Here is a 144,179-nt window from a genome sequence, read left to right on the forward strand (position 1 = left end):
CGGTCAACCATGTGCGAAGCGTGTTACAGATGAACTAATGATGGTCAACTATGTATTAACCATGTCAGGGATTCAACTGATGATGTCAAACTATGTGTGAAACATGTCAGGAATTCAACTGATGATGTCAAACTATGTGTGAACCATGTCAGGGATTCAATTGACGATCAAAGTATGTGTGAACCATGTCATGGATTCAACTGATGATGTCGAACTATGTGTGAACCATGTTTGGGATTCAACTGATGATGGTGAACTATGTGCGAAGCATGTCAGGGATTCAACTGATGATGTCCAACTATGTGTGAACCATGTCAGGGATTCAACTGATGATGTCAAACTATGTGTGAACCATGTCAGGGATTTAATTGATGATGTCAGACTATGTGTGAACCATGTCAGGGATTCAGCTGATGATCAAACTATGTGTAAACCAAGTCAGGGAGTCAACTGATGATGGTAAACTATGTGTGAACCATGTCAGGGATTCAACTGATGATGGTAAACTACGTGTGAACCATGTCAGTGATTCAACTGATGATGTCAAACTATGTGTGAACCATGTCAGGGATTAAACTGATGATGTCAGACTATGTGTGAACCATGTCAGGGATTTAACTGATGATGTCAGACTATGTGTGAACCATGTCAGAAATTCAACTGATGATGTCAGATTATGTGTGAACCATGTCAGGGATTCAACTGATGATGTCAAACTATGTGTGAACCATGTCAGGGATTCAACTGATGATGTCAGACTATGTGTGACCCATGTCAGGGATTCAATTGATGATGGTGAACTATGTGTGAAGCATATAAGGGATTCAACTGATGATGTCCAACTATGTGTGAACCATGTCAGAGATTCAACTGATGATGTCAGACTATGTGTGAACCATGTCAGGGATTAAACTGATGATGTCAGACTATGTGTGAACCATGTCAGGGAATCAACTGATGATCAAACTATGTGTAAACCAAGTCAGGGAGTCAACTGATGATGGTAAACTATGTGTGAACCATGTCAGGGATTCAACTGATGATGGTAAACTACGTGTGAACCATGTCAGTGATTCAACTGATGATGTCAAACTATGTGTGAACCATGTCAGGGATTAAACTGGTGATGTCAGACTATGTGTGAACCATGTCAGGGATTTAACTGATGATGTCAGACTATGTGTGAGCCATGTCAGAAATTCAACTGATGATGTCAGATTATGTGTGAACCATGTCAGGGATTCAACTGATGATGTCAAACTATGTGTGAACCATGTCAGAGATTCAACTGATGATGTCAGACTATGTGTGACCCATGTCAGGGATTCAATTGATGATGGTGAACTATGTGTGAAGCATATAAGGGATTCAACTGATGATGTCCAACTATGTGTGAACCATGTCAGGGATTCAACTGATGATGTCAGACTATGTGTGAACCATGTCAGGGATTAAACTGATGATGTCAGACTATGTGTGAACCATGTCAGGGATTCAACTGATGATCAAACTATGTGTAAACCAAGTCAGGGAGTCAACTGATGATGGTAAACTATGTGTGAACCATGTCAGGGATTCAACTGATGATGGTAAACTACGTGTGAACCATGTCAGTGATTCAACTGATGATGTCAAACTATGTGTGAACCATGTCAGGGATTAAACTGATGATGGTAGACTATGTGTGAACCATGTCAGGGATTTAACTGATGATGTCAGACTATGTGTGAACCATGTCAGAAATTCAACTGATGATGTCAGATTATGTGTGAACCATGTCAGGGATTCAACTGATGATGTCAAACTATGTGTGAACCATGTCAGGGATTCAACTGATGACGTCAGACTATGTGTGACCCATGTCAGGGATTCAATTGATGATGGTGAACTATGTGTGAAGCATATAAGGGATTCAACTGATGATGTCCAACTATGTGTGACCATGTCAGGGATTCAACTGATGATGTCAGACTATGTGTGAACCATGTCAGGAATTCAACTGATGATGTCAAACTATGTGTGAACCATGTCAGGGATTCAACTGATGATGTCGAACTGTGTGTGAACCATGTCAGGGATTCAACTGATGATGGTAAACCATGTATGAACCATGTTAGGGATTCAACTGATGATGTCGAACTATGTGTCTACCATGTCAGGGATTCAACTGATGATGTCCAACTATGTGTGAACCATGTCAAGGATTCAACTGATGATGTCGAACTATGTATGAACCATGTCAGAGATTCAACTGATGATGTCCAACTATGTGTGAACCATGTCAGAGATTCAACTGATGATGTCGAACTATGTGTGAACCATGTCAGGGATTCAATAGATGATGTTAAACTATGTGTGAAACATGTCAGGGATTCAACTGATGATGTCAGACTATGTGTGAACCATGTCAGAAATTCAACTGATGATGTCCAACTATGTGTAAACTATGTCAGGGATTCAACTGATGATATCGAGCTATGTGTGATCCATGTCAGGGATTCAACTGATGATGTCGAACTATGTGTCTACCATGTCAGGGATTTAACTGATGATGTCGAACTATGCGTGAACAATGTCAGGGATTCAACTTATGATGTCCAACTATGTGTGATCCATGTCAAGGATTCATCTGATGATGTCGAACTATGTGTGAACCATGTCAGGGATTCAACTGATGATGTCACATTATGTGTGAACCATGTCAGGGATTCAACTGATGATGTCGAACTATGTGTGAACCATGTCAGGGATTCAACCGATAATGTCGAACTATATGTCTACCATGTTAGGGATTCAACTAATGATGTCGAACTATGTGTAATCCATGTCAGGGATTCAACTGATGATGTCGAACTATGTGTCAACCATGTCAGGGATTCAACTAATGATATCGTACTATGTGTATACCATGTCAGGGATTCAATTGATGATGTCGAACTATGTGTGAACCATGTCAGGGATTCAACTGATGATGTCCAACTATGTGTGAACCATGTCAGGGATTCAACTGATGATGTCGAACTATGTGTGGAACATGTCAGGGATTCAACTGATGATGTCGAACTATGTGTGGAACATGTCAGGGATTCAACTGATGATGTCGAACTATGTGTGGAACATGTCAGGGATTCAACAGATGATGTCGAACTATGTGTGGAACATGTCAGGGATTCAACTGACGATGGTAAACTATGTGTGGAACATGTCAGGGATTCAACTGATGATGTCGAACTATGTGTGAACCATGTCAGGGATTCAACTGATGATGTCTAACTATGTGTGATCCATGTCAGGGATTCAACTGATGATGGTAAACTACGTGTGAACCATGTCAGTGATTCAACTGATGATGTCAAACTATGTGTGAACCATGTCAGGGATTAAACTGATGATGGTAGACTATGTGTGAACCATGTCAGGGATTTAACTGATGATGTCAGACTATGTGTGAACCATGTCAGAAATTCAACTGATGATGTCAGATTATGTGTGAACCATGTCAGGGATTCAACTGATGATGTCAAACTATGTGTGAACCATGTCAGGGATTCAACTGATGACGTCAGACTATGTGTGACCCATGTCAGGGATTCAATTGATGATGGTGAACTATGTGTGAAGCATATAAGGGATTCAACTGATGATGTCCAACTATGTGTGACCATGTCAGGGATTCAACTGATGATGTCAGACTATGTGTGAACCATGTCAGGAATTCAACTGATGATGTCAAACTATGTGTGAACCATGTCAGGGATTCAACTGATGATGTCGAACTGTGTGTGAACCATGTCAGGGATTCAACTGATGATGGTAAACCATGTATGAACCATGTTAGGGATTCAACTGATGATGTCGAACTATGTGTCTACCATGTCAGGGATTCAACTGATGATGTCCAACTATGTGTGAACCATGTCAAGGATTCAACTGATGATGTCGAACTATGTATGAACCATGTCAGAGATTCAACTGATGATGTCCAACTATGTGTGAACCATGTCAGAGATTCAACTGATGATGTCGAACTATGTGTGAACCATGTCAGGGATTCAATAGATGATGTTAAACTATGTGTGAAACATGTCAGGGATTCAACTGATGATGTCAGACTATGTGTGAACCATGTCAGAAATTCAACTGATGATGTCCAACTATGTGTAAACTATGTCAGGGATTCAACTGATGATATCGAGCTATGTGTGATCCATGTCAGGGATTCAACTGATGATGTCGAACTATGTGTCTACCATGTCAGGGATTTAACTGATGATGTCGAACTATGCGTGAACAATGTCAGGGATTCAACTTATGATGTCTAACTATGTGTGATCCATGTCAAGGATTCATCTGATGATGTCGAACTATGTGTGAACCATGTCAGGGATTCAACTGATGATGTCACATTATGTGTGAACCATGTCAGGGATTCAACTGATGATGTCGAACTATGTGTGAACCATGTCAGGGATTCAACCGATAATGTCGAACTATATGTCTACCATGTTAGGGATTCAACTAATGATGTCGAACTATGTGTAATCCATGTCAGGGATTCAACTGATGATGTCGAACTATGTGTCAACCATGTCAGGGATTCAACTAATGATATCGTACTATGTGTATACCATGTCAGGGATTCAATTGATGATGTCGAACTATGTGTGAACCATGTCAGGGATTCAACTGATGATGTCCAACTATGTGTGAACCATGTCAGGGATTCAACTGATGATGTCGAACTATGTGTGGAACATGTCAGGGATTCAACTGATGATGTCGAACTATGTGTGGAACATGTCAGGGATTCAACTGATGATGTCGAACTATGTGTGGAACATGTCAGGGATTCAACAGATGATGTCGAACTATGTGTGGAACATGTCAGGGATTCAACTGACGATGGTAAACTATGTGTGGAACATGTCAGGGATTCAACTGATGATGTCGAACTATGTGTGAACCATGTCAGGGATTCAACTGATGATGTCTAACTATGTGTGATCCATGTCAGGGATTAAACTGACGATGTCGAACTATGTGTGGAACATGTCAGGGATTCAACTGACGATGGTAAACTATGTGTGGAACATGTCAGGTATTCAACTGATGATGTCGAACTATGTGTGAACCATGTCAGGGATTCAACTGATGATGTCGAACTATGTGTGGAACATGTCAGGGATTCAACTGATGATGTCGAACTATGTGTGGAACATGTCAGGGATTCAACTGATGATGTCGAACTATGTGTGGAACATGTCAGAGATTCAACTGATGATGTCGAACTATGTGTGGAACATGTCAGGGATTCAACTGATGATGTCGAACTATGTGTGGAACATGTCAGGGATTCAACTGATGATGTCGAACTATGTGTGAAACATGTCAGGGATTCAACTGACGATGGTAAACTATGTGTGGAACATGTCAGGGATTCAACTGATGATGTCGAACTATGTGTGAACCATGTCAGGGATTCAACTGATGATGTCTAACTATGTGTGATCCATGTCAGGGATTAAACTGACGATGTCGAACTATGTGTGGAACATGTCAGGGATTCAACTGACAATGGTAAACTATGTGTGGAACATGTCAGGGATTCAACTGATGATGTCGAACTATGTGTGAACCATGTCAGGGATTCAACTGATGATGTCGAACTATGTGTCTACCATGTCAGGGATTCAACTGATGATGTCAAACTATGTGTGAACCATGTCAGGTAGTCAACTGATGATGGTAAACTATGTATTAACCATGTCAGGGATTCAACTCGTGATGGTAAATTATGTGTTAACCATGTCAGGGATTCAACTGAAGATGGTAAACTACGTGTGAACCATGTCAGAGATTCAACTGATGATGGTAAACTAGGTGTGAACCATGTCAGGGAGTCAACTGATGATGGTAAACTACGTGTCAATCATGTCAGGGATGCACTGATGATGGTCGACTACGTGTGAGCCATGTCAGATAGTCAGCTGATGATGTTCGACTATGTGTGAACCATGTCAGGGATGCATGGTAGATGGAAAACTATGTGTGAACCATGTCAGATGGTCAGCTGATGATGGTCGACTATGTGTAAACCATGTCAGTGATGCATGGTAGATGGTCGATTATGTGTGAACCTTGTTTGATAGTCTGCCGATGATGGTTAACTATGTGTAAACCATGTAAGAGATGCATTGCAGATGGTCAACTATGTGTGATCCATGTCAGATAGTTAGCTGATGATGATCGACTATGTGTGGACCATGTAAGGGATGCACTGAAGATGGTCAACTATGTGTGAACCATTTCAGGTAGTCAACAGACGATGGTTGACTATGTGTGATGTCATGGATACATTGTAGATGATCAACTATATTTGAACCTTGTTAGATAGTCAGCTGATGATGGTCGATTATGTCTGAACCATGTTAGGGATGCATTATAGGTGGTCAGCTATCTTCAAAAATTATGTATTTGTGAAATATTAAAAATTACGTATTTGTGACAAATATTATTAACAAAAAGTAAATAACATGTAATCTTTAAAAAATAAAATAAAATGTTGTTAAAAATATAATTTCATTTTAATAAAAAATAATGATCTTTTTTTTAAATTGAGAGTAAATTTATTTTTTAATTAAGAATCATGATTTTTTTTTATTGAAATATTTAGCATCATAATTCCTTATTTTTATAATCAAATTTTTTAAAATGAAGAATAACTTTGAGTTTTTAAAAATAGTGACAAAATATATTTTATTTTATGATAAGGTATTATGATTTGATAAACTAAAAATTATTTGTTACCAAAATTGGGAGAGACTATTTTTAAAAATAATTATGGAGTTATTAAGTGGTCGTTTATAACCATTAAATTAGAATGATATCAAAATTTAAATTGAACCTATGGGTAAAACTTGAGGATTTTTCGTGTGTATATGAGATTGGTTTTTAAGACAAATTTAAATAATATAATTAGTGCATTGTCTCTCTATTTATATTTCAATTACTAACTTTAATGATTGATTTTTAAGACATATTTATCCTAACCATTTAATTTATTATCATCACCAATTATAAACCAATAACAATACGATGTTGAAGAATAATACTTAATTAATTATTATATGTATGTTATATATATATATATATATATATATATATATATATATATATATATATATATATATATATATATATATATATATTTTGTATAAATTTATTAATAAATTTTGAAAAAATTGAAATTTTAGAAATTATTTTCCTTTCCCTCTTATATGCTGAAAGTTTCCCACAATTGTTGTTCCATTCCCTCTCATTTTCTAAAATTTTCCCTCTTCTATTTTCAGCTTAAATGGAAAAAAATTAAATTATATAAAAATAAAAATTTCAGAATTTTAAGGACCACTCTAACATTCACTTTCTCTCTGTTCTATCTTATCTCTCTCGTCTGCCTCACTCCGAACCTTCACTTTACTTGGATCGCTTCCTGCGTCGTCACAAGTGAAAATGGTGGAGAAGACCGGAGCCGGTAGGAAGGAAGAGGTGGTTACCAGAGAGTACACCATCAACCTCCATAAACGCCTCCATGGATGCACATTTAAACAGATGAAGTTTTATATTTATAAAAATGATTTTTCTTTCTTGTATGAGTTTTTGTAATATTTTAGTTTTATGTTTTGATTTAGATTGTTGGGTGTGCACTATGCAGATCTAGTGTCTGAAAGATGTTTAGATTTAACTTTCAAGTTATCCAGATCTGGTATTAGCAAGTAAAATAAATCTTGGAAGTTTTGGTTCACTTCAAGGTGTTTCATGGTAAATTTTTCATATATTTGTTTGATATTTGCAGGTTAAATAGATCTTGGTAGTTTTAGCCTGTAAATGATCTTGGTGGCAACAATCGAAGGTGGCTCGGAAACGCGTTATCATCGTCGGTGTGTGGTGGTGGTTCTACGACGAGCAGAGGAAGGCAATCACCGTGGTGTTACAGTCGATGAGGACGTCGGAGCTTTTTCGACGTAGGTTGTTGTTGTTGTGGTGAGGTTGAAGAAAGTGAAAAAATAGTTTTGACCATGAAAGTGCTTCTGAATACGGTTCTGAATCCTCACTCTGAGTTTTTCGGCTCCGGTTTTTCTCCCCCCCTTTGCAATGGATCTTAGATTTTCACTTGTAGGTGTAGATTAGAGATTCCGATTAGGAAAATTATTGATTTTACGTTTCAAAATTTATGATTGATTTTCGATTTGGTTTATGCGTTAGAATTCTGAGTTAGGAAATTAGAGATTCACTTTGTTACAAATTCTGAGTTGTAATTTGTATGTAATTTGATCTTGATTCAATTTATGTTTGATTTCCTTTTCTGGTTTTGTTAAGATTTCTCTGTAATAAAGTTTTGATGATGAAAATAAAATCTTTCCTTTTTGAATTTCACAATTTCTTTGATCTGGGCTTGAATCAGTAGTTGGATTAGGGGTTTTTTGTGATGCAGAAGGTTAGGGGTGGGGATGGTCGGCCGCCGTTGGTGATAGAGAAGATGAATAGTACTAGGGCTAGTTGACTTAGTCAATTGTTTAATAAATAAATAAAAATTAAATAAATATCTGAAACCTATATTAAATATTAATCAATTTTTTTTATTAATCATAAAGCTGGTAATAATAATAATTAATATAGTGATAATCTTTATCATTGAAAAAGTCATCATTTTTATGTTGGTTAAAAAAACAAAAAAAATCCATCCTAAAAATGTGGACAGCAAGCGCCCCTCTCCCCTTCTTACTTTTTTTTTTTGACATTTTTTCACTAATAAATATTTATAAATATTATTTGGACCAATATATTTGCTATATGTAAATATTATTTTTGTTTCGATATTATTTATAAAAATATTTTGATCAATCAAAAACTTATTTCCAGCTACTCATTAATTCGGAAGTATTTTAAATAAATTTATAAGAGACATATATTTCTCTTATTCACATTAATAACATATATTACTAAATTATTACATCAATAATATATAGCTCACTTTTACATATATTCTCTTAAAAATTATTATTAATAATATATAGCTCACTTTTACATATATTCTCTTAAAACTTATTGTATTTTAAATTAAAAATAATTTCAAAATAAAAATATTATTAATAAAAATAATTAAAAATAATAATATATTTTTTCTCGTGTTTAAATTCCTAAATTATTTTAAGTATAGCTACTTTTATTTTTTAATAATTGTACAAAAAAAGTAATTATTATTGTTATAATGATCATATAGTACAAATTTAAAATTTAATACCAATTAATATATTTTAATAAAAAATTTAATACAATTATTGTTAGAATTTTTTTGTATTAATCAACGACTTATAAACTGACATATTTATTTTTTCGTCTTTTTAAATCAATGACACCGATTTTTTTATTAATTATTTTAATAGAATTTGGATCAAAATATTTCTTTACGCGTATAATTAAAAGATTAAACATATAATTTAATACATTATTAACAATTAAAACAAATTTTATAATTATTGTTCATATAATTTAATACTTAATATTATCATCAATTCAAAAATAGTATAACAAAAATTAATTGAATAATTTAACATTATTGTTAATTTACATAAATATTAAAATACCTTGGAAGTTGATAAAAATAGGTTCTAAATTTAAATAGTATATTTATCTTTATATTTGATAGGATGCATCTATATAAGACCGCAATGTCTTTGTAATTCTTTTTAATTATTTTTTTAATCAATAACATAACATCTATTGTATTGTAAATATATTTTGTTGATTGAAAAATATCACAGTTTCTCCGTATTTGAAAAATAACACACTTTTTCTTATAATTAAATTAAAATTAAAATATTATTAATCTAAAAATTAAATACTATCTGTTTTTTTACCGAATTAAATACTATCTTAAATACAAATTAACTATTATTTATTGTAATCTTAATAAAATTTTGCTTTTAATTAAAAACAAAGTTTTACAATGATTATGAATGAATTAATATGTTTAAAAACTTATAAATATAATAAATTGATTTAAAATATTATTAATAAAAATGTAAAAAAAAAAGAATCATATTTGTAAGAGAAATAGCGTGAAACTAATTATTGTTAATAGTACAATAAGTATAGGTCAAATTATTTAATATTTATTTATTTAATAGTAATAAATATATGTGAGAGATAAAGAAGAAAAGAGAAGATGTGAGAGATGGAGAGAGAAATGAGAGCAATTCAACATGAGTGTTTTATTGAGTGTGGAGAGATCTATAATAATAGTGGTACACCTTATATCCACCTTATATCCAGTGGCTGTCATTGATTTGAAACAAAAAAAAAAAGAAAAAATGGTCTCTCACGGTGAGAGACCTATGGACATTGCCCACCTTAGACGGCGCCTAGGGTTTGGGGATGTTAGTGGGAAAGTTAAGGTTTTGAGATAGAGAGTGGGTTTGTGGCGATGAATTGTTAACATTTGAAAAGGGTTTTGGGTTTTTTGAGGGAATTGGTGTTGAATTGAAAATGAAAGTGGAGAAGGTGTAAGAATGAAAACTAGAAACAGAACACACACACACACAATTGAAAATTGAGATTGGGTTCCTAACAAAAATGAGAGGAAATGGAAATGTGAAAGTTGTAAGAGGATGTTTCTTCTATTTACGTACCTTGTTGGCTGGCTAGGTGAAATCGATAGAGCCGCAGCAATAGAGAATATCTGAAAATGGTTAGAAGCTATGAGCCATCCTCTGTTTTTTGTTGTACAACAATCTATTTTGAAGAAGAAGGAGGAAAACAAACATCTCCAAAGTGACTGAAGACTAAGATTCGTAAAATGAAACGAGCTTAATTTTTTTTTTTTTTTTTTTTTTTTTTTAATAAGCAATTTGAACCTAGCGGGTTTCGAACTTGAGACCTTGAGAGGAGCACACTCTCAAGGCCCAAGCGTTTAGTGAGCGGAACATAATATAATGGGACAATTATTATTCTATTTTTCAGTATTTATTTTTGACAGAATAAAGTAATTTCATTCCGTTTAAGAAGAGAGTGAAAAAATAATATAAAATAATAAAATAAGATGAAATGTATTCTATCTTTTAGTTAATTCAAACCATAGAACATAAATTTATATAATTCCTTTCTATCATATTCTATTAATCTTGTATGGGTAGTTGGGTGGAATGAAATGATAAATAATAAATTTTTATTGTTTTAATTAACAAATAATAGATAAATAATAATTGAAGTAGAATGGAACATAATAAAATCTATTTCATCTAATTCTTCTATTTTGTTTTGTTCTATCAAATTTTAAAAATTACACAAAAAAGGAATGGAATCTATGTTCCATTATGCTCCACTACACTTCACTCTATAATGTTTCATTTCGCTTCGCTCTGTTATATATAACCAATTCAAATATAATCTTAGTCTATTGTTACTGGGTAAATGAAGATGAGATGAGAGAATAATTAATATTATATATGTTTTGTTCAATTTATAAGATGAGCATCAAAAATAAATAGAGGAGAGCAAAACCCTTTCTGGTCCACTTTTTGTTTTTCCACAATTTAGGAGAATTTAGAAAATAAGATGTTTCATATTAATTATAATTATATTTATATATTTATCTTTTATATATTTATTTAAATATAAACTTAACTTATTAAAATATAAAAATTATATTTTTGACATATTTTATCTGGCTCATACATGGATAGTTGGTTATAATCGGAGTACGCATTCATGAACGACAAGAGTTTGTAACTTACTAAACTTTCTACCAGCTTATTTATGTTTGAAAGGGGATATAAATCTTTGGAACATGCTCGATTGAGGCTAGTATATTCAACAAATATTCTTCACTTTCCTTAGGCTTTTTTTTACTGATACGACATTAGAAAGTTATTATGTGTATTTCAATTCGGAGATAAAGTTAGAATTAAGCAAGTGTTGGACTAACTTCATGGTTACTTCAACCTTTTCAGATGATTGTCTTCTTCTCTAAGCCATGTATCAAATGGAAGGGTCGATATTCAACTAATGGCATCTGACATAGTCAATGTCCAATATCTCGCTAAGAGAGATTACGAAAAGGACATAATTGGCTTTGAGACACTCAACAAGCCCCTTTTTCACTGTGGGTGGTAGATCAACGCCTATATAAATTGTCTGTGTTGGTTTATCATTAAGTTTGATGATTTCAAACTCAGCGTAGAACTAGCCTCAAGTTCTTAGTCTTGATCATCATGTAGGATTTCGTCTTCTCGCACGTCAAATTCGACTATGTCAACTCTTCACGGACATTCTTATTCCCCTGTCAATTAGAGGTGATGATCGTCGTGAGAGGAGTTTTCAATACTATTTTGTGGAGTTAAGGAGTCATTGAATACTATAAGGTTTCTACCTTCACACGAATTCAAAAATTTTATGTGCAATCCTAATCTCATGCAGACTCTGAGGTACATTAAGTCGCATGGAGTTATAGATTAAAGAGAGACAGAATCTCAAGTTTTACATGAGATATCATATATATGAATTAGTAATGGAGGTTCCCTTTCATTTTGGCGTGGAGTGTAAAAGACCATCTGATGATATCTAACGATAGGTGACAGACCAATTATCATGGAGTTCCATAATAGGAATTACATTGTACCTTCGGAATTTTGGTTGAATAATTAGGTCATCTTTTTTTTTTTACCAATGGTCGACCAAGAATAGATGTTAAAATGTCAATTTACAAAAATAAGATACTTCATATATGTTCATTGCATCAAAATAAAATGCATGACAAATATTTGTTCCTAATAAAATAAAAAAATACGCAACAAATACTTGTTACTAATAAATATTATAAAAATATGAAATATACACAATCATTGATATAAAAAAAATAGGTGATGTTGTTTTTCATTGGTTAATGTAAAGAAATATAAATACATATCTTGCCATCAGTAAAATTGAATGATTGTCTCAGAGTTTGTTGCTCCTTATTAACAAACATAAATGGGTATCTCAGAGTTTCGTGCTAATAATGTGTTATGAGTAATAGAATTATGTCTCTCAAGCATCTTACTATTTATTTTATAATAGACACAAATTTGTATAGTTTTGTAGTTTCTTTCTTTTAAAATAAAAAATAAAAGATAAATATTTAAATCATAAAATTAAATTCATTTAAATTTTGCATTGGTTCAATAGAAAACATATTTTTTACTATTTATATTATTAATTTTAACTCTATCAATTAAATGTATGTTAGGCTTATTTGGTTTATCAAGTATTAGTTAATATATTTTGGAAAGAAAATATTTTTAGTAATGGTAGCATTTCATCTACTCAATCTACTTTTTTCCCATATTAACAAAGAAACACATACTTTAATTTAAATTGTGCACAAAAGAATAAAGGTCGGTTTGGATTAGTTTTAAAAAATGATTTCTTTTATATTTTTAAAAATAATTTTTATGAAAATTTAATTTTAAAACAATAAATTTTTTTTTACTCATTTTCAATAAATTATAAAATTAATCTTGACATTTAGTAGTTATCGACATTGAAATGTGGAATAAAACCAACTTAATGAAGTTGCTTTGGAACTTGAGTGGCAAATAAGATTCTCTTTGGATAAAAGGGATACAAGCGTATTATTAGAAACGGAAATCTGATGGATTTCCAGAGTAAAACAACTGATTCCTGGATTGTGAAGACCGTACTAAGTCAGAGGGATGATCACACACAAATGAAAGATTTTGACGAAATCATGAAAGAGAGCAATCTCAACATGGGCAAGATGTATAGGAAGCTGCAGGATTATAGAAAGTGAATTGGAAAAACCTTATGTACAAGAATAATGCGAGACCTCGCGCCAACTTTATTCTTTGACTTGCTTGTCACGAAAGATTGGCAACAAAAGACAGATTATGTAAATTTGGTATGACCGACAATACAAGTTGTTGTTTCTGTCCAGAGGTAGAATCAATGGACCATTTGTTCTTCGAATGTGGAACCATGAAGAAAATTTGGATGGAAGTCCTTCATGGTACAACAAACACTTTTTTCTCTCTCAATAAACTAAACTTTGCTAACAAGGATATCCGATCTACGGTCATCGAACAACAAGCCCTAGATTTGCGATCACCAAAAAACAATTTGTAATCACCGAACAATAATCAACAATCACCAAACAACAATCTGCAATCAACAACCACGGAAATAGATTAAATCTAAGCCAAACAATAATCTACAATCACCAAATGACACATAATCACAATCAAACGAAGAAGAACAAGAATCAATTGCGATCACAGCACAACAATGAAAATCTCCATGACGAAATAACGAATTGGCAATCAAAAACTTAGAATCGCAAGCAACTACAAGGTTTCGATTTCGAAAGAAAGGATTTCAAAACAAACACAAACAAAGAACAAGATTACAAGAGTGAACCAGTGGATTGTCGTTGTTCAGCCAAGATAACAAGACTTTCCAAATTTGATCGAACCTACTGATATCATGTCAGGAAAATTAGCTTGATGTCTTTCTCTATTGCATTCCAAACTATATATAGTCGTATCGGTAATTACAGGTAAGTATAAATTATAATGACAAATATTCTATTGTCTAATTTATCTAAATTATTACAAAAAAGTAAATAACTTACATTAGAGAATAAGATCAATTCCTAATTAACAATCTTCTTCGATCATTAGAGAATTTTCACCACGGCATCAAAAGTCTTTCCATGATGACCATCATCAACCATTCAGTAACTCTCTATTTGGATACAGAATAGAATGGGAAAGCATTGATGCTTATAATTTCAAGAGTAAGTGTAATAAACAAAGATGAATAATTAAATGATTTAGTGGCATCAATAACCAAAATGAATCAGAAAAAGGACCAAATGCTTTTGTTACAATGTAAATATCAATTTGGTCCATCAAAATAGTCACTGTCAATTTAGTCCATGAATTTCTATATAAATAAATTCATTTAAGTTCTCCTATTGGTCAATTTTGTGAGGGACCAAATTCATTTTACTAATTGTATTATTCTGTATATTTCGTCCATGGGAACATTTTAAATAGCTAACATACAAAGCAATAACACAATATCTATTCTCAAAACTACTTATCAACCATCCATAAAAAAATCATCAAGTTCTCAAAATCCCAACCATCCACAATAACATTTTTGACATATCAAGTTCTAAACCATGTGTTGTGTTCCTTGTCAGGCAGTTGTATGAGCTCTATAATTCTACTATAGAACTTATCAATCCAATTCAAATTGAAAGTAGAAGATGATGTTGATACCCTTTTAGCAGAATGTCAATCAAACAGCAACCTCAGTCCATACAAAAAAAAATGCAGACAGCCAAAATTTGATCTGAAACAATATTGAAATATGTCAAAGAATTCCAAGAGGATAATGTCACTTAGTAAATACCAATAACTAGTGCATTTCTGACATACTATATCTAAGAGGTGGATAATGTCAATATGTGGATAATATCTAAGAGGTGGAAAATGCCACTAGAAAGTCTACTACTGGCTCGTGTATGTTCTTAGGAAATGCTCCTATTTCTTGAAAGTGTGAGAGACAAGATTCAGTTTCAAAGTCATCTATTGAAACAGAATATCGTGCAGTGTCTGATGCTTGTTCTAAGATAATATAGATGTGTGGTCTTACAGAACTTGGATTCTCTCAAGCACAACCAACTTTATTGTATGTTGACAACACTAGTGCTATTCAAATTACAGCAAATCCAATTTACCATAAACGAACGAAGCACGTCGAGGTTGATTGTAACCCTATCCGGGAAGTCTGATCACAGAGTCATCAATCTACCTCATGTTTCCACATCTGTTCAAACAGCTGACATCTTCACTAACACATCGACATGTCAGCGACACAATTTTTTAGTTAGCAATGATACTTGTTGATTTACCACCATCAATTTGAGGGGGTGTCAATAGGTTTAATTTAAGGTATGCACTTGTTATTGGTATTTACTAAGTAGAATAGTTGTGCATAAATGTATGTATTGCAATAGCTCTTTTTTGGGCTAGAATTAGAACTATTAATTAGTATATTAAACTGCATATATGCATATATGTTAGTTGCAGATTTATTAGGCTGAGTCAGCCATTTAACTTGTAATTTAATCTGTATTTATATGAGAATTCTCCTAAGGGAGAACACTCGGTTTTCAGACCTATATCTCTCAGTTTGACAGATAAGATATTCCTCTTAGTGGCTCAAGAAGACAACAAATATTTTGAATCTCATTGTACATCAGTAGTAGAAACTATACTAAACCTTAGTTTGAATTTTGAAATACAGACGTGTATAGAGCCAAAGGAAAACTATATAGAAATCAGAAGAATTACTTACCAATAATGCATAAGCCTTCTTCAGAAATTGTGTGAATCTGCAATGTTGAATTTATTTACACTGTTAGTTGGAATAGTATGACATAAACAAAAGATGAGTAAGCTCAACAACTCAAATAACTCCGTCGATGTCGTTTAAATAATTTCAATTTAATCAAATCTTATTTTCTTTAAATCAAATGAAACATATCAACTATAGTTTTCTTTATTTTTTCTTATCCTATCTAATTCAAATTACTTCTCACGTCTTATTTGCAACATCTGAAAAACGATGCTTTGTAAGGATAAACTATAGCATGATACTGATTGCATAGTGTGTTAAATAATTGCAGTAGAAAACTATGACTACATGGTTTTGAATAGCTAAGATATCAATTAAAACAAAACCAACATTTAACTGAGTTAGGAACAAAAAGTATTTAAATCGAATAAGATAACAAGTTAAGGCTAAAATACCTGCGGATTTGTTCATGACATGTCAGTTTTGTCCGTCGCATGTGCGAGATTCAGTTTTTGTTCATAAAGCTTTAATAGATAAGATGACTCCTCCTTGTAATGTTTTATATATCTGTCAAGGAACAACTTATCGTTAACTACCAATGGAGTAGTTAAGCTTGCTTTCTTATGCAAACCTTTCTTCAAAAGATATTGCACAACATAGGCCCTTGGTATGATTCTTCTCTCTAGACTGGCTCCCAAAACCCTTGGTAATTTGGCAATGGCCATAGCATCCCAACCCAACTCGTCGACCCAAAAGCTCATGACTAAATTAATTTTATCAATGGATGTTAACATACAATGAGGATGCTTTCTAAACGCTTGAAGAACATCTTCGTCAGACCAACCCCATTTCTTAAAGGCATCAACTTTCTCTTTCCACCTGGTCTCAGTTACTGTCCTTTTGGCAAGCAACGCTATTGCGAAACAGGAACCTGAAGGATCAAACCCCAAATCCTTCACTTCCTCCACCACCTTGAGAATACCAGCTGTGGTGAGTATCTTGCTATGCTTCCTAAGCAATCTTGCAATGTTTGAGTCTATCAATCCATTCTCAATCAACATTCTAATGTTCTGCGGCACGCGATGGTCGCTGAGTATAGTTGGATTTTGAACTACACAAACAACAGTATCCTTGTCTGATTGCAAGAATCTATAAAGCAATTCATAGACCGGTACAATATGATTCTCCAGGCTCGGAGACAGGATCACGGGCCCCTTGCTGACAAGGTTAACGATGTCGGATTCAGAAGCACCTTTGGAGAGTAAAAATTGAAACTTTGGCAAGACCCTTTTGGAGGGGTTGCAGGAAAGTAGGCCAGGTGCCTTGGCAATCATATTGCGTAATTGGGAATCTGAAAAACCGTGGTTTTTGAAGAATCTGAGAACTAAATCAGGGTTTTGGGATGTGGTGAAATGAAGACGATAGGTGGAGGAAAGTTTGGAAGCAAATTGTGGGGAGAATCCAAAATTGTGGATGAGGTAGGATACTGCAAATGAGGTTGAATTGGAAGTGTTGGTGCAGAAATGGAGAGAAAAGGGTAATGGATTTTTAGGGGATGGTGAGGAAGTTAAGGCCTTGAGGTAGAGAAGGGGTTTATTGCCGTGAGTTTTCAACATTTTGAAAGCAAAAATTAAGTTGAATTTGAAGGTGAAGAAGGTATATGATTTTGCGAGAACACGTGAAAACTGGGAGCGAAAATGTAAATGAAAGAGAGGGAAGAAGATGGATACTTGTTTCGCAGGTGAAATTCTTACAGCACCAAAATAAGAATATACTTTTGAGAGAGTGTTTACCAACGACTACTCACAATATTATATATATATATATATATATATATATATATATATATATATATATATATATATATATATATATATATATATATATATATATATATATATATAGCAACACTCTCTCAAATACTCATTTTTTAATTGGTTGAAGCATGTATGGGTCCCCACAGAGAGTATTTGAGAGAGTATAGAGGAGGGATCAAATTACACCCGAAAAGTTACACCACGAGTTACACTCATTCAATAACTACATTTTGAATTAATAGTTTTTAAATTCAACCGTTGGATTGAAACATAATATCATATAGATCATACCTATAAAGTTTGAGCTTAATCTATAATGATTTACTATGTCATTTAATTACATCAAAATTAACGTTATATGAAAGCTCATTTTGACGTTAATCTTTGGATATCTTGATCATATAGTAAATCATTATAGATTAAGCTCAAACTTTATAGGTATGATCTATATGATATTATGTTTCAATCCAACGGTTGAATTTAAAAAATATTAATTCGAAATGTAGTTTTTGAACGAGTGTAACTCGTGGTGTAACTCTTCGGGTGTAATTTGATCCCTCCTCATATATATATATATATATATATATATATATATATATATATAGTTCTGGATTGGGCCAAGATTCGGCCCAGTCTACCCATAAAATAAGATTTCAACCACTAGTACGATTGAAGCTTAACCTTTTCAGCAATTGTCATCACCGACAAACGCGAATTCTGAAAGATCTGTTGATTACGTGCTTTCCAAATTCCCCACACAGCTGCTATCCACATGACATGCAAGACAATACGATACTCCTTATCCTCCCCCACCAAAGCCACAAAATAGTCATGATGGTCCCTCCATTGGCCCTGAAAGACTGACACAAAACCAAGCCACCCTGCTAGGATCGGCAAAACAATACTAAAATGCGGACACCGGACAAAAATATGATCCCTATCCTCAGTCTCCTTACAACCATTATAACAAGTTTGATTCTCCTCCGCTAAAATATTACGCCGCATCAAATTATCCTTTGTCGGTAATCTATTACAAAATAACCGCCAAATAAAAATATTTACCTTTAGGGGAACCACTTTCAACCACCACACCTGAGAACCACGGAACAACTGAACATCCCTTGTCGTCGTTAACAAATGATAAACACTACTAACATTATAACAATGTGAAGAATGAAGCCGCCAGACCCACGAATCCTCCACCGCCTCTCGCAGAACCATTGTCCCCACCTCCCGTATGCAATCCCCCAACAACTCTTCCTCCCGTGCATACAACCGTCTCCGCCAACTCCACGCTTGCCCCCATCCCCGCACCCTAAATTATACATCCGAGCTACTGTTGCATCCTTATATTCCGACAAGTTAAAAAGCCTCCTAAATCTATCCTCCATCACCTCTCCCTCCAACCAAGGATCCCTCCATAACAAGGTATTCTCACCATTACCAACAACACGCTGAATATTCTTAGTCACCTACCCAGGAACATTCAAACCCAGCCCTTGACGAATTGTGTTTACACTCTGTCATCACACCGACTCCCCGCTGCCCCTATATTCAACCGCCCCCCATTGTCACCATATTGGAATGCTAACACACGATACCACAAAGATGTCTTCTCTACCAACATCCTCAAACTCCATTTCCCTAATAAAGCCTCGTTAAACTCCCTTAACTTTCTGACGCCTAACCCTCCATTCTTATTACTCGAACAAGTAGTATCTCAATCAAACCACACTATCTTCCTCCTCTCCTCCGATCCTCCCCAAAAGAACACATTAAATAAAGATTCAAGAGAAGCAATAATACCTAGCGGTGCTTTGAAAAAGGATAGAAAGTACACCGGAATAGAGGACATGACAGATTTCAACAAAAATCAAACGACCTCCCAAAGACAGATTACGACACTTCCACCCTAATAACCTTTTTCTAATGATGTCCACCACCGGTTGCCAAAATTTCAACTTTCGAGGATTACCACCAATGAGCAGCCCCAGGTACACAAAAGGAATAACACCAAGCTTACAAAGAAACGCATGCTTTAATTTAAATTGTGCACAAAAGAATAAAGGCGGGTTTGGATTAGCTTTAAAAAATGATTTCTTTTATATTTTTAAAATTAATTTTTATGAAAATTTAATTTTAAAACAATTTTTTTTAACTCATTTTCAATAAATTATAAAATTAATCTTAACATTTAGTAATATAAATATATATTATTAAAGACTTAAACAGTAAGAATTACATAATTTGTTTATAAAAAATTATTTAAAATAATTTTAAATTTAATTAACTTTTTGAAACCTTTGATATCCAAAAAAATTATAGAAAAATAATGAAATACTTAAAATAGTATTTTTTATTTAAAATATTATTTTAACTTTTTGTAAAAATATTTAAACAAAAATATATAATACTATAAAAAAAATTAAAAAAAGTTGAAACAAACATATCCTAAGTCACTAATATTGATGTGTATTTTTATTAAAAATGGTTATCTATTTAAATCTATTTCGGGCTAGCAGGAGGTCCATAAAAACCAATCCAATCCATAAGTCCAATCTAGTCAAGACACAACTATCATTGACGACCAAATGGGCATCCATCAACAGATACCACACAAGAGCATTTCCTTCCTTTCATCAAAATTGTGATCTACATCCAACGACTTCAAAAAAAAAAAAAACTTTTCCTGTAAAAAAAACTCAAAGACAGGTTATAATCATCCTTACTATATAACTGTGAATCAAAATCAAAGTCATATACATATGGATGTCAACGAGATAGAGAATGTTTAGAGGATGCTTCTTCACTCTCCGCTTCGCCCCTTAATTTATTTTCCATCCCTGTCTCTAATTCCCACCATGGGAGAATATTTTTCCCCATCCTCACATATCACCACAGAGATTTTTGCAGTTGAAAAAAACGCAAATTATTAATCATCTGAGGATCATTATTGTTGAGAATCCAAGTGATGATTTGAGCATCATTAGTTTCCCACGCATCTAAAGTTATTTTCTCTATCGGTGCCTTAGAAACATTATCTAGGCGACTCTATAATCCCTTTCCATTAATATACATCTAGAACTGAAATTGCAGAATAATTTTTGCCGGTAAAACAGACACAATTTTTTTTTCTCATTTTCTAAAGTATGATACAACTAACACTTTTTTTTCTCTCAATAAACTAAACTTTGCTAACAAGGATATTTGATCTACGGTCATCGAACAACGAGCACTAGATATGCGATCACCGAAAAACAATTTGTAATCACCGAACAACAATCAACAATCTGCAATCAACAACCACTGAAATAGATTAAATCGGAGCCAAACAATAATCTGCAATCACCAAACGACACATAATCACAATCAAACGAAGAAGGCCAAGAATCAATTGCGATCACAGCACAACAATGAAAATCTCCAAGACGAAATAACGAATTGGCAATCAAAAACTTAGAATCGCAAGTAACTACAAGGTTTCAATTTCGAAAGAAAGGATTTCAAAACAAACACAAACAAAGAACGCGATTACAAGAGTGAACCAGTGGAATATCGTTGTTCAGCCAAGATAACAAGACTTTCCAAATTTGATCGAACCTACTAATATCATGTCAGGAAAATTAGATTGATGCCTTTCTCTATTGCATTTCATACTATATATAATAGTATCGGTAATTACAGATAAGTATAAATTATAATGACAAATATTTTTTAGTCTAATTTATCAAAGCTATTACAGAAAAGTAAATAATTTATAGCAGGGAATAAGATCAATTCCTAATTAACAATTTTCTTCGATCATCAGAAAATTTTCACCAAGGCATCAAAAATCTTTCCATGATGACCATCATCAACCATTCACTAACTCTCTATTTGGATACAGAATAGAATGGGAAAGCATTGATGCTTATAATTTCAAGAGTAGGTGTAAGTAAAAAACAAAGATGAATAATTAAATGATTTAGTGGCATCAACAACCAAAATGAATCAGAAAAAGGACCATATGCTTTTGTTGCAATGTAAATATCAATTTGGTCCCTCAAAATAGTCATGTCAATTTAGTCCATGAATTTCTATATCAATAAATTCATTTAAGTTCTCCTATTGGTCATTTTGTGAGGTACCAAATTCATTTTACTAATTGTATTATTCCGTATATTTCGTCCATGGGCACATTTTCATGAACATTTTAAAGAGCTAACATACAAAGCAACAACACAATAAAAACAAGGTCATTTCTATTCTCAGAAATACTTATCAACCATCCATAAAAAAATCATCAAGTTCTCAAAATCCCAACCAGGTACCATATAGCATTTTTGACATATCATCAAGTTCTGAACCATGTGTTTGTTCCTTCTCAGGAAGTTGTATGAGCTCTATGATTCTACTATAGAAATTATCAATCCAATTCAGATTGAAAGTAGAAGATTATGTTGATACCCTTTTAGCAGAATGTCAATCAAACAGCAACCTCAGTCCATACAAAAAAAAATGCAGACAGCCAAAATTTGATCTGAAACAATATTGAAAATATGTCAAAGTCTTCCAAGAGGATAATGTCACTTACTATCTAAGAGGTGGATAATGTCACTTTTGAAACAATATTGAAAATATGTCAAAGTCTTCCAAGAGGATAATGTCACTTACTATCTAAGAGGTGGATAATGTCACTAGAAAGTCTACTACTGGCTGGTGTAAGTTCTTAGGAAATGCTCTTATTTCTTGAAAGTGTAAGAAACAAGATTCAGTTTCAAAGTCATCCACCGAAACAGAATATCGTGGAGTGTCTGATGCTTGTTCTAAAATAATATAGATGTGCGGTCTTCTTACAGAAAAGAGAACAAATATTTTGAATCTCATTGTACATCAGTAATAGAAACTATGCTAAATCTTAATTTGAAATCGGGTGTGTAGAGAGCCAAAGGAAAACTATTTAGAAATCAGAAGAGTTACTTACCAATGCATAAGCCTTCCTTAGAAATTGTGTGAATCTGCAATATTGATTTTACACGGTTAGTTGGAATATAGATATAGTTTTCTTTTTTTTTCTAATCCTATCCAATTCAAAATACTTTTCACATCTTATTTGCAACATCTGAAAAATGATTTTGCTGTAAAAGACACAAATTTTCTATATATTGCTTCATTCAAACATAAGCTTTTGATTGTCACTTTTATAGGTGAGATACTTAAACAAACCTCTATTTACATAGTAAAAAAAGTACAAGTACATAAGCAAAATAGGTAGTAAGATATTGATTTTGTACTTAATAGTACTAAAGGCCAATAAATTCTCTGCGATGTTATCGAAGTCCAGTTTGGATTTGAGACAATATCCGAGAGCGGTTAAGCAAAGTATTTCTTCAAATACTCCAGACAAAATGTTGTTAGAGCAATTTAGTTGTTGAATGAATGATGTAGTCATTTAAAATAACACCAAGAGGTTAAAATAACAAGCAGCAAATAGTCAAGTGCTTTGTATGGATAAACTATGGCATGATGCTAATTGCATGGTGTGTTAAATAATTGCAGTAGAAAACTATAATTACAACCTTAATATTGAGTTTGGAAGATAATCAAAGTTATATAGCGGCCATTATGACAACAGCATTTGTCCACAACTATTTGCATTTTTGGTATTTGCAAAGTAACTACAGTTGCAACTGGAACCTAAAATTAGTTTGAGCTCAGCAACCTAGTTTGTGTATAGCTTAACTTATGCCATAGATTATTGGACTATACAAACATGGATGGAGTAATGATATCTATCACAAAAAGTATTGTGACCATAAATGCAAGAAAAGTTCAACTTTTACATGCATTACTAGGAAATTATTAGGCATTATGCCATTATACAGACTAATAACATCATGATTTTGAATAGATAAGATATCAATTAAAATAAAACCAACATTTGACTGAGTTAGGAAATGAAACAAATTAACTTAACTAGCTACAATTACAGCTTGTACCAAAAAGTATTTAAATTGAATAAGAAAGAAGATAACAAGTTAAGGCTAAAATACCTGAAAAATTGTTCATGACATGTTAATTTTGTCTGTGGCATGTGCGAGATTCAGTTTTTGTTCATAAAGCTTTAATAGAGAAGATGACTCCTCCTTATAATGTTTTATATATCTGTTAAGGAACAACTTATCGCTAACTACCAATGGAGTAGTTAAGCTTGCTTTCTTATGCAAACCTTTCTTCAAAAGATATTGCACAACATATGCCCTTGGTATGATTTTTCTCTCAAGACTGGCCCCCAAAACCCTTGGTAATTTGGCAATGGCCATAGCATCCCAACCCAACTCGTCGACCCAAAAGCTCATGACTAAATTAATTTTATCAATGGATGTTAACATACAATGAGGATGCTTTCTAAACGCTTCAACAACATCTTCGTCAGACCAACCCCATCTTTTAAAGGTATCAACTTTCTCTTTCCACTTGGTCTCGGATACTGTCCTTTTGGCAAGCATCGCTACTGCGAATAAGGAACGTGAAGGATCAAACCCCAGATCCTTCACTTCCTCCACCACCTTGAGAATGCCAGATGTGCTGAGAATCTTGCTATGCATCCTAAGCAATCTTGCAATGTTTAAGTCTATCAATCCATTCTCGATCAACATTTGAATGTTCTGCGGCACGCGATGGTCGCTAAGTATAGTTGGATTTTGAACTGCACAAGCAATAGTATCCTTGTCTGATTGCAAGAATCTGTAAAGCAATTCATAGACTGGTACTATATGATTCTCCAGGCTTGGAGACAGGATCACAGGGCCCTTGCTGACAAGGTTAACAATGTCGGAGTTAGAAGCACCTTTGGAGAGTAAAAATCGAAACTTTGGCAAGACCCTTTTGGAGGGGTTGCAGGAAAGTAGGCAAGGTAGCTTGGTAATGATGTGGCAAAGTTGGGAGTGTGAGAAACCGTGGTTTTTGAAGAAGTTGAGAACTAAATCAGGGTTTTGGGATGTGTTGAAATAAAGATGGTAGGTGGAGGAAAGTTTGGAAGCAAATTGTGGAGAGAAACCCAAATTGTGGATGAGGTAGGACACTGCAAATGAGGTTGAATTGGAAGTGTTGGTGCAGAAATGGAGAGAAAATGGTAATGGGTTTTTTGGGGATAGTGTGAAAGTTAAGGCCTTGAGGTAGAGAAGGGGTTTATGGCGATGAGTTTTCAACATTTTAAAAGCAAAAATTAAGTTGAAGAAGTTTATGCTTATGCGGGGAAACTATGAAGAAATTGAAGAAAAAAAAAAGCAGAAACGCAAGACACGAAGAAAAGTGAAAACTGAGAGCGAAAGTGTAAATGAAAGATGAAAGAGAAAGGGAAGGAAGAGAATGTGATACTTGTTCTATGGACCTTGTATGTTTCCCCGGTGAAATTCTTACCCGCAGCAGCATACAAATGAAAGAGTACTCCCTCGTTTTAAAATGAGTGTATTACATAGAGATGAAGCTTTTTGCATACAAATAGGGCTGTTTTTAGACTACACAGAGATCCACCCGAGAACCGGTCCAGCAAAACCGGACCAATAGACCGCCTGAAATTTCGTCAATTTGAATTGGCGACTACATGTGGTGTAATCAATCTAATTGTCGACTGCACGCATAGCTTAAGAGCTAGCACCAATTCACCAGGCGCCCCACTATATTGTCTTTTTAATAAAAATAAATTATCTAACAAAATAAATGAAAAAAATACTAATATTTAATTTAAATTACTTTTACATTGGTCATATTGGCCACCGGTTCCACACTCCCTAGCTAACCTAACTCATTGCGCTCACGGTAGATTCATCCCAGGTGTTTGAGAATTTGAAGTCCCAAAAACATCACCATCACCAGATTCTCTAATAAGTTATTGCATTTATAAGTTATCTTGTGTCAGCATTGACGCACTTTCGTAATTGAGTTTCTGACCCATGCCAGAGTAGTAGGGTTGTGTTGATGGGGTTATTGGTGTGCGTCCTAGACGATTGAATGGCGACATTGGTGTGAATTATTTGTTGGAGAGATGAAGAAATGGTTGTTGTGTGTTTGGTAACCCCATGTTTGTTACATGTCATGGTGTTATGACGTTTGGGTGTATTAGCTATGGTAGGAGGAAGTGTTGGTGTTATATGTTTCTTGCGTATTTTGGCTATGGTATGATGATGTGTTGGGGGCAAATGGATGTTGGTTGTTTTTATTAATAAGCATTTTGTTGGATGTGGTATGGGCATGGTTTACCGTGAAAATTGGTAAACAAGCGCTAGTTTTTCAAAAGTAAAAAGTTTTTGGTTACTCGCATGATCGACTAGATTGGTCCTAGGATATATGCTTTATATTTTAGATATTCTCGTATAAAGTGAAGAACAATTCGACACAAATCATGCTCTCGTTTCAAAGTTCGTTTGATCTATGTGAATCTTTTAAAATAGCGTTGTGACTTGTAAAAGCAATTGAAGAATAAATTGCAGTAATGTAAATGACAAGAATGTAAAATTTTGGAAATGTTAAAATTGTATAAAACCATAAAAAAAAGGATGTAAAGATGGTGTTTTTATACGTACATTCTCAGACTGACTCGTTTCTCACACACGGGTACTTTGAGTTAATTAATGAGACTTATACAAAAATGAACACCCTGAATCTAAACACTAAGACTCCTATATATACGAATTCGAAATCACTGTCCCCAACGGTCTTTCGATCAGAGCTCGCCACATTGCGCTCGACATGCTCTTCCCTTGCCTTGAAGCTCCACGCTTCCCTTCATACAATAGATCAAGACAAACAGCAGTTACGCCTTCATTCAAACTTAACTTTCATGTCGAATACTCGTTTTCGTCGAACCAAATATCAAAATTTAGAAAATATTTCTAAGTCCATGCCCAACAACTTTCCTTATCAAAAAGGTAACTTTGACAGGATTGCAACAATCATGTCATCTTGTCGAAGACTTCCAATCTTCTCAATTATATTTCATTTTCTTCAACAATAACGTGGTGTCGAAAATTCCAGCTAACAAATTACCCCCCAAAATGTTATTTTCGACATATCGAAGAAAATGGCAATTTTTACCATTACTTTTGACACCACTAAAACCTTTCAATTCACATGACGCCATATTCATTATGATGTTTGCCTTCAAAACGTCTCTTCATACCTTGCGTGCAAATTTTCTTCAATCATGATACTCTGGGCTTTAAGGTCTTTCGATCTGCTCCTCCGGCTAAAGATGGTGATTACTTAGCCTAGATAGCAAAAATAGAAAAGAAGAAATCCCAATTTTGAAAAGATATGGGTATCTTCAATCTAATTGAGTTGTCAAAGGTAGGACCCACTTAATGTTCGAGTATGTTAGTCGCTACCATGTTCTTCTGGGATAGTACCCATAAAACCTTCCATCTTCCTTGTGGAATGATGACACCAACCTTGTTCTATATAGATGCTATAGTCGGACTCAAACCTACTGGTGAAACCTTCGATCCCACGTACCTAGTTGAGGACTCTATAGACTTCGACGTCTCCTGGGTAGCGTATAACACTCATATCAAACATTATCATGACAAAAACAACTGATAAAGTCTCTGATCGAGAACATATTGTGTTTCTCATCCTATGGCTATGTCTCTACGTCTTCTGCTCGAGGTTTGTTCAAATAGAGAAGAGGCTCATCATCATTACCAACTAACTCCATGTTGGTCGCAAACTTTGTTTAAGTGAGATGATTCTGATTCACCTCTATGAGTCCCTTGGCGAAGGAGTTACATATCTTAAGAACCCAAAACCCAAAGGGAACTTCGTATTTGCTGGACCCTTTTGGCTGCTTCAACTATGGTTGAACGCCACCTTCCAGGCCTTTTTACGCTATCTCAGTCCTATTGATGGTGATTCTAAGGAGATAAAGAATAGAAGAGTCAAATGGGTTCGTCTGGCTCAATTAACCCCTTTCGAAAAAGGACAAGATCTTCAGCAAATCTTTACCCACTTCGTGATGGTCTTCGCGAAGCGTCACAACTTTACTCTTTATATGGCTCTGTTTGCAGCCAGAAAAATTGGACCTGAGTGGTTTACGAGATAATTCCCTACCCCCAAGAAAGAGCAAGAAACAATCTTTCGACATCTGGGAATTATTCCTTTCTCCAAGAGTGATACCTCTAAGGCTACGTCCATCTAAAAACAACATTTTCCTATTAAGCTATCAACCAAATCTTGTTGCTTGACAATTTGGCCTTATCCATATTTTACCAAAATCCCTCATCGAGCAAAAGGGTAATCTTCTCCTATAGAACATGAATCATACAGAGGAAGAAAGCAGCAAGATTTTGACAAGATACTATGGTCGAACTAAGTTAGTTCCCGTAACTTTCCAACCATGTTTCCTCCTTACTCAAGAATTCGACAGCTGGTGGGACAATTACTATTCTGAAGAATTTCTAGATGTCGAAGGATTTACTCAACATTTAACAAAAGCCTTTTCTTCTGTGCAGAATAAGGTCAAGAAAGGTACTTCGATCCACATCAAGGAGATCCAAGAATTCCAGAAATATTTTGAAACTGTTTACAGGCCTGATGACTTAGGTCGAACCATCCACAAGGTTGCAGTTAATCTAAAGGAAATTTTTTCAAAATGGTAAATGCGTTAAAATTACCTTCACATGTTAAACCTGAACTATGTTACGAGTTGGCTTTTAACATGTATCCTCCAAAATTCACTTGACTGTCAACTGCTGATTTCGGTGGCTCTCAGCCCTCTATTTCTATAATAGTTTTTTTGTGGGAATTTTGTGAAAAACCTTCGCGAAGACTCGAAAAAACGTGCCCAACGAGTGGTTCTAACTAAGCATACCATAGACAGTTTCAAAGGTCACCTTCATATTGGCCTGGAACATGTTTGTGTGCTTTCTCCATTACCTGAAGGTGTGGAATGGGAGGTCCTTCGACTCAACTTTTTCCTTTCAAATTTATAGTCTAATTCACATGTTAACTCTTGTTTATCTTTTGCAGGTACAAGGATCCCAAAGGAAACATCTTCTGCCAAAGATTTTATTGAAGTAAAGACTGAAGAAGTAAAAAAAAACCACTGCAACGAAGGTATGTTTTAACCAATATACTCTTTTTTGCTATATTTTATGTTACTTCTATTAACAACTCAACTCTCTTAGCCTGCCAAGAAACCTCCAACTCCCAAGAAGAAGAGGCAAGTACAAGTCATCGAATATGATTCTGATGGTGATTTCTTGCCTGACATAGCCAAACATTTGAAGAGGATTAAAAAGCAGCAGAAAACTACTGAGGTTCCTACCCAATCAACTTCAAAGGCAACCAAAATCAAGGTGAAGAAAACCCATCCTCCAGCAGTCATTTACATTGACACCAATCAATTACAAGTAATAGAACTAACTGAGAGCGAGAACTTGAGTCCTGAAGTCAAAGATCCAAAGGTAAATACCTTTTACTACATGCAAGATCATTCATTTCTTTATCTTTGGCTGGCACGTAAAACATTTATTTCAATATTATTTTTAGGATGCAGCAGAAGTTTCAAATGAAACTATTGTCGAATAACCCAATCAACAAATCTCTCTAGTTGATGTCATCACCATTCAACTAACTTCATCCGAAAAAAGCTCTGATAATGGATCTATGACTGAGATCAACAAACCAGTCGAATACCCTCAGCCACAAGACACTGAGATGAAAGTTGCTGATAATTCCTCTGAAGAAGGTTCTTCTAAGATTGACGAACCCAAGAATGACGAGCCTGACAATGAAGAAGAAACCGAAGAAGAAGAATGGGATGAAGCCAACCTTTTCAATTACCATGAAGACATCATCATGGATGATCTCGAAGATGATAAACAAGACGATGGTAACAAAGGGAAGAAAGACTATGTTCAACACCTAACACCTGATCCGGTGAAAACAAGAAATGCCCCCGAGGGTAAAACAACTTCGACCGACAATTTCGCAAAACTATCTTCCATGGAGTTGGAAAATCTGAAGCGCATCAAGCCTCTCGAATACTTGAAAGCAATTATCAACGTCAGAGAGAGCTCTTCTAAAAAGAGTGTCAGTCTTTCGATTGTGTCCGAAATAATCGTCCCCAATGATCTTTCGATCAGAGCTCGCCGCGTTGTGCTCGGCACGCTCTTCCCTTGCCCTGAAGCTCCACGCGTCCCTTCATTCAATAAATCAGGACAAAAAGCAGTTACACCTTCATTCAGACTTAACTTTCCTGTCGAATGCTCGTTTCTGTCGAACCAAATATCAAAACTTAGAAAATATTTTTAAGTTCATGCCCAACAACTTTCCTTATCAAAAAGGTAGCTTCGACAGGATTTCACCAATCATGTCATCTTGTTGAAGACTTCCAATCTTCTCAATTATATTTGATTTTCTTCAACAATAACGTGGTTTCAAAAATGCCAGCTAACAGAGGTACATAAGACCTTGAAATGATGTTTTCTTGAAGCACACTTGATTGTGAGGCTCATGGCCTGATGAAACATTTTTGAAAAGGGCATGGAAATAAGCACATGAATCTATGAAGTTTCTTGATGAATCAAGCCATATGATCTTGAGATGAACTTGATTAAATGAGGTGGAGAGATGCTGAAAACATGGAACTTGATGATAATAAAATCTCTCTTGAAGTCTAAGCCATTTAGCTTCCATGAATGCCCAGTTGATTGAGGATCGATCCTTAAAACCCTAGCTTTAGAAGAGGTATGAACGCACTTGATTCCCTCACCTATATTGCACAAAAATTTTGAAAGACAAAATATATCTTTTTGTATTTTGGTTAGTATAAAATATCAAAGAAATATTCACAAGTTAAACAAACATGGGTGCTTGATGATTCCCCCAAAGATGAGGTGAGCAGAAAGCTAAAAGATCAAACCTCAAGATGGTGATCTTGATTAATGATTGAAATGCAAATGATTGGGAAATATTAGGGTAAAAAATTGAGGTATGACAGCAGCCATTATACAAGCTGAATCAAGGTTGCAGCTGTCTAAGAATGAAAAGGAGCAGAACATAAACCCAGCTCAATATAGAAGGTTGATTGGACCATTACATTAGTTAAGCAATACGCGGCCAAATTTGGCGTTTAGTGTCTGTATTGCGAGTAGATTCATGGAGAGACCGAAGGTGTCTCACTTGACAGCAGTCAAAAGAATCCAAAGATACGTCTAATGGTCTACTGGTTGCAGAGTTCTCTTTCCCACAGTGGATATTGACAAAAAAAAATGCAATTTGCTCAGTTTTACCGATTCTAATTGGTGCAAAGATAAAGATGATTGAAAGTCTACAGTTGAATACATCTTTATGTTCAGTGAAACACCAATCTCACAGTGTTCGAAGAAGAGACCAGTAGATGCACTATTGTCTTGTGAGACAGAGTATATTACCGCTTTGTTATGTATGTGCCAAGTCGTGTGGCTAATGAATCTATTGGAAGAGTTGAGCAACAATGAGAGTGAGGTTGTCACACTATTGGTTGATAATATTTTAGCTATTAATCTTGCTAAGAACCCAATTGCACATGAGAGGAGAAAGCACATTGAGATGAAGTTTCACTACTTGAGGGAGCTTGTTAGTGAAAGCAAGTTAAGATTGAGATATTGTAGAAGCGAGGACCAAGTTCTGACTTGTTGACTAAGGAAGTCACAAATGATGTGTTCAAGAGGTTGAAGATGGGCATGGGCATAGAGGACTTGGAGCACTTGAATTAAGGTGGTGTGTTGAGTGAAAATTAACAATTCAAGTGCTGTAACCGGTTAACACGGGAGTGTAACCCGTTACAGCTGGTGGAAAAACACTTCTGCAAAAGGAAAAAACTTTTTTTGAGTTGCGTTAACCGGTTAACGAAACACGTTAACCGGTTACACTTGACATTGAGTTTTTGTGTTTTATCTGTTGTAATCGGTTACCAGATTGTGTTAACCGGTTACATCCCCGAACTTTGGCCTTTTTCTGTATTTTAAGGATGTGTTTTAAGTCTTAATCATTTTGTAACACTTATATAATGTCTTAGAGGCATCCTCATCTCAAATAATAAATGAAAATTATCATTTTCACTCTGAATTATCTCTCTCTCATTCTCTTCTCTCTCATTACCTTTTTCTTTTTCTTCATGTACTTCATTGTTTACGAAGTGTGTGGTTGCATCTTCCAACAATTCTCTATTGAAACTCCATAAAATCACCACCACTTATCCCTGTTCACTTACACTAGTTTATTCATTTACACTAGTTTATTAGTACTACAAATTGAAGTGAAATGTTAATTGGATGACCGAGTGAAACCCCCTAGGCAAGCTACACCATGAAGTCACCATTTTCGGCACCCAGCAGAAGAACAAACAAACCGGAGGTATTACTAATCTGAGAGACAAAAATAAAACAATTGTATTCCTCTTCATTCCATTGAATTTGAACCCTTCATATTTCTTTCAAACAATTTTCTCAGTATTATTCTTTCAATTTTCACTCCATCAATCAATCAATCATGTTCAACTTCCCTAGAACCCTAATTTATCTCAAAACCGTAACACCACTATCCCCAAACCCTAATCCTCTTCTCCACCGCTACACATCACTATTTTCTCTTCATTTCTCCACCAACACTTCCGATTCAACCTCGTTTGCAGTCTCCTACCTCATCCATAATTTCGGATTCTCCCCGCAATCTGCTTCCAAACTTTGCTCCAATTACCGTCTTCAATTCAACACATCCCAAAACCCTGACTCTGTTCTCACATTCTTCATAAACCACAATTTCTCACATTCCCAACTCCGTCATATCATTGAAAAAGCACCATGGCTACTTTCCTGCAACCCCTCCAAAAGGATCTTACCAAAGTTTCAATTTTTACTCTCCAAAGGCGCTTCTAACTCCGACATTGTTAACCTCGTCAGTAAGAACCCTTTCGTCCTCAAATCAAGCCTCAAGAATCAAATAATCCCAACCTATGAATTGGCCTATAGATTCTTACAATCCGACAAGGACACTATTGCCTGTGCGTTTCAAAACCCGTATTTCTTCGGAGACAATCTCGTGCCGCATAACATAAAATTGTTGATTGAGAATGGAGTGGCAGACTCAAACATTGCAAGATTGCTTCAGGACCAAAGTCGGATATTCAAGGAACCTAACATGCTGAAGTTAGTGAAAGAATTAAAGGATTTGGGATTTAATCCTTCAAAAACAGAGTTTGGTATCGCATTGAAAGCCAAAATATCGGTATCAAAAACCAAGTGGAAAGACAAAGTTGATGCATTTAAGAAATGGGGATGGTCTGATGAACATGTTGTTGAAGCATTTAGAAAGCAGCCTTATTGTATGTTAGTATCCGTTGTTAAAATTAATTTAGTCATGAGTTTTTGGGTCGATCAGTTCGGCTGGGATGCACTTATCCTACCCAAGAAACCAATGTTTTTTTTGTTAAGTTTGGAAAAGAGGATAATTCCAAGGGCTCATGTCGTGCAATTTCTGCTTAAGAATGGCTTGCGAAAAAAGAATGCAGGCTTAACATATCCATTTGTAGTGACTGAGAAGAGTTTTCTTGATAGGTTTATAAAACGTTACGAGAATGAGTCTTCTTATCTATTAAAGCTGTATGAGGAAAAGCTCAATCTTGCATGCACCACCGACGACAAAACATGCATATCATGATCAGATTTTCAGGTATTTTAAACTTAACATGTCATTGTTGTGCCTTATTTTATTTGAAATTTGTTTGGTACAGACAATAATTGGAGCTAGTTTAATCATTGGCAGCTATAACCATAGTTATAGTAGCTGTGTAATTGTGAAGACCTCTTATTCATCAGAATTGAAGCTGCACTTATTGTGAAGACTTCTCTTACTAGTTAGCATTATGCTTTAGATTGGTAACTAATTCTTATGATTTCTAAAGACTTTTCCTTTTGGTTCTCTAAACATTGGTGTTTCGGGAAGATTAGCTAGTTTCAGCATTTTTGTTATCTTTATGAGCCAATAAGGTACATTGCTTTATATTATTTTTCTGTTTAGGAGAATATCTTATCCACCTCGAAGATGTTCTTTTCATCTTTTCCTTTGAATTCTATATTATCTGTTTATAAATAATGAATTGGAAGGTGAGAATGTAAATGGTTTTAGTTCAAATTTAGAGGTGACGTAAAATCGGGGGTTGGTAATCCCAGAGATTGGCCTGTTAGTGAAGGTTTTGGTCCTGAGAGGGTGCTATTTTCAAAATGTTAGGTTCGAATCCCGCTAGGTGCTAATAATTTTTGTGTTGGGCGTAAGTCCATACAGAGCTTACCTCTGACTCTAAATGGATCATTGCAAGTGGACGTTGAGAATGGTGATAGAGCTTACCTCTGAATTAGTCGGTTGTAAGGCCGGATACAAAGTTTGCAAAATAAAAAAACTGGGTGGTGGTAGTAATGACGATGCAAGTGGTGAATGGTGATAGAGACTTTTCAAGTGGATCAAAATGTAACAAGAGTGTGGTGAAAACAACAGGAACAAGAACTTAGAGTGGTGCGGTGATGGTGAAACAACCTCAAGATGTGAAGAAGTCAAACAGAATTCTCTCAACAGTGCGGACAACCATACTTTGTGCCAATTGGTCACTTAATTGATTGAAGAATCATAAAGTAATAGAATACTCATTTTAAAATTATCCACAACCTCCGTGAAGGAAATCAAAGTTCAAATTATATGACAAAGCTAGGCGAATCTACTAACAAGAATCACCTCATTCACACCTTCCTTCTTCCAAAATTGAGTTAGATCCTTTCAACATCAACTGATGTTGAAGGAATTTTTTTTTTAAGAATTTAATTTTTTCCCCCTCTTTTTATTTGTTTTGTTTTGTAACCAAAAAAGGTGTTAACTCTAATGGTTTGTTTATTTTAAGTGAAATTGAAAAAAGAAATATCAAGGGAAGTGATTGCCTAACTTTAGCACGCAGGTTACCCGACTTTGAGTGCATATATGAACTACATGATCAATTTTATGCATTTTTTCAAGCTTCGATTTTTCCTATTTCAAATGTATTTTCAAAAAACCCAATTAAGATCTTTGTGTTTATTTGGATTTAATGAAAAAAGTGAGTGTGGTGCTCCTTGCAATGTCCTAAATGATTTTTCTAGTGAAAAAAAAAACTTTCTTTACACACATTGAAGAGAAACATTTTTTTGAGCTAAAAGAAATAACTTAATTTAATTTCTTAATAGAAAGTTTAATTCTCCATTTTTATTCATGAAAAGAAGTTAACAAAAAATTTAATTAAAAAATATTATATAAAAACTAAAATCAAATCAAGTATTAAAAATATTAATTTGGCAAAGATTTATAATTTATAATTTAATAAAATTAAAACAAATAAATATTTAATTAATAAAACTATTAAATTAATTTATTTCAACTAAATATATCAATGTATTTTCATAAAAAGGTATATATTTTGTTCTTCTATTATGAATATATCAAATCTACTATATTTCTCTTTTATTTTTTCTCATTATACACAAATACGTTATACTTCTCTTTTTCTTGTTATATTTCATACTCTTTCTTATATTTCCTTCTCTATTCAACTTCTTCAATCAACTATGACAAATGACATATCTACCCATTTAAACTTACCTCGTAAAAATCCACAAAAAATAGAGCGGGGTAAAATCGACATTGTGTAGGGTGCAAACTTAAAACCTTGATCCTTCTTATATAAAAAAAAAAAAGAATAGGGCGAGCATGCAGTACAATTTTAGCCTAAAAAAATTATGTTAATGTTCGTGTATGCAAAAATCCACAAAAAACGAGGTGGAATAAGAATTGAGTTTGGATTGTATAACAGAAATTTAAACATGTTTACTCTTGATTGGCACGCATTTTTTGTAGGATTGATGCATAAGCAAAGGATTGAACAAGGCAAAAGAAGAAAAGACCCTACAATACTCGCTAAGCGAGCTCTAGCAAACGCACAACAAGACTTCGCTAAGCGAGCAACAGTGAGCTCCAAGTGAGGACTGGTGTAACTCCCCGAATAATTATCTATTATTTTAATCGATTTTTTGTGATTTATTTGAATGTAATTGTTGGATTGTCGGTGTTTTACACTGTTTAGTGATGAATTAGAATTGTCAGAGATTTATTAGAATTTAAATAATTTAGTGAGAATTACTGGTTTTAGAGATAATTATTTAAAAGAAAATATAGTAATGAGAAATAATTATTTGGAAAATAAATATTTAAAATTGAGAGAATTATTTAATTTATCTTGAGAGAGTTAATGAGGGTAATATGAGATTATCATATTAGGGCTCCAAGGGTTAAAGTAGTAAAGGGATGGAATTTAGAAGGAGAACATACTTGTGAAGCGATCATGTCTAGAGAAAGAGAGGAGCAAAGCTAGGGCAAAGAGAACTTCCATTGAGAGAGAGAGAGAGAGAGAGAGAGAGAGAGAGAGAGAGAGAACTTTGAAGAATTTTGTCAAGGTAAGAGTGGGGTTCGAACTTTTTAATAGGAGGTATAATGGTGGATATGTGTAGATATCGAAAATTAGGTTTTTGGGTGTAGAATATTCATGAATTAATCCCTATAGTTGATTGCAATTGGTGAAATTAATGTGATAACATGTTTGACATTGTTGTGCTATGTCTATGTATGAATTCTATGTTTTGGACTGATTTTTGATGATTGCAAAATTGGATTTTTGGGTGAAAAATGGAGATTTTCGTAGCAGTAAAAACCACAGAATTTTTTATTCTGAACGCATGGGAACCGGTTACTCTGTTATAGTAACCGGTTACCCAATGAAAATTTTGGAAAATTGGGCAAAACGTGAGGAGGTAATCGGTTACCTAGCTATGGTAACCAGTTACCCAATAAAACAGTAGCGTGTAAATTTTGAGTTTTTGAAAAAGTAACCGGTTACCCTGTTATGGTAACTGGTTACCGAATAAAACAGAGGCGTGGTTTTTGGGTTACGAGGAGTCGTAACCGGTTACCTAATTTTGGTAAACGCTTACCACTATGCTGGGAGGAAAATTTCTAAAAGTTTAAAAATCCATATTTTTGACTCGGGTGTCCATTTGACGCACCGTTTGGACCATTGAAAAGCTAAAAATATTTTATTTAACATGATCATAATTTTGGTATTTGAAAGTAACGTTTTTTTGTTGGAGACTTATGTCTCGAGTGTCAGTGTTGTACGAAGTGTGACGATTTTGCGATGATTAACGATGATGTTGCAGGGATGATGATCTTATAAATTGCAGAATATAATGCAAATGATTTTATTGTTGTTGTTGTTGGCCTGAAAGGGAAGATTGTTCAGGGCTTATGCTTTGGGATTGTAAAATCATGTTGTTGCAATGTTGCATGCATTTCATGGTTGAAGGCTTGTGCCTTGTTGTTGGCCTGGATTGGCAAATCATTGTGGGCTTATGCCCTGTTATTGAGGGCTCATGCCCTATTATTTCCCATTATTTTGCACTTGGAGAGGGCTTATGCCATGTTGGTACCACATGCATACAGTCGAGTCAGTCCCATAACATGAAGGTGCATGTTTGTATGATGACTTGTGTGTGCTTGTGTATTTAATTTGATGACGATGGTATAACTTATTGAAGCATGAATTGTGATAACTTGTATAAGATATATGTTGTGTAGTTACTATTATATATCTTATTATATTGTTGCGATATCTCACCTCTTATGTTTGAATGTTACCTCTACGTGGGTAACGAGCAAGTGACAAGAATTAGAGTTGCTTGAGGTATGGAGTTACGCCTCATATTGTGTAGATTGAGTTAGATCTTGCTCTGATACGTAACACTGGGGATGGAAGTTTGTTTGTTTATTCAATATTAGTTGTTTTGAAAAATTATGAGAGCATTTTAGACTCTCTTTTATTTGTTTTGATGATGGTTGATGGATTGTTGGAGACGATGACTATTATATTTTAATTTGTTTCTCGTTGCATTAATAAAGTGAAGTTGAACAATATAAAGATTGTATTGTCGGTTCATCCGATGAGTGTGTTATGTATCCACGTATGCATGTTGGAGCAGGTTTTTATGAATTGATGAAGTGTAGCACCCTAATTGTTGTGTTTTATTTTGAAATTAATTTATGCTAATTTATTAATTTACCGTTAGGGAAGTAGGGTGTTACAACCGGCATGAAGTTTACAAATTTAAAAATCATCACTTTTGCTTAACGAAGACTAACGAGGAGGAAGTGAGAAGGCTCACTTAGTAATCCATATCTCGCTAAGCGGGAAAAGGAAGTTTGAGAATACTTAAGACTAAAGGAAGGACATCTCGCTAAGTGAGATATCAACTCGCTAAGCGAAAGCTACATGATCAAAAAACTATAAAAAGGCATCAAACATAACCATAAGAACATTCCACTTTTACCATAGATACTATCATAGAGTTAGAAACGGGGGAAGAGTGAAAACTTGAAGGATCAAAGTTGGATACGCATCAACCGTCGGGAAATAACTGTTGATGCTCAATCATCTTTATTCCTATCTTTTGTATCAAGCTACCATAAGTAGCTAATTCTTATCTCTTTTTGGGATTAGATGTAGTTCATCATGATTGTACGTATTTATATTAATCACAGCAATATGTATAATCTATTTATTCATGATTATCGATTTTATCTTTGTTTTACTGTTAACTTCATAGATTGGAATTATTATTGAAAAATACGGTTCGAATCTTGATCTAATATAACCATCTGTTAAAAATTTAAACTCTAGATATAGATTTAGGTTGAAACATTCACAAAAAGTATCAATTCTTAAGGTTACCTTATTGTTTAATAGACTGAGAAATCGTTTATTAAATAATACGGTCAAGCTTTCATCAGGAGTTTAGACATAAGCATTGTTTGTGAGTGATACATGATGATATTAGTCAATACCTAGGTTATGTATAAATGATCAGTAAACTGCTTACGCAATCGATGGATGAAACCCAATCCCTAGAACTGGTTAACACTTCCTTGGCCAAAGTCGAAGAGTTGGAAAAAACTATTGAGCATGAAAAGTTGGAAGCTGAGTCAAGAGATGCAAATATTCTAAAGTGAGCTACAAGCAAAAGTGAAAAAGGCTGAAGCTTTTCAGGCCAAGGGACCAGCCTTACTCAATACGCTTTGGATGTTGAAGCCCTAGTTGGAGTTCAACATTTTGATCGAGTCAGGGACTTAGACGTAAAGCTGGCGAATTTCGACTCCACTATCTCTTTGGTTGACCGTCAACTTTCTACTGCCAAGGAACATAATGAGAAGATGAAGGCATGTGTGCCTTTTTAATTTTTTTTTAATTGTCTTTGTCATTTTTTCCTAGACAATTTTATGCTTTGTACTCTTGGTTGTGCCCTTCGTGGCATTTTTAACATTCAGGCCCTACTCCTTTGCCATTTTTCTTTCCAATATGCATTTTACTCTTTACTGATTTTAATTTCTTGCAATATGGGTCGATACCTTTCTAAGTATTTACCATTATTTCGCAAAATTTGCCCTTCAGAGGTGAGCTCTTCCACCTCATAGGCGTTATTAGTAAATGATTGAACAACTCGAAATGGTCCTTCCCAATTTGGGGACCATTTCCCTAGGACTCTATCCTTCTTGTCGATAGGCAATATAAATTTCCAAACTAAGTCTCCTGGGACAAACATTTTAACTTTACTTTTTGTTGTACGCTTTGGCCACTTGCACATTCGGCCTAATTAAGGCATTCAAGGTTGCCAATCTTTCCTTGACGACATCATCCAACATATCAAAAATCATTCCCTAATAATATTCAATTGGGATTTCTGATTGCCTTCGAATTCTAACCGACTGTAAATGTGTCTCCAATGTTAGTATTGCGTCATGCCCACACACTAGTTTAAACAATATAGAATACGTCGACTCTTTATGTAACACCCTTCTAAACCCACAAATATTTCGTGTATAATTTACAAAATAATTCAAATAAAAATCAACACTCAAGGATGTCACACTTCATAAAACCTCGTAGTAACAATTCTTGCTCCGTAATACGGGTTACATCAAAATAAAATATGCATTTGTGCCTTCTATTCTTCTAAATAGATTACCACTTAAAAAATCTCCTCAATTTCCTTAAGCCATCTCTAAGCATCATCGGGTCCGTGCCTCCCTTTGAAGATTGGCGGGTTGTTCCTCCGAAACCTCTCCCAAGCACGAGCCTCGTCATCATTTCCACCATTCTGATTTTGTGGACCTTGCTGGTTTTGTAGAGACTAAGCCATTGCTTCTAAAGCCTGGGCAATAGCATCATCATTTCTTCCTCCATCCATAATGTTTACACACAACCAATCATTATAAGAATCACATACCAATAATGTTTTTTTCATATTAATTGATTGTTAGCGGTATATGATAAGAAAATAGCAAGTGTACTATTTTTTCCTATGTAGTAGTAATGGGAAAATCCCAAGTATCGAATCTCAAGGACTGCTTGACGATATAGAGTTTTATCAGTGTTTCAATTAAACAAAAGTTCAAAAGGTTGTTTTGATTGGTTTTGCAAATAAAGTAAATAAACAGAATAATAGAACGATGAACAGAGATGAGTAGATTGCTAGGGACGGTGAATGATTCTTCATGCAACGAATTTTCTGTCTTAATACAATAACATGCTTCATAGATAATTACGGTTATGATCAAGCATTCCAATAACAAGAAATTCCGGTTACAGTATGATATCCCTAGTCCTAGGTGATATAGATATTATATGTTCTTAATCATGTCCACAAATAATATGCTGTCCAGCTACACTATTCATTCAAATTCAGAATCCGTTTTTCCGACGGATAAAGCATTATTAACAGATAAAGAACAAATTAACAAATACGAACAGTAAAATAGTTATTGCATCAATTGAATAAATTCATCACAATCAGAATCAGGGTCACCCCCCTAGCAATGGGGGGTTTAGCTACTCATAACAATAACAAAAACCATAGTGTAAATTGTAGACATTACAGATGAATGAAGGAAATCCAATCTTCAATGGCAAAAGCTCATAGAAATCTTCAATCCTCGCATAGAATCTGAGTTCTCCAGCCTTCTACAGTGTATTTTCGCTCCCAAATTCGTCGAACCCTTGTCCAAACGCATTCTGGTTCTTTTATTACTGTCATTCTGGGCTTTTCAGCAAAACAGGCCCAAAAATCACGTGCACACGCGTGTGGACACGCGTCCTGGGACGCGTCCTGGCAGGGGCAGGCATTTCCTTTGCAGTTGTGGCTTCTGGGACGCGTGTGGGCACGCGTGTGGGAGTCAGGGACGCGTCTGGGCACGCATGTGGGAGTCTGGGACGCGTCTGGGCACGCGTTTGGCCAGCAGACCTCAATATTTCACTTCCACACGCGTGTGGAGACGCGTTTGGCCAGGCCATGTGCTTTTTCATCAATTTCTTCACGTTTTGCACTGATTTTCTCCACTTCATTCATCTGAGTCTGCAAACACTTAAACACAAAACCAAAGCATAACATGACGAATAATAATTTAAAACATAAAATAAAATACTTAAAGATAACTAAAAACAGCGGTAAAAATAAGTGTGAAAACCACTGATCAAACTCCCCCAAACTTAAACCGTTGCTTGACCTCAAGCGACAATTACAAGAGTTAATTACCTTCAAGGCACATCGGTATTCATGCGTGAGATATCCAATTTTATTGATCAAGAAACAGTTGGTCCGACATTCACATGACGCGACGAGTTTCTGCTCCCACTTTAAACCTTAAGCTCCCCTTTTCGATACCTCTCAAACTATGCTTTGCACTTAAGTCTCTTTCCGATTTTCCTCCTCTTTCATTCGGACAATCACATTACGGCACTGTATTTCTCATAATAATCATCACATGCATGAGACAGATCAAGACTCTATATTTTCTTTTTCTGGCACCAAACGAGCAGCATTTGCTACTTTCTTATTACCGATGAAATTTTCAAACTTTACAGTTGTATATTGTCCTTTTGGACGACGTTTGGAGCTCAACCTCCTTTGGGCTGAATAACCGGGTAAGGGTTACCCAACTTAGCGAGCCGGTTTCCTTTTACCGCCTTTTCATCATTTGGTGCCAACCTTATATCCTTTATTTTTTTTTTCAACCAATCATCATGCATGTGAATCTGAATTATGCCAGACTGTATCAATAAACTACTCGAGGAGTACTTCTCAGGATACAAGTACTATGGTGCAAATCTACACGTTGGACTCGTATTTCATTTAAGGAACCAAGGGTGTTTAACCAAACCTCTTCTTGTCACATTATTCCGAACTTCCTGTCCTCAAACAATCCTCCCTTCATCTCTATATACTATTCCCGGTCGCTCTTTAAGATCAAAACTCTTCAAAATTTAAAAATTTCGGTTAAAATTTGGGAGAATGATTTTGTAAGTCTTACGCATATTATAGCAGCAATATAAATTAAAATGCAAAGAGTAAAACCTCCCCCAAAATTGAACAAAACATTAACCCCAATGTTTTAGAACAAGCCCGAGAGAGGTGACTCACAGAGGGTAATGCACTCCATAGCTTCCACTTGAAATGCCCCTTTTATTTCCTGAAAATAAAACAAACAAACAGAGAAATTAATTATTAAAACTGTGGGTTGCCTCCCACTAAGCGCTTCGTTTAACGTCGCATGGCTCGACGGTCCATTACCCGTTATTATGGAGGGTATTTTCTATTCCACACCTGGTTGCTTTTCACCTCCGCAACCAAAAACTCATGAAGATGAAAGGCATGGACAACTTTTCTCTTCAATTCACTTACCACATTCTTCTTGACTTTCTTAGCCTTCTTCGGACTTTTGATAGCTTCATGAGTTGTTTCTACCCGAGATGTTATGCTTGAAACTTTTTCTTGGAGCTGCTCAGGCTTTTTGTCTTTTTTTTCACTTTCTGTCATACCACCAGAATTTTATTCATTCACAACCGCCCTATGTTTCTTAACTCCTAACATCTTCAAGGTTACTTCTTCATCAAAAGATCTCAGCGTTAGTGTCCCCTTTTCAATGTCGAGGTTGCAGCGGCCTGTCGACAAAAATGGCCTCCCAAGAAGGATAGGAGTTTCTTCGTCTTTCGGAATGTCCATGATGTGGAAGTCCACAGGGAATACAAACTTATCCACTTCCACCAATACATCTTCTGCTACCCCATATGATTTCTTGATGGTGTGGTCGGCGAACCTTAACTGTGTCTTACTCTCACTAATCTTTTGCAACTCAAGCTTTTTAAAAATTGACAAAGGCATTAAACTCACACTAGAACCAGAATCGAGGAGTACCTTTTTAAAAGTTATGTTATTGATAGTGCATGGTATTGCCACCGCTCCCGGGTCTTTCCTCTTTATTGGGATCTTTCTTGCTGACGAGACTAAACCGCACTTCTCAGTTGCAATCTTTTGTTCTCCTTCCACTGATCTCTTTTTCGCCATCACCTCCTTCATAAATTTCCTATACAAGGGCATGTGCTCAAGTGCTTCGAAGAATGGTAGATTTACCTCTAACTTTTTGAACAAGGCAGTGAACTTCTCAAAATCTTTCTCTTTTGACTTCTTCTTTGTCACTCTGGAAGGGAAGGGTAGTTTGATCACCAGTTCAACATCTTTCTTATTTTTTTCTTCAACTGGTTTAACCGGTGGTATCACAACTTCTGGTTCTTTCGGATTTTCTCTTATTTCCAAATCCACCTCTATTACCATAGGGTCGTCTATTTCCTCTTTTTCTTTTTCAGATTCAGCCACTCTTTTGCTCCTTGTTGTAACAGCATTAATCTTCTCTTGATCTTTCGGATTTTTCACGGTTGCACTCGGAAAGTTACCTTGTGCCTGTAGAGTGATATGCTGTGCTATTTGACCCACTTGAACTTCCAGATTTTTTATTGAAGCTGTGGTGTTCCTATGGTTGTTTCTTGTCTCTTCTTGAAATTGAGAGCATTGTCCAACCAATCTCTCGATAGCTACTTCCCACTCCGCTTTCTGAGGGCCTTGTTGTTGTTGATCTTTCCAAGCGAAGTTGGGATGATTCTTCCACCCAGGATTATAGGTGTTGGAATAAGGATTATTTTGCCTCAAGAATTTGATTTCTTCAATTTGCTTGGGAGTTGCAACACAACAAACAGTTTGATGAGGACCACTGCAAATTTCACAGATTACAGGTTGAGCTTGTTGCACTTGAGCCACCTGTTGTGTACCTATATTCATAGCCTTCAATCTTTTTTCAACTTCAGCCGATATCGCATCTTCAACTCGGATTTTTGAGGTTTCCAGCTTGAGATCAATGATTCCTTCTGGTTTACTGGCACACCTATCATACAGCTCCAAATGCTCATTTGCAGCTATTGCTTCAATGATCTTGATGATACCAGAGGCTGTTGTGAAATTTGTTGAGCCTCCAGCTGCTGTGTCGATTAACTGCTTTGTCTTGATTCTCAGCCCGTTCACAAACATTTGCATCTGTTCAGTTTTGTCCATATTGTGTGTCGGACATGCCACCAAAGTCCTCTTGAACCTTTTATAGGCATCCCCCAACGACTCACCCTCCTTTTGCTTGAAGTTCAGAATTTCATACCTTTTTCGTAGAAAAACTGAAGCTGGAAAATATTCATTTAGGAAAGCTTTTTCCATCTCTCCCCACGATGTGATACTGCCCGCTGGTAGCGAATAGAACCACTCTTCTGCCTCTTCTGCTAGAGTAAAAGGGAACATCCTCAGTCTCTTTGCTTCTTCAGTATGACCATCAATTTTTAGAGTTGTGCTAATGGTCAGAAATCTCTGTAGGTGCTTGTTTGCGTCTTCGTTGACCTTTCCGGTGAAAGGTTTCCTTTCAAGCTGATTGATTGTGCTTGGGTGTAGTTGAAAATTTGAAGCATTTACCGGTTGGTTGACAATTTTTTGTCTTCCCCCCGGTGTGTTTGCAGCACCATAGTCACCAAGGAGCCTCTCAAGAGGAGGAGGATTTTCACCCATGGTTTCTTCTTCACTTTCAGACTCTGAATCGGAATGAACTGACACGATTTCCTCTTCAGGTTCCAGATTAGCCAACCGAGCTTGTCTACGCCTTGCGTGCAAAGTTCTTTCAATTTCTGCGTCAAAAAGAAATTCAGCTGAGGCCTTACCTCGCATACACAGATTAGACAAATATTAGAATTAGGAAAAATAAATAGTGCAGAAAATAAAATTTTAGTCGCAGAGCAAAAAAATTTTAATTGAAATAAATCTAAAACTCAATTATCTTTGGCAGTCCCCGGCAACGGCGCCAAAAACTTGATAAGAAAATAGCAAGTGTACTATTTTTGCCTATGTAGTAGTAATGGGAAAATCCCAAGTATCGAATCTCAAGGACTGCTTGACGATATAGAGTTTTATCAGTGTTTCAATTAAACAAAAGTTCAAAAGGTTGTTTTGATTGGTTTTGTAAATAAAGTAAATAAACAGAATAACAGAACGATGAACAGAGATGAGTAGATTGCTAGGGACGGTGAATGATTCTTCATGCAACGAATTTTCTGTCTTAATACAATAACATGCTTTTCATAGTTAATTACCGGTTCTTTAGAGTATCTAATCCTAAGGCCTTAGTGAAAAGATCTTTGACCTCACAACCTAATTACTATGTCCATAGATAATTACGGTTATGATCAAGCATTCCAATAACAAGAAATTCCGGTTACAGTATGATATCCCTAGTCCTAGGTGATATAGATATTATATGTTCTTAATCATGTCCACAAATAATATGCTGTCCAGCTACAGTATTCATTCAAATTCAGAATCCGTTTTTCCGACGGATAAAGCATTATTAACAGATAAAGAACAAATTAACAAATACGAACAGTAAAATAGTTATTGCATCAATTGAATAAATTCATCACAATCAGAATCAGGGTCACCCCCTAGCAATGGGGGGTTTAGCTACTCATAACAATAACAAAAACCATAGTGTAAATTGTAGACATTACAGATGAATGAAGGAAATCCAATCTTCAATGGCAAAAGCTCATAGAAATCTTCAATCCTCGCATAGAATCTGAGTTCTCCAGCCTTCTACAGTGTATTTTCGCTCCCAAATTCGTCGAACCCTTGTCCAAACGCATTCTGGTTCTTTTATTACTGTCATTCTGGGCTTTTCAGCAAAACAGGCCCAAAAATCACGTGCACACGCGTGTGGACACGCGTCCTGGGACGCGTCCTGGCAGGGGCAGGCATTTCCTTTGCAGTTGTGGCTTCTGGGACGCGTGTGGGCACGCGTGTGGGAGTCAGGGACGCGTCTGGGCACGCATGTGGGAGTCTGGGACGCGTCTGGGCACGCGTTTGGCCAGCAGACCTCAATATTTCACTTCCACACGCGTGTGGAGACGCGTTTGGCCAGGCCATGTGCTTTTTCATCAATTTCTTCACGTTTTGCACTGATTTTCTCCACTTCATTCATCTGAGTCTGCAAACACTTAAACACAAAACCAAAGCATAACATGACGAATAATAATTTAAAACATAAAATAAAATACTTAAAGATAACTAAAAACAGCGGTAAAAATACGTGTGAAAACCACTGATCAGTATACATCATATAAAAACCTGGTCAGACGAACCAACCTACTATGATACTACTAATGTAACACCCTTTTAAACCCACAGATATTTCGCGTATAATTTACGAAATAATTCAAACAAAAATCAACACTCAAGGGTGTCACACTTCATATAAAACCTAATAGTAACAATTTTGCTCCGTAACACGGGTTACATCAAAATAAAACATGCATCTGATAATAAGTCAACATAGTATTTAAAACTTCGCAACAGAATTAACATCATGTCGTCATATTTAACTTCACAAAAATCTGCATATTGGTCTCATTAATTATTAAACCATTGTAACAACCAAAATGTCATAAAAGAATGTTGTTATCAAAAGAGCATAACAACTCCCAAAACATATTGTTCTCAACTCGATGATATGTATCACGACAAGACACCACTAATATAAAAAAACTAAATCGACTCTCCTAAGCTATCCTCAAAACTTCTACGAATTACTCTTGATCACCTGCACGTTACCACGTGGAAGTAACATTCAAACAAAAAGGATGAGAAATCATTATTCATTATAAAAGACATGATGAAAAGACTAGTAGTTACAAACGACATTATCATCATATAAAGCACATGATTTATCAACACGTCATACTCACCGATACACCATATTAATATACAAATAGCTTTTATCATCAAAACGTCACGTAATCACATATTTCACAATGAATCAACATATCATAAGCTATCAATAAAATTCATTCAATGTCACATAGAATGTTAATGCAACAACTGTCTCAATTCATGTGGTAGGAAACTCTTTGATGAACACTTGGTCATCACCCTCAAAATATCCCTACCATAGGATCGATTCCCTCTTAGAACTGGAGCACTTCACAAAACGCTCTTAATCTGCACAATGGGATTGAGGCACATCACGGATGGACCACTGTCCAAAATTAATGCCATGAATGCATGACACACAGCAACGTCATATGAAATTTCTTACCACAACTAGTCAAGTGCATTCATTTGCTCAATCATCTTATAACATGTAAAACATAATTAAAACACAAATGTCATCATCAATCATCATTAGTAACCATGACAACTTCATAGCAATATCATAACTGAATTACAACAACGTCATATTCATCATCAAAATACAACATATCATAGCATAACAATATAATACAATCAATCTCATAAACACATGGGTACTGTAATAATTCACCAAATAGATCATATGACTCAATTATATTACAGGTCTATGCACCAGCTTCCCAACACTTAGAACGACATATCAAACGGAGTATTGAAACTCGACTTGCGACATTTTTAAGAAAAGGTACACACTGCTCGCCTTTACCTCCCCCAACGCCCCAGGAGTACTGTGCTCGCTTCCTGGTTGCTCAGTGCTCACCAAACAAATTAGGCGATGAAGGGCCCTCACTGCTTTGTTCACATCAGATGGCTTAGCATAGTGAGCGTCAACCACCTACATAGGATCAACATCAATTTTCATTTGAATTTTCAATTTGTCACCAAACTTCAATCTTCCCTCAGCAATTGCTTTCTGGACAAGATCCCTGAAAAGAAAATATTGAGAAGTTTTAAAGCCCAAATAATTATGATATTTACAGAAACCACTCTTTTTCCTTTGTTCCAAAGTGGGTATTTTAGCACCAGGAGGCACCATCATTTGATCATATTTAACTAAAAAAATCAAAGATTTCATCACATTTTGTGATGTCGAAAGTATATGTTTTCTTGCGAAATCTATCTCCCTTATCTGGTTCGACCAAATTTTTTCCATTCGAAAGTGCCAGACCCTTACACGAATAAGGGGGCCTTGTTTGAGTTCGGCAAGATCTATTTCACCTTTGTCTACATCCAAAGGCTTTTCATGTCGCTACCGTGAAAATCAATAGAGTCGCCACTAACATATTTATCATGAAAAGGAAGGGAATGCCAACAAACCACAAAACAAGGAGCAATAGTCTCACGACCAGAGAAGAGGGTAAGGGATTCGGTTACGCGAGGGGAAGGTATTATCACCCCTCGCGCCCATCTTACCCGATTGTATCTACGCTCGTGTCTAAAACTATGGGTGTGTAACAAATCTACACCTAAACTGAACTAGTGTGCATGCAAAATGTAGGGAAAAGAAAGAGTTATACTCGCACGGGCCCTACCCAGCTGTCTACGTATCCTTTTTGAGGAATAAGAGGTATCGTAGCTCGGCTAACTAGTTTCTGTTTATTTTGTGTTTTTCAGGTGAACGAGTTACATTCACACTCCGCTGTTCGACCTTTGGAGTCTTACGCTTGGGGATGGAGCGGAAATAACAAGCTCTTAAGAAAAGAAAATCAAAGAGTTTGGTTTGTGTTTTAAAGAATGCACGAGGAAAACCTAAGCTAAGGGGGAAATCTTGCTACCTATGTTGTCATACAAAGGGTACAAGACTAAACTAAACTCGCAACCTATGGGGAAAAAGCGAATGCAAACAAGAATATCACACAAACGAGTCTCGCTCGTAAAGCAAACACCTACTGGCGCATGCCAAGTAGTAGAAAAGTGGTCCCGCCATAGCCAAGGGGAGCGTATCACCCAAGTCAACGAAGCATTTGACCAAGGAGTAGTGAATCTTTGACCGCATAATTGTGTTACCGGACAAAGAGGAGCAAAGGCAAATCGATGCGTGCGTACACCGATCGTCAATGTCGGTCAACGTGAGCTAAGAAACATGGGGATCCAATTGCATGGACCCGTTTCACTTTACCCATTGGGCCTTCAACTCGACGATCTTGGGGACTTGTCCAGAGCTCTGAACTTGCAAAAAGTGAGCATAGCGACGACCTGGGGACTGGAAGTTACGAGGGTTGATTGCTAACCCTTTCCGCTTGCCTTCTCGAGGACTTACAATGACCTTTATTAGGACTTCCTGCAAGCACAAACATAAACACACCAACAAAAACAATGCCTCTCTCGAGGGTTTGGCCAGATGAATGCATGCCTAAGTTCTACTTCTCATGTTAAGAATGAAAGAAAGTAATAAAATGCGGGAAAAGGTAAAATGAAACGAGATCAATACCAAACGGATTATGATCCGTAAACTGCAGCAAAATGAGAAAGAAAACCAGAGATCCCGCAAGCGAGCTAGCAAGGGCAATAGAAAATAGTCAGCACATCGATTAGCCGTATAAGCAAACGAAGATCGACGATGTGAAAATAAATCACGTGCCAATGTATACATCGAGCATAATCACAATACACCTGCAAGAGGAACAAGCAATCCAGACAAACAAGTATAAAGTAAAAAACGTGTCTCCAAGATGGGAACACGACACAAGAGAATGAGATTGTGTCCTGCAAATAAAGTGGAACACAAATGAGATAAGCGTCGATCGATAATTGCCTTTCCAAATGCCTTGCATACTAGCGCACAAGTTAGAGATAACAAAACACCGCAGTCGGAATTTCATTATTATACTATAAGCTAAATCAAAAGTGAAATATAAGATAAGAATTGAGAACATAGATAAAGCAAGTCAAAATTAGCATAGGCATGAAGATACAAGAGCAAACAAGCTTGCGAATGAAGCAACAACATGAAAGGGAGAAAAGATAGGCATGCGTCAACCTAGGCAAGGTTTGCATCAACCTGAAGCAAGCCTGCGTCGACCTACAGGTAGACCTGAGCTAACCCGAAGAACATGCAAATAACAAATGCGTCGACCTAAGCACCATGTGCGTCGACCTATGCAATAAACATGCGTCAACCTCCAGGTCAACCTGAGCTAAGCCGAGACAGGCAAGAAGGAACATGCGTCGACCTAAGCACTCTGTGCGTTGACCTATGCAGCGAAAAACAGCTATGCGTCGACCTACCCTGGGTATGCGTCGACCTACGCAGGCAAAAACAGCAAAAAACAACTTTTCTCGCGAAAGCATCCAAAATGCGATCTGCCACTAACGACCATCATACGAACAACGATAGAATCATGCAATTTAAGAGCCTAAAGAATTCATATTGTTCAACATGTAGGATTCAATTCATGCGTGAAAATTGACACCGGATAATATGCAAACAATCGACACGTCGGTGTCACAACATAAGCATGAAGAGCAAATTCCATCCAATCCATATTTGATCATCAACAACAATCAGCAAACTTAAAAATCCGATTAAACAACATCATTTGACAAATAGATTGGTTCTTCAAAAGCACAATTAAACATTTCATCAAACGATTAGCATGCGAGCCTTGGATCTTAAGCACCGTGATCATATCATCAAGAGCAATTTATTATCAAGCCACAAATTATTTCAATTAAGCATAGACATATTGAATTATTATTCTACAATCAATTATCACATGCTAGTGCACAAAATTAAGAACAAATACCTCACACAAAGAAAATATAAAACACCTTGCATGCACTTGCTTTGATCACAAGCAATATGCACATATTAGCAACAACAATCCACCGATAGGTCTCAAATTCAAACAACTAAACCATATCAACATGAATTATTCAATCAACACACAATTATCACCATCAATTATCATAGATCCATCATCCACAATTAAAAATCATCTTAATCAATTTGAAATTAAGCAACAAAACTAATGATCTAGCAAAGTTTATAGTGAATTTATCGGATCAAACAAAGAGAATGAGATCGGATGAACACAAACGTGATTGCAACTTTGCGTGTCTATTAGTCGGGATAACTGCAAGTGCACAGTCGTGTCGTGTAGTTTTAAAAGATATCGAATCCACAGGGACTATAAATCGATCTACCGTTATCTAAAGTTACTATGTAAAGCTAAGGCTAATGATATTTGGGTTGTTTATAAAAGGAAACTAAAAATCTTAATTCTAAGAAATATAATAATAAGCAGATATCAGTATGTAGTTCGTCTAACTTAGGTGATCCGGAGTTCCACTAGACAGATTCTAATTAAATAAAAAATGTTTACTAACTATGTTACTTAAAAGTCCTTCTCTCAAACTCTCGCTCTATTGATTCAGACTACGATCCTAACTCATAATGTACGCTCTCTCCATCCCACCAGATTTAGAAACGCTTTTTGAAAACATCATATTTAATAAAGTGCCCGCTTCATGAAGACGTTACCTACTTAAATCTCCTAGTCTCAAACTTTCGCTCTGTTGACTCGGATCATGCTAGTATTCTCTAACGTACGCTCTCGCCATCCCGTGTCGGGTTTAAAAACACTTTTTGAAAGTAAATAAATTCTAATCAGTTTTAATACGCTTTCGCCAACCTTAAAACTAATGTCCCATGTCTACTATTCAGTTAAAGATCTCAAACTCTCGCTCTGTTGATCTTAACCTTCATCAGTTCTAAAATCTCAAACTCTCGCTCTGTTGATTTTATAACTATAGCAAATTAAATTAGACACAAAACCAGAAACGAGTGACTTTTAATAAAACATTATTTAGGCCAATTTATTTCGGATCCCTTTGGTTAGATTAATTTACATACCGATATCTAAATAAATTAGCCAGACATACTTAAAGAAACAAACATGAAATTATAATTATTAATCATGAACATGTGCGTATTTAGATTTGTAATGATAAAACAATATTATAAGAACTAGAAACTAAAATAATTGCAAATAACTAAACCTGGAAATAGAGCAGACGAAACAAACTTGAATAAAATTACGAACAAAACAAATCTTGAAACTTGAATAAAGTTTTGAAATAATGTCGGCAAGATTGTGATCCAAGATTGTGATAAACTACCACTTTTACAAAGTGATAATTTATGCCTAAAACTATGAACAGCGCTTCCGCGCCTAAAACTTGGACGCCTTCAAATGAATGCTAAGACTCTTTTTATAGTGAATGACAATGGAGGTTACTTTCAGCATCATGTGAGAAGTAGTGGAGAGAGTGGAGATCATGGTGTGAGAAGTTGAGAAAATCTAGGAAGACTTGGAATTGTCCACGAAAATAGTGGAGGAAATGGTTAAGTGGCGGGTCCCCCATCCTTTGGAGACGGGCGTCTCTTTTGGCATGGAGGCGGGCGCCTTTTGTTGAGAAAAAGATGGGGACGGGCGTCTCAGGAAATGGTGACGTGGCATGGACTGGAGACGTGCGTCTCCCACTTGGTGTGGGCCTTGGAGACGAGCGTCTCTACTATTTTCGTGGACTGGGCCTTTTCATTCTTTATTTATTTTCTTCTTCTTACCTCTCATCTCGCTATTTGTATTTTTTGAATCCATTTCTTCTCAATTTCTTCTCCTTTTATGAAATACTTCTTGCATGAACAAAATACCTAAAACAATAGAAATACTAGCATAATACTGCAATAAAATATAATTATAATAAAATAACGAAATAATTTATGTTATAATCGAGCCTAATATACGATATAATTACGTGTTATCAACATCCCCATACTTAAACCATAGCTTGTCCTCAAGCAATCAAACAACACGGTAAAAAGAAATAATTAAGCTCGATTCGAAACAAGGGCATGACACGACTCCTAATCATATTTGTGTTAGGAAAATGTTACATCGATAGGTACTAGATATCAACACCAAGGATACAGTAATGACACAATGTTTCAGAGACTCCCTCTTTATGCAAACCAGTTCGAATTATGCCATTATAACTCAACCTATATCCCTCGTTTCTCTTTTGCTCCTTTTCATTCAAGCGCAATCACATTAAGCCCGTTATCTGTACACTCACATAGTAGGGGAAATCGGTTAGCGACTATGATCATTTTCCTTTAGCACGGGGTTCTGGTTTTTAAGTGGTGCAACCCCATTTTTCCCAACTGCGGTTGCAGGGGATCAGACTGTAATCCACCCTACCAAGCCTAGTACCAGTGACCTCTAGGCCAACCAACAATGGGTGCTAATTATTAAATCCTTATATGCGTAACAACCGTTGGGCTAAATGACCTGGTGAGGGTCACCTAACTTAGGGGGTTATTTTTCAATCAAATCATTTATCTATTAAAAACAGGATCATTCACTTATATTCATCGACTCCCTACATAGTTTGTGCTTAAGATGGTGCCGAATGCTAATATAAAATACTTAAGAGCTACTTTGAAAACTTGAGCCTAAGGTCTCGACATAATGGGCATCCAAATTGATATCACATAATGAGGGGGTTAGGGTTTCAGGACGGTATCGATGTTGTTGAAACATCTCCAAGTATTTCTAACAATGCCTAAAGTGTGACAACCTCTATACTTTCAGAGTGTGTATGCCATGCGTCAAAATTCAATTTTTTGTTGGAGGTTAAAATTTTCAAATTTTGGGGAAATTCGATAACAACATAAAATCATGTATATAGATTTTATAACATAACTAGAAAACAATAAAGCAACAAATGACAGCGGTAAAGCTTCTCCCCCACACTTAAACCAAACATTGTCCTCAATGTTTTGATTAAAGGTGGAGAAGAAAAGACAGAACTTATATGGATGCTACCGGTGGGCTATCACGTCCAAATCCGCTCCGCATTCGGAGGAAATACCTTCTCTTATCATGCTCATTAATGGTGTCACAACCAGCGGCAAAATTCGTAGGAATGTGCATGGAGACCGGCTCATTTTGAGATGATCATCTATAGGTTTTTCGCCTAGATATGGTCAAGACATGACGGGCAATCCATATCATTTATTTTCTGCAAGGTCAAACAATAAAAGAAAAACATTAAACTGAGAACTCGTGGGTTGCCTCCCACGCAGCGCTTTGTTTAACATTGATAGCTCGACGGCTTAGAGTGCAAGCACTCAAGGTGGTTCTCTCGAGAATGACTCCTCGGTTAAACTTTTAGCAAACATCGTTTTCCATGGCCACTTATCAAGCCATCTCACATATCCCTCACCTTTTCTTTTCTTTCTTCTGTGGGGTGGTTCATTCTTTTGAAATCATGGTGGCGGTTTTGGATCTATCCTAAGTATCATCTTTTCAAATTTGGGTTTAGTGATTTCATCCACAACCTCAAAGGTTAACCTTACCCTCTTAACAGTAATGATATCCCTAGTTTCATGGTCCTCTAACTTTCTCTTTTTATGCAAGGCTTCAAACAAAGGTGCATTGGTGTGGATATTTTTCAATACCTCCACATACGTTTTGGATTTGGATTCTACCTTAGCTTCCATAAAACTTTGCTAGGAAGGAATGGGTGGGATATAGGGAGTAGGAATAACAATAGGTTTTTCCTTCTTTACCTCTTCTACGACCTCCCTTTCAGTTTGTGTTGGTGGATTTTTCTCAATATCCACTCTTTTCTCACTAGAACTCTTCTCAACCACATCATCACTTTCCTCAGTCTCATAATCACTCTCCTCAATCTCATAATCACTCTCCTCAGGAATTTCAATTTGTTTTTCACTAATGGTTGTTTCAACATCCAAATTCTCCTAAAGGAAGGGTCCTAGAAGGTTTTGTTCAAGTTGGGAGATTTGAGTCTCTAATGCCATGTTGTGAGTCGCGAGGGACTCAACCATAGTGGTTAGTTGCCTAAGGGTTTCATTTTTTTGAAGACTTTGTTTGATAAACTCTTGGTTTTGGACGATTTGTGTATCTACAAAGTGCTCTATCATGGCTTCTAATCTAGAGTGAGTTAGCGTCTCGTCGGAATCCTCTATTGATGTTTCGAAGTTAAAATTATGGGATTCTTAAGGTTCTTCAATGGGAGTTAGCGTTACATTTTGTGTTTCCTCAAAGTTCTTCGTCATCATAGATTCTAGCCTAGAGAGAGTTTGTGCTTCAATGAATTCCTCCATTAATATTTTGAGGTTGGATTTATGATAATCTTGGGACTCCTCAAAATGTTGGGCGTGGTGATCGTAGAGGAAATTTAGTTGATGATAAGTTTGTGTTGCATTGAAATCCTCTATTAATGCTTCGAGGTTAGAGTTATAGGATTCTTGTGGTTCCTCAAAATATTGGTTGTGGTGATCGTAGAGGAAATTCGGTTGAGGATGGGTTTGGTTGGAATTATAAAATTCTTGTGTCTCCTCAAAATGTTGGGATTGGTGATTGTAGAGGGAATTCGGTTGAGGATAAGCCAGTGTCGAATTGTAATCCCCAATTATTGTTTCGAGGTTTGGATTATAGGATTCTTGTGGCTCCTCGAAATGTTGAGATTGGGAGTTGCAAAGGTAATTTGGGTGAGAATGAATTGGTGGCGCAACGTTGAAATTCTCCAACAGTATTTCGAGGTCGATTCTTGGTATCCCTCGAAATACTGTTGTTGGGAGATGTAGAAAAAGTTTGGATGATACATTGTAATTAATGAAAAAAAATGCCTTAGTCTCTACTGCGTAACTAAAAGAGTTACAATATCGACTTAAATAGTCCCCGACAACGGCGCCAAAATCTTGATCCCGAATTTGCGTGTCTATTAGTCGGGATAACTGCAAGTGCACAGTCGTGTCGTGTAGTTTTAAAAGATATCGAATCCACAGGGACTATAAATCGATCTACCGTTATCTAAAGTTACTATGTAAAGCTAAGGCTAATGATATTTGGGTTGTTTATAAAAGGAAACTAAAAATCTTAATTCTAAGAAATATAATAATAAGCGGATATTAGTATGTAGTTCGTCTAACTTAGGTGATCCGAAGTTCCACTGGACAGATTCTAATTAAATCAAAAATATTTACTAACTATGTTACTTAAAATTCCTTCTCTCAAACTCTCGCACTATTGATTCAGACTACGATCCTAACTCATAATGAACGCTCTCTCCATCCCACCAAATTTAGAAACGCATTTTGAAAACATCATATTTAATAAAATGCTCGCTTCATGAAGACTTTACCTAATTAAATCTCCTAGTCTCAAACTCTCGCTCTGTTGACTCGGATCATGATAGTATTCCCTAGCATACGCTCTCGCCATCCCGCGTCGGGTTTAAAAACACTTTTTGAAAGTAAATAAATTCTAATCAGTTTTAATACGCTTTCACCAACCTTAAAACTAATGTCCCATGTCTACTATTCAGTTAAAGATCTCAAACTCTCGCTCTGTTGATCTTAACCTTCATCAGTTCTAAAATCTCAAACTCTCGCTCTGTTGATTTTATAACTATAGCAAATTAAATTAGACACAAAACCAGAAACGAGTGACTTTTAATAAAACATTATTTAGGCCAATTTATTTCGGATCCCTTTGGTTAGATTAATTTACATACCGATATCTAAATAAATTAGCCAGACATACTTAAAGAAACAAACATGAAATTATAATTATTAATCATGAACATGTGCGTATTTAGATTTGTAATGATAAAACAATATTATAAGAACTAGAAACTAAAATAATTGCAAATAACTAAACCTGGAAATAGAGCAGATGAAACAAACTTGAATAAAATTACGAACAAAACAAATCTTGAAACTTGAATAAAGTTTTGAAATAATGTCGGCAAGATTGTGATCTAAGAGTACATAAATTGTAGGCCTAAAACTAATGGTGTGGTAGTTCCTCAATGTGATAAACTACCACTTTTACAAAGTGATAATTTATGCCTAAAACTATGAACAGCGCTTCCGCGCCTAAAACTTGGACGCCTTCAAATGAATGCTAAGACTCTTTTTATAGTGAATGACAATGGAGGTTACTTTCAGCATCATGTGAGAAGTAGTGGAGAGAGTGGAGATCATGGTGTGAGATGTTGAGAAAATCTAGGAAGACTTGGAATTGTCCATGAAAATAGTGGAGGAAATGGTTAAGTGGCGGGCCCCCCCATCCTTTGGAGACGGGCGTCTCTTTTGGCATGGAGGCGGGCGCCTTTTGTGGAGAAAAAAACAGGGACGGGCGTCTCAGGAAATGGTGACATGGCATGGACTGGAGACGTGCGTCTCCCACTTGGTGTGGGCCTTGGGGACGGGCGTCTCCACTATTTTCGTGGACTGGGCCTTTTCATTCTTTATCTCTTTTCTTCTTCTTACCTCCCATCTCGCTATTTGTACTTTTTGAATCCATTTCTTCTCAATTTCTTCTCCTTTTGTGAAATACTTCTTGCATGAACAAAATACCTAAAACAATAGAAATACCAGCATAATACCGTAATAAAATATAATTATAATAAAATAACGAAATAATTTATGTTATAATCGAGCCTAATATACGATATAATTACGTGTTATCAGAACGCGAACAGGACACAAGCACGAACGAAATCCAAGAGATGTAAGGAATAGAATGGGGCGCAAGATTCTTGGAGAGGGAGAGATGCACGTGACACTTCAATCGGAGGAAAGGATCATGATTCTTACTTTGATCTCCATTTGTTCTTGAGATTTGATCTTGAATTGATGAAGATTGATGATGTTTTTGTAGTTTTGATTCAAGAGAATTGAGAGAAAGTGTTTTTAGAATTTTGGTAGAATTGAAGTTATGAGAGAAAAATAGGGAAAATGGTTTATATAGTGCGAGTGGTGAAACGTCAAAAACGCCCTTAATTATCTCTTTTTGGCTCGTTTTCGAGGAAATGTGGCTCGGTGTGAAATTCAGAAACATGACAAATATCGACTCGAAGATGACTAAATTTGTGACTCATAGCCGCGAGAATTGTCTCGATCCAATAAGCGGTGAAAAAATTACGCACGTTTGAATGACGAGAAACGCCGATTCATCTGGCGCGCCTGTGCAAAATTTTGTGAGTACCGTCCAAAGAACTCGGTAAAACTCATCCTTTGGTTCGAAATCTGATTGAGCACGTGTGACAAGGAATCGAAGCTAACTAAATTTCTGAGAGAATTCCACCAGAATGGATCTCTTACGATAAAAATCGAAGAAGATATGAATTTTCAAACTTGTCGCGACATACCCGAAAACACACTTTTCACTAAAAAATCACGACGCTCTTCAAAATGCTGGGCACTTTTTGTGCATAATTGGTCGACGGCCCGTACATATGAAATCTCGAGAATAATGGCATGGAGCTGCAGTTAAAATTTCGAGCGAATCCGACAAGCGGATCATGAGATATGAATTTTCTAAGGCCTGAAAACCTACATTCAACACCATTTTTCATTGTGAAGGCTCAAGTAATTTGCTAATTCGACCACCTTCCTCATAGAATCGGTTTCTGAGAAAAACATGAAAGTTGTAGAGAACGTCGAAACAGTCCCGACTTCACGAGAACCAAGCTCATAGCACCTTCCAGCTAAGACTTGTGAATTTCTTCGCATTTTCACCTTATAAACCAATCTTCACGTCACATTTCCTTAAAACCATGAAAACTCTTTATTATTTTTCTTCCCTTTTTGAACGACAAAATAAACGTCTTTGATAGCTCAAATAAAGAGGGCAAATTTTGGGGTGCAACACTTCATAGCAACTTTGTTCCCCTTCCTCGTATTCGACATAAGCTATTCTTTCTTTTCTATTGTTTTTACTTACTCTAGCCTTTTCTATTTTTAGGCCCTCAATCTGTCGATTGCTATCGGCCAATTGGGGGCATATCTCGCAAGTTAGGGTGTCTAGTTTCTTCCTAATAGAATAATCTAAACCACTTGTGGCCATTTTGATAGTTCGTGTTCAGGTACCCGAGTAAAACACCTAGCTTTGAGCATTCGAAACCTATTTAGATAATCATCTATTGGCTTGGTGAGTTTTCGCTTCACACTCGCCAATTCTTTCAAACTAACCTTTGTTTGTCCCATGTAAAACTGTTTGTGAAATAGCCTCTCTAATTGTGCCCACCCATGTATCGAATTGGCTGGCAATATAGTGAACCAAGTGAAGACATTTTTTGTTAACGAACTTGGGAAATACTTAATCCTAAGATTTTCATTTGCAGCGGTCTCGCCTGCTTCTATTAAGTACCTTGCAACATGTTCAACAGTTGATTCTGTCGTGTCCCTTGAGAATTTGGTAAACTTAGGGACTTTCTATTTAGGGGGTATATTTGACTGAAGAATGTATTCATTCATAGGAGAAGTATAACTTGGCCTATGAAGGCCAACATTTACCCCATTTTGAGCCATAATTATTTCTACTAAGGCTACTAAGTTATTGTCTGTTGCCATATTATCACGTCGAAGTTGTTGCACAACTTCCTTTGCATTTTGGTTTCTATATACCATCACTACCCTGGGCTCTCTCTCTAGGGATTTGTTGCTCTTGCTTGAGAGGTTCGACCCTTGGATGTTCTACACCCTCTCCCTGATTTTACCAAGTTTAGGGGTGGTGGAACCCTTTGATTTTTGTTTATTTTTTGGCCTTCTTCAAGTATTACCCCTTGATTATCTCTCACCCAATCCCTCTGGAGATGCGGGGGAGGCTGAGGCACACCAAAAAACTGTGCAAGGTGCGCTATTTTGCTACCATTTGTTGGTTCGCTTGAGTTATATTTTGAATCAAATGGTTGAAGATCGTACCCATTTTTTGTGAAAGCATTTGGACCATGTCATGGTTACTCTTGTCCATTTTCTGCCTAATGATTGTCGCAGAATTGTTTGTAAAGTTTGGCATTTGGGATGAAAATGCTTCCCCAAAGGGCTAGTTAATTTGACCCGGATTGAAAGCATAGCCAGAACCTTGTAATGGGGAAGTCACATTCATCCTAGGTTTTGAATATGTCGAAGTGGAATTATGTCGACCTGCCACAAATATAGTTGTCATCCATAAGGCTGTTCACGGTCATTCGACGGTACTGAAAAAGCAAGGGTCCAAGGGGGCCTTTGGGAAACATTTATCAATGGCGGGGGAGTCACTGGTGGGCCCTGTGGTCCTATGTAAGTCAAAATGGTGCTAAGTTATGCGTTATGCTGCGCTTGCATCGAACTTTTCGAAGACGGCATAACGTCTGATACGGGCGCTGAAACCATAGTTCCCCCTGTCGAAGAGACTGGGGTGGTATTTGACTATTGTTAGGGGAATTTTGATTTGTTGCCTGTGGTTGAGTCTCCATTTTCCTAATGTATCTTCTCTTAGGTATTCATTCGTTATGTGTGGCTAGTTTACCACTTTTAAGTCTCATGCAACGATGTAAATGCTAAAGGATACTAAAGAATTTTGAAACAAACTGTACAAAATAAAGACAATTTGTAAAATTAAATCACTCTCCCACTGGGCGTGCCATTTGTTTACCGTGAAAATTGGTAAACTAGCGTTAGTCTTTCAAAAGTAAAAAGCTTTTGGTTACAGACATGATCGACTAGATTTATCCTAGGACACGTGCTTTATATTTTAGATATTCTCGTATAAAGTGAAGAACAATTCGACACAAATCATGCTCTCGTTTCAAAGTTCATTTGATCTACACGAATCTTTTAAAATAACATTGTGACTTGTAAAATAGATAATGTAAAGGCAATTGAAGAACAAATTGCAGTAATATAAATGACAAGAATGCAAAATTCTAGAAATGTTAAAACTCTATAAAACTGTAAAAAAGGATGTAAAGATGGTGTTTTTATAGATACGTTCTCAGACTGACTCGTTTCTCACACACAAATACTTAAAGTAAATTAATGAGATTTTTACAAAAATGAACACCCTGAATCTAATGCTAAGACTCCTATATATACTAATTCGAAATAACCGTCTCCAACAGTATTTCGATCAGAGCTTGTCACGTTCCGCTTGACATGCTCTTCCCTTTCCATGAATCTCCACGCGTCCCTTCATACAATGGATCAGGACAAACAACAGTTACGCCTTCATTCAGACTTAACGTTCCCGTCGAATGCTCGTTTCCGTTGAACCAAATATCAAACTTAGAAAATATTTCTAAGTCTATGCCTAACAACTTTCCTTATCAAAAAGGTAACTTCGACAGGATTTCACGAATCATGTCATCTTGTCGAAGGCTTTCAATCTTCTCAATTATATTTCATTTTCTTCAATAATAACGTGGTGTCGAAAATATGGACCTTGAAATGATGTTTTCTTGAAGCAAACTTGATTGTGAGGCTCATGGCTTGATGAAACATTGTTGAAGAGGGCATGAAAATAAACACACGAACTTATGAAGTTTCTTGATGAATCAAGCCATATGATCTTGCGATGAACTTGATCAAATAAGGTGAAGAGATGCTTAAAATATGGCACTTGATGATAATAAAATCTCTATTAAAGTCTAAGCCATTTAGCTTCCACGAATTCCCAGTTGATTGAGGATCGATCCTCAAAACCCTAGCTTTAGGAGAGGTATGAATGCACTTGATTCCCTCACCTATATTGCACAAAAAATTTGAAAGACAAAAGATATCTTTTTTTGTATTTTTTTAGTATAAAATATCAAAAAAATATTCACAAGTTAAACAAACATGGGTGCTTGATGATTCCCCAAAGATGAGGTGAATACAAAGCTAAAAGATCAAACCTCAAGATGGTGATCTTGATTAATGATAGGGAAATATTAAGGTCAAAAATTGAGGTATGGCAACTGCCATTACACAATCTGAACCAAGGTTGCAGTTTTACAAGAATGAAGAGGAGCATAACATACACCTAACTCAATATAGAAGGTTGATTGGATCGTTACGTTAGTTATCTAATACTCGGTCAGATTTGGCGTTTAGTGCCGGTATTGTGAGTAGATTCATGAAGAGACCGAAGGTATCTCACTTGGCAACAGTCAAAAGAATCCTAAGATACGTCAATGGGTCTACTGGCTACAGGGTTCTCTTTCCCACAGTGGATACAGACAGAAAATGCAATTTGCTCGATTTTACCGATTCTAATTGGTGCAAAGATAAAGATGATCGAAAGTCTACAGTTGAATACATCTTTATGTTTGGTGGAACACCAATCTCACAATGTTCAAAGAAGGGACCGGTAGTTTCACACTTGTCTTGTGAGGCCGAGTATATTACTGCTTCTTTATGTGTGAGCCAAGCCGTGCAGCGAATGAATCTATTGAAAGAGTTGAGCAGCAATGAGAGTCAAGCTGTCACAGTCTTGGTAGATAATGTTTTAGCTATTAATCTTGCTATGAACCCAATTACACATGGGAGGAGCAAGCACATTGAGATGAGGTTTCACTACTTGAGGGAGCTTGTTAGTGAAAGCAAGTTAAGATTGATATATTGTAGAAGCGAGGACCAAGTTACTGACTAGTTAACTAAGGAAGTCACAAATGATGTGTTCAAGAGGTTGGAGGTGAGCATGGGTATGGAGGACTTGGAGCACTTGAATTAAGGTGGTGTGTTGAGTGAAAATAAATAATTCAAATCCTGTAACCAGTTAACACGGGGGTGTAACCAGTTACAGTTGGTGGAAAAGCACTTCTGCAAAAGAAAAAAGCATTTTTTGAGTTGCGTTACGTTAACCGGTTAACAAAACACGTTAACCGTTCACACTTGACATTGAGTTTTTGTGTTTTATCTGTTGTAATCGATTACCAGTTTGTGTTAACTGGTTACATCCCCGAGTTTTGACTTTTTCTTGTATTTTAAGGATGTGCTTTAAATCTTAATCATTTTGTAACACTTGTATAAATGCATTGGAGATATCCCTCACCTCAAGTAAATGAAAATTATCATTCTCACTCTCAATTATCTCTCTAATTCTCTTCTCTCTCACTACCTCTTTCTCCATATACTTCGCGCCTGTTTGGTTCTACAGTGAAAAAATTGATTTTGAGTGAATTGACTATGTAAACTTGATTTAGGATAAAAGTGAGTCAAATGTAAAATGATTTAAGTTTGGAGAAATTTTTACAAAATTGAACTGAACAGTAAATTTCAGTGTAAAAAGCAGATTTGAATCACCACCACTTGTTCGTGTTCACTTACACTAGTTTATTCATTTACAAATTGAAGTGAAATGTTAATTGGATGACTGGGTGAAACTAGGGGTGGCAAAACGGGCCCGGCCCGCGGGGAAGGCCCGTTTTACCCGCACTTTTTTGCCGGGCGGGGCAAGGTTTTAGGCCCGCTCTCTTTAATGTGTCCGCCTCGCCCCATTTTTCTGTGGGCTTTTGCGGGCATTTGTTTTTCATAGAATTTTACTATTTTAAGGCCTAAAAAGCCGAATGCCCGCGGGCTTTCCCGCCCCGCTCTCACTTTTTTGCGGGACGAGGCAAGATTTTAGACCCGCACTCTTAAAAAATCCCGCCCCGCCCCGTCCCATTTTTTCGCGGGCTTTTGCGTGGCGGACCTAAACGGGACGGGCATGCCCGTTTGCCACCCCTAGGTGAAACCACCAAAGCAAGCTCCACCATGAAGTCACCATTTTCGCCACCCAGCAGAAGAACAAACAAACTTGAGGTATTACCAATCCGATAGACAAAAATAAAACAATTGTATTCCACTTCATTCCATTGAATTTGAACCCTTCATATTTCTTTCGAACAATTTCTCAGCATTATTCTTTCAATTTTCACTCCATCAATCAATCATGTTCAACTTCAATAGAACCCTAATCTATCTCAAAACCGTAACACCACTATCCCCAAACCCTAATCCTCTTTTCCATCCCTACCCATCACTCTTCTCTCTTCATTTCTGCACCAACACTTCCGATTCAATCTCATTTGCAGTCTCCTACCTCATCCATAATTTCGGATTCTCCCCACAACCTGCTTCCAAACTTTGCTCCAATTACCGTCTTCAATTCAACACATCCCAAAACCCTGACTCTGTTCTCACATTCTTCAGAAACCACAATTTCTCACATTCACAACTCCGTCATATTGTTGAAAAAGCAACATGGCTACTTTCCTGCAACCCCTCCAAAAGGGTCTTACCAAAGTTTCAATTTTTACTCTCCAAAGGCGCTTCTAACTCCGACATTGTTAACCTCGTCAGTAAGAACCCTAGAGTCTTGTCTCCTAGCTTGAAGAGTCATATAGTCCCAACCTATGAATTGGTTTACAGATTCTTGCAATCTGACAAGGACACTCTTGCTTGTGTCTTTCACAATCCAAGTTTACTTATTGAACATATTTTTTCATATAATATTAGAATGTTGATTGAGAATCGAGTGTCTGACTCAAATATTGCAAGATTGCTTCGCGTCCGGAGTCGTACATTGTCAACACTTAACCTGGAGAAGTTATTGGAGGAATTACAGGGTTTGGGATTTGATCTTTCAAAAATAAAATTCAGCATAGCTTTGATTGCGAAAACATCGGTAACCAAAACCAGGTGGAAGGAGAAAGTTGATACCTTTAAGAAATGGGGTTGGTCTGATGAAGACGTCGCTGAAGCATTTAAGAAGCAACCTTATTGTATGTTAACATCCATTGATAAGATTAATTTAGTGATGAATTTTTGGGTCAATCAGCTGGGTTGGGATGCTATGGCTATTGCAAAATCGCCAGGTATTTTATTGTTAAGTTTGGAAAAAAGGATCATTCCGAGGGCCATAGTTGTGCAATTTCTTCTCGATAAAGGTTTGAGAAATATGAGTGCATGCTTAACTAGTCCATTTTTTGTGCACGAGAAGATGTTTCTTAGTAAGTTTATAAAATGTTTTGAGAATGAGTCTTCTTATCTACTAGAGTTGTATGAGAAAAAACTCAATCTTGCATACACCTCGGACACAACTTGTATGTCGTGATTATATTTTAAGGTATGTTAGTCTTGTTCCATATTTGATTTGAAATTTGTTTGGTAAAGACTTTGATTGGATCAAGTTTAGCTTTGCTTAATTTGACAATTGTTGACTTTGTTTTGACTGATATTTCTTCAAAATAATCTTGTTTATATACAACACAATTTCCTTTATTGCGTTTTCTGCATAATCGCGCTTCTGCTATTGCATTTGTTTCTGTATCACTCATTTCTACACAATTTTATTATGTTTGTTATTCGGCAATACTGGTTAAATACTATTTATGCATTATCGTGTTCTGCTTGTTACGTTTCTGGTTTTGCAAGAGTCTGATTTGTAGGCTACTACTGTGTGCAAAATATCCTGGTTTGTTCGATTTTGCATAATTATGTTTCTGCTGTGCTTGTTTTTGCTGTGCAGTCACTATGGTAGTTTTTACTGCCAAGTAGTCTACTGTGTTGCGGTTTTTGTTTGGCTGGTCTATTTGTGATAATCTTAATTGGCTTGACAGAACCATCATCCTCCACCAGTTTGTTAAATATGTCAAACCGTTACTTTCCATTTGAAATGATAGACTCGGTGAACTAACACAAATAATGATTAATATCATGTAAGTTTAGTACATAAAGTAATTCAGTGATGGGAGTTGCAGAATCAAGAACCATGGGACCAATATATTTGTGAACAAATAAAGCTTGTTCAAATTTGGGGTTATGATAATATCATGTCATACTACTCTTTAGCTATATTTGTGACTATCTCATTTCACCTCAAGTTATAACATGATTTAGAATATTATGGAACATCTCATTTCACCTCAAAATCACTCTAACTAGACAAATGCTTTACATGGTAGAAGTTACGGTGATAAGAAGCGGTGTGAGAATGACACACAAGAACATGAAGAAAAGAATGCAAGTATCCTCAAATTGTTGCGTGATCAGATGGATTATGTCATGATTCAAATTTCAACATGTAAACAAAGGAGTGACTCCTTGAAAATATTGCATTGCGATCAGATTGGATCGTGGTGTGATTTGTGAATCACTCAGAAATGCCACATATGATTAATGATGAATCGCGGAGCGACCATGTAGTATCATGACGCGATTATGTTATAAAAATACCTTAGGATATATACGCTAAACTTATGCCAAATGATAGGGGTTCCAGACTTGAATTGAAGAACAATATTTGTTTAGTGTTTATGGAGTCAAGTGGAAGCCTTTTCACCATTGAAGTTCACTTATATTCTTGAATGATTCATGTATTATTTCTCAAACCTTGTTATCATGTTTATGGAGCCAAGTGGAAGTCTTTTAACCATTGAAGCTCACTTATCTTGTATGATTCGTGTATTATTCCTCAAAATTGTTATTATGTTTAATTGTGTTATGAGTAATTAAACATACTTTTGTGAGCGATGCATATTTGATCTTTGAAATAACCTTGTACTTTTGGAGGCAGCTGTTGATTTAATATATTATTTTTATGATATTTATCTAATGTCTATACTTAATTATTTTTATTGAATGATTTCCAATAAATTAATTTATGATTTATTGTATGAAGTAGGAGTGCAATTTATAAACGCTTTGAAATAGATATTCTAGTTTATCACCCACCTAAGAATAGATGCGGATCCTTGAAACTCATGTATTCATGTTGATGTTAAACTTAAGAAAATTTCCATGATTTACTACAAAATCCTCATGTTCACCCGGGATAAATCTTCCACAACAAAAAATTATTGTACAGGGAAAAATTAGTGTTACTTTGGTCTTCCTCCTAAATTTCAACCTTATTATAAGAATATCATTGTTCTGTTGTAGGGGTCATTCAAGATTCTTCAAATTTGGTATTTTGGGAATCCATAAAATAAGATAGACTTTTGTAGCTTCTTGTAAGGTGTTCCACCAAAACTAAACATCAAAATTTATTACTTGCGAGCCTCTTACGACCCTTTTGGTTCTTACTAGGGGTGTTCAAAATCAAACCGGCTCAATAGAAAATCGCAAAACCAAACCAAACCAAAACTGCAAAAAACCGCATTTGGTTCGGATGTGTTTATGCCGTTTTTTTAACAAACCGCGCGGTTCGGTTTGCGGTTTGTATTTTACAAACCGAACCAAACCGCATAATGTTACAATTCCCAAATTAAATTAACTTATATCCATCTCAAACTCAAACCTATTATGCCTTAGTCTTACGATTACGAATGATTTTCTCTTCCTCACATTTAAGGTTTTCAGTCTTCTCAAATCTCTTCTAGCGGTATTGTGTCTTCTTTTCATCTTCTTATCTAAGTACATATTACCTATTCTTTTATAGTTTTTCATCTCTTAAGTTTTTTCTTTTTCATCTTATTTTTTTATTCTACTGTTTTCTCTTCCAATTATGTTTTTAACGTTCCTCTTCTTATCTAATCTCTCATATCTTCTGCTCTTTCTTTTTCATCTTCTCTAATATTTCATCTCCTCTTTTTTTCTATTTCATTATAATGTTTTTGATATTATTCTATGCTACTATTTTATGTTTTTTATTCCACTTTTATCTAATATTATTTTTGTATATTAAATGGAAAGTTGTTATCCAAATATCATGAATTTTGTTGTTATTTGATAACGCATAAATGACTAAATACAAAGTTATGTTGTCATTTATATGTGTATGTACGACTCAATAAATTTTTGTAAGAAAAATTGAACCAACCGATCCAATGCAAATCGCATTAGTTTGGTTTGGTTTGGTTTGGTTCAGTTTTATTTCTAAAAGCCAACTGAATCAAACCGAACCGCACATTTTTTCTCTTGCGGTTCGGATGATTTTTTACGTCAAAACCGCTTAAACCGCACCGCGAACACCCTTAGTTCTTACACAAGTATGAATTGTTATTTCTATGTATTTCATTAAAGGACTTCTCAGAAGTCATGAAAGGAATGCTATATTGATGGTGATTAGGGTTCTTGATGTTCATGTTACACTTTTGTTAGAAAATTGAACTGAAACGAACTGAACCATTATGGTACAGTTCTATTAAAAAATTGAACTGAATCGAACTGAACTATTATATAAGATCACTCGAACCGAATTAAAATGAACTAAAAGTTTTAGTTTGGTTTAACGGTTTTGAACTCCGAACCTTACCTAACCATTAGAAGAAATATTTTCCAACCCATTGATACTTCATATTTGTATTGTTAAACTAGTCTACTTCATGGACTATTGAGACTATGTAACAAGTTTATATCACCATACTTAAAAGTATCTAACTTCAATTAGTTATGCAATTTTTGCATTCTTTAATTTCTTATTTATTTTTGTCTCAATTTGTGAATTTTAATTTGATGCATTCAAACATGTTTTCTTGCTCAGGAGGTTATGGACTAAAATTTAGAACACAGAAGTAGAAGAAGCTTATTTGAGAGAGTCGTGCACAATCAAAGAATTTGGATCATTTTAGGAGTTTTATAGTTGGATGAATGTAATATAAGTTGTGTTGTGATCTGTTTGTTGCAGCAGCAGATACAATTAGATATTATTAGATACTATCTTGAATGCTTGATAGGCTGTCTTGTGATTTACAGTTTGATAAAAGTGTAACTGAATTGTTTTATGACAATTTAAGCTTGAATGCTTAATATTGTTTTAAATATCAATTAAAGATTGTTCTGATGTGATGTTGTAATTTACACTTTGATCAAAGTTGAATTGTTTTTTCTTGGAATTTACCTCCCTTTAAAAGTATGATCAAATTGAATACTGATGGTGTTAGTAACTCTGATAATGATGCTGAATATGGCGGTGTTCTAAGGGATCACGAGGGCACTTGGAAAGGAGGCTTCTCCAAATTTGTGGGAAATTGTAGTGCTTATGTTGCTGAATTCTGGGGAGTATTAGAAGGTTTACACCTTGTGAAAAAATTATGATATGCGCAAGTGGAAATTAACGTCGACTCTATGATTGTTGTTAAAGCTATCGAAGAAGAAAAGGTGGGTATGGTTGAGTGTGTTGCTATTCTGCGGCGAATTTTGGAGATTATGTCAACCTTAGAAGTGGTGGTAATTTCGCATGTCTATCGGCAAGCTAATTCTTGCGCAGACTGTTTGGCAAAGCACAATCTCATTGATAGGAAGTTAGTTATTTACAAGGAGGCACCTCAATATGTGAGGCAATTTTTAGATCTAGATGATGCTGGGATTGCTACTCCCATTGTGCTTCTTGTGTAATTGTTTTTCTTTTTGGGCTTAGGCTCTCTCTTTAATAAAAAAAAAGTTGAATTGTTTTAAGACAATTAAATATCAATTAGCCACATAAACCGAAACATTTTAATTGATAAATAAATTAAATTGAACCTGATCAAGCTGATTACAATTTTAGTTGGAATTGGACCTAATAATTGTATCCATGGTTTCAAACGGTTTTACATTTTGAGCCCGAGCCCAACCTAAACTAACAGTTGCACACCCTGTTGTCTGGGCATTTAATCTGACATCCCCAAAGTGTATGAAAAGACCAAAATAACCTTGTTTGAAGTTTCTACCAAAAAATTAAAATCTCCTAAGTGATATCCGAAATTTGAAGCACATCAATTTTTTTTTAAAAAAGTGAGATTTTTATCGGAAATTTTTAAATTTTCAGAAGATTTTACCAAAATTTTTGAAATTTTCGAGAGATTTTATGGAAATTTCAAAAAATTCTGAGAGATTTTATCAGAAATTTTAAAATTTTCAGTAGATTTTATTAGAAATTTTAAAATTTCCGGGAGATTTTACCAGTAATTTCAAATTTTCTAGGATTTTATCAGAAATTTTTTACATTTACAAGATTTTGCAACAAATTTTGAAATTTTCGAAACTAATTGCAACTTATAAAAAAATTTAAATGAACTACCAAAAATTTCATTTGAAAAAAATTATTCTCATTTCATCCAGAACATTTCTAGAATAAAAAAAGACAATTTCTTTATAGACTCCCTTGGGTGAGAACTCCTGCTGAAAACTCCATGATACTCCTGATTTCGGAAATACATCTCCGATACCACCATTTTTCATATTTTCTCAGAATTCAGAGATGCACTTCCGAAAACACCCATTTTGGGTGTTTTTGGAAATGCATCTCCGAAAGCACTTATTTTTCAATTTAAACGTTGGATTTAAACTGTCAGGTGTTTTTTCAGAGATGCATCTCCAAAAACACCCTTCATATACCTTTTCCCTCCTTCACTATTTCATTCATTTTCCTCCAAACAAAAACTCAAACCCTCTCCAAAACCTCCATCATTTTCAATCCATTTTTCGTCTCAAAATCAAGTTTCAAGTGGTTGATCATACCAAAGAGAGCATACAAAGCTACAATTTGAGGTAAAGAATCTTCATTTCATCTCTTATTCCACTACATTGTTGCTGATTTGTTGTTGAAGAAACTGCGTCAGTTCGGAAATGTACTTCTGAAGTACACCACCTAACAATTTTCGGAAGTGCACTTCCGAAATAAGCTCTGATGCAGAATTTTAAAAAACAGTTTTAACAACATTTATGTTTTTTTTCATATGTTAGGTATGGTGCATCCAGACAACATTGTCACTGATGAGTTAGTAGTCCCGGAAGAGGTCAACGTAGATACTAAGCCTAAAGAGCCGGTTAAGGATGTTAAAACCATTACCGTTACGGTGGATGTTCGACCACAATTTACAAATGATATGACTTTCGCTTGTCGTGAACATTTGCTAGTTTGGGTCCGAAATGAAGCTAGTAAACTTGGATTTGACATTGTGATATTAAGGTCCGACAATGGTAGTAGTAGAAGGAAAGCTTTTGTTGTGTTGAATTGAGAGAGGGGTGGGAAGTATGTACCAACAAATCAGGTGTTAAAACACGATGACACGGGAATGAGAAAGTGTGCGTGTCCGTTTAAGTTGCGCGTAACTCGTAGGATTGATGATTTGTGGCGTTTTAGCATCATATGTGGAGTTCATAATCATGCATTGGAAACTAAACTACACGGGCATCCAATTATCTGTCGGTTGTCTCGGAAAGAGAAGGATGTTATTTCCGAATTATCGACAATCAAAGTTGCGCCAGAAACATACTTGCTGATTTGAAGCAATAAAAACCAGATAGTGTTTCAAATATCAAGCAGGTATACAATGAACAGTACAATCTTAAAGTCATGAAACTGGGCCCGAGGTCAAAAATGCAACACCTTTTGAAACTTTTGGGTGATAACCAATACGTTTCAAACTTCAGAACTTGTGAGGACAAAGTTACGGTGCGTGACATATTTTGGACTCATACCGAAAGTATCAAGTTGTTCAAAACATTTTCAACCGTTCTTATAATTGATTCGACGCACAAGAGCAACAAGTATAGTCTTCCGCTTCTAGAAGTTGTTGGTGTGACCTCTACGGACAAGACATATTCGGTCGAATTTATTTTTTGGAATGTGAGAAAGAAGATAACTTTACATGGGCTTTGGGAATATGTAATACTTTGTTGTTTGATCAAAAGATTATGCCTAGTGTCATCGTTACCGACCAAGATAATTCTCTGATGAATACGGTAGGTACCGTCTTCCCGACATCAACCGCATTACTTTGTCGGTATCACATAACATGCAATGTGAGAAGTAAGCTCAAACTCACGGTTGGCACGAAAGAAAGGATGACAACGGAAACATCATCAAAGCCGGTGTTGTGGTGGACAAGATAATGGCCGCATGGAGGGAGATTTTAGATGCACGTTCCGAAGAATTGTATACCGAGAAAGTGGTACAATTCCGGACATTGTGTGTTTCTTTGAACACTTTTTGTCATTACGTCGAAAAAGTAAAATAAAAAGTTGTTTGTGCTTGGACGGACCGAGTTAGACATCTTGGTTGCACTACAACTAACCGAGTTGAATCCGCACATGCGGCGTTGAAGAAATAGTTGGGTAATAGCAAGAGGGGTTTGTGTAGGGGATGGGACATCGTGAACCAAATGCTCCAAAATCAACATAATGAAATTCAAACATCGTTTGGTCGGAGCAAGATGGTTGCGGAACACCGGTTTAAGGGAAAAAATCTATACTCACAATTGATTTACAACATATCTCGTGCGGGATTGAATTTTATTTTTCATGAAGCGAAGCGGGCGAAGACAACGGGTCCGGATAGCTCAAAATGTGGGTGCACAATTAGAAAAACCTACGGGCTTCCATGTGCATGTCCACTTTCTAAAAAGATGAAGCTGAATTCCCCGATACGCATGGATGAAGTAATTGATCATTGGAAAAGCTCCGTTTTGATGATTTCGAATCGACAAAAGAGTGTGAATCCAAAATTACCATCTCCGATGAGATATAAGAGATAATGGATAAGTTTTCTAAAGCGGATGACACCATGAAATAGCACATAAAAGAACAATTGCGAAAAATTACGTTTTCGGAGACCACCGATTTGAAACCTCCATCTCAACCGGTTAAAACCAAAGGTGTGCCTAAAAAGTCAAAAAGTACCTAAGATGACACATCAACTAAACAAGATCCTTATTGTGAACATGTTGATGCATTGATCCTGGATTCACCCACACTAAAGTCCAAGTGTAGTGCTAACAAAGGAGCACGTATTTCGAAGCCGTCTCGCACACCTCCGATTAAAAAACCTCCGATGATCTACATTGATGAGATGCCGCTATTTATGCACAAATAGTTTATGTGGGTATCGACGGTAATTGTGGAGATCCGTCCATTGCCGGTTTGCTCGAAAAAGGAGAAGAAAATCACACTCTTATTCGACGGGCACTTATTTCGGAGTTGACTTCGCACAGGGACATCTACGGCCGATTTTATGAGAAACAAGGAAATTTTGATAAAATTCATGATTCCCTTGTTCCATCAATAACCGGTCAAGCACCGGTTTCAAAGTGGATGTCATTCCCCGATATGGGCCATCTTATAGCAAGTGCGTACGACCGAGTGTGTGTCGATTTAATGAGATTTGGATTTTTGGAGACATTTTTTCTGCTTCATAGTCACCCACCTTTGGACGTGTCCGGCCGCATCATTTGTATCGGGTATTTAAGATCGCACCACGTTGTGCAAGTTTTTTTTTTAAACCGGGGTGTCCTATTTCGGCTACGTCTTGTCATTGAATGACACATCATACAAAAAGAGGTGGACGCTTGGTCGGATCTTAGAAAAGGTATGTTGGGTCATTATTACTCCAAGAAGGTTTGTTAGGTCATTAAATACAAAAGAGGCGGATGCTTGGCCGAATCTTAAATGCATTTTCGAAACATCCACTAATAGCAAGATAAGGTTTGTTGGGTCATTATTACTCCAAGAAGTCTATAAATAATGCACCTATACGTTTTCATTAACATCAAGCCACAAACAGCAATGACACAAACCTACCCCCACCTTGCTTTTATATACTTCAGCAGTGGTTACCCGATGCCGTTCCAATTTAGTTTCTCGCGCGACACGCCATTCGCGGAATTGATATCGCCGCTTAACTCTATCTTGCAATATCTAAAAAATCAGAGGGTTGTCAAGCTTGAGTACCGCTCGCCTTCACTTGACGACGAGGGAGACGTCCAGTTCACCCCATTTGAAGTCAAGAACAACGAATATTTAGCAGTTATGTGGACAACTTTTGACTGATTTTCTTCGAAGGGTTTGATCGAGTTAGATGCGAAACTTCAAAGATTGAGAGCCGACGTTATCAAAATGTTGACCCATCCTCAACTACCCGTGTTTAACAATATGTAACTTTAATTTCATGTTGATCTATCTTTGTGATTTCGATTATTTATGATAAATCGAAGCTTTGTTCGTTTGTTTTTTTGTTTTCTTCGAAGACACCTTTTTTCTAAAAAAAAAAAAGTGTTTTTGAAAGTGCAATCTCCGAAGACATTTTTTTATAAAAAATAAGGTATTTTTGAAAGTACACATCGGAAATCATTTTTTTTTTCCAGAAAAATATGCATCCGAAAATGCACTTCCAAAATATATGAACGTTTTTGGAATTTTGCTGCGGATTCTGAAAAAGGTCGGGGGGGAAATAGAAGGTGTCCGATATAATTAGGGGGTGGCAATTAAAAATGTAGCTATTTCCTTTCAAAGTAGAGTGGAAATAAGTAATGAAAAGAGAATTACATTTTGAAGCTCTCCGTTCCCACTCAAACACAAGTTATACCATTTTCATGTTTAATTTGAAGCTTTTGTTAAATTCGAAGCTACCAATCTAGCTTCTAGTAATCTCAACATCATCATCATCATGTTGAATAGTATCTGGCGCCATAGAACCCTTCTTTACCTCAACCCCTCAACTTTCTCATCATCCCTAAACCCTAATCCTCTTCTCCACCACCTCCGATCATCATTTTCTCTTCATTTCTGCACCAACACTTCTGATTCAACCTCATTTGCTGCCTCCTACCTCACCCACAATTTCGGTTTCTCCCCACAATTTGCTTCCAAACTCTGCTCCTCCCACCGTCTTCGATTCAAAACCTCCCAAAATCCTGACTCTGTTCTCAACTTCTTCAAAAACTACGGTTTCTCAGACTCCCAACTTCACAATATGATTGCCAAGGAACCTGGCCTACTTTCCTGCAACCCCTCCAAAAGGATCTTACCAAAGTTTCAATTTTTACTCTCCAAAGGTTCTTCTAACTCCGACATTGTTAACCTTATCAGTAAGAACCCTAGACTCTTGTCTCCGAGTTTGGAGAATCGTATAGTCCCATCCTATGAATTGGTTTATAGATTCTTCCAATCTGACAAGGACACTCTTGCTTGTGTATTTCACTATCCAAATATACTCACTGAGCATATTGTGGCACATAACATCACAATGCTTATTGAGAATCGAGTGTCCGACTCAAATATTGTAAGATTGCTTCGCGCCCGGAGTCATACATTGCAGATACTTAACATGATGATGTTATTGGAGGAATTACAAGATTTGGGATTTGATCCTTCAAAAATAAAATTCAGCATAGCTTTGATTGCGAAAACTTCAGTAACCAAAACCAGGTGGAATGAGAAAGTTGATACCTTTAAGAAATGGGGTTGGTCTGATGAAGATGTCATTGAAGCATTTAAAAAGCAACCTCATTGTATGTTAACATCCATTCATAAGATTAATTTAGTGATGAATTTTTGGGTCAATCAGCTGGGTTGGGATGCTATGGCTATTGCGAAAATACCAGATATTTTATCATTAAGTTTGGAAAAAAGGATCATTCCGAGGGCTGCTGTTGTGCAATTTCTTCTCGATAAAGGTTTGAGAAATAAGAGTGCAAGCTTAACTAGTCCATTTTTTATGCACGAGAAGATGTTTCTTCGTAAGTTTATAAAATGTTTTGAGAATGAGTCTTCTTATCTACTAGAGTTGTATGAGAAAAAACTCAATCTTGCATACACCTCGGACACAACTTGTATGTCGTGATTATATTTTAAGGTATGTTAGTCTTAATATGTTATTCTTGTTCCATATTTGATTTGAAATTTGTTTGGTAAAGACTTTGATTGGATCAAGTTTAGCTTTGCTTAATTTGAGAATTGTTGACTTTGTTTTGACTGATGTATCTTCAAAATCCTGTTGTTTATATAATTTTGTTTTTTTCTCTATACAGTACAATTTTCTTTATTGTATTTTCTGCATAATGGTGTTTCTGCTATTGCGTTTGTTTCTGTATCACTCATTTCTGCACAATTTCATTCTGTTTGTTATTCTGCAATACTGGTTAAATCTATTTATGCATTATCGTGTTCTGCTCGTTGCGTTTCTGGTTTTGCACGAGTCTGATTTGTAGGCTACTACTGTGTGTGAAATATTCTGGTTTGTTCGATTCTGCATAATTATGTTTCTGCTGTGCATGTTTTTGCTGTACAGTCACTATGGTAGTTTTTACTGTCAAGTAGTCTACTGTGTTGTGGTTTTGCTGCTATTTGGCTGGTCTATTTGTGATAATCTTAATTGGCTTGATAGAACCATCAACTCCACCAGTTTGTTGAATATGTCAAAATGTTATTCCATATAAAATGATATACTCAGTGAACTAATACAAGGAATGCTCAATATCATCTTAGTTTAGTACATAAAAAAATTCAGTGATGGGAGTTGCAAAATCAAGAACCGTGGAACCAATATATTTGTGAACAAATAAAGCTTGTTCAAAGTTGGGGTTATGATGACACCATGTCATACTATTTCTTAGCTATATTTGTGAATATTTCGTTTCACCTCAAGTTATAACATGATTTAGAATATTATGGAACATCTCATTTCTCCCCAAAATTATTCTAACTAGACAATTCTGCAATGCTTTACATGGTAGGAGTTACAGTGACAAGAAGTTAGACAATTCCTCAATGCTTTACATGGTAGGAGTTACAGTGACAAGGAGTGGAGCTAGAATGACGCACAAGAACATGAAGAAAAGATTGCAAGTATCCTCAAATTGTTGCGCGATCAGATGGACTGTAGCACGATTCAATATGTAAACAAAGGAATGACTCCTTGAAAATATTGTGTCGCCATCCGATTGGATTGTGGTGCTATTTGCGCATCACTCAGAGTTGCCACAAATGATTAATGATGAATCGCGGCGTGATCATGTCAAACCATGACGCAATTATGTTATAAAAATACCCTAGTATATATATGCATATGATAGAGGTTCCGAACTTCTATTGAAGAACAATATTTGCATAGTGTTTATGGAGTCAAGTGGAGAAATTTTCATCATTGATGCTCACTTATATTTTTGTATGATTCATGTATTATTTCTCAAACCTTGTTATTATGTTTATGGAGGCAAGTGGAAGCATTTTCACCATTGAAGCTCACTTATCTTATATGATTCATGTACTATTTCGCTAACCTTGTTATTATGTTTAGGAATATCATTGTTTTCTGTTGTAGGGGTCATTCAAGATTCTTCATAATATACAAGAGAATTGCAGTTAGGTATTTTGGGAAGGCATAACAGATGTAGTAAACAAGTGCTAGGAAACTTATTTGCAGTATTTCTTAAGAAACGAAGTCTAAGATGAAAATGAAGTGGTTAGGATGGGTAGAGCTTTGGTTCAACTCTAGTTACATTTTTTTTGTTGCCGGAGATGACTTCTTTAAAGCTCTATATAGTCGTGACCACACTATAAGTGATAATTAACTTGTATTTTGATATGCAAACATAGAAGAAAGAGCAAAAAAGACTAGTCAAAAAATAAAATAAACTACTTTAGTTTGAGCACAACCACAAACTCCCATATAATTTTCATAATGAAACAAAACAAAAGAAAAAACTCCCATATAATTTTCAATTAAAAGCACTTCTCAGATCTTATTTGCATAATCTGAAAAAATGAGTTTGTTTCACCTCCGAAGTCTAATATATATTACTGCAGCAGTCCATATTTTCTTCATCAAACAAAGTGAAGGAACTGTAAAACAGAATCAGGAAGTAAGCTACCGATCCTTATCTGAACATATGGACTACAACAAAGGATTCCATAAAAAAAAACTGCAGTCATCCCAGATAAACATCTAAATCTACAAAAATCAACATTGAAGTCATTCCAGCTTTGTCTGTCTTTGCTTAACATTCAAGCAGCAAGGAATAAGTGAAATATGAACACTCTTATATTTCAAATTCCATAAAGCTCTAATGGTCTTCGACATCTTTGCCAAATCTCCTTTATTTCTAAGCTGAAGGCCCAAAATCCCTTGAAAAGAATGGTTAATGGTTACTGAACATTTCTAGCAAAGGCAGCCAGAACAGCACGGACATTCAGCTAGGTTACAGACAGATAAGCATTGGATATTAAAGAATCTGTACCCATGCTTCAAACGTTTAGAAAGCATCAAATAGTTGATATACATCACATGATCACAACTGTAACAGGAATTGAAGAATACACTTCAGTCAATTGCTACTTAGGATGCTGCATTACACAAAACTTGCGATTACAAGTTAACCATTCAATAGCTTCCAGACGCTTCACCATTTTCCTTGATTTTCTTACCGTCCATTTTCTCCAGGTATAGCTTTAACAAATTATGTCTTTCCTCTTTAAAACTTTGCACATACTTTTCAAGAAACACCTCTTCATTAACAGCAAAAGGGGTAGACAATTCAACATTATTTTCTATCAAACCTTTCGAGATCAGATATGAAACAACACAAGCCCTCGGAATGGTCCTATTCTCCAAACTATACGAAAAAATATCCGCCCTTTTGACAAGAGCCGAAGAGTTCCAACCCAACTCATTCACCCAAAATCTCATGACATCATTAATTTTCTCTTTCGACGATAGCATACACAAAGGTCTCTTCCTAAACGCTTCGAGAACCATTTCATCAGACCAACCCCATCTCTTAAAGACAGTAACTTTAGCATCCCACCGAGATTTCGGCATAGCCCTTTTGGCTAACAATGCTATACAAAAATTGACTTTGGAAGGATCATTAAATCCCATTTTCTTAACCATATCCAGAGCACTCCTCATGTCACGAATCAAAAATATAGACGGTGTTTTAAGTAACAAATATCTTAAATTTTTGTCAGTGACTCCATCATCAAGCAACAAATTCACATTATTAATAACATGATTATGACCAAAGAAACATCTACATTTAAGTACATGTTGAATAACTTTGTCATTAGATGGAAGGAACCTTCTTACCAATTCAAAAGTAGGGATTATGCAATTCTCAAGACTTGAATAGAGAATTCTAGGGCTTCTGACCACAATCTCCACTATATCAGAATTTGAAGCACCTTTTGAGAGTAAAAATTGAAACTTTGGCAAAATCCTTTTGTGGGGGTCACATGTAAGAATGTTGGGCGCTTTACTAACGATGTCGTTTATATCAGAATCTGAGAAACCGAAGTTTCTGAAGATGGTGATTACTGAATCAGGGTTTTGGGAAGCCTTGAAATGAACGAGTTTGGAAGCCTTTGTAGCGGTTTCTAATGAGAAGCCGAAATTTGAAACGAGATATGAAACTGTGAATTGGTGGTTTTGTTGTGAAGTTGTTGAAGAGTGGCAGATTAAAGAATTGAAATTTGGGATTGGATTTAGGGTTTTCATTTTCAACATTGGAGAGTTCCATGATTTGTGGTGTGTGAAAAACATGCAGAAGCAAGATTGCAATATGTTAACACAACTTGTAACCATCCTGAGAAAATAATTGGATATTGTTTTACTTCAAACTAAGCTTAAGAATGAACTGAACCAACTTCAAAATAATTATTAGGTTTGTATTGATGAAACACGACGTAGGGGAATGAAAATTGAATAATATTATCTTTGGATTGGTAAAAAGTAGATGAAATGAATACATTTCATCCTATTTTATTAAATTTTTTATTTTTATTTCATTTAATTTGGAAACCCTGAGAAGGAATGAGATATTTTACATAAAATAAACACCGTTCCGTTCTATTTCATTCTGTTTTATTACATTGTTTTATTACATTGTTTTCCATCGATCCAAACGCCTAATAAAAATCTTCAAAAATATAATATAAAGTTTTTAGTCATATTTTAAGTTAGAATGTATATTTTTATTAGAATGATAACTCTATTTGATTTTTAATATTCTCTCCTTTTCAAAATATAAGAGAAAAATATATATTTTTCTTGTTTCAAAATATAAGAAAAAAAATCAACTCTTATCCTCTCTTTTATCTTTTCTATAATCAATAACTAATTAAAATTGTTTTTACTTATTCATGAGTAGTTTATTTCAAGAAAAACACAAGTTAAATTATCATATTTTTACTTTTTTTAATAAGTGTGATTTTTAATTTTTCTCTTATATTTTGGGACGGATGGAGCGACTTTTTTTAGCATTTGTATATCATTGATTGCGATTTTAGCATAAGTATTAAGTTGTGCGAGTAAAAAAATTGATTAAGTTGTCGAATGTTGAACTCAAAGAATACTAAAACAAATGAATTTATTTTCATGATTTAATTATACAAAAAGGTCTTGATCATGGAGTCTTGTTGTCTAAGATACGAGGAATGAAATTATTCTTTTTTCTCGGCTGAGTTAAAGTAACTTCTTCTTTCCTTTTCCTTCTCGTTGGCTGACAGCTTCTGGAGGAGTGTGATTACCCCTTCTCCCTTTAGGGTCAGGCTAAAGAGTATGATGATTGTGTCCCGATGACCTGGGAATTTCTGGACGTCTTCCTAGTCTTTCCTTGGAGTGAAATTCGTACTTGGAAATGACAAATCCCTTTTAAATACGAGAGATTGTTAACTTAAATATGAAAAAGAACGTGAAGTACAGATGACCACTAGATGGATCTGACAGTGGGAAACGCATTTTCGAATGAGGTAGCCGAAGGATGTTTGACATTACATCAGTCTATTTTCAACATATTTCGCTTCCTCAATATGTTGGATTGTTGCGTTCTATTGAACCACTTTGGCCGGACCAAAACAGTTATGTTTAGGCATGGCAACAAAACTCGTACCCGCTACCCACCCGATCCCGCCCCGAAGTTGACGGGGGAAAACCCGCTTTAACTGAGTTTGGGTTTTCCCCGATTACAAAATATAGGGACGGACCGGGTAACTGGGACACTAGTACCCACCCCGAACCCGCCCCATTTATTTCGTTATGTATATTATTATTTATTTGTGATAATTTAGAATATTAAATATGTGGCCAGTGTTTTGATAATTTGTATTTATTATTTAAAATATTTTAAATATATGTATAATTTTTTTTAATTGTTTTATTTTATTATTTATAATGTAATTTGATTTTGGAAAAAATAAGTATTTTTATTTAAAAAATTGATTTCACTAAATGGATGGTGGTAGAGCGGGGATACCCGAACCCAACCGAACCTGTTTAGGTCGGGTTTGAATTTTAATTCTCCATCCCCGTTTGGGGAGGGGAACGAAGATTTTTTGGGGATTCGGGATTGGTTTTGGGGAAGGTAATAGCTTTCCCCAACCTGCCCTATTGGCATCTCTAGTTATGTTCCCTATAATTTAAAGTGCAATAACTTGGAGTGGAGCGAATGGCATCCTTAATCTTAAATACGAAAATCCTTTTTAATATATATATATATATATATATATATATATATATATATATATATATATATATATATATATATATATATATATATGTTTCGTTCGGGAACCAAAAATTGATGCTCTAACTCCACTTAGAAGTCATAAATGAAGATAGTTGAATAACTGATGATGTTGAACGGTGGCTCAGATCTCCTTTACGATGGTGTGATATGGACCCGCATGGTTAACACTTCAACCCCCAAGTCAGTTCATGATTCAATATGAGTATAGTAAAATTGGAGATCAGAGATTGTACATTGCTCTTAGTGTGTGAACCATTTTTATACTTTAGGTCTAATAGAATGAATTTGCAATGGATTGGACCTTGGTCAATTGGGCCATTGACCGGTCTAGATCAATTGCCCTCAAAGCTTTGTTGGGGATCAGTTTTGAAAAAGTAATGGGTAACAAACGCGTTTAATGCGGTTCCATCATTGAAATGATTCGTCACCCTTTTTTGACACATGTAATAACGTGACCAGCTAGGGTATGATGCGGTTTATAGAGTACTTGAGTGCACTCGAGTTGACGTGTATCCATGAGTGGAAATTTAGTTGTTGATCTCGTGATTTCTTTCCATAGTCTTGATTTTTTTTCACATGTCATTGTTTATAAATAGAGTGAATTCAGTATTTGGAAGTTTTAGCAACCTTTAGCTTTAAACTTACGATTAATTTCCATAAAAACGTCTATGTTCCTTCTTTCCTAAGAGTATCACTAGAAGTTATTTAGTACTTCACTTAAAGTTTTCCCCTTTTTCCATTTCTTCCTCATCATCGACATTGTATAACCAAGTACGTTTTTAACTCAAGCTTTATCTTTGACATTTCCTATTTTCTAGTCAGGATGAGCGATAATACGATTGATTTAGTGAATGATTCAGAAGTTGAAGCCTCTTCTACATCTACTCTAGGTACTTCCCTTGATCTTCATCTCCCCTTTCTTATCGCGATCACATAGGACTAGGAATTATACCCATATCTGACAATTCTGGGTTAAAAAGGGTAGGTGGAAACTCCTTGGAGGAAAAAACTTATACTTGTAGGTTGTTAGACGCCCTTATATCGAATATTGGTGGAGGAATAAGTCGGGATGAAGTTCCAATTCCCCATTCTGTCTTGTGAGAAAAGAAAATACAAGCTAGTTTGAAAAGGTGGGAACATGTTAGAGATTTCTTTCAGCTTTGTCTTCATATTGAAGGTTGTGAGCCTAGCAATGCTGATTTGATGGATCACTTAAATCTTCGAAGACAACTGGGCATCGAAGTATAACTAGGTAGAAGCAAAAGTAGCTAACACTTCCTCGGTCTTGAGCATTGAGGCTACCATAGATGCAATTGGTATTGTGGTCGGTAACCCTCTAGAGTGGTTAGTCCTTATAGTGTTAGGGGAGAAGAGGATATGCAGCTCTTTTGATGATTGCCCAATCCCGTTTTATAAATGTTAGTTTACTAGAATAGGACTTCAAATGGCTTTTTCAGAATTTAAGGTGGTTGTCTTGAAACATTTAAAAGGTTTTCCTTCCTAACTTCATTAAGGGTCATGAACATAAATAAGGTCTTCCAACTGTATGTCGAGCACAAATCCTGCAAGCCCTCTCTTAAATTATTTTTTGATCTTTTCCATTTGAGGAGTAATTTCTTTAATAACTTTCATAATCATGGAGTCTAATCGAGGCTACAAGGACATGGTCGACCTTAGTTAGGTTCCTTCTACTGGTGTGAGGAAAAGGCGAATTGATACTCATGTTATCTTGAGTGCAAATAGCCAAAAGGATAGGAGAAAGATATTTTGGTGAGAGCGAAGCCTTTGTGTTTTTTACATGTGTAATTACGTTTTGCAAATAGCATGGATAAAGTAAGTTGAATATGTTACACAACCTTGGTGATGCTCAAGGTATTCAGGACATGGTGAATGCTGAGACTTCTGCCTCTGCCCCCACTTCTCTTGAAGCTACTCTTTTCGTTTTGATCCCTTCTCCTACCTCGGCTATAGAGGCTATTTCAATAGTAGCAATTGTGATTGAGGCAACGTGCATTGCGGTTGTTGCGAGGGTTGCAATTGCGGTTGTTGTGAGTGTACGACATTTTGCGGGAAGTGTTACAACAATGGTTGCTACAAGTGTTACAGTTGTGGTCATTGCAGTTGTTGCAACACATGTTGTGTTTGTTACATATGTTTCAATTGTGGTCATTGATGTTATTGCATGTGTTGCAATTACGGTTATTACATGTGTTGCAATTGCGGTCATTGTTGTTGTAAGTTTGAGACACGCATTGCGGATGTTGCATGTTCTGCAATTATGCTCATTGCGATTGTTGCAACATGCATTGCAAGCGATTATTGCGACATACATTGCAGTTGTTGTAGGTATGTGTTATACCCCAAAATTTGCCCGCATCTTTTTCAGAAAGAAGGCAACAGACTTCTGTCTAAAAATTGGGAGTTTCATATAATCTTGGATTTTATTTCACAAATATCTTGATTTTTATGAATACTCGGTTTTTAGAATTTTTCTTATACGGTATTTTGGTTCGCTGTTGAATTTATTCTTACACAAACGCCAATTATTGTTTATCACTTCACACACGCTGTTTATTTGAGATTTATTTACAGATAAATAGTACTGACGCAATTGGTACAGAATTAAATTTTGCAGGCGCAGAGTCCGGGGATTCAGACTGTACTGGTAACGAGTAAATAATTATTAGTTTTTGTTTCCCACTAATTTTTGTACTATATTCTATTATTTTCAAAAATCTTTTCCTTTCTTTTCAAATCTCTTTCTTTCTTTCAAAATCAAATGCTAACTTTATTCTATACATCTCTCTTTTCAAACCCTACCATACACTTTCTTTCAAATCCTACTACCACTCAAATTTTCCTTTTTTGTACGGAATCACTTCATTCCCCAACATCTCTATCTTTCTTTTCACTCTATAAATACCTCTCATTTTTTTCATAAATTCTCACATCAAATTTCAACTCATCTCTCAAATTTCTACCTCATATTTATTTTCTCTTCTTCCCCGGCAAAAATGGCGAAGTGGATGGATACGTGTTTTCTTATGGTCATCACCGTCTTGGTGGTGATCATGTCCTTTTTCTGTCTGCATAGTCCTGAAAAATGCGGACCTGGGTTGCTTACACTCCCGATCATCTATATGTTGTTATTTATAGCATGGGTTTTTAATCGTCATTTTTAAAGTTTGTCGTATCTTTTGCTTTCAAATAATGTACCGTTTATTTGTCGTACTGTTCATTATATTATGTAATATTTGTACTGTCAGTATTAAATGTCGTACTATCTGTCGTACTGTAGTTTAATTATCCAGATAATATTATGTGTGTTTTCTGCTAATTAAATATTTATTTTTCTGCGCATTAAATATTTTTCAAGGTTATTATCGGTAATTTCGTTCGCGTACAGTGTATTTTATTTATTTATTATGTTTTGTGTTTTTCTAACAACTCATGTAAATAAATTTTCACCATTAACACAACAAAAAACAAAGAAAAAATTAACTTTAACTGTTGAATTTTCACTTTAACTGTTACGTTAATGCCTGAACAGCCAGTTGACAGTCAAACCCGCTGACAGCACGATTCTCCGTGTTTTGTACCATCAATCAAATCAATCTTTTGCATTTCAAAATTCCAAGATTTTTGTTCTGGAAGTCTTCTGATAATCACATGATCAGCAGAGACTCAGCACTGCACAAAAATCAGGTACGCTTAACTGTCTCCTACGCAAACAGTCCCTAACTAGGGTTTTTGTTTTTTCAGGAGAACAAGTTTTTTTGAGACCTCAAATGGATTTCATGGACCTCCATATATCTCAAAGTACCACCATACAAATTTTCAAACTTCAATTCGCTCAGACGCACAGTCAGCAGCTCAAACAGTCAACAGGCGACCAGTTTGACCAAAAAGTCAACAGACAGTCAAAAATGAAATTTTTTGTCAACATCCATATTTTGTCAAAAGATTCATCATTTGATCATTGGTTGATCATAATTCATCAAGGAAAGATCAAAAATCAACAAAACTCTAAGTTTCAAAATTGGGTTTTCTCCTAAAAAGTCAACTAAACTTTGACCGGCCATAACTCTCTCCTCGTTCATTCAAAAAATTCCAACCAAATCTTGTTTTGAAGGAAATTCAATTATCTTTCAAATGCAATTGATCCCATGGTCATTGGATTCACCATTTGAAAAATATGAGCTCAGACATTACAGGTCATTTTCAAAGTCAACAAAAAGTGGTTTTTTGTCAAAGGCCATAACATCAAGATAACTTCTCCAAATGAAAAAAAGTTTCCAAAGTAGCTAGAAGAGGACATCTTGAGGTTTCTAAAAAGTACAAGAACTCCTTCATATGATAAAAATTGAGGGATTTATGCCTTGTTGAAGTTGGCCATATTTTGGGAAAATGCATGAAATCAACATTGATCAAAAATGTTTTTTTTTCAAAAGGGGCCAAGTTTCCATGATCCAAACATGATTCTAATGATGCTAAGGGCCTCCCGCGACCAACCTAAGGCCCATAGCATTTTTATTTCTTTTTTGGTTTAATTTTATTACATTTAAAGTTAAATTGAAAAAGAAATGGTGAAGGATAATGATACAATGCTTGATTCTTAAGCTAAAGCCACCAAGAATGATTCAACTCTGCAGCAAGAGAAGTACATAGCAGGCCTAGAGCAAGAGGTTGAAGAAATTTCAAAGCCATGGCCAAAGAATTCAAGATTTTTTATATTAAAAAATTCAAAGTTCAAAAAAGCAATCAATGCTTGATAGCTTCAATTTTAAGCACTTCATTGCTTATAAATGAAGTAGAACACTTCAGTAGGACAAGACACACGAATTCAGAACCAATACTATGCTTATACCACTCTTGTAACAACTTGTAGTTTTGAAGAAAATTTGAAATTCGAATTTGAAATTCAAGCTCACTTCAATAAAAACTAAACACTCAAACACGTTCCCAAACCTTCATTGAATATATCCCAATCATTTTCAACAAGCAAAGCACTCAGAATCAAGCTCCACAGCTCACGGTTTGCTCAAACAAAAACTAACCAAAATCTCATTATACATGCATATTTAGCACGATGTAATCATATATTTGAACTTGGTTTAATGTTCTGATCGTTTCTGGACATTTAATTAAGGTTTGGTCAAGTATTCACGAAGCCACCAATTTAGGGTTCTTGATCTCAAAATTAGGGCTTCTCGAATTAGGCAAAATTACAGGTTCAAAGTGGTCTCATTGAACTCGTATGAACCAGACGAATTGAACCATGGCCTCGCGCCAAATTTCTTTCATGTTTTGCTTGTATTCGTTGTTGCACAGGTGTAATAGGTTGAAGTTTTTTGCAACACCTGCAAATGAGCGGTGTAAAAGATCCATTCTGATGAGGAAGATCCAATGCTCACGAATGCACATCCATATCATGGACTCCACTGATTATCACACAGGATCACAATTAATATATTTTTCTATTTTATTTAATTTTCTTTCAATAATTATTTAAAAAATAGTTTTAAAAATCAGAAAAATATACAAAAAATATTTTTAGGTTTATAAAATAATCTATCATTTTTTGACATAAAAATATTTTATTTTTTTTTATAATTAAAATATTTTTTTTAATTAATTAGTATATATTTATATATTTGCTTTTTAATTATTTCAACCTATCAAAAAATCAGAAAAAATATGTTCTTTTTATTAAATTAGGTTTCTATATTATAGACTAATTTTTTATATATTTAGAATATTTTTCTCTTTAAGTTTAAATTATGTGTGTAATTATTTGTATAATTATATGTTAATTTAACTTAATAATTTCCAAAATAACTTCAAAAAATCCAAAAAAAATTAGTTTTATTTTAAAATTAATTAACAAACAATATGAACATATTTTAGACCTAATTTTTAGGTTTAAATTTTATTTCTACCTTTTTCTCATTTTAATTAAATTAATTATGCATTAATTCTAATTAAAATCAACCATCTAAAAATCCAAAAAAATACTTCCTTTTATCTTATTGGAATTTAAATTCATAGATAAGTGTATAGGTTGTCAAAATCATGTAAACAGCGTAGTTTACATTTCCCGCACAATCGATGTAATAGCGTAGATTCACTTTCCGCATTTTACATTCCCGCATTTTAATTCCTGTACATATAAAACTGCGTGTATGCCAAGAATAACAACTGAAGCGTTAGGTCACTAACTTCAAAGACAAAAATATCTGAATCAAAACACAATCACACTTGCACCTTTTAGGGTAATCCCTCTGTTACTCTTTTCAAAAATCAAATTCTACTGTTTCAAATACAAATCCAAACTTTTGTTTACATCCGGTAAAAGGAGAATTTTCTAAAAGAAATAGGAAAGGACCTTATAAACTTAGGGTAGATCTCCTAAATTGCTTGCTCAAATCAAAACAACAAATGTCTCACATATTCATTGTTTTTCAAAACAAAACTTTCAAAAAAGACAATACTTGGTATATATCCAAACAAGGATCATTACGAAGTTAAAGCCTTTTTTTTCAAAACATCTTTCGAAAGATAAAACACTTTGTATACATCCGCACAAGGATCATTACAAAGTCAATTTACAAAATGAATTTTAAAACCACATACAAGCATTTCAAGGCAAGACAAATGATTCAAACAAGTGAGCTAAGCAATTAAGAGCCCATGGATAACCATGGATACAAATGGGTGCTAATACCTTCCCTTTGTATAACCTACCCCCGAACCCAAAATCTCTTAAAGGTCTTTTTCTATTTCTTTTATAAACCTTTCCTTAATTGGATAAAATAAAAGTCGGTGGCGACTCTCTGATTTTCAAAACTCAAAAAATAAAAGAAGAGTCAGTTCGTATCTCTCACGAGATAGGAAAAAACCGAGGGCGACAGTATGGTTGTTGTGACACGCATTACAACTATTGCAAGTATTTTGTTTGTGGTTATTACAGTTGCTGTGACACACATTGGTGTTGAAATTTTGATCATTGTGGTTGTTGTGAGTCTTTAACACGCATTGTGGTTGTTGTGAGTTTGTGACACGCATTGTGACTGTTGCAATTGTTGCGACAAGAATTGGAAAAGTAGAAGATCCACAAAATAATCAATGAAGGCATTGGTAGTTGTTGATAAGATGGAAGCTGATAAAATTCAATATTGTAGTTTGATTTCTTTTTTATTGTTATCTAATTAAGTTTTTTGGAATGAAAGAATGATCGATTATAACTCTTAAGAAGTTTCCAAATGTGAAAACCATGTATAAGCAAACAAATTATAAATTGTTAAAAACAAGTTATTGGGCCATTGTTAATAATTTAAGGCATTTGTACATGAAACACAATAATGGAGAAGATGTCATATGGCACATTTGTACATGAAACACAATAATGGAGAAGATTTCATATGGAACTTAACCTAATGGACGACATACATGTTGGAGTTTCCCGCAACGTCCATGCTTTCAGCCTCATTGCAGACTCCAACACTTTTTAACCTTGTCTATAGATATGGTGGTTTCCGTAGTATTTATAAAGTTCGAGCAACCTTTATTCTACAAACCGTTGTTGTATGATTGAGTTAGACACAACCACAATTCTAATATCATTCAATGGTCCCTTTTATAGAAGGTTTAGAGAACATTTTCTCATTAGAGATCCTTACAATTCAATCATGTCTCCTAGAGATTTTAACCATGTTATACCCAATAATATATTGATCCCTTCAAGCTCAAATAAGCTTCCACTTTCGTCATCACTTCTCAAGCACTACTGACTTGCACTCCCCCCGCGTGGATTCTTGAAATCCATCACCTAACTTGATCTTCACACTTAGGAGCTTCATTCTTGAGATTGGGCCAAGAGCCACAAAACTGCGAACCTTCTGTCTTATCTCCTCCTTCAACCCATGTAGAAAATAAACTAAGTACTGTTTGTTAAGCAAAAGGAGGATCTGTGACATCAACTTCTCAAAGTCTTGGATGTATTCTTCTACATTACCCCTTCGACATATCTGCATCAACTGCTCGTACACATCTCCTTCCCCCAAACCTCTGTAACTCTCACGTAACTTAGATTTCAATTGGTCCCATGATAAATTTGCATCTTCCTCCAACAACGAATTGAAAAAATGGATGATAGGACCTTCCATACTCAATTGTGCAAGGCTTACTTTGACTTCGAGACTGGTAGCTTGCACTCTGAAAATACACTTCAGCTCGGGAAGTCCACCCCGTTGGGTCTTCACCGGAGAATGCCGGTAAACCCATTTTCTTCACAAAATTGCAGAATTTAATCCAGAGCTTCATCTTTAAGAGCCTTCAATCCAATCGAAAATGTGTCACACGAGGTTTGGTACCATCATCTCTTATGTAGCCACGACACCTCTAAAAAAGCGTGTTCGTGTCTATTTCTGTGTTGGACACCTACACCGACACTTATAATTAGTTTTATTGATTCATTTTTTCAAATTACTATCAGCGTCGTCGTGTCAGTGTCGGTGTCGTTTTTGGCATATTTGTGCTTCCATCCATTGCCCTCTTGTTGCGTTTTGTAAGAACGCTTCTTTCATCCTTTGTTTCTCATTTCTTAATACGATGTTATTAAAGCATGTCCATGATTTGATTCTGATTCTCCTTTGTCATTTGCTGCACCTTGTATTGGGCGATTTTCACCGCCAAAAGCTCGTTCTCCATTTCTACAACCTTTGTTTCCATTTGTGATGTCTTACGTGGTCACATTCACCTCTATCTCCAATGCACTTATCTTTCCTATGCCTCACTCCACTACTACAGTAGAAACTCTTTATATTAATACTCGATAAATTAATAAACTCTCTAAAATAATAAATTTGTCCGGTCCCGACTTGGGCCAATGTAAAAAATTGAAAAACTCGATAAAATAATAAGATAATAATAATTTTTCGGGAGATCCCTTTATAATTTTGGGTCCCAAGAAAATCATAAATTAATAATAAATAGAAACTGATAAAACATATATTACACTATATTGAAATATGATTCAATAGTTGTCTGTTTTCCTTTAAGAATACATTGAACACATTTTTTTCTCTTGTTTATATTTACTGTACTTCAAAAGTCATTATTGATTTCCAATGCATATTAATAATTATTAATTTATCGATAAATTAATAACTCTCTAAATTAATAAATTTCTCCGGTCCTGACATTATTAATTTAAAGAGTTTCTACTGTACTTATTTCCTTAACAGTCCAACAATACTCAATTACGTCATTTTCTCTCACTCCTTATCACCTCACCTGTTTCATTCTCTTTTGTTCCTCTTTTGCCCCTTATAGAATAAACCTTCCAAACTCTTGGGTCTTGAAACGTATTCTGGCCCACTACCATCTTTGTCCATCATTCCCATTACGTGAGAAATTAACTTGCCACCCCCATTTTTATATCTGTCACCCCAAGGGTGGTGTTTTGACCACTTTACCCATGCAAAATACCGCATATTTTGAAATTTCTAGTTCGTATCGGAAATTTCACAAATATACCGGAAATTTGATAGGATTTACCAATTTACCGCGTGTCGCACCCCAATTTTTGACCCACGCATTTTTATTCATTTTTGACTTGTGGCATTTTATTTTGTGTATTTATCATTCAAAATTTGACTTTTTATTGAAGTCAACAAAAATAGCTTACATTTTACATATTTGCATATTGTTGTTCGAGTTACTATTTTTTTTTAGAATTTTTGTTTTAGACTCCATAAGTTTTAGTTACTTACCATCATCATTAAAAATATAAAAAAAATTAGAATAGTTTAGATTGATTTTTTTTATTAGAATTAATATATATTTTTTTATTATAGTTTAGATTTATCATTAGTCAAAATGTACATACAAAAAAGAAGAAAGAGTTTTATTTATATGCAATTTAATTTAGTTTGGGCCCATTTATTATTTTGTTATAAGCCCATTTTTATTTCTTTTTGGTATTACATCAAAACAAACAAAAAAATAGTACAAGTTGGTCTTCACGTTTTCATGCACCATCACTATCAACTCTATCCCACGCCTCTGTATTTTTCACACTCTGCATTTTTGTACCATCTTTTGCATCCTGCTACCCACCACAACAATACAAAACTTGCACCATTTTGCTCAACATTAACCTGCATAACAAAAGGGATTAATTCAGCACACCTTAAGTGTTCAAAATTTCCAACTTTTCCCCCCAAATCCCATCTCTCATCATCTATAAGACAACAGAAACAACACACAAAGGGGGGAGCCACACAGAAAAGAAAACGTTAACGAAAACTCTGCAAAAATGATATCAAAAGCTCTTCCTCCAAACTTCATGAATACCTTCAAAAACCATGTCTAAGTTTGCTCTCTTGCTCTCTTTTAAGCACCATCCGAACCGTTCCATATTTATACTTTCAAACCTTCATCCACACATCCATACATGACCTTCAACCCTTCGAGTAACCTTCATTCATACAACACACACCTTCAAACCTTCATCCACCACCAATTCAGAACTCACACCACCAGAGTTGATTCTCCGAATAACAACGACTTGGTAACGACTCAGTAACAACGCATAAAGCTTCACGACGATCTCGTCTTCGACACTGAACATCAACAACACAGTGCAGCAGTGATTTTTTGGAAGGAAAAGACGAAATCTGAAGAAGAAAAGGCAAATTTAAGCATAGCAAAGTCCACGCATCGCCGACGAGAAGGTCATCGGATTGGCTCCGGCTAGGTTCTGCTTCTTTTACTCCTTTATATGCTACTGTTGTTCTGCTTACCATTATTATAGTGTGTTTGTCATCAATGGTGTTTGTTTGTGACCTAATCGAACTGTATGCCATGCTTATAGTTCATCATCTTTTCCATTTGATTTCTTGAACATAACCTGTTATTATTCACTGTAAAAAAACAAACTGAACTGAGTAGAAGGAGAATCGAAAGAGGTGAAAGCTCTGTTATTTTGATCTTTCAAATTTTCTTTTCTGGAAATCGCGAACTGAGAGGTTGAGAGGAATTGGAAATGTTGTTGTTTGCTGAACCGATTTAAGAGCGAGAGATTGAATCGAGAGAGAACGAGCAGTGAGATTGAGAGCTTTTCTTGTTGTTGTTATTGTTATGTGTTTAACCTTGATACAGAGAGGTTGAGAAAGAACTGATTTGAATAGATGAGAGCGTGATTTCGTGAAACGGCCATGGAGGAACAGAGTGTGTTGAAATTGAGAGGAAGAAAGGCGCTCCAAACTTAGTGCGTTAGGGTTTTTGTTTCTCTAGGTTTGTAATGGGCCTAGCATTTTTGTTTGATACTTTTGTTATTATTATTATTTTATTTTACTATTTGATTTTTGATTGCTTGTAGTTTTTAATTATTTGTTTCTCATTTTAGTTTTCCATATCATGAAAAATCCAAAAAAATATGTTTTTATATTTAGATTTTTATCTTTATTATCTAAAAACCAAAAAATAAGTTTTTATTCAATAAACTTTGGTCCAACGCCAAGTCGATACAAATAAACTTCTCGATCCAATGTCGAGTTTCTTTTTTACAAAATCTTTTTAAACCATACCGAAAGATCGAGTGACAAGAAGTGTACACCTCTTGAATACCTCGATTCTTTTGGATTAACACTTTTTTTTTTTAAATCTTTCTTAATCAAATCAAAACGATCAAGTGACAAGAAGTGAACACCTCTTGAATACCTTGATCTTTTGAATTAAAATACATTAATAAAATCAAAGTGATCAAGTGACAAGAAGTGAACACCTCTTGAATACCTTGATCCTTTGAATCAAAACACCTTAATAAAATCAAAGCGATCAAGTGACAAGAAGTGCACACCTCTTGAATAACTTGATCCTTTGAATCAAAACACATTAATAAAATCAAAGTAATCAAGTGACAAGAAGTGCACACCTCTTGAATACCTTGATCTTTTGAATTAAAAAATACATTAATTAACAAGGACAACAAGTGACAATGGGGCTAGCTCCTGTTCAATACCTTGGGTAAAGACGCGCTAGGTGCACACCTATGCTCAATCCTTTGCTAAACGTCCCTTTAAAACACAATCTCAATTTCAATCAAACCTTCTGCCTTATGGCTTTTAAAACTATATTCATAAATGAGACACTTACCCAATTTTCAATACGAACATACTTCCACATGTGAAGATCGAATATCTCCCACTCGAATGCGATGATGGCCAAAATCATGTCTTATCTTGATTTAGTCATCCATTCTTGTAGTGATATCATATCCATGTGCGCGTAGTATTTCCATTTGAAAGCGGTCGAGTACCTCTCGCTAAAAATCAATCAACAAACATTTCGTGGTTCCTAGCCCGAACTACGATTGCTCTGACTTTCCCATTGCACTAGGGAATACATAGGCACAAGATACAAACGTCTTGGCGAGCATAATAATAAAAAATCTTTTCTTTTTCCTCATAATAATAAAAAACCTAAAAATATTTCCTTTCATCTTTTCTCGATTAATAAGCTAAAGAACACAAACATTATACTAACACTCAAACACGAAATAACTAAATGGGTCCCATCGAGTACGATGGAGGTGAGGGGTGCTAATACCTTCCCCTTGCTTAACCGACTCCCGAACCCTAATTTGGTTACGAACGACCATCTTATCCTTTCTTTTTATTCTTGGGTTTTATCGATGTTTTCCCTTTCCTTTTAGAATAAATAAAGTTCGGTGGCGACTCTGTTGTACTTCGAGCGTGCGATTCCGCTCGAGTCACATTTTTACCGCTACAGAAAGTGGCGACTCTGCTGGGGAATCTACAATCCTAAGAGGGTCAACCCTAGTTTAGTTTGTTTTGTATTTGAGTGTTTGCTTTTGTTTATTCTTGTGTTTTTAATGCTTATGTTCTTTATATTTTATTCTTGTATTATTTATGTTTCTTTACTCTTGCTTTATCGCTTTTATTTTTATTTCTGTATATATTCATTTGTGGATATGGGAATGATATTTGAGTGAAGCTCTCAACCCGAGCTTTGAAAAACAAGAGAAAAACATAAGTTAGGAGGTGGTTGTGTAGTGCTAGTCCCCAAGGTGAACACCTTGAATGGCTAATACGAAAACCCCACTTGGAGGAGACTTTTTCATGAAATTTGTCATAAGATGGTTAACCCATCGCATGACAGAAATCTGATTTGGTCGTTAACTCCAAGGACCTTTAGAACCCGTTCCATCTATGGTGATGTAGGTATCTCTACTATCAAAAACTCTAGAGCTAACCTTGTGAGGGGATTCTTGGGTAAAAGAACATATAACTGTCTTATCTTTCCTCAGTAGGTTTTGTTATCCATTTACATTTACATTTATCATTCAGTCTTTGTATAGCATCGTGTTGCATTCCATATCATATGACATTGCATCATTTCTGCATGTAAAAAAAAAATCATGCATCTGCATTCATTCATTCAAATTGTCAACAAAAGACTCATTTCATCTGTCTTCACCCTCAAGTGGTCTGTCTACCGTCAAGTTGATTCCTCAACACATTAAACTGGAGGCATGAATATGAAGACTATGGAAGAACTTCATTGAGGCCAAGATTTGCTAATAGTAGAAGTTATCCAATTGAATAGCCGATATATCAGACAAGGCAGCTCATCCTCGTCACTGATTATGTCACTAGGCCTTGTTTCCTTCTGTTTGCAAAATCCTTGTTTTATTTCGTGTACTGCATTTAAAATTTGTTTGTTCCTGAGTGTTTGATTTTAATGAAATGAGCATCTCGTATTTTGATTCAATTCAATCCACTGTGTTTATCTTTATGCTTTATCTTTCAAAAAAAACAAAATATATCTCTTGTTCTTTTTCTTTATGCAAAGATTGGAGGGAGGATGATGACAACGAAATACCCAAGTTGTTGAATTGTATGCTTTCAAATAAAACTTTGCTGATGATGTACAGGCATTGTTTCAATCCCCAAACACTGGAGAAATAAGGAAGTTAATCCCTAGTCAACCCCTTTGAGCCTTCGAAGTTGGAGTTTCTTTTTTTAAACGAAAAAACCCGCAATTTTAACCTGGGGCAGGGTAGGTCTCAGTTAATTTACCTGTGCATTCAAATTCAATAAAATCATTAAGTACACCTTTCAATAAGGGTTTCGATCAAAAGTGACCAAAATGGTTATCATTAACCATTATCAAGGCAGTTACTATCCTTCCAATATAAAAAAAAATTCAAAGAAAAAGCCCGCTAAGTCAACACCTATGAAGGAGACTTAGGCAAGACTGGGGCATCCCGCTGGCTATAATCTCAAATGGAACAGTTCAGGCAAAAGTTAGGGATAATCAAAAGAAAAAGATAAGTCAATAAATTCCTTGAACGATAATAAAACATTGTGACTATCGAAAGGAAGAAGTGACTGCCATCTCAAAGATTCCCTTGATCTTTAAACCATCATCACTATCATAGGTGCAATTCTAAAAGCCTCTTAGAACCTGAATGCATAATTTGAATTAATTGAGCGTAGGATTGAAGATCATCACGAAGAATGGGGTGGGTACAAGTAAATTTTGAGCCTATATCCTTTGTTTCTAAAAACCGTGAACCAAGCCACGTTACAACCCTCAAAAGACCTAATTGAAGCAAGGTTATTTCGAAAAGCATACTACAACAAGGTTGCGTTAACGTGACTCCTAAAGATCTTTGCAAATCGTTTGTTTTACCATACCTTTTGCTTTATCCATCACTTTGAATGTCTAAACAATTGTGTTTGGACTTTTGATTCATTTGCTTTACATCAATAATATCATTCCTACAATGATTTTGATTTCAAAATATTCTTTGAGCATTGCATTAAAATTTCCATTTTTTGAACGAACATTCTATTTGCAAGTAAGTACTCATCTTCAAGGAAGTTCAAACAGTCGAGAAACTTGATTAGTGATCCTATCAGGGGAACGTTACTTCAAGACCTTGTTGTTTAAGATTTATACTGGGCATGTGTTCCCAACATTTATTTCAAGAACTGAAGCAACGATCAGGTAACAATCAGCCAGTCAGGGGCATTCTATCCCCGAGCAGTTTAGCAGTACTTCCCAAAAGGATCATCAGTGTGACATAATAGAATTGACAATGTTCTTGTGTTGAGGAATCAGAATTCTAATCTACCGCCACAAAAGAGTCTTCCTCAGTTATCATAACCAATTGCATTGCATTCATCATTCATATATCATGCATTGAAAGAATCATATATATCATACATATTCATGCGAACTATCTCATGTCTTGTTGTTTTTAACATCTTACCTTATGATTTAAATCCAACTTACTTGGCATTTGTCAAACTTCTCTTCATTCATGTTTTACCTTGAGTGTCCTTAATACTTTGTTCTCGAAATCCAATCCTGTTTTATCTTGATTGTCTTTGGTGTTGTTTCAATCATGTTTTATCGTGATGTCCTTCAGTCACGTTTTATCTTGATGTTCTTCAGTCATGTTTTATCTTGGTTATCTTCGATCATGTTTTATCTTGATGTTCTTCAGTCGTGTTTTATCTTGGTTGTCTTCGATCATGTTTTATCTTGATGTTCTTCAGTCATGTTTTACCTTGATTATCATTTGATATTCGTCAATCATGTTTTACCTTGATTGTCCTTTGTTGTTCTTCAATCATGTTTTACCTTGATTGTCCTTTGTTATTCTTCAATCATGTTTTATCTTGATGTTCTTCAGTCATGTTTTATCTTGGTTGTCTTCGATCATGTTTTATCTTGGTTCATATCTAGTACTTGAGTCAGTCATGTTTTATCTTGGTTGTCTTCGATCATGTTTTATCTTGATGTTCTTCAGTCATGTTTTATCTTGGTTGTTCTTCAGTAATGTTTTATCTTGCTGTTCTTCAGTCATGTTTTATCTTGGTTGTCTTCAGTCATGTTTTATCTTGATATTCTTCAATCATGTTTTACCTTGATTCTCTTTGATGTTCCTCGATCATGTTTTACCTTGATTATCATTTAATACAACCTCGTTCATGTTTTATCCTGGGCATCTCATATATTCTTTTCCCGAAGTTCGATCACGCTTTACCCTGATTACCTTTGTTGACTATCTTTCCTCTCCGATTTCATTCACGTTTTACTCTTAAATGTCTTAGGTGTGATCGCTTGTTTCAAGCCTTATTCCCCACAGAATTCATATGTCTCATATCATATTACATTCAAAATAACAAAAAAAAAGAGTCCATACATTGCATTCCATTTGCATATGAAGGACAAAAATTGTGTACTTTGTATTTAAGTCTCTTCACATCTTCGATAGAAGAAACTTAAATAGGGGCATCTGTCGCACCCCAATTTTTGACCCACGCATTTTTATTCATTTTTGACTTGTGGCATTTTATTTTGTGTATTTATCATTCAAAATTTGACTTTTTATTGAAGTCAACAAAAATAGCTTACATTTTACATATTTGCATATTGTTGTTCGAGTTACTATTTTTTTTTAGGATTTTTGTTTTAGACTCCATAAGTTTTAGCTACTTACCATCATCATTAAAAATATAAAAAAAATTAGAATAGTTTAGATTGATTTTTTTTATTAGAATTAATATATATATATTTTTATTATAGTTTAGATTTATCATTAGTCAAAATGTACATACAAAAAAGAAGAAAGAGTTTTATTTATATGCAATTTAATTTAGTTTGGGCCCATTTATTATTTTGTTATAAGCCCATTTTTATTTCTTTTTGGTATTACATCAAAACAAACAAAAAAATAGTACAAGTTGGTCTTCACGTTTTCATGCACCATCACTATCAACTCTATCCCACGCCTCTGCATTTTTCACACTCTGCATTTTTGTACCATCTTTTGCATCCTGCTACCCACCACAACAATACAAAACTTGCACCATTTTGCTCAACATTAACCTGCATAACAAAAGGGATTAATTCAGCACACCTTAAGTGTTCAAAATTTCCAACTTTTCCCCCCAAATCCCATCTCTCACCATCTATAAGACAACAGAAACAACACACAAAGGGGGGAGCCACACAGAAAAGAAAACGTTAACGAAAACTCTGCAAAAATGATATCAAAAGCTCTTCCTCCAAACTTCATGAATACCTTCAAAAACCATGTCTAAGTTTGCTCTCTTGCTCTCTTTTAAGCACCATCCGAACCGTTCCATATTTATACTTTCAAACCTTCATCCACACATCCATACGTGACCTTCAACCCTTCGAGTAACCTTCATTCATACAACACACACCTTCAAACCTTCATCCACCACCGATTCAGAACTCACACCACCAGAGTTGATTCTCCGAATAACAACGACTTGGTAACGACTCAGTAACAACGCATAAAGCTTCACGACGATCTCGTCTTCGACACTGAACATCAACAACACAGTGCAGCAGTGATTTTTTGGAAGGAAAAGACGAAATCTGAAGAAGAAAAGGCAAATTTAAGCATAGCAAAGTCCACGCATCGCCGACGAGAAGGTCATCGGATTGGCTCCGGCTAGGTTCTGCTTCTTTTACTCCTTTATATGCTACTGTTGTTCTGCTTACCATTATTATAGTGTGTTTGTCATCAATGGTGTTTGTTTGTGACCTAATCGAACTGTATGCCATGCTTATAGTTCATCATCTTTTCCATTTGATTTCTTGAACATAACCTGTTATTATTCACTGTAAAAAAACAAACTGAACTGAGTAGAAGGAGAATCGAAAGAGGTGAAAGCTCTGTTATTTTGATCTTTCAAATTTTCTTTTCTGGAAATCGCGAACTGAGAGGTTGAGAGGAATTGGAAATGTTGTTGTTTGCTGAACCGATTTAAGAGCGAGAGATTGAATCGAGAGAGAACGAGCAGTGAGATTGAGAGCTTTTCTTGTTGTTGTTATTGTTATGTGTTTAACCTTGATACAGAGAGGTTGAGAAAGAACTGATTTGAATAGATGAGAGCGTGATTTCGTGAAACGGCCATGGAGGAACAGAGTGTGTTGAAATTGAGAGGAAGAAAGGCGCTCCAAACTTAGTGCGTTAGGGTTTTTGTTTCTCTAGGTTTGTAATGGGCCTAGCATTTTTGTTTGATACTTTTGTTATTATTATTATTTTATTTTACTATTTGATTTTTGATTGCTTGTAGTTTTTAATTATTTGTTTCTCATTTTAGTTTTCCATATCATGAAAAATCCAAAAAAATATGTTTTTATATTTAGATTTTTATCTTTATTATCTAAAAACCAAAAAATAAGTTTTTATTCAATAAACTTTGGTCCAACGCCAAGTCGATACAAATAAACTTCTCGATCCAATGTCGAGTTTCTTTTTTACAAAATCTTTTTAAACCATACCGAAAGATCGAGTGACAAGAAGTGTACACCTCTTGAATACCTCGATTCTTTTGGATTAACACTTTTTTTTTTAAATCTTTCTTAATCAAATCAAAACGATCAAGTGACAAGAAGTGAACACCTCTTGAATACCTTGATCTTTTGAATTAAAATACATTAATAAAATCAAAGTGATCAAGTGACAAGAAGTGAACACCTCTTGAATACCTTGATCCTTTGAATCAAAACACCTTAATAAAATCAAAGCGATCAAGTGACAAGAAGTGCACACCTCTTGAATACCTTGATCCTTTGAATCAAAACACATTAATAAAATCAAAGTAATCAAGTGACAAGAAGTGCACACCTCTTGAATACCTTGATCTTTTGAATTAAAAAATACATTAATTAACAAGGACAACAAGTGACAATGGGGCTAGCTCCTGTTCAATACCTTGGGTAAAGACGCACTAGGTGCACACCTATGCTCAATCCTTTGCTAAACGTCCCTTTAAAACACAATCTCAATTTCAATCAAACCTTCTGCCTTATGGCTTTTAAAACTATATTCATAAATGAGACACTTACCCAATTTTCAATACGAACATACTTCCACATGTGAAGATCGAATATCTTCCACTCGAATGCGATGATGGCCAAAATCATGTCTTATCTTGATTTAGTCATCCATTCTTGTAGTGATATCATATCCATGTGCGCGTAGTATTTCCATTTGAAAGCGGTCGAGTACCTCTCGCTAAAAATCAATCAACAAACATTTCGTGGTTCCTAGCCCGAACTACGATTGCTCTGACTTTCCCATTGCACTAGGGAATACGTAGGCACAAGATACAAACGTCTTGGCGAGCATAATAATAAAAAATCTTTTCTTTTTCCTCATAATAATAAAAAACCTAAAAATATTTCCTTTCATCTTTTCTCGATTAATAAGCTAAAGAACACAAACATTATACTAACACTCAAACACGAAATAACTAAATGGGTCCCATCGAGTACGATGGAGGTGAGGGGTGCTAATACCTTCCCCTTGCTTAACCGACTCCCGAACCCTAATTTGGTTACGAACGACCATCTTATCCTTTCTTTTTATTCTTGGGTTTTATCGATGTTTTCCCTTTCCTTTTAGAATAAATAAAGTTCGGTAGCGACTCTGTTGTACTTCGAGCGTGCGATTCCGCTCGAGTCACATTTTTACCGCTACAGAAAGTGACGACTCTGCTGGGGAATCTACAATCCTAAGAGGGTCAACCCTAGTTTAGTTTGTTTTGTATTTGAGTGTTTGCTTTTGTTTATTCTTGTGTTTTTAATGCTTATGTTCTTTATATTTTATTCTTGTATTATTTATGTTTCTTTACTCTTGCTTTATCGCTTTTATTTTTATTTCTGTATATATTCATTTGTGGATATGGGAATGATATTTGAGTGAAGCTCTCAACCCGAGCTTTGAAAAACAAGAGAAAAACATAAGTTAGGAGGTGGTTGTGTAGTGCTAGTCCCCAAGGTGAACACCTTGAATGGCTAATACGAAAACCCCACTTGGAGGAGACTTTTTCATGAAATTTGTCATAAGATGGTTAACCCATCGCATGACAGAAATCTGATTTGGTCGTTAACTCCAAGGACCTTTAGAACCCGTTCCATCTATGGTGATGTAGGTATCTCTACTATCAAAAACTCTAGAGCTAACCTTGTGAGGGGATTCTTGGGTAAAAGAACATATAACTGTCTTATCTTTCCTCAGTAGGTTTTGTTATCCATTTACATTTACATTTATCATTCAGTCTTTGTATAGCATCGTGTTGCATTCCATATCATATGACATTACATCATTTCTGCATGTAAAAAAAAAAATCATGCATCTGCATTCATTCAAATTGTCAACAAAAGACTCATTTCATCTGTCTTCACCCTCAAGTGGTCTGTCTACCGTCAAGTTGATTCCTCAACACATTAAACTGGAGGCATGAATATGAAGACTATGGAAGAACTTCATTGAGGCCAAGATTTGCTAATAGTAGAAGTTATCCAATTGAATAGCCGATATATCAGACAAGGCAGCTCATCCTCGTCACTGATTATGTCACTAGGCCTTGTTTCCTTCTGTTTGCAAAATCCTTGTTTTGTTTCGTGTACTGCATTTAAAATTTGTTTGTTCCTGAGTGTTTGATTTTAATGAAATGAGCATCTCGTATTTTGATTCAATTCAATCCACTGTGTTTATCTTTATGCTTTATCTTTCAAAAAAAACAAAATATATCTCTTGTTCTTTTTCTTTATGCAAAGATTGGAGGGAGGATGATGACAACGAAATACCCAAGTTGTTGAATTGTATGCTTTCAAATAAAACTTTGCTGATGATGTACAGGCATTGTTTCAATCCCCAAACACTGGAGAAATAAGGAAGTTAATCCCTAGTCAACCCCTTTGAGCCTTCGAAGTTGGAGTTTCTTTTTTTAAACGAAAAAACCCGCAATTTTAACCTGGGGCAGGGTAGGTCTCAGTTAATTTACCTGTGCATTCAAATTCAATAAAATCATTAAGTACACCTTTCAATAAGGGTTTCGATCAAAAGTGACCAAAATGGTTATCATTAACCATTATCAAGGCAGTTACTATCCTTCCAATATAAAAAAAAATTCAAAGAAAAAGCCCGCTAAGTCAACACCTATGAAGGAGACTTAGGCAAGACTGGGGCATCCCGCTGGCTGTAATCTCAAATGGAACAGTTCAGGCAAAAGTTAGGGATAATCAAAAGAAAAAGATAAGTCAATAAATTCCTTGAACGATAATAAAACATTGTGACTATCGAAAGGAAGAAGTGACTGCCATCTCAAAGATTCCCTTGATCTTTAAACCATCATCACTATCATAGGTACAATTCTAAAAGCCTCTTAGAACCTGAATGCATAATTTGAATTAATTGAGCGTAGGATTGAAGATCATCACGAAGAATGGGGTGGGTACAAGTAAATTTTGAGCCTATATCCTTTGTTTCTAAAAACCGTGAACCAAGCCACGTTACAACCCTCAAAAGACCTAATTGAAGCAAGGTTATTTCGAAAAGCATACTACAACAAGGTTGCGTTAACGTGACTCCTAAAGATCTTTGCAAATCGTTTGTTTTACCATACCTTTTGCTTTATCCATCACTTTGAATGTCTAAACAATTGTGTTTGGACTTTTGATTCATTTGCTTTACATCAATAATATCATTCCTACAATGATTTTGATTTCAAAATATTCTTTGAGCATTGCATTAAAATTTCCATTTTTTGAACGAACATTCTATTTGCAAGTAAGTACTCATCTTCAAGGAAGTTCAAACAGTCGAGAAACTTGATTAGTGATCCTATCAGGGGAACGTTACTTCAAGACCTTGTTGTTTAAGATTTATACTGGGCATGTGTTCCCAACATTTATTTCAAGAACTGAAGCAACGATCAGGTAACAATCAGCCAGTCAGGGGCATTCTATCCCCGAGCAGTTTAGCAGTACTTCCCAAAAGGATCATCAGTGTGACATAATAGAATTGACAATGTTCTTGTGTTGAGGAATCAGAATTCTAATCTACCGCCACAAAAGAGTCTTCCTCAGTTATCATAACCAATTGCATTGCATTCATCATTCATATATCATGCATTGAAAGAATCATATATATCATACATATTCATGCGAACTATCTCATGTCTTGTTGTTTTTAACATCTTACCTTATGATTTAAATCCAACTTACTTGGCATTTGTCAAACTTCTCTTCATTCATGTTTTACCTTGAGTGTCCTTAATACTTTGTTCTCGAAATCCAATCCTGTTTTATCTTGATTGTCTTTGGTGTTGTTTCAATCATGTTTTATCGTGATGTCCTTCAGTCACGTTTTATCTTGATGTTCTTCAGTCATGTTTTATCTTGGTTATCTTCGATCATGTTTTATCTTGATGTTCTTCAGTCGTGTTTTATCTTGGTTGTCTTCGATCATGTTTTATCTTGATGTTCTTCAGTCATGTTTTACCTTGATTATCATTTGATATTCGTCAATCATGTTTTACCTTGATTGTCCTTTGTTGTTCTTCAATCATGTTTTACCTTGATTGTCCTTTGTTATTCTTCAATCATGTTTTATCTTGATGTTCTTCAGTCATGTTTTATCTTGGTTGTCTTCGATCATGTTTTATCTTGGTTCATATCTAGTACTTGAGTCAGTCATGTTTTATCTTGGTTGTCTTCGATCATGTTTTATCTTGATGTTCTTCAGTCATGTTTTATCTTGGTTGTTCTTCAGTAATGTTTTATCTTGCTGTTCTTCAGTCATGTTTTATCTTGGTTGTCTTCAGTCATGTTTTATCTTGATATTCTTCAATCATGTTTTACCTTGATTCTCTTTGATGTTCCTCGATCATGTTTTACCTTGATTATCATTTAATACAACCTCGTTCATGTTTTATCCTGGGCATCTCATATATTCTTTTCCCGAAGTTCGATCACGCTTTACCCTGATTACCTTTGTTGACTATCTTTCCTCTCCGATTTCATTCACGTTTTACTCTTAAATGTCTTAGGTGTGATCGCTTGTTTCAAGCCTTATTCCCCACAGAATTCATATGTCTCATATCATATTACATTCAAAATAACAAAAAAAAAAGAGTCCATACATTGCATTCCATTTGCATATGAAGGACAAAAATTGTGTACTTTGTATTTAAGTCTCTTCACATCTTCGATAGAAGAAACTTAAATAGGGGCATCTGTCGCACCCCAATTTTGGACCCACGCATTTTTATTCATTTTTGACTTGTGGCATTTTATTTTGTGTATTTATCATTCAAAATTTGACTTTTTATTGAAGTCAACAAAAATAGCTTACATTTTACATATTTGCATATTGTTGTTCGAGTTACTATTTTTTTTTAGAATTTTTGTTTTAGACTCCATAAGTTTTAGCTACTTACCATCATCATTAAAAATATAAAAAAAATTAGAATAGTTTAGATTGATTTTTTTTATTAGAATTAATATATATATTTTTATTATAGTTTAGATTTATCATTAGTCAAAATGTACATACAAAAAAGAAGAAAGAGTTTTATTTATATGCAATTTAATTTAGTTTGGGCCCATTTATTATTTTGTTATAAGCCCATTTTTATTTCTTTTTGGTATTACATCAAAACAAACAAAAAAATAGTACAAGTTGGTCTTCACGTTTTCATGCACCATCACTATCAACTCTATCCCACGCCTCTGCATTTTTCACACTCTGCATTTTTGTACCATCTTTTGCATCCTGCTACCCACCACAACAATACAAAACTTGCACCATTTTGCTCAACATTAACCTGCATAACAAAAGGGATTAATTCAGCACACCTTAAGTGTTCAAAATTTCCAACTTTTCCCCCCAAATCCCATCTCTCACCATCTATAAGACAACAGAAACAACACACAAAGGGGGGAGCCACACAGAAAAGAAAACGTTAACGAAAACTCTGCAAAAATGATATCAAAAGCTCTTCCTCCAAACTTCATGAATACCTTCAAAAACCATGTCTAAGTTTGCTCTCTTGCTCTCTTTTGAGCACCATCCGAACCGTTCCATATTTATACTTTCAAACCTTCATCCACACATCCATACATGACCTTCAACCCTTCGAGTAACCTTCATTCATACAACACACACCTTCAAACCTTCATCCACCACCGACTCAGAACTCACACCACCAGAGTTGATTCTCCGAATAACAACGACTTGGTAACGACTCAGTAACAACGCATAAAGCTTCACGACGATCTCGTCTTCGACACTGAACATCAACAACACAGTGCAGCAGTGATTTTTTGGAAGGAAAAGACGAAATCTGAAGAAGAAAAGGCAAATTTAAGCATAGCAAAGTCCACGCATCGCCGACGAGAAGGTCATCGGATTGGCTCCGGCTAGGTTCTGCTTCTTTTACTCCTTTATATGCTACTGTTGTTCTGCTTACCATTATTATAGTGTGTTTGTCATCAATGGTGTTTGTTTGTGACCTAATCGAACTGTATGCCATGCTTATAGTTCATCATCTTTTCCATTTGATTTCTTGAACATAACCTGTTATTATTCACTGTAAAAAAACAAACTGAACTGAGTAGAAGGAGAATCGAAAGAGGTGAAAGCTCTGTTATTTTGATCTTTCAAATTTTCTTTTCTGGAAATCGCGAACTGAGAGGTTGAGAGGAATTGGAAATGTTGTTGTTTGCTGAACCGATTTAAGAGCGAGAGATTGAATCGAGAGAGAACGAGCAGTGAGATTGAGAGCTTTTCTTGTTGTTGTTATTGTTATGTGTTTAACCTTGATACAGAGAGGTTGAGAAAGAACTGATTTGAATAGATGAGAGCGTGATTTCGTGAAACGGCCATGGAGGAACAGAGTGTGTTGAAATTGAGAGGAAGAAAGGCGCTCCAAACTTAGTGCGTTAGGGTTTTTGTTTCTCTAGGTTTGTAATGGGCCTAGCATTTTTGTTTGATACTTTTGTTATTATTATTATTTTATTTTACTATTTGATTTTTGATTGCTTGTAGTTTTTAATTATTTGTTTCTCATTTTAGTTTTCCATATCATGAAAAATCCAAAAAAATATGTTTTTATATTTAGATTTTTATCTTTATTATCTAAAAACCAAAAAATAAGTTTTTATTCAATAAACTTTGGTCCAACGCCAAGTCGATACAAATAAACTTCTCGATCCAATGTCGAGTTTCTTTTTTACAAAATCTTTTTAAACCATACCGAAAGATCGAGTGACAAGAAGTGTACACCTCTTGAATACCTCGATTCTTTTGGATTAACACTTTTTTTTTTTAAATCTTTCTTAATCAAATCAAAACGATCAAGTGACAAGAAGTGAACACCTCTTGAATACCTTGATCTTTTGAATTAAAATACATTAATAAAATCAAAGTGATCAAGTGACAAGAAGTGAACACCTCTTGAATACCTTGATCCTTTGAATCAAAACACCTTAATAAAATCAAAGCGATCAAGTGACAAGAAGTGCACACCTCTTGAATACCTTGATCCTTTGAATCAAAACACATTAATAAAATCAAAGTAATCAAGTGACAAGAAGTGCACACCTCTTGAATACCTTGATCTTTTGAATTAAAAAATACATTAATTAACAAGGACAACAAGTGACAATGGGGCTAGCTCCTGTTCAATACCTTGGGTAAAGACGCGCTAGGTGCACACCTATGCTCAATCCTTTGCTAAACGTCCCTTTAAAACACAATCTCAATTTCAATCAAACCTTCTGCCTTATGGCTTTTAAAACTATATTCATAAACGAGACACTTACCCAATTTTCAATACGAACATACTTCCACATGTGAAGATCGAATATCTTCCACTCGAATGCGATGATGGCCAAAATCATGTCTTATCTTGATTTAGTCATCCATTCTTGTAGTGATATCATATCCATGTGCGCGTAGTATTTCCATTTGAAAGCGGTCGAGTACCTCTCGCTAAAAATCAATCAACAAACATTTCGTGGTTCCTAGCCCGAACTACGATTGCTCTGACTTTCCCATTGCACTAGGGAATACGTAGGCACAAGATACAAACGTCTTGGCGAGCATAATAATAAAAAATCTTTTCTTTTTCCTCATAATAATAAAAAACCTAAAAATATTTCCTTTCATCTTTTCTCGATTAATAAGCTAAAGAACACAAACATTATACTAACACTCAAACACGAAATAACTAAATGGGTCCCATCGAGTACGATGGAGGTGAGGGGTGCTAATACCTTCCCCTTGCTTAACCGACTCCCGAACCCTAATTTGGTTACGAACGACCATCTTATCCTTCTTCTTTTCATTCGTGGGTTTTATCGATATTTTCCCTCTCCTTCTTGGAATAAATAAAGTTCGGTGGCGACTCTGTTGTACTTCGAGCGTGCGTATGCGTCGAGTCACATTTTGACCGCTTCACCGCGCATGATGAGGTATACCAATAATATAAAATTTCTGGTACCGTAAATTTAAAATTTCCGGTATGAATCACCAGTTAATATTGATACTGGATATTTAAAATATCCGGTACCGAAAATTTACCAGATATTTCAAATTTCCGATATGATTTCATTGTATAAAACTACCACAAATTTTTCGCTACTGGGAGTTAAAATTTTTAAACTTGATTAACATAAATAGAGAATTCTCCCATTACGTGGGTTGCTAACATAGATTATGTGGAGATCTTCTATATTAGAGAATTTGTCTTGCCATCCCATTAATTTACGATATTCCTAAAATATCATTGACACTGTTAACTCAAAATTTATATGATTTTTGAAAAAAAATTACCGTGGGAAAAAATCAGTCAAAAAGTAAAATTCCGGTACCCTTTAGGAAATTTCCGATACCCTTTTTTGTGCGATACCGGAAATTATTTGAATTTCTAGATTTCCAGTGCGATTTACCAGATATTTTAAAATTTTGATACTTTTGCAAACTCATTAACTCATACCGGAAATTTCCCAAATTTCCGGTATATAACCCGTTACCGGAAATTTCAAATTTTCGGTGTGTACCGGAAATTTTCCTAAACCTTAAATTTCCGGTATTGCAGATGAAGTTTTATATCTTTGCGGTCCTGAACCGGCAGCTTCAGCTTCTTCTACGGATTCTTGCAGTGATCTTACACATGTTAGAACAAGATTTGTTCTGATCAATTATCTTAGTTTTGATGATAACAATAATATGAATTTTGCTTAAGATAATATGGTACTCTAATCCAATGCAATTTCCTTTTCAGGAAATATATAAAGAGTATGCATAATTCAGCGCTCAGAAGCTTTGTCTCAAAGGGTTCAGCATGCAACATCAGAACATGGTCTGGCAAGACATCAGAAGATGGTCGAAGCAGAATCAGAACATGGGTCTATGGAAGCATCAGAAGAACATGAGATCAGAAGCACTGAAGTTCTGATGGTATCACGCACAGAAGCACTTCAAGGTCAGAAGATCAGAAGATGCTTTGCACCAAGCTGTTTGACTCTGATGATATTCAAACGTTGTATTCACAAACATCAGATCAGAAGGAAGTACAAGTGGCAGGCTACGCTGACTGACAAAAGGAACGTTAAAAGCTATTAAAGGCTACGTCAGTAGACACAGCGTGAACAAGGCTCGAGGTAGTTGACAAAAGCGTATAACATTAAATGCGATGCTGTACGGAACACGCAAAGCATTAAATGCACTCAACGGTCATCTTCTCCAACGCCTATAAATATGAAGTTCTGATGAGAAGCAAGGTTAACGATTCTACACAAAACAACGCCTATTAACTTGCTGAAACTCTGTTCTACTCAAAGCTCAGAATCTTCATCTTCATCAAAGCTCACTACATTGCTGTTGTAATATATTAGTGAGATTAAGCTTAAACGTTAAGAGAAATATCACAGTTTGTGATTATAGCTTTTAAGAAGCAATTGTAATACTCTTAGAATTGATTACATTAAGTTGTAAGGAACTAGAGTGATCGTGTGGATCAGAATACTCTAGGAAGTCTTAGAGGTTATCTAAGCAGGTTGTAACTAGAGTGATCGTGTGGATCAGAATACTCTAGAAAAGTCTTAGAGGGTATCTAAGCAGTTGTTCCTGGAGTGATCAGTGTGTGATCAGAAGACTCTGGAAGACTTAGTTGCTGACTAAGTGGAGAACCATTGTAATCCGTGCGATTAGTGGATTAAATCCTCAGTTGAGGTAAATCATCTCTGCGGGGGTGGACTGGAGTAGTTTAGTTAACAACGAACCAGGATAAAAATAACTGTGCAATTTATTTTTATCTGTCAAGTTTTTAAAGCTACACTTATTCAAACCCCCCCTTTCTAAGTGTTTTTCTATCCTTCAATTGGCATCAGAGCGCCGGTTCTAAGGTGCAAGCACTTAACCGTGTTTAGAAAAGATTCAGGAAGAGAAAAACGCTTCAGTAAAAGATGGTTGATGAAACTGCAAAGTCTACACCTGCATCTACATCTGGCTCTGCTGAGCAACACAACGGTAACAATGGTTATACTAGACCGCCGGTATTTGATGGTGAAAACTTTGAATACTGGAAAGATAAACTGGAAAGTTACTTTCTTGGTCTAGATGGTGATCTATGGGATCTTCTGATGGATGGTTACAAACATCCAGTAAATGCCAGTGGCGTAAAGCTGACAAGGCAAGAAATGAATGATGATCAGAAGAAGCTTTTCAGGAATCATCATAAATGCAGAACTGTTTTGCTGAATGCTATCTCTCATGCTGAGTATGAGAAGATATCTAACAGGGAAACGGCCTATGACATATATGAGTCCTTGAAAATGACTCATGAAGGAAATGCTCAAGTCAAGGAGACTAAAGCTCTCGCTTTAATCCAGAAGTATGAAGCCTTCAAGATGGAGGATGATAAAGACATTGAAAAGATGTTTTCAAGATTTCAAACTCTTACTGCTGGATTGAGAGTTCTTGACAAGGGATACACCAAGGCTGATCACGTAAAGAAGATCATCAGAAGCTTACCCAGAAGATGGGGTCCTATGGTGACTGCATTCAAGATTGCAAAGAATCTGAATGAAGTTTCTCTGGAAGAGCTTATCAGTGCCTTGAGAAGCCATGAAATAGAGCTGGACGCAAATGAGCCTCAAAAGAAAGGTAAGTCTATTGCATTAAAATCCAATATCAAGAAATGCACTAACGCTTTTCAGGCTAGAGAAGAAGATCCTGAAGAATCAGAATCTGAAGAAGAAGATGAACTGTCCTTGATCTCCATAAGGCTAAATCAACTCTGGAAGAACAAGCAAAGGAAGTTCAGAGGCGTCAGAAGTTCAAAGAAATTTGAATGTGGAGAATCTCCTGATGACAGAAGATTTGACAAGAAGAAAGTCATGTGCTATGAATGCAATGAGCCAGGACACTTCAAGAATGAATGTCCAAAACTTCAGAAGGAAAATCCCAAGAAGAAGTTTCATAAGAAGAAAGGTCTTATGGCAACCTGGGATGAGTCAGAAGATGATTCAGACTCTGAAGATGAGCAGGCTAACTGTGCGCTGATGGCGACATAAGATGACGGATCAGAATCTACATCAGAATCAGATTCTGAAGAGGTATTTTCTGAACTTACTAGAGATGAGTTAGTTTCCGGTCTAACTGAACTTCTGGAATTCAAGTCTCAGATTAGTCTCAAATACAAAAAGCTGAAAAAGCTATTTGAATTTGAAACAAAGAAGCTTGAGTTGGAAAATTCTGAATTAAAAGAAAAACTTTTAAAATTATCCAATAATGTTGGATCTCCTTCTGATTCAGAAAAATCCACTCCTAGTCTAAACCATATTCTGAAAGAATATGATTTAAGTTTCAGGAAGTTTTTATCTAGAAGTATTGGCAGAAGTCAGCTAGCTTCTATGATATATGCTGTGTCTGGAAACAAAAGAGTTGGCATTGGTTTTGAGGGTGAAACCCCATACAAACTTGAACCTGTTGATGAAATGAAATTCACATACAAGCCATTGTATGATCAGTTCAAGTATGGCCACTCCCATGATATTAGGCACACTTCACATGCTCAAAGTTTTCACATAACACACACCAAAAAGCATGTGACACAACCTAGGAAATATCATGAAACTCACATTAAGAATTATCATGCTGTTCCTCCTATTGCTTACAATGTTAAACCCAAGTTCAATCAGAACTTGAGAAAATCTAACAAGAAAGGACCCAAGAAAATGTGGGTACCTAAGGATAAGATTATTCCTATTGCAGATGTCCTTGGCTGCAAAAAGGACAAAGCACAACATGTCATGGTACCTGGACTCTGGATGCTCACGACACATGACAGGAAGAAGGTCTATGTTCCAAGACCTGGTGCTTAAGTCTGGAGGAGAAGTCAAGTTTGGAGGAGATCAGAAGGGCAAGATAATTGGCTCTGGAACTATAAGGTCTGGTAACTCTCCTTCCATTTCTAATGTACTTCTTGTAGAAGGATTAACACATAACCTCTTATCTATCAGTCAATTGAGTGACAATGGTTATGATATAATCTTTAATCAAAAGTCTTGCAAGGCTGTAAATCAGAAGGATGGCTCAATCCTATTTACGGGCAAGAGGAAGAATAACATTTATAAGACAGATCTGCAAGATCTTATGAGTCAGAAGGTGACTTGTCTTATGTCTGTTTCTGAAGAGCAGTGGGTCTGGCACAGAAGATTAGGTCATGCTAGTTTGAGAAAGATTTCTCAGATTAACAAACTGGATCTGGTCAGAGGACTCCCTAATCTGAAATTCAAATCAGATGCTCTTTGTGAAGCATGTCAGAAGGGCAAGTTCTCCAAACCTGCATTCAAGTCCAAGAATGTTGTTTCTACCTCAAGGCCATTAGAACTCTTGCACATTGATCTGTTTGACCCAGTCAAAACAGCATCTGTCAGAGGGAAGAAATATGGATTAGTCATCGTAGATGATTATAGCCGCTGGACGTGGGTAAAATTCTTGAAACACAAGGATGAGACTCATTCAGTGTTCTTTGATTTCTGCATTCAGATTCAATCTGAAAAAGAGTGTAAAATCATAAAGGTCAGAAGTGATCATGGTGGTGAATTTGAGAACAGATCCTTTGAAGAATTCTTCAAAGAAAATGGTATTGCCCATGATTTCTCTTGTCCTAGAACTCCACAGCAAAATGGAGTTGTAGAACGAAAGAATAGGACTCTGCAAGAAATGGCCAGAACCATGATCAATGAAACCAATATGGCTAAGCATTTCTGGGCAGAAGCAATAAACACTGCATGCTATATTCAGAATAGAATCTCTATCAGACCTATTCTAAATAAGACTCCTTATGAATTGTGGAAGAATAAAAAGCCCAACATTTCATATTTTCATCCTTTTGGATGTGTATGCTTTATTCTGAACACTAAAGATCATCTTGGTAAGTTTGATTCCAAAGCACAAAAATGTTTCCTTCTTGGATATTCTGAACGCTCAAAAGGCTACAGAGTATACAATACTGAAACATTGATTGTAGAAGAATCAATCAATATCAGGTTTGATGATAAGCTTGGTTCTGAAAAACCAAAGCAGTTTGATAATTTTGCAGATTGTGATATTGATATATCAGAAGTTGTTGAGCCAAGAAGCAACGTATTAGAAGCAGAGCTTCTCAGAAGCAAAGAATCGGAAGATCAAGTATCAGCTTCTCTGGAGAATCTAAGCATTTCTGAAGAACCATCTGTCAGAAGATCATCCAGTCTCATCTCTGGTCATTCAGAAGATGTCATTCTTGGAAAGAAGGATGATCCAATCAGAACAAGAGCATTCCTTAAGAACAATGCAGACTGTCAATTAGGTCTTGTATCTTTGATCGAGCCAACTTCTGTTGATCATGCTCTAGAAGATCCAGACTGGATAATTGCTATGCAAGAAGAATTGAATCAGTTTACAAGGAATGATGTTTGGGATCTTGTTCCTAGACCAGATGGATTCAATATAATCGGTACAAAATGGGTCTTCAGAAACAAGCTCAGTGAGAAAGGTGAAGTGGTAAGGAACAAAGCCAGATTGGTGGCTCAGGGTTATAGTCAGCAAGAAGGGATTGACTATACAGAAACCTTTGCACCAGTGGCCAGATTAGAATCTATTCGTCTATTAATTTCATTTGCCACTCAACATAACATCACTCTCTATCAGATGGATGTTAAGAGTGCCTTCTTAAATGGTTATATAGATGAAGAAGTTTATGTCCATCAACCTCCTGGTTTTGAAGACTCTATGTCTCCTAATCATGTTTTTAAACTAAAGAAATCGTTGTATGGATTGAAACAAGCTCCCAGAGCTTGGTATGAACGCTTAAGTTCTTTCCTTCTGGATAATGGTTTCACTAGAGGAAAAGTGGACACTACTCTCTTTTGTAAAACCTTTAAAAAGGATATTTTAATTTGTCAAATATATGTAGATGATATTATTTTTGGAACATCTAATGCTACACTTGGAAAGGAGTTTGCTGAGTCTATGCAGGCTGAGTTTGAAATGAGCATGATGGGAGAACTCAAGTATTTCCTTGGAATACAAATAAATCAAACATCAGAAGGAACGTATGTTCACCAAACCAAGTATGTGAAGGAACTTCTGAAGAAGTTTAACCTTCTAGACTGCAAAGAAGCCAAAACTCTTATGCATCCAACATGCATCCTAGGTAAGGATGAGGTAAGTAAGAAGGTAGATCAGAAGTTATACAGAGGTATGATTGGATCTCTTCTATATTTGACTGCTTCTAGACCTGACATTCTGTTCAGTGTTTGTTTGTGTGCTAGATTCCAATCAGATCCTAGAGAATCTCATTTAACTGCTGTTAAGAGAATTCTAAGGTATCTGAAAGGTACTACTAATGTTGGCTTAGTTTACAGAAAATCTAAAGAATACAACTTAGTAGGATTCTGCGATGCTGACTTTGCTGGAGACAGAATTGAAAGAAAGAGTACTTCAGGAAGTTGCCAATTTCTTGGAAGTCATTTGATCTCCTGGTATAGCAAGAAGCAAGCTACTATTGCTCTATCAACAACAGAAGCAGAATATGTCGCTGCTGCTGGTTGCAGTACACAGATGCTCTGGATGAAGAGTCAGTTAGAAGATTATCAGATATATGAGAGTAACATTCCTATATTCTGTGATAATACTTCTGCTATATGTTTATCTAAGAATCCTATTCTTCATTCAAAGGCTAAACATATTGAGATTAAACATCATTTCATAAGGGACTATGTTCAGAAGGGTGTTATATCTTTAAACTTTGTTGATACAGACCATCAATGGGCTGATATCTTTACAAAACCCCTGGCTGAAGATAGGTTTAAGTTCATTCTGAAGAACATCAGTATGGATTTATGCCCAGAATGAGAAGATGAGAAGTTCTTACGTATGAGTATCTTCTGAAATGAATGTGGATTTTTTAATCAGAAGTTCTGATTGAAATCTTTTAGAAATTATGATTCAGTTATTACTAACGTTTCATTGTCTAAGTTGATTCAGAACCTCTTTTAAAGCAAAACAGCTGTAACGTTTTATCTTGGGATGGTAAACCTGTCGTTTTATTCATCTGAATCTTTTGAAATATTCTTTTTGATGTTATGACAAAAAGGGGGAGAAGATAAATGATAAATGATTTGATTAATCTATCAGTTGCTGGGTAAAGCTCCCACACATTTACTAACAAGAACTGCAAGTTCTATATGGTTCAAGTGTTTTGCAGGTATAAAGAAGTGAAGAGAATCTTCAAAGCAAACACAAGAAGCAAAACCATAAGAAGTGTTATTCTGTAAAAAGAATAAACTCATGGAAACTGAAGCAAGCTGAGTGCTGTCAAGCTTCAGAAATCAGAAGCAAGAAAGAAGAATGAATCAGAAGCACTGATAATAGAATTTGATCCATATTTGTCTATTTGACCTGACAAAATTCTATTTGCTCTGATATACATTTTATGTTCTGACTCGTTCATGCTGACTTTTGTCGTTTAGTTTTTGTTCTGTAACATTTCAGGATGTAGAGATGCTCTGATGATGCTCTGGTACATTCAACAATGTTCTGATACAAATCTAGCATGAAGTGATGTTGGTAGAAATTCAAAGCTCTGAAGCTATCCGAGGGAAGCAGAAATCAGAAGCTGTGATTGTTCTAAAGATCCAGAAAACTCAAGTTCTGAAGCTGTCCTAAATGGAAGCAGAAATCAGAAGCTGTGAATGTTCTGAAGATCAAAGAAATTCAAGTTCTGAAGCTGTCCTAAATGGAAGCAGAAATCAGAAGCTGTGAATGTTCTGAAGATCAAAGAAATTCAAGTTCTGAAGCTGTCCTAGATGGAAGCAGGAATCAGAAGCTGTGAGTGTTCTAAGGATCTAAAGAAATTCTAGTTCTGAAGCTGTCCAATGGAAGCAGAAGTCAGAAGCTACGAATTCTCTGAAGACAGAAGCTTATGTGATCGTCTCTACCGAAATAATCAGGGAAGTCTTTTATTAAAGTTCTTCGAGTATTTATTTCAGGGGGAGATTATTTATCTCAGGGGGAGATTGTTAATCTCAGGGGGAGACTTATTCATATGCTTATGCTATAGCTGTGTAATTTGTCTTTTGCCGTCTGCTCTTTCTGATCGCAAATTCATATCATTTATATATGTTTTTGTCATCATCAAAAAGGGGGAGATTGTTAGAACAAGATTTGTTCTGATCAATTATCTTAGTTTTGATGATAACAATAATATGAATTTTGCTTAAGATAATATGGTACTCTAATCCAATGCAATTTCCTTTTCAGGAAATATATAAAGAGTATGCATAATTCAGCGCTCAGAAGCTTTGTCTCAAAGGGTTCAGCATGCAACATCAGAACATGGTCTGGCAAGACATTAGAAGATGGTCGAAGCAGAATCAGAACATGGGTCTATGGAAGCATCAGAAGAACATGAGATCAGAAGCACTGAAGTTCTGATGGTATCACGCACAGAAGCACTTCAAGGTCAGAAGATCAGAAGATGCTTTGCACCAAGCTGTTTGACTCTGATGATATTCAAACGTTGTATTCACAAACATCAGATCAGAAGGAAGTACAAGTGGCAGGCTACGCTGACTGACAAAAGGAACGTTAAAAGCTATTAAAGGCTACGTCAGTAGACACAGCGTGAACAAGGCTCGAGGTAGTTGACAAAAGCGTATAACATTAAATGCGATGCTGTACGGAACACGCAAAGCATTAAATGCACTCAACGGTCATCTTCTCCAACGCCTATAAATATGAAGTTCTGATGAGAAGCAAGGTTAACGATTCTACACAAAACAACGCCTATTAACTTGCTGAAACTCTGTTCTACTCAAAGCTCAGAATCTTCATCTTCATCAAAGCTCACTACATTGCTGTTGTAATATATTAGTGAGATTAAGCTTAAACGTTAAGAGAAATATCACAGTTTGTGATTATAGCTTTTAAGAAGCAATTGTAATACTCTTAGAATTGATTACATTAAGTTGTAAGGAACTAGAGTGATCGTGTGGATCAGAATACTCTAGGAAGTCTTAGAGGTTATCTAAGCAGGTTGTAACTAGAGTGATCGTGTGGATCAGAATACTCTAGAAAGGTCTTAGAGGGTATCTAAGCAGTTGTTCCTGGAGTGATCAGTGTGTGATCAGAAGACTCTGGAAGACTTAGTTGCTGACTAAGTGGAGAACCATTGTAATCCGTGCGATTAGTGGATTAAATCCTCAGTTGAGGTAAATCATCTCTGCGGGGGTGGACTGGAGTAGTTTAGTTAACAACAAACCAGGATAAAAATAACTGTGCAATTTATTTTTATCTGTCAAGTTTTTAAAGCTACACTTATTCAAACCCCCCCTTTCTAAGTGTTTTTCTATCCTTCAACACAGTACTTCGTGAGATACGGTATGTTTACCTCATGTTATACACAAACTTTTTTTGTTTATATAATTTCATGCAGTTATGTCATTGTACGTTTTTGTGATTGTCAGATTTTTGAATCACGAGATAAGGTTCTAGAATGGGCACGTGCTATTGGAAGAACTCATGGTGTTGCTGTTGTTACAATTCGATTTGATTCTGCTAATTGAATGCGAAGGAGGAAGGATAAATTGATTATGGGTTGTGGCCGAGAAGGAAATTACAAAAAGAAAAATGAAGCTACGACACTTTGTGATGGCAATTATACTATGAGGCTTAGATGCCCATTTAGTCTGAGATCTGTTCTGAGTGGTATTGGTTGGAAGGCGGTGGTTAGATGTTGGATGCATGATTATAGACTAGATAAGGATATGTTAGATGATGATATGTTGGGGCATCTAAAAGATGATGAAAGAAAGTTTGTGAATGACATGACGAAGTACAATATGGCACCAAGATACGTCGTGTCTGCTTTGAAAGATAAAGATCCAGAAAATCTCACGAGTATTACCCAGATTTTCAAAGCTAGAGCAACATACAAACTGGGCAAGAGAGGTGCACCGACAGAAATGCAAATGTTTCTGAGCCTTATTCACCAAGAGAAATACCTGTGTTGGTTTAGAAATAAGGAGGATTCAGATATTGTGGCTGACATCTTCTGGACACACCCTGACTCGGTCAAGTTGTTGAATATGTTTCCTCTGGTGTTGATTTTTGATTGCACGTACAACACAAACAGATCAGAATATTAATTTCTCCCATCTTAAAAACATGTAGAGTGATCTAGTTTATGGATTCTTTTTTAATCGTGCAGGTACCGGCTAACACTGTTTGACATTGTTGGTGTTACATTAACAAAATTGACGTTTTCAATTGCTTTTGCATATTTGGAACATGGAAGGGAGGAGAACTTCACATGGGCACTTGAGAGGCTCAAGGAGTTGTTCTATTCTGAGAAGTTGCTACCAGATGTCATGGTGACGGACCGGAAACTTGCATTAATGAATGCAATTGATTCTGTGTATCCAAATGCGTCTCATTTTCTATGTACATTTCATATTTCAAAAAATGTTAGCATGAAATGTAAAGAGTATGTCAAATCAGAAAAACAAAAACATGTCATGGATCAAAGGAACAACATGATGTATTTAAATACAGAAGACGAATTTTATGTACATCTCAACCACTTCAAGAGTGTATGTGGTGATATTCCATCATTTGTTAAGTATGTGAAAGAAACATGGTTAACACCATATAAAGAAAAATTTGTTGCTGCATGGACTAACTGTTGGACGAGTATTGTGGTACTTTTTGTTTATCGTTTCCACAGGGATTGAAGCGATATCACCGCCGTTCTATAGTCTATTTTGTCGTGAGTTAAAGTTAACATAGGGTTTGGTTTTGATTCTGGTAACGTAGTTCTTCGATCTCATGCAAAAAGTGTTACACTTGGTATGTGGTTTTAAAAGATGGTAAAAGAATGTCAAGATTAGATTTTTGATAATTTGCTTCTAAGATATTTTCTTGATCAAATATGTGAACTCATGAATGATACATATAATCACAATCCTCTCAATATGTTTCATGTCTAAACCATATTGTGAGATTTGCCATTTTGATCCTTAAATGATCTCTCAACCTAACTATCAAAATGACAACACTCAAAGCTTAATATAGGCAATTATCAACTCACAAAGCTATTTCTAAACTTTACTTGTTGATAGAAAAAAAACCTAGTTCAAGACTTGAAAACATTTTCTCAAATAGAATACAAATCTCATAAATAAATAAACACAAGGTTTTTCACCATATATATATATATATCATCACTTGTTCACCTACAAAAGATCAAAAGAAATACAAACTAAAAGCAAATCATCTACCTCTAATCTTGACACCAAGAAGGTTTAGCCACCCATTTCCATGGTGACTTGAGCAACAAGCAAACTATCAAGCTTTATGAACATCAAGATGGAAGTCTCCAAGATTGATGGGTAAAAACTTGAATTCTACTAACAATGGAAGTTTTAGGGTTTTCTCACTCCAAATGGTATATTTTGGTTCAAGAGAGAGAAATTAAAGATGGAATGGTTCTCAAAATATCTAACAAGCACTATATAGCATGGCACATCAGCCCAGATTCGCCCGGCAGAAGAACAGCTTCGTCGGGCGAAATCCACTAAACAGGCCACGTGACCTCAAAAGTACACAAAAGAACCCCAAAATAAATATCTTCTTCCTCCCGGCGAGACAGATGCTCCGCCGGGCGCTCCAGAGCAGAAAGATGGCCAAAAATTGAGTTGCTTCGCCCCTGGCTCGCCTACCACTCGCCGGGCGGAGCTTCGCCTCCAAACCTTGTGCCGGGCGAAAACAAGAGAAACACTGACACCTTCAGAGTTGCCAAAATCCTCGATTCTTCGACTTTTTTCCCGATTTTTCTGAACATTCGCTATCACCAATAACTGAAACACTAGAAAATAGATCAAAATACCAAATATTTACATATGACAAAAATCACTTATTTACATAAGCTATTCTTCTAATAACATAGAAAAAGGGTTAAAAAGTGCCTTAAAAACATACGAATAGAAACAACAAAAGACACTCAACAAAATCTCCCCAACTTGCATCTTTGAATGTCCTCAATCAAAGGAAAATTTTCAAAATTAAACCAAAACGATTCAAAGCACAAAATCAACCGAACAAAACTTGAATGGTTCAAACTCGACAAGTGCACGCCCAAGGCAACTTCATAACTTAGATACATACATAGCACTATAACGAATTAAACCCTAAACACAAACTTCAAAATGCAAATCTTTGCCATAACATGCTCATGTATGAATCACCTAAATTTCTCACAAAACAGGGATTATACACAATATAAACAATGGACAAAACACTCTCGCTAATAACTATATTAACATCCAGAACAATTCATACGTTCATCTCGACATTTCGCAAAGAAAACCATGGAACAAAGATCACAAAGGACTTTTCCCGGTTGTAGCATGGCTTAGGATAAAAAGGAAAGGATAATATATAAGGCCATTGAAACGAAAATTGGTAAGAAACAAGAAAAACAATTCTCAATTTGATAAATTCATTCTCGCTCAATTCACAACTTCTCACAATTCACTTCCTTTTCTTACAATGCATCTTCTCTTTATATTTTTTTTTCTTTTTTCTTCTTTTCTTTTCTTTTCTTTTTTTTTCATATATATATATATATATATATATATATATATATATATATATATATATATATATATATATATATATATATATATATATATATATATATACATATATTCTTATAATCATTTATTTAAAAGATGCATTGCCCACCACACTTTCTTTCCCGTACAACTTCACAAATAGGAACCACTCTCCCTAACTTCACACTTTTCTATCTAAAGAGACGAGAATTGCTTTTCAAAGTAAGATAAAGGTTCAAGGGAAAGTGTTTACACAAGAAAAATATGAGAATGAATCATCATTGACTAAATTTGCTTGATCAACAACACAACTACTAAGTGGTAATCTTAATAATTTGTTGGCATGCAATGGATTCATTCACACAAACTTTCGGCTCAAAAAGGTTTACAAATGCGCACACACTAATTCGGTTAAATGAAGCCTTTTTGGAATGGTGGTTTCTCTCAATAATACAAACAATGCCTTGATCCCTTCTAAGTTCCATAATTTCAATTGAACACAAGATTTGGCATGAATCGAACGAGCTAAACATAATTACTAGACATCACAATATTTCGGTGAACAATGGAAGCTACTCACATTTATGGTTAAGTCCTAATGATTCACACATGAACATATATTTACTAGATGATGCATATCACGAATTTGCATAAAGCGTTAATTTAATTAACGTGCTATCATTCTACAAAGCGATTAAAGTAATACCTTCTTTGCACACTTTTGAGAATTTTATCATCACCATCCACACTTTTGAGTTGACATTTTTTTTCTTGCTCCTTGCGAAACGAAAGTCTTAAACAATCAAACTAAGAAACATCAGATTAAACTAATATGTACAAAGCTAAAAATTTAAACAAACTAAAATATAAAAAAAATCCAACTAAAATTAACTAACATTATCCAACAAAGCATGGCCAAGCGCCAACATCCAAAAGTTATCAAATACTTAAAACATAAAAAAAAACTAAGACAAAGACAAAATAACTAGTAAACTCCTAATCAAGGATGTCATCACCAATCTCATCACCATCTCCATCAGCATCATCCACCCCCTCAAAAAAGAAAGGCCTGCCCTCAGGCCAATTTGCATAAGCAGAATAATCCTCATGAGAAGGAAAAGGAGGGATCTCACCCGAAGGTGCAGAATGATGCAGATACAACTGCCTCATAGAGTCCATAATGAACTCACTGGACCTCCTTCCAGCCTCAAGCGCATCCCAAGTATAATTAAAAGATGTTCTCAACCTCGGATCCCAATCTTCATAATCCAGAGTCTCACCATGCTCATCTGCAGCAGAGGACTCACCAGCTTCCTTCTTCTTCTTTTTAGCAGCCAACTTAGCATTACAGTAGCGGTTGATGTAGATATCATCAACCACATCTCTTTTCCTTTCGTTCACCACACTTGGAAAACGAACACCCTGCTTTTGACACAAAGAAGTAATCAAACAAGGAAAAATGATAGGTGCGCTAGAATGTACCCCAGGACGACGAGTGTTCTCGATGAAGATTTTCATCTCATTAGCAATGATTTTAGCAACGTCGACCGTCTTGTTTTCCAAGATGTGATAAACAAGCAAAGTCACATCAAGAGGTGCCGAAGACTTATGAAACCTAGGCCTTATGTTAAACACAATCAGAAGTAGCACCGCCTGAGCCAAAGGAGTCATATCAATCCTGTTGTAACGAATCGGTTCCTGAACATTGTTCAACTCCACCTGCTTTCCCGGTTTAAGGATCACACGAGAAATTACTTCCTGGTTTTGATGAGTTCTTTGTGCCACAGAAAACTCATCAGTCTGGATATTTGGATCAAATGGATTCCAAGGATTGCCAAGGAGCTCACTGATCGCATTACGCAAAAAATCGATCTCCTTACCACGAACAAAAGAATTGTAAGAACACAACTCATCCTCCGGTTGAAGTGCATTAGCATAAAACTCACGGACAATTTCATAGTTTATGCAATCAACCGGAGTGAGCAACCTTCCCCACTTCTTTGCATTGAAAATGTTTGCAATCTCCTTGTAGCTTCCCTCAGTGTTAATCATAAACTTCCTCTCCGCCAAAATCTTTTTCTTTTCCAGCATTGGCATACGGTCCTGGTGGATTGCACTACGGAAACGCGATGCATCAAAAGCTCTTGGCGGAGGATTTGAACTACCAGCCGCAGTTGCATCCTTTTGAGACTTGGATCGCTTCCTTTGCCGGCTAAACATCTGCACAAAAAGAAGGAACCACACAAAACAAGCCACCAAAATCGTTAGCACAAAACACACCACAGACTGTTGGAACCAAAAAAAAAAATTGCAGGTCTGGAGTGACTCGCCCGGCGAGCCAAAATGCTCCGCCGGGCGAATCGAGCGAAACAGGGGAAAAACACCTGCAGAACAAGCAGCAACTCCCAACACCAATCTTACCACACTCTCTGGAACTTCTATGCACATCTAAACAACTCTATTTCATCCTATTTCACAAAAGGTTTTCAAAACCCTAACTAATTTCATTACTCTAGTCTATAAGTCAAGAACACAAAAGAGAAAAGAGAACAAAGAGAAAAGAAATTACCTTAGCTTAAAAATTGAGGAACAGAAGAGCAAGAGAAGAGGAATGAGAGCAAGGCAAGGAGGAGGTAACGGCTAGGGAAACACAAAGAAAGGGGGGAACGAAAATTCTGCTGGTATGAGGGCAAGAGTGGGCCTCACTCATTTAGCCCCTTTTTCTGCAACCCAAGCACGTGACAATCTGTCACAGAAAATCAGCCTTCGCCCGGCGAGACAAAATGCTCCGCCGGGCGCTCCACACCAGAACCAGCCAAAATTTTTTTTTTTAAAGATTACAGGTCTTGGTCTTTTCTTACACAACATTCAAATAAGATTTTAAAGCTCATAAAACAACTAAAACAGCAGTAAATACTTACAATGCCGGGGTGCCTCCCGACTAGCGCTTTGTTTAACGTCGGTCAGCTCGACGGCTATAAGTGATCAAGGATCACTAAGAGCAAGCACACTTGTTTCTCTATTGAACTCGCACCCACTGTACACTTTCAATCTTTGCCCGTTAACAGTCCACGTTTCTTTGGATTTCGGGTCTTCTACCACAATTGCTCCAAAATGCTTCACCTCCTTGACCAAAAACGGTCCAGACCATTTTGACTTCAATTTTACCGGTAAAAGTCTCAAACGGGAATTGAAGAGAAGCACCATTTGACCAACTTGGAAATCTTTTTGCCGAATTTTGCTATCATGATAAAATTTGACCTTTTCCTTATAAATTTTGTTAGAATTGTAGGCATTAAGTCTCAATTCATCCAACTCATGAATTTGAATTTCCTTTTTTCACCGGCCAAGTTCGGATCAAAATTTAAAAGCTTTAACGCCCAAAAAGCTTTGTGCTCCATCTCAACGGGTAAATGGCAAGTTTTACCATAAACCATTTGAAATGGAGTTAAACCAATTGGAGCCTTATAGTCGGTACGATACACCCACAACGCGTCGTCAAGCTTTTGAGACCAATCCTTTCGCGAACTTGACACAGTTTTCTCAAGGATCCTTTTAATCTCACGGTTTGAAACCTCTGCTTGGCCGTTGGTTTGCGGATGGTATGGAGTAGCAACCTTGTGCCTAACTCCATATTGCTTCAACACTTTTTCAAGTGGAGCATTGCAAAAATGTGATCCGCCATCACTCACCAACACCCTTGGCGTACCGAAACGCGAAAAAATGTTCTTTTTCAAAAATTTGATTACGGTCTTACCGTCAGCTTTTGGTGAAGCAATCGCTTCCACCCATTTAGACACATAGTCCACAGCGACCAAAATGTATTCATTGGCAAATGAGGATGGAAATGGACCGACAAAATCAATTCCCCAACAATCAAACACTTCCACCTCTAGGAAGCTTTTTAGGGGCATTTCATCTCGACGACCAATTCCACCACTCCGCTGACAACTGTCACAACTCGACACATAACGATAGGCATCTTTAAACAACGTAGGCCACCAAAAACCCGCCTGAAGGGCTTTAGTTGCCGTACGTAATCCATTGTAGTGACCACCATATGGTGAATTGTGACAATGCCACAAAATACTTTGAGATTCCTCACTAGTAACACACCTCCTTAAGAGATTGCCACTACTTAATTTGAAAAGATAAGGCTCATCCCAAACGTAAAAGTTAGCATCGGATAAGAACTTCCGTTTTTGGTTCCAAGTAAGATCTTCCGGTATCCACCCGGTAGCTTTATGGTTAGCCATGTCAGCAAACCAGGGTCTAACTTCTTGGACTATAAACAGTTTCTCATCAGGAAATTCCTCTTTGACCTCACTTTCAAATTGTGTTACCTCGGTATTCACCAACCGAGATAAATGGTCAGCTACCACAATTTCAGACCCTTTTTTGTCTCTTACTTCAAGATCAAACTCTTGAAGCAAGAGAATCCACCTAATCAGCCTTTGTTTTGAGTCCGGCTTAGTGAGCAAGTATTTGATAGCTGCATGGTCAGTATAACACACAATTTTGGAACCAATCAAGTAAGAACGAAATTTCTCTAATGCAAACACAATAGCGAGCAACTCTTTTTTGGTAGTTGCGTAATTGACTTGCGCTTCATTTAAAACTTTGCTTGCATAGTGAATAGCATGAAAAATTTTGTTCTTTCTTTGTCCTAACACGACACCCACCACATAATCACTCGCATCACACATGAGTTCAAATTCAAGCGACCAATTAGGAGCGACGATTATGGGTGGGGTGACCAACTTTTCTTTAAGTTCTAGGAAAGAATTTAAACAAGATTCATCGAAAAGAAATTCCGTACCTTTGTTGAGTAGATTACTCAATGGCTTTGCCACTTTGGAAAAATCATTGATAAATCTTCGATAAAACCCGGCATGTCCTAGAAAACTTCGGATACCCTTCACATTCAATGGAGGAGGCAACTTCTCTATAACTTCAATTTTTGCTTTATCCACCTCAAGGCCTCTTGAAGAAACCTTGTGGCCGAGCACAATTCCTTCGGTAACCATGAAGTTGCACTTCTCCCAATTGAGGACCAAATTTGACTCCACACAACGACTTAGTACGGTATCAAGATTTTTCAAACATAGATCAAATGAAGCCCCAAAAACCGAGAAGTCATCCATAAACACTTCGATGCACTTCTCAATTAAGTCGGAAAAGATAGCTTGCATACACCGTTGAAATGTTGCCGGTGCATTACACAACCCGAAAGGCATTCGCCGATAAGCAAAAATACCGAAAGGGCATGTGAAATCGGTCTTCTCATGATCCTCGGGATTGACTACAATTTGATTGTATCCCGAATACCCGTCTAAGAAACAATAAAATTGTTGACCGGATAATCTCTCGAGCATTTGATCCATAAACGGTAAGGGAAAATGATCTTTCCTCGTAGCTTTGTTTAGCCTACGATAATCGATACACATCCTCCATCCAGTCACGGTTCGAGTAGGAATTAGCTCATTCTTCTCATTTCGAATCACCGCCATTCCACCCTTCTTAGGCACCACATGGACGGGACTCACCCAAGCACTATCCGAGATCGGATAAATCATCCCGGCTTCTAACATTTTCACTACTTCCTTTCTCACTACCTCTTTCATCACCGGATTCAAACGTCTTTGTGGTTGAGCCACCGGTTTAAAGTCATCCTCCATCAAAATCTTATGCATACAAAAGGAGGGACTAATGCCTTTGAGATCGGAAAGTGTCCATCCCATTGCTTCTTGGTTTCTTTCTAGGACCACAAGTAATTTTTCTTCTTCAACCTTAGAAAGGGCGTTGCTAATGATAACCGACTTGTTTGCATTCTTCTCAAGAAACACATACTTCAAGTGAGAAGGTAACACTTTCAATTCCACCTTTGGTTCTTCAACTTCAAGCTCATCTTTCAACTCATCAATTTGAGCTTCAAAAGGATTCATCTCATCACATGCCTCAAGATTTCTCAAGCAATCTTCAATTTCCTTCTCTTGATCTTTTGTAAGCACTTCAAGAGCTTCCATCAAAGTTTTCTCAAGAGGATTAGCCAAGTGCATGTCATTCTCCAATTTCATAATCGCTTTTTCTGTGGCATCAATTCTAAAACAATCATCGTCATCACTAGGATGCTTGATGGCTTCAAAGATATTAAGACATAATTCCTCGTCTTGGTATCGCAATTTCATTAAGCCATCATCAATGTGTATCATCATTCGGGCCGTCTTCATAAAAGGCCTTCCTAAGATCAATGGTATATCAGGATCTTCTTCCATGTCTATGACGACAAAATCAACGGGAAACCAAAATTTGTCAACCTTAACAAGCAAGTCTTCCGCAACTCCATGAGGATGAGCTGTGGACTTATCTGCTAATGATAGTGTCATTCTAGTCGGCTTTAAGTCATTAATTCCTAACCTTCTCACCATAGACAATGGGATCAAATTAATGCTAGAACCGGTATCCACCAATCCTTTGCCTATTTGAACATTTCCAATAGACACCGGCAAGGTTACCCGTCCAGGATCATTTGATTTAATCGGTGTAGTGCGTTGAATTAACGCATTACAACAAGAGCTCACCGTGACTACCTCCGGATCCAAGAATCTTCTCTTCTTAGTGATGATGTCTTTGATAAATTTAGAGTACATCGACATTTGCTCTAATGCTTCGGAAAAAGGAACATTGATTTGCAACTTGCTAAAGATGTCCAAGAACCGAGCATAGTGCTTTGCATCTTCTTTCTTTGATGGACCGGGAGGGTAAGGTAATTTCTTCACTTGTATAGAATCATCCACCTTCTTCTTTCCCTTCTCACTCACACTCAATATTTTTCTCTCTTTTTCTACTTCTTTCTCAAGAGTTTCTTTTTCCACTAATTCTTTCTCTTTCTCATTTTCAACTAAATCACCCTCAACATTTTTTTCTACTTCAATCACCCTATCTTTTTCACTTTCAACAATTTCTTCCTCAACTATCTCTCCCACACCCATATCAATATTTCTACCGCTACGAGTTAGAATTGACTTACAATGCTCACGAGGATTTTCTTGTGTAGTAGCCGGAAAAGGACCTTTGTTTTGATCGGCAAGTTGCTTTGACAATTGCCCGACTTGAGTTTCAAGGTTCTTTATTACGGAATCCGTACTCTTTTGGCTTGCAATTTGCAATTGCATGAATTGGCTAAGAGTGTCCTCTATTGAAAGCTTTGTTTGTTGAGGTTGTTGAAGTTGTTGGTTGTAACCACCTTGATAAGGACTTGTACGATTTGATGGACCCGCATCCGGCCTTCATCCTTGATAACCTTGATTACCTCTTTGTTGGTAACCTTGGTTATTGTTGTAAGGTTGTTGTTGTCTCCCACCATAACCTTGATTCGGATTTGACACATAATTCACCTCTTCACCCGGTGGAGGACAAAAACCAGTTTGATGGTCACCCCTACACAATTCACAACACATCACTTGTATATTTGTAGGAGGGATTCCATGTATCTCTTTGATTTGTTGAGGGAGTTTTGACATTTGTTGAGTGAGCAATTCTACTTGTTGAGTCAATAACTTGTTTTGAGCAAGTATTGCATCACTAGTATTCAATTCAAGAACTCCTGGTTTTCTTTGCGATGCACTACGGTTGTGTTTCCCTTGATGATCATTTAAAGCCATCCTATCAAGGATAGCAATTGCTTCAGCAGCTGTTTTTGACATCAACGAACCACCCGCGGTCACATCTAAAAGAGTTTTTGGTTGAGGTTGGAGTCCATTTCTAAAGATATGGATTTGAGACAATTCATCAAACCCATGCCCTTTGCATTTTCTAACCATAGACTTGAACCTCTCCCAAGCTTCATTGAGAGATTCACTCGGACCTTGGGAGAACACCGCTATAGAAGTTTTCGCTTCCATGAACCTATTGTGAGGAAAGAACCGATCCAAAAACTTCTCTTCTAACTCGTTCCAATTTGTCATGACATTGTTTGGTTGATCAAGGTACCATTCCCTAGCTTTTCCTATCAAGGAATGAGGAAATAGTCTCTTGAAAACATGTTCTTCTTCGGCCTCCGGAGCACCAATGGTTCCGGCGATCTCATGGAACTTAGTTAGATGAGTAAAAGGATCCTCGTGATCTGCTCCTGTGAAAGGATTCTAATAAAGTAATTGAAGTAACCCCGTTTTCATCTCGGAGTTTCTTCCATTGGCTTGATCACGAGCAAATTGTGCATTGAGTCGAGGGCTATTAACACAAGGCCCTCGAGGTGGAACATTAGGGATCTCTCCTGCCATTTCTCCCTCAACTAAGTTTTCAACCGGAGTTGAAGAAGAAGATGCTTCTTGTTGTTGTCTTCTTTCCCTAGCTAGTTGTCTCCTCCTACGAGTTTTGCTATTCTCTCTACGTGCAGTCCTCTCAATCTCAGGATCAAAAAGGAGTTGATCTGCAGGTATACGTCCTCGCATAAACTGTAATCTGAAAAACTAACCAAGCAAATTAACAAACACAAGGAAAATAAATTTAGAAACAAGAGATTAATTATAAGACTTAATACAAAACAAACTATTGCAATGCTTGCAATATCTAAACAACAATCCCCGGCAACGGCGCCATTTTGTTGGAAGAGTATTGTGGTACTTTTTGTTTATCGTTTCCACAGGGATTAAAGCGATATCACCGCCGTTCTATAGTCTATTTTGTCGTGAGTTAAAGTTAACATAGGGTTTGTGTTATACCCCAAAATTTGCCCGCATCTTTTTTCAAGAAAACTCCAATCTAAAAATTATGAGTCTCACATAATCATGGATTTTTTATTTCAATAAATATCCTGACATGTGAAATACTTAGTTTTTAGAATTTTTCTTATACAGTATTTTGGCTTGCAGTTGAATTTATTTTTACGCAAACGCCAAATACTGTTTATTACTTCACACATGCTATTTATTTATTTACAGATAAATAGTACTGACACAATTGGTACAGAGTTAAATCTTTTGCAGGCGCAGAATCAGGAAACTCAGACTGTACTGGTAACAAGTAGATTATTATTATCTATTGTTTCCCATTAATTTTTGTACTATATTCCCTTATTTTCAAAAATCTTTTCAAATCTCTTTTTCAAAAAATCAAATCCTAACTTTATTCTATACATCTCTCTTTTTCCCAACACTATCATACACTTTCTTTCAAATCTTACTTCCACTCAAAATTTTCCTTTTGTACGGAATCACTTCATTCCCCAACGTCTCTATCCTTCTTTCCATTCTATAAATACCTCTCATTTTTCCATAAAATCTCACATCAAATTCTAATTCATCTCTCAAATTCTTACTTCATATCCATCCTTTCTTCTTCCCCGACAAAATGGCGAAGTGGTGGGAAACGTGTTTTCTTATGATCATCACCATTGCTACGGTGATCATGTCCTTTTTCTGTCTACATAGCCCGGAACACTGTGGACCTGGGATGCTTTCACTCCCAATCATCTACATGTTATTATTTGTAGCATGGGTTATTAATCGTCATTCTTAAAGTTTGTCGTATTTCTTATTTCTTAAATGTACCGTTTATTCGTCGTATTGTTCAATATAGTATGTAATATTTGTACTGTCAGTATTAAATGTTGTACTATTTGTCATAATGTTGCTTAAATATTCAGATAATATTTTGTGTGTTTTCTGCCAGTTAAATATTCATTTTTTTGTGCATTAAATGATTTTCAGGATTATTATCGGTAATGTTGCTCGCGTACAGTAAATATTAGTTATTTATTATGTCTGTGTTTTTTAACAAGTCATGTAAATAAACTTTCATTTTTCACATAAAACAAAAACAACAAAAAGAAAATTAACTTGGACTGTTGATTTTTCACTCTAACTGCTACATTAATGCCCGAACAGTCGGTTGACAGTCAAACTGCTGGCAGTACAATTCTCAGTGTTTTGTACCATCAATCAAATCAATCTTTCACAATTCAAAATTCCAAGATTTTTGTCCTAGAAGTCTTCTGAATATCACATGATTAGCAGAGACTCAACACTGCACAAAAATCAGGTACGCTTAACTGTCTCCTACAAAAACAGTCCCTGACTAGGGTTTTCTTGTTTTTACAGGAGAAACAAGTTTTTGAGACCTCAAATGAATTTCATGGACATCCATATATCTCAAAGTACCATCACACAAATTTTCAGACTTCAATTCACTCAGACGCACCGTCAGCAGCTCAAACAGTCAACAGACGACCCGTTTGACCAAAAAAGTCAACAGACAGTCAAAAATGAAATTTTTTGTCAACATCCATATTTTGTCAAAAGATTCATCATTTGATCATTGGATGATCATAATTCATCAAGGAAAGATCAAATATCAACAAAATCCTAAGATTCAAAATTAGGGTTTTCTCTTAAAAAGTCAACTGAACTTTGACTGGCCATAACTCTCTCATCCTTCATCCAAAAAATTCAAACCAAAGCTCATTTTGAAGGAAATTCAATTATCTTTCAAATTCAATTGATCCCATGGTCATTACATTCACCATTTGAAAAATATGAACAAAGACATTACAGGTCATTTTCAAAGTCAACAAAAAGACACTTTTTTCAAAAGGACACACAAGGAGCATCAAAAATCATTTTGACATGAGACCAAAGACATTGGTTAGAGGACTCTTTGAGGTTTCCAAAAAGTGCAATGTCTCCTTCATATGACAAAAATTGAGGGATTTACACCTTGTTGAAGTTGGCTAAATTTTGGGAAAATGCATAAAACCAACATTGCTCAAAAATGTATTTTTTCCAAATGGGGCCAAGTTTTCATGGTTCAAACATGTTTGCCATGATATTATGGGCCTCCCAAGACCAAGACTAAGCCCATACCATTTTTATCCATTTTTGGCTTAATTTTATCTTATTTTAAGATTAAATAAAAAGGAAAAATGGATGGATAATGGATAGCTTACAATCTAAGCATGAGTCATCCAAGAATCTTCAATTTTCTGCAGAGGATTGAGGTACAAGGCAAGAGCATTGAAGGGAAGCAAGACTTGGTCAACAATTCAAAGGTTTTAATATAAAAAAATCAAGAATTCAACAAAGACAATTAAGGCTTCTTAGCTTAGTTTTTAAGCACTCCATGGCTTATATAAAGGCTAGCATACTCCAACAACAAAGAGAGCACGAAATAGCAAAGGGAGATAGCAAGAAAACTCACAAAATTCTCACAAAAATCTCCAAACTTTGTAATTTTCATTTTCATATTTCCAATCAATATCGATACAAATAAACACTTCCAAACACTTCACAAATAAAAGGAGCACGAAATCATAGCCAGAATTCTGCTTGTAACACACTTGTAATCACTTAAATTTTTCAAACAAATCTCAAATTCGAATTTTGAATTCCAGTCACTTTCCATACAAACTAAACATTCTAATACCTTCCTCAAGCATCACTGAACATATTCCAATCATTTCTAAGTCTTGAAACCTCACAAATCGAGCTACACAAGCCACGGTTTGTTCAAACTAAAACCAACTTATATCTCATAACACACGCATATCTAGCAAGATGTAGACATATATTTGTGTTTAGATTGAGGTCCTAGTCATTTCTGGAAACTTAATTGAAGTTTGGACACTCATACGAAGAACCACCATTTTAGGTAGGGGTGTTCATGGGTCGGTTTGGGTTGAATTTAGCCAAAACCAAAACCCAACCCGTATATGGTACACTGGTTTGGGTGAGGAAAAATAACCACCCACAATATCATTGGGTTGGTTTGGGTAAAACCACAAATTTATGGGTTGGATTGGGTTGGGTAATGGGTTACCCAATATTATTTTTCCTTATATAATTATTAATAATATGTTACATTTTTTCTTAATAAATAGCTTAACATATTATTGTTTTTTTTTAACATCAAATGTCAAAATGTATAATGAAATTTATCATAAACATATGTTTGTAAAAACCAAAGTTACATTAGTAAAACCTAGAATTGCATAAAATACTTGCAATTTATTAGAACTAGCATCAAAATAATCAAAATGTGGTATCCTAAATAAGTTAAAATCATTACTTACTAAATAAAAGATCTTCAAAAAGTTGAAATTGAAGCAAGCAAAATTAAAAACATCAAAGTCATCACTTGTCAAATTACAAAAAAAGAGAAAAAATAGTCACTCAATAACCCATGGGTTTTGTGGGTTGGGTGTGGTTTTACCCATAACCCAATTATTTTGAATGGGTTTTCATTTTTGAAAACCGTATTCACCCAATAACCCAACCCAACCCACTTTTTTGGATCGGTTTGGGTGGGTTTTACTGGGTTTATTGGGTTTACCCAACCCATGAACACCCCTAATTTTAGGGTTCATAATTTCAAAATTAGGGCTTTCTGAAATAGGCAAAATCAAAGGTTCTAAGTGGTACCATTGAATTCGTATGGACTAGACGAATCAAATGGACATGTCGCGCCAAATTTATTTTCACGTTTGACCCTATTCGCTATTTTGCAGGTTTAGGAAGTATCTATTACAGCGCTTTTAGTATAAAAACGTTATTAAAGGTGTTGGCTGGAGGTTGAAGACGATGAGGTGTCTCCACCTCATTGGATAAAACGCGCGCGTGTTTTTTTTAAATAACCTATGATTCTGTGCTTTGCAGTCTATGCCTTTGCCATACGCCTCACTTCAATCACCTTCTGATCCACTTGCCAGCTCATCCTACGTCCCTGACACGCCAGTCCATACCATGGACTCTCCAATCAACCACATCTGATTAGTATCCTTTTATTTTCTATTTTGTTTTAATTTCTTTGTTAAATTAATTAAAAATAGTTTTAAAAATCCAAAAAATACACAAAAAATATTTTTAAGTTTCTAAAATAATGTATTATTTTCTGATATAAAAATATTTTATTTTTCTTCATAATTTCAATATTTTGCATAATTAATTAGGTTATATTTATATATTTGCTTTTTTAATTATTTTAACCAATCAAAAATCATAAAAAAAATTGTTCTTTATATTAAATATTGTTTATATATTATAAGCTAATTTTGTACATATTTTGAATAATTTTCTCTTCAAATTTTAATTATTTGTATAATTATTTGTATAATTATGTATTAATTAACTTAAAAAATTTTCAAATCAATTTCAAAAATTCAAAAAAAATTAGTTTTGTTTTAAAATTAAATAGCAAACATTTTGAACATATTTTGAACTTAAATTTTAGGTTTAAATTTTATTTTCATCCTTTTTCCTCATTTTATTTTAATTAATCATGCATTAATCATAATTAAAATAAATCATAAAAAATCCAAAAACATGTCTTTATTTTCTTGCTATTTAAAATTCCTAGATAAATGTATAGGTTGCTAAATTCATGTAAATAGGCATAGTTTACATTTCCTGCAAATCGATGTAATAGCGTAGATTTACTTTCCGCATTTTACATTTCCGCATTTTTAAATTCCAGCACATATAAACTGCGTGTATGTCAGAGATAAAATTGAACCGTTAGATCACTAACTTCAAAAGATAAAATATCTGAATTCAAACACAATCACACTTGCACCTCTTAAGATAACCCCTTTCTCATTCTTTTCAAAATCAAAGTCAAATTCTACTGTTTCGAGTACAAAATCGAACCTTTTGTTTATATCCGGTGAAAGGATAGATTTTTAAAGGAAATAGGATAAAGACCTTACAACTCAGGGTAGACCTCCTAATTTGCTTGCTCAAATCAAAACAAACAAAATTCTCATACACTATTGTTTTTCAAAATAAACTTTCCAAAAAAGACAATACTTTGTATACATCCAAACAAGGATCATTACGAAGTTAACGTTCTTTTTCCAAAAACATCTTTTGAAAGATAAAAACACTTTGTATACATCCGCACAAGGATCATTACAAATTCAATTTACAAAGGTATTTCAAATCACATGCAAGTATTTCAGAGCAATTGAAAACAAGTGAGCTAAGCAAATTAAGAGCTCATGGATAACCATGGATACAAAGGGTGCTAACACCTTCCCTTTGTATAACCTACCCCCTTACCCAGAATTTCTTAAAGGTCTTTTTTCTGTGTCTTTTATAAACCTTTCCTTAATTGGATAAAATAAAAGGTCGGTGGCGACTCTCTGAATTTTCAAAAAAAATGCGAAAGCAGAAACAATAAAAAGAGTCAGTTCACGTATCTCTCCGCGAGAGGTATGGCCGGAAACGGAGGTCCACAGTTTGGTTTTGATTCTGGTAACGTAGTTCTTCGATCTCATGCAAAAAGTGTTACACTTGGTATGTGGTTTTAAAAGATGGTAAAAGAATGTCAAGATTAGATTTTTGATAATTTGCTTCTAAGATATTTTCTTGATCAAATATGTGAACTCATGAATGATACATATAATCACAATCCTCTCAATATGTTTCATGTCTAAACCATATTGTGAGATTTGCCATTTTGATCCTTAAATGATCTCTCAACCTAACTATCAAAATGACAACACTCAAAGCTTAATATAGGCAATTATCAACTCACAAAGCTATTTCTAAACTTTACTTGTTGATAGATAAAAACCTAGGTCAAGACTTGAAAACATTTTCTCAAATAGAATACAAATCTCATAAATAAATAAACACAAGGTTTTTCACCATATATATATCATCACTTGTTCACCTACAAAAGATCAAAAGAAATACAAACTAAAAGCAAATCATCTACCTCTAATCTTGACACCAAGAAGGTTTAGCCACCCATTTCCATGGTGACTTGAGCAACAAGCAAACTATCAAGCTTTATGAACATCAAGATGGAAGTCTCCAAGATTGATGGGTAAAAACTTGAATTCTACTAACAATGGAAGTTTTAGGGTTTTCTCACTCCAAATGGTATATTTTGGTTCAAGAGAGAGAAATTAAAGATGGAATGGTTCTCAAAATATCTAACAAGCACTATATAGCATGGCACATCAGCCCAGATTCGCCCGGCGGAAGAACAGCTTCGCCGGGCGAAACCCACTAAACAGGCCACGTGACCTCAAAAGTACACAAAAGAACCCCAAAATAAATATCTTCTTCTGCCCGGCGAGACATTTGCTCCGCCGGGCGCTCCAGAGCAGAAAGATGGCCAAAAATTGAGTTGCTTCGCCCCTGGCTCGCCTACCACTCGCCGGGCGGAGCTTCGCCTCCAAACCTTGCGCCGGGCGAAAACAAGAGAAACACTGACACCTTCAGAGTTGCCAAAATCCTCGATTCTTCGACTTTTTTCCCGATTTTTCTGAACATTCGCTATCACCAATAACTGAAACACTAGAAAATAGATCAAAATACCAAATATTTACATATGATAAAAATCACTTATTTACATAAGCTATTCTTCTAAAAACATAGAAAAAGGGTTAAAAAGTGCCTTAAAAACATACGAATAGAAACAACAAAAGACACTCAACAAAATCTCATAAAATACGCCTACGGAATAAAATAAAATTATATAAAAAAGTTATTTTTATACACCTACGGAATAAATTAAAATTATATAAAAAAAGTTATTTTCAAATATACATCTCAGAAAATACGAATGGTTTTTTTTTATAAGCGAGAAATATTATAAAGCGAGTATTAGGGGTACTCGAACCCGCTTACAAAAAGGAGTAAAAGCTCAAAAAACGACAAAATTATAATCCAAGTGACATCTATTTTAAGTAGTACAAAGGGTTTCTACTAAAATCATAGAAGTTACACTTGGTGAACGCAATTTTACCGATAAACGACCATTTCCAAGCCATCTACTTAATATTCCACATGAGATCGTCAAGAATACACCTTCCTCCATTGAAAATAATGTCATTTCTTAATTTCCAAATGCTCCAAACCACCGCCCCCCAAAGGGTTCCCTCTTTTCTATGACTGATGCTAGACTTCCTAAGACATTCTCCCCATAAAGCAAAGCTTTTCCAAACACGATGATCGAATCCCGGCTCCATACCAGTCCAAGAAATTGTATTATTCCACACCTTAATGGACACCGGACATAAGTAAAAGAGGTGATTTAACGTTTCAAGAGAGTCGTTGCAAAAAAAACGCAATTATAGTCAAAATTGAAAGGATTAATACCTCGCCTCAAAAGCTGATCTTTAGTTTAAACTCTATTGAGAAAACTTCACCAAATGAAAGCTCTAACGGTGAATGGAATATCAGTGGTAACTTCGCCAAATGAAAATACATATGGTACGTGAGAACCCAAGGAGTGATATAAAAGATTGTCCAAAATAATTTGACAAGTGATTTTGAAAAAAAATTATATTTAAATATAAATCATTTTAGAATTCCAATAAATAATGATATTTTCTTATTATATTCCTATATATTTATTATTCGCTTCTTTTAATTATGTAACTTTATCTTTCACATATAATTAATGAAGGACAATTTTGTAAAATCCTTCATAATTTTTTATTTTCATACAATAATTATTATTTTTTAACGTATATAAAAAGTTCAAAACAACTTATCATAAAAAATGGAGGTAGTATAATGTTACAGCATATTTTAAGTTAGAATGTACTCTAACATGAAATAATAATTATTTAAGAAAATAACACTCACACAAATATATGAGCAATGCTAAGTTTACACTAAACTTTGACACTACAGCATATTTTACACGGTGTTTTAGTTTTTTTTAAAATATTTACTGGCATCTTGAAATACGTGCATGCACATAATTGTATACAACCTCATATAATGTGCTACGGTGTAGGATTCTGATGTAAGATTTGGTGTATACTTAGCATTACTCCAAATATATCACTAATGTTTATGATTTTATTTGATTATGTAATACTCTCTCGTCCCAAAATATAACACAAAAAAATGTATTTTTTTGTCTAAAAATATAAGGAAAAAATTACTAATTTTTATTTTTTAAAGATAAAATTAAATGCAAATTAAATTTAATTTATCCTCCCTTTCATCTTTTCTATAATCAATAATTAATTAGAATTATTTTTGAGAAATGTAATTCTTACATTATTAATTGACACTTACACCGTATAAATATAGGGTTTTGTTTTTGGATCTTCAAATCTTGTTGTCTAGGATACAAGGAGTCAAATGATTCTTTTTTCTCGGCTGAGTTCAAGTAACTTCTTCCTTCCTTTTCCTTCTCGTTGGCTGACAGCTTCTAGAGGAGTGTAACTCCCCCTTCTCCCTTTAATGGAAGGCGAAAGAGTACGATGTTTGTGTCTCGATGGCCTGGAGAATTCTGGACTTCTTCCTAGTCTTTCCTTGGACCAACAACTTTTTGCGAGGTCGCTTCCTAGATGGTATTGTGTTTTGGGGTGAAGTTTTGCAAGATCTCTTTGATCCGAGTGAGTTTGTTCGCAATACTTGAGAATTTTGTTGTTGAATCATCCGAAACATACCGTTTAGTAGTTCATGAGCCGCTTTGGGACCGAGATTGATCCGTAAGAGCTTGAAATGAAGAAACGCTTCACGCCCGATGACCGCGATATGTATCGCTGGCCTAGAGGACGATTTCTATATGTGAAACTGCGGGGAAGACACTATGAATGGGGGAAAGCAAAAGAGTTCCTTGGGTCGTCTCCAGTTGCACATGATTGAGTGATCGAATAGAAGGAATAGATGTTAAGGTTTGGCCATCCATCTTTGGTGGATGTGGAGGATGATTCCCTACTGCTTCAGCAACTATATAATCTGGCGTTAGCCAGCAGAACGAGTGGTTTTCGATGGTGCCACTATTTGATGATTTCAGTGAGAGGATTTCGATTACACACCTGATGAGATTAACACTTGAATGCAATGTCATGGTGGAACTTAGTTTTGATACGGTGGGGTGAGGCTGACCTGAAGGTTAACACTCCAACGCTTAAGTCATTGAGAGAAATAAATAGTGTAATCTTAAATGGGAGTGAAATTCGTACTTGGAAATGGTGAATCCCCTTTAAATACTAGATATTGTTAACTTAAATATGAAAAAGAGTGTGAAGTGCAGATGACCACTGAATGAATATGACAGTGGGAAATAAATTTTCAGATAAGGTAGTCAGATGCTGTTTAACATTACATCTGTCTATTTTCAACGTATTTCGCTTCCTCAATATGTTGGACTGTTGCGTTCTATTGGACCACTTTGGCCGGACCAAAATAGTTATGTTCCCTATAATTTAAAGTGCAATAACTTGGAGCAGAGCGAATGGCATCCCTAATATTAAATACAAAAATCCTTTATATACACACACACACACACACACATGTTTCATTTGGGAACCAAAAATGGATGCTCTAACTCCGCTTAGAAATAAGAAATGAAGATAGTTAAATAACTGGTGATATTGAACGGTGGCTCAGATCTCCTTTATGGTGGTGCGATATGGACCCGCATGGTTAGCACTTCAACGGCTAAATTAGTTCAAGATTTAAGATGAGTATAGTAAAATTGGAGATCAGAGATTGTATATTGCTCTTAGCGTGTGAACTATTTTTATACTTTGGGTCTAATATAATGAATTTGAGATGCATTGGACCTTAGTCAATTGGGCCTTTGACCGGTTTAGAACAATTTCCCTCAAAGCTTTGCTGGGCACTGATGGAGCTAGGGGAAAACCTTAAGTATTATTGATCAACCTCCAAATCATGGTATGATGTGTAATGAAACAGAAATATTTGGGATCAGTTTTGAAAAGTAATGGGAAACATACGTATTTAATGCGGTTTCATCATTGAAATCATTTGTCAACCTTTTTTGACACGTGCAATGACGTGACCAGCTAGGGTATGATGCAGTTTACAGAGTTGTTGAGTGCACCTGAGTTGGCGTGTATCCTTGAATAGAAATCTAGCTATTGATCTCGTGTTTTCTTTCCATAGCTTTTCTTGATTTTTTCACATGTCATTGCTTATAAATAGAGTTAATTGAGTATTTGGAAGTTTTAGCAACCTTTAGCTTTAAACTTACAATTAATTTCCATAAAAACGTCTTCATTCCTTCTTCCCTAAGAGTATCACCAAAAGTTATCCAGTTCTTCACTTAAAGCTTTCGCCTTTTTTCCATTCCTTTTTCGTCATCGATATTATATAACCATGTATTTTTAACTCAAGCTTTATCTTTGGAATTTCCTATTTTCTAGTCAAGATGAGCGATAACACGATTGATTTAGTGAGTGATAACACGATAACATCTACTTCTACTTTGGGTACTTCCCCTGATCTTCATCTCCCTTTTCTTCGTCGCGATCACATAGGACCAGAAATTGTACCCATATTTAACGACTCTGGATTAGAAAGGGTAGTTGGGAACTCCTTGGGGGAAGCGACTTCTTTTTCTAGGTCGTTAGACGCCCTTATATCGAATATTGGTGGAGGAATAAGTCGTGTTGAAGTTCCAATTCCCCCCTGTCTTGTCTCAAGAGAAAATAAAAGCCAATTTGCAAAGGAGGAAACATGCTAGAGATTTCTTTCAACTTTTCCTGCATACTGAAGATTGTGAGCCTAGCGATGCTAATGTGATGGATCACTTAAATCTTCGAAGATAACTGGTACGTCGAAGTATAACTAGGTAGATGCAAAAGTAGCGAACACTTCCTCGGTCTTGAGCATTGAGAATACCATAAATTCAGTTGGCATTGTGGTCGGCGACCCTCTGGAGTGGTTAGTCCTTCTAGTGTTAGGGGAGAAGAGGATATGCAGCCCTTTTGATGATTGTGCGGTCCTGTTTTAAGAATGTGAGTTTATTATAATAGGACTCCAGCTGCCTTTTTATAAATTTGAGGTGGTTGTCTTGAAACATTAAAAAGTTTCTCCTTCCTAACTTCATTAAGGGTCATGGGCATAAATAGGGTCTTCCAACTGTGTGTCGAGCACCAATCCTACAAGCCCTCTCTTAACTTATTTTTTAATATTTTCCATTTGAGACGTAATTCCTTTGAAAACTTTCATAATTAGGGCGTCTAATCGAGGCTACGAGGACATGTTCGGCCATAGTGAGGTTCCTTCTACCGGTGTGAAGAAAAGGAGAATTGATACTCATGTTATCCTGGGTGCAAATAGCCAAGAGGAGAGGAGAAAGGTAAGTAAGTTGAATATGTTCTACAACCTCGCAGATAATCAAGGCATTCAGGATATGGTGAACACTTTTGCCTCTTCCCCACTTCTTTGGAGGCTACTTTTCTTGTTCTGGTCCCTTCTCCTACCTCGACTATAGAGACTGTTGCAATAGTAGCAATTGTGATTGTGGCAACACACATTCTAGTTGTTGTAAGGGTTGCAATTGCAGTTGTTGCGAGTCTACGACATTTTGTTGCAAGTGTTACTACTATGGTATTTTTGGTTGTTGCAAGTGTTACAGTTGTATTCATTGTAGTTGTTGAAACACTTATTGCGTATGTTACAGGTGTTGCAATTGCGATCATTGTGGTTATTGCATGTGTTGCAATTGCGATCATTGCATGTGTTGCAATAGAGGTCATTATGGTTGTTGCAAGTTTGAGACACGCATTGTGGATGTTGCATGTGTTGCAATTATGCTCATTGTGATTGTTGCAACACGCACTGCAAGCGATTGTTGCGACATACATTGCGGCTGTTGCAGGTATGGTCGTTGTGACACACATTACAACTATTGCAAGTATTATGTTTGTGGTTATTCCGCTTGTTGTGAAACACATTGGTTTGGAATTTCGATCATTGTGGTTGTTGAGAGTCTCAGACATGCATTGTGACTATTGCAATTATGGTCATTGTAATCATTGACACACATTGGAAAAGTAGAAAAGTAGAAGATCCACAAAACAATCAATGAAGGCATTGGCAATTGTTGATAAGTTGGAAGAGGAGACAAGTAGCAAGAAAATGAGAAAGTATGCTTCACCATGCATACAACAAGCTTAGAAAATTCAATATTGTAGTTTGATTTCTTTTTTATCGTCATCTAATAAAGTTTTTTGGAATCATAGAATGATCCAAGATTATAACTCTTCTTAAGAAGTTCCCAAATGTGAAAACCATATATAAGTAAACAAATTATAAATTATTAAAAACAAGTTATTAGGCCATTGTTAATAATTTGATTTGTACATGAAACACAATAATGGAGAAGATGAAGATGTCATATGGCATTTCAACCTAATGGACGACATGCCCGTTGAAGTCATAATAAGGCATGCTTAAAGTCACGTTAGCTATGTATGAAAGGAAACATATCAATTAAAAGCACTTATTGATTGTTCCAATATATGAAATGAAACATATCAATTATCATTTTTCCAAATCATTTTCAATTAAAAACACTTATCAAATCTTATTTGAATAATCTGAAAAAATGAGTTTGTTTCACCTCCAAAGTCTAATGTTAAATTATTGTGGCAGCCCATATTTTCTTTCATCAAACAAGGTGAAGGAAATGCAAAACTGAAACAGGAAGTAAGCTACTAATCATTGTGTAATGGCTAATAGATTCATGTCCAACTCAAAAGGTAGAAATAGAGAAATAAAGGATGAATACTATCTAAATTTGATTAAAAAAAAGAGTAAGGAATTACAACATAAATTGGAATTTGAAGTAAGATAGGAGAAGACCGAGGCGAGGCATTACTCTACAAGAGAGTATCAAAGTGGAGAATAGAATGACTCATCAATTTTCTTTATACCTCCCCTTTTCAATTGTTGATAATTCTGCCTTCATTGCAGTCCATCCCTAGTCGTCTCCTTATGTTGGATGTGAAATGGTAGATTTAGTCCTATATTACTTAGAGTTGTGTTTATAAAACTTAAACAACTCTTACTTAACAAGTTGGTTTAGTGTTGAGTTAAATACAATCCAAATTCTAAAATTGTATTAGAGTTTATCATGGACAGAAAGACATATTGAAGTTTCCCGCAACATCCAAGCTTTCAGCCTCATTGAGGCCTCGTTGCAGCCTCCAACACTATTAACCCTCTTTAGAGATATGGTGGTTTGTGTAGTATTTATAAAGTTCGGGCTACCCTTGTTTTACAAACCGTTTTTGTATGATTGAGTAAGATCCAACCATAATTCTAAAACCATTCAATGGTCCCTTTTATAGAAGGTTTAGAGAACATTTTCTTATATTAGAGATCCTTACAATTCAATCATGTCTCCTAGAGATTTTAACCACGCTGTACCAATAATATATACCTTTCAAGCTCGAACAAATAAGCGTCCACTTCCTTGGTCACTTCTCCAACACACAATACTGACTTGCACTTCCCCCGCGTTGATGCTTGAAATCCATCACCTAACTTGATCTTCACACTCAGGAGCTTCGTTCTTGAGAATGGGCCAAGAGCCACAAAACTGCGAACCTTCCCTCTTATCTCCTCCTTCAACCCATGTAGAAAATAACCTAAGTACTGTTTGTCAGGCAAACAACGGAACGGTGACATCAACTTCTCGAAGTCTTAGATGTATTCTTCTACCGTACCCTTTTGACGTATTCGCATCAGCTGCTCGTGGACATCTCCTTCCTCCAAACCTCTGTACCTCTCCAACAACTCAGATTTCAATTGTTCCCATGATAAATCTGCATCTTCCTCCAACAACGAATTAAAAAAAAGGATGGTGGGACATTCCATACTCAATTGTGTGAGGCTTACCTTGACTTAGGGACTGGTAGCTTGCACTCTAAAATACACTTCAGCTCTGGAAATTCACCACGATGGGTCTTCGCCGGAGAATGCTGCTAAATCCACTTTCTTCACAAATTTGCAGAATTTATCCAGAGCTTCACAGTTAAGAGCGCTCAATCTGATCGAAAATGATGTCACGCGAGATTTCGTGCCATCATCTCCGTCATCCCTTGCTCTCTTGTTGCGTTTTGTAAGAACGCTCCTTTCATCTTCTGTTTCTCCTTTCTTAATAAGACATTTTTCAAGCATATGGCCATGATTTGATTCTGATTCTCCTTCGTCGTTTGTTGCACCTCGTTTAGAGCGACTTTACCACCAAAAGCTTGTTCTCCAGTTCTGCGACCTTCATTTCCATTTGTGATGTCTTATGTGGTGGCATTCACCTCTATCTCCAATACTGATCTCTCCTATGAATGTCCAGCAGGTTGGACCGACGTTAGAAACCAAAAAACTCACACAGTAGAAATAAGAGAGTCGACACCAGAAAATGATAAAACTGCTTGACTGATGTAAAGTAAATCAGTTTACAGAAGGAATTCAATCACAACTGCCACAGAGCAAGCTCCTATAGAAAGCTAATGCTTTCCATTCATAATGCTAAGTTGATCTCTACTCCGGATGGCCCTCCTAGCCTCACTCCATTATTGCTCATTTCCTTAACAGTCCAGCAATACTCAATTACGTCCTTTTCTCCCACTCCCTACCACCTCACCCGTTTCATTCTCTTTTGCCCCTTCTAGAATAAACCTTCAAAACTCTTGGGCCTTGAAATGCATTCTGGCCCACTACCCATCCTTGTCATCATTCAAATTACGTGGGTTGCTAACATAAAATATGTGGAGATCTTCTATATTACTCCAACCAAGGCACCAACAATTGATTCATGATCCAATAACAGACCACCACCAAGTTTATGTTGAGAGGACATTTCCTTGAACAAAGCTGATGTTGCTTCTTTTACCTAATAGTTTTGCAAAAGCTGGTGCAAGCAGTATTGGTCTTATCAAAACAAAACCTACTACAAC

At 35.7% G+C, this 144,179-nt stretch overlaps 5 protein-coding genes across 15 annotated transcripts; 2 read left to right on the forward strand and 3 right to left on the reverse strand.

The window, feature by feature from the left end:
* Positions 1-13,843: 13,843 nt before the first annotated feature.
* On the reverse strand, positions 13,844-18,204 carry LOC131595183 (uncharacterized). Of its 3 annotated transcripts, none has more exons than XR_009281743.1 (4): positions 16,875-18,204; positions 16,420-16,456; positions 15,339-15,411; positions 13,844-14,214 (listed from the first exon to the last, which is right to left on the reverse strand). XR_009281743.1 is itself a non-coding variant. In XM_058867471.1 (3 exons), exon 1 carries the CDS (start codon positions 18,033-18,035, stop codon positions 16,887-16,889), a length of 1,149 nt encoding a protein of 382 aa, XP_058723454.1. In that variant the 5' UTR covers positions 18,036-18,204; the 3' UTR covers positions 13,844-14,214; positions 16,420-16,456; positions 16,875-16,886. The 3 variants fall into 3 exon arrangements, 1 of the variants encoding a protein (XP_058723454.1); XR_009281742.1 differs by having other exon boundaries at positions 14,684-15,411; XM_058867471.1 differs by lacking the exon at positions 15,339-15,411.
* A 2,529-nt stretch (positions 18,205-20,733) lies between these two features.
* Positions 20,734-25,689, reverse strand: LOC131595184 (uncharacterized). Of its 4 annotated transcripts, XR_009281744.1 has the most exons (4): positions 24,269-25,689; positions 23,200-23,233; positions 22,683-22,755; positions 20,734-21,526 (listed from the first exon to the last, which is right to left on the reverse strand). XR_009281744.1 is itself a non-coding variant. In XM_058867472.1 (3 exons), the coding sequence occupies exon 1, from the start codon at positions 25,427-25,429 to the stop codon at positions 24,281-24,283; it is 1,149 nt and encodes a 382-aa protein (XP_058723455.1). In that variant the 5' UTR covers positions 25,430-25,689; the 3' UTR covers positions 21,533-22,755; positions 23,200-23,233; positions 24,269-24,280. The 4 variants fall into 4 exon arrangements, 2 of the variants coding, with proteins under 2 accessions (XP_058723455.1, XP_058723456.1); XR_009281745.1 differs by lacking the exon at positions 20,734-21,526 and having other exon boundaries at positions 21,533-22,755; positions 23,200-23,893; XM_058867472.1 differs by lacking the exon at positions 20,734-21,526 and having other exon boundaries at positions 21,533-22,755.
* Positions 25,690-32,340: 6,651 nt separating this feature from the next.
* On the forward strand, positions 32,341-77,853 carry LOC131595186 (uncharacterized). Of its 5 annotated transcripts, XM_058867479.1 has the most exons (3): positions 32,342-33,583; positions 33,812-33,926; positions 34,020-35,509. In XM_058867479.1, exons 1-2 carry the CDS (start codon positions 32,748-32,750, stop codon positions 33,912-33,914), a joined length of 939 nt encoding a protein of 312 aa, XP_058723462.1. In that variant the 5' UTR covers positions 32,342-32,747; the 3' UTR covers positions 33,915-33,926; positions 34,020-35,509. The 5 variants fall into 5 exon arrangements, with proteins under 5 accessions (XP_058723460.1, XP_058723462.1, XP_058723459.1 ...); XM_058867477.1 differs by lacking the exon at positions 34,020-35,509 and adding an exon at positions 76,676-77,809 and having other exon boundaries at positions 32,341-33,926; XM_058867476.1 differs by having other exon boundaries at positions 32,342-33,926; positions 34,020-35,499.
* LOC131595188 (uncharacterized) lies at positions 63,996-67,573 on the forward strand. 2 transcript variants are annotated; one of them, XM_058867480.1, is made up of 2 exons: positions 63,996-65,367; positions 66,206-67,573. In XM_058867480.1, the coding sequence occupies exon 1, from the start codon at positions 64,192-64,194 to the stop codon at positions 65,353-65,355; it is 1,164 nt and encodes a 387-aa protein (XP_058723463.1). In that variant the 5' UTR covers positions 63,996-64,191; the 3' UTR covers positions 65,356-65,367; positions 66,206-67,573. The 2 variants fall into 2 exon arrangements, with proteins under 2 accessions (XP_058723463.1, XP_058723464.1); XM_058867481.1 differs by having other exon boundaries at positions 66,209-67,573.
* LOC131595185 (uncharacterized) lies at positions 77,794-79,646 on the reverse strand. Its single transcript, XM_058867474.1, has one exon. It carries the CDS (start codon positions 79,519-79,521, stop codon positions 78,322-78,324), a length of 1,200 nt encoding a protein of 399 aa, XP_058723457.1. The 5' UTR covers positions 79,522-79,646; the 3' UTR covers positions 77,794-78,321.
* Positions 79,647-144,179: the final 64,533 nt, after the last annotated feature.

Source organism: Vicia villosa, linkage group LG4, assembly GCF_029867415.1.
Source record: "Vicia villosa cultivar HV-30 ecotype Madison, WI linkage group LG4, Vvil1.0, whole genome shotgun sequence".
Taxonomy (NCBI): Eukaryota; Viridiplantae; Streptophyta; class Magnoliopsida; order Fabales; family Fabaceae; genus Vicia; species Vicia villosa.

Bases quoted from the DNA above. Each gene is read 5' to 3' on its own strand.
- LOC131595183 (XM_058867471.1), bottom strand. From the start codon at position 18,035: ATGTTGAAAACTCACGGCAATAAACCCCTTCTCTACCTCAAGGCCTTA.
- LOC131595184 (XM_058867472.1), bottom strand. From the start codon at position 25,429: ATGTTGAAAACTCATCGCCATAAACCCCTTCTCTACCTCAAGGCCTTA.
- LOC131595188 (XM_058867480.1), top strand. From the start codon at position 64,192: ATGTTCAACTTCAATAGAACCCTAATCTATCTCAAAACCGTAACACCA.
- LOC131595186 (XM_058867475.1), top strand. From the start codon at position 74,608: ATGTTGAATAGTATCTGGCGCCATAGAACCCTTCTTTACCTCAACCCC.
- LOC131595185 (XM_058867474.1), bottom strand. From the start codon at position 79,521: ATGGTTACAAGTTGTGTTAACATATTGCAATCTTGCTTCTGCATGTTT.